Source organism: Leptosomus discolor, chromosome 11, assembly GCF_034619465.1.
Source record: "Leptosomus discolor isolate bLepDis1 chromosome 11, bLepDis1.hap2, whole genome shotgun sequence".
Taxonomy (NCBI): Eukaryota; Metazoa; Chordata; class Aves; order Leptosomiformes; family Leptosomidae; genus Leptosomus; species Leptosomus discolor.
In genome coordinates this window covers 9,874,978-10,019,156 of record NC_141401.1, presented here as the reverse complement: position 1 = coordinate 10,019,156, position 144,179 = coordinate 9,874,978, and the positions used below count along the sequence as shown (strand labels likewise).

Genomic DNA, 144,179 nt, shown 5'->3' with positions numbered 1-144,179 from the left:
GCAAGAAGGGCCAGGTTTGTAGGTCAGTTGGCTTCAAACTCAGAAGCACTTAATGGAAGAGGGGTAAATGCTGTTGATTAGAATGGTCCAGCATAAACAGGAATCCAAGACCCTCCCTTCGAACTTTTACATCTGGGGTGTTTCTTTGAGATCAAAGGAGAACGCGGTATTTTGAACAAAATGTGCAAGGGCCCACCCTTCCTGAAGAGCGCTGTTGGTAGTGTGTTCTGTCCTGCAGCTGTAATACTCTACAGAAGGGTTTGGATCGTGTGCCCCCCACCTTTTTTTAATACATACCATGAGAGAAATTTAACAGATGTTGTCATAGGAGTCTCTGATCCTACACTTTTCTCATTCTGCCCGTGTGTTCCGTGAGGAGAGCTGTTGACCACTGCTGCTTGAAGTCTAGTACCTTTAATTCATCAGAAGTTTGTGTAATGTATTACTTTTACATTAGATGTAGGTGCCAAAACTGACCTGTAAACCTAAAATTAAATTGGGACTACAAAGTTAATTTCACTTTGATTGTGGAAATTAGACTATAAATGAATTCCTGCGGGGACTGTGCAAACCTTCTTTGACACTGATTTAATGTAATTCTTTTCTTAATAGGGTAACTTTAAATTGTGTAACCAGAACATAGTTGTAACCAGCACAGATTTGTAGCAAATCTTGCAGTAAGATGAATGTTAACAGGAAGATTCTGTGGTGTTCCCGAATTTAAGAATTTAAGTGTATAGCTTTATTGCAGCTGACTAGACAGTCAGGCGTCATACTCCCTCCACAAACCCGATCAGGTAGGTAATGATACCTTTGTCAAACATCTCCATTCAGTCAGTAAGTTTTAGCTTATAAAATGCACGTGCACAGGATAACGTAAAGTTAGGGTGAAGATTTATTTTCTGGTCAAAACTGAATTCAGAATCTGAATTTCAAGGTTAGTACCTGAATCAGAATTTCATGTCTAAATCAGAAGAGTTAACCCCTAATTTGGGAGAATTTTGAATTAAAGTTCAAATTGGGCCCAGGAATTCAAGGTCTGAATAGCTCTGAAACAAAAATCTCTATTCTCTTAATAGATGGCAAGTGAGTGTGCTCGTTTTATGCATGAGATTAATTTGAGGACTGGCATTCTGAATCATTCAAATGTTCATGCTCTAGAGGACGGCATATTTTTCTTGCTATGCTGCTAGTAAGAGTATTAAAAAGTATTTTCTTTTCTTTCTTGAGATTTAGAAATATTCTTGATATTTTGAAAGATAACATGTTCAGGTCTGATTCTTCAAGTTTTTCTCTGAATGTGATGGCAACCAGAGGTCTGAACACATGTCTTTGCATGACAGCTCATGCATTAGATTGTCTCTGTAGGGGAACATTTAGGGTACTTAAGATAATTTGACCTATGAAAACAGTAATTTTGTGTGTTTTACTGAAAGTAACTCAGAATATCCCGACATTCGGTAAAATGCATGGCAATGCTTTTAAACAGGGTAAGAATACTCCTAACGCTGGGTCGTCTCAAAACTTGCTTCAGTTTGCTGGGATCTGTTACTCAGCAAGTCTTCCATAGTGTTTACCACAATATTGGCCTGGTCCTTTATGTCAAGCCAGTAGGTGCAAAAGCAGTTCTGATGCCTATCAGGCTGTATGAAGAGCACGGCTGTACAAACCTCAATCACTTTAGATAGTCAATCACTAAGAGCCTGCCTTTCGCAGTACCTCATTCAGCTGAGCCACTATTAAACATCCTCTTGTGTTAGCAGAGTTCTGGATTAATTCTTCCAGATGCAGCATGTGTTGATAGCTGGTAGCCCTTGCATGTTCATTCTCCCATCTGCATGCTTAGGGCTGAGCTTCTGATCCTGGTAGTCTAACTTCTTAATTGTCTATCTGTCTTTCCAAGAAGGCGCTTCCCTTTCCTTGAAGTCAAGTTCTTTGTTCTTTCCAAGGTTTCATTCCAAGGAATGCCAAGGGACAAGCTTTAACACCCTGCTGTACTGTATTAGCAAAGAAAAGTAAAATGTGACAAATGAGAATCCACTTTAAAAATGAAAACTGCACACAAAAACCCACCACCAGCAAAGACTTGAGAGAGCTTTTGGCAGTTAAAAATACATGCACGTTCTTCTCCTAACTCATAAGAAAGAATGGCATGGGAAATGTATTTTGCACAAATACAGTTCCAAAAATGCAGGTTATATTAAAAAAAAAAAAAAAAAAAAGAGAGAATCCAAACTTCATTAACAGAAATTTAGAACATCCTGAATCTTCTTTTATTACAGCTTGACCCAACCCTGCTCAATTATGAAAACAGTTTACATCAACAGGGGGAAGTAGGTTTGCCTTTCTGATAAGGTGTAACTTTCTAATTGAAAGTATTACGAATAAAATTTTTGTGTTGCAGAAGTAAAAATGACAGCCACAGCTTGAGATGTTCCCTGGTGTGACAAGATCAGGACTTTAAGCTACAAGATTAAGCCCTGAACACCTTATTTTTGCAATCTACAATGGAAGTAGCCATCGACTATGAGATATGGTCTGTACTGTAATCGTGTTAGCTGCTAGGACTATAAAAACTGTTAAGGAATATGAAGATTCTTAAGCTATAAAAAGCATATTTGTATGATTCTGTAGATACTCTGAACAAAACACAGTGTGCTTCAATAAAAAGAAAATGCAATTTAATTTGCCCCTGTCAGTGATACGTATTTCTAGCTGCATTGCTTCTGTTTCTTGCATGGGAAAGAACAGCACAGACAGAGGCTGAATAGGTGTTTGTCCTGCAGCTGACTCCACAAAGAGCATACTTTGAACAAGTTCTTCCTGGACACAGAATTCTGCCTGAACAGAGATAGTTGCAAGGTCAGAGCCAAGCATGAAAAATATCTCCCTGTCAAGTTAAAACTTTTATCTGCAGGACAAGAAAATGGATAGTGGTGTTTGGTGCAGCGTTGGATATACTGAACAGCTTGTTCACTTACCAAAGGGAATGGGATTACTTTTAAGGACCACATCTGACTGTAGCACCAGATAATAAAGAAAGTCAACGTTGGTTTGGTTTGTTCTAGTAAGAGAAAACAAAATTGAAGAAAATATTTCCCAGTAGAAATTCAGGCTGTAAGTCCAGCATTCCAGAATTGAATCTTTAGTCTTTACTTTTTTTCCAGTGAACGTATGCATGGTCCAGTAATAACAAAAGTTACCAGAAACATATTTTAGTAAAACCTCATTAATCTGGGCAATCTGATATAGTTCATTATATTTAATGAGAAATCACTGAGCAAATGTGCTCATTAGTGAGTTATTGGACAGCTTTGTGAAAGGTACTTGACTAAAACCTCGTTTCAGTTACTGTACATTTAACAAGCTCCATGAATAGCTATGGTCTAACTGCTTCCTGTTTCTCAGGCGCACTGGCAGTATGTCTGGAACGTTATAAAACGATAACCCTCAGTATGGAGGTTGCAGACCAGGCTGGTGGTTTATCAGGGTGCTGAAATCTTGGATCCCATATCCCCCTCTGCTGGGTCTCATGCTGTGCATGCACTTGGCAAGCTGCTGCTTCATGTGGCATGTCTCCCCAGCGTTCACAAGCTACATAGCCCTCAGCGCCTTCCCATTTCAAGAGTTAGTCCAGGCTTTGGAAAGCATCCCGAACCCACGCCCCTGCCTACTGACTGCTTTTGGTTTGTATTTGCACGCTGTGCCCATAAGGGCAGTGAGCTCCTGGTTCATTATAGGACCATACACAGAACAGAATCGGGGTTGAAGGGTTCATTATGAAATCGGGTTCTTCTGCTCTGAACCTGCTCTCTCTTCAATGCTTCCGCATGAATGGAAAAGCACCCTATTCACTAATCAGCCTGACCACAATTAATGTCTACCACTAGCAGTTACTGTGATGCTTCCCTGAATTCCCAAGTTTAAACTTCTTGGGAGTCCAAGTCTAAAAGGCAGAAGAGAAGCTGGTGCTATTTATAATTGAAACAGCTCCCAGGAGGAAAACTACGAAGACTGAAGAGTGAAATAAGGCTCAGCAAGTTGCACAGATCGATGTCTGCAGTGTTTTGGATAATGGAAAAGTAGCCTGTAAAAAGAAAAAGCTGTATCTCTTAATTTTTGGTGGTGTTCAGATGCTCTGGAGTTGTATTTTAGTAACAAACAGCTTTATTTTTAAAAGTCCTGTTCTAAAAAATCTAGTATTGCTGAGATACTAGTTAAAATCAGAAGACCCGGGTACCATCGGGCCCAGTTCCTGTCACGCACATTAGTGAAATCAGATACTTGTCGTCCTGCTTTTAAAAAAGCCACAAAAAAAAAATCACGTAGCTTATATTCCAGGAGCTGGTCCATCGTTTTTATTTTAAAAAGAAAAAACGACGACAGCGACCACCCTTCCGCCAACCGTCTGGGCCGAGACCCGCAGGGGCTGCACCCAGCGCGGCCCCGGCCGCCGCAGGCCGCGGGTGGGCCGGCGCCTCCTGAAACGGGCCATTGTGCCGGGACAGCGCGTCACACGCCGGGGTGCGACATCGCGGTGGAGGAGGAGGAGGAGGAGGGTGCTCGCCATCCTCCCCCCTCCGCCCCGGCTCGCTGCCGGTGCTCGGGCACGCCTCGGCATCAGCACCGCCTCCCCGCCCGCCGCGGCAGCCGTTGCCCCATCCACCCCCTAGTCCCTGCCCCTAGTGACGCCCGGGCCAGCCCACCCCGACGCCTCCGCCGCTGCCCCTTCGCCCCTTCTCCGCTTCCAGCTCCTCCTCCCCCCCGGGCCGGGCCGCCGCTGCCCCCGCCCCTTAAGGCAGCCGAAGCCGCCTTCCCGCGGCGGCGAGGTCTGGGGAAAGATGGCGGCGGCCGCTGGCTGGGCCCTGCTGGGCCTGGCGCTGTGGCTGTGCGCGGCAGCCGGGGCCGGCGAGCCGGAGGGGAAGCGGCGAGCGGGGCCGGCCAAGAAGAAGGACATTCGGGACTACAACGACGCGGACATGGCTCGGCTGCTGGAGCAGTGGGAGGTGCGGGGAGGGGCCGGGGACCCGCGGCGGGGCTGCGCCTCCCGGACCCCGCAGAGGGGACCCTGCGGCTGCCGCCGGCGCGGGGAGCGGGGGGATGCCCGGGGCCGCGCTCCCGGCTCGGGGCAGCCCTGCCGGCTGCTCCGCGGTCGGGCGGCCGCTCTGCCCGGCCCCGCCGCGCCTCCGCCGGGCGAAGGCGGGAGGTTTGGGCGCCCGCGGCACGGCCGTGCTTCCCCCGGGCCTCGCTGGGGCCCTGGCCTGGAACGGGCGGGAGGGATCCCCGGAGCTTGGTGGCGTTAGGGTGGCGGGTGGCGGTTTCCTTCCTCTGAGGCCGCGGGTTCGTGTGGGAGGGAGCGAGTGGGCTCAGAAGGGGCGCCTGGGGGAGCTGGCCCTCACCGCGGGTGCTCACAGCCTGCTCCGCCGCCCCCTTCCTTCCTCCCAGCGCCTGAGCCCCAAGCGCACGCTGAGGGTGCATGCCACAGCCAGGTTTGACTTCAGTGTCTGCCGTTTCGGTGTATGGAGGGATATACGTTTTGTAACCGAAGGGTGGATAGTAGGAGAAATACTTATTTCATGTTTACAGAGTAGATATGTAGTTTTTTTGGCCTGGTGTTTTCTTGCTTGCCACTCCTCATGGTAACAATTTCTAATTCCAGCTCTCTTGTCTCCTTTCATCCCCTGCTGCCTTAACTTTCTTTGACAGTTCCCTGTCACTCTTTTCTCCATGTGGTTGTCATGCCATTGTTAGGTTCTTTTCACTATTTTTGTCTTCCATCACCTTCTGATAAATACCAGAGCACTCATCAGTGTCTTTTAGTCTTTCCCATGAGGCTATTCCCCAGAATGTTTTGCACAAAAACTGGAGGAAATACTAGAGGGAAGACTTCTGTCTGCTGCAGCACCAGTTACAGCTGTCAGTCAAGGTGGAGAAGTAGGTTTTATATGTGCAATACAGATGAAGTAACTTCAGTGAGAAGTAAAGGATGGCTGCCTTGGACCTGATTGGCAGGTTATGGACTTGTTCATCCCATGGGCTGTTGCTGTGCCTCGCCCTTTAGGAAGGGAGATTCTTAGAAAACTGAGTTAAAATTTTAAATAAAACTACGTAAAAAGCTCAAAGTTCACCTTTCTGTTAGTGGTATCAGCCAAGGATCAGGTAGTTTCCAGCTGCTAAAAAATCAAGGCTTAAATGATAATATTGGCCAACCTCAACCAAATTTGGCATTGTAGGGAAAATCGTAAAATATAAAGAGTCTCTGATTTTGTGAATTACATGCCTGGATGAAAGAGAGACTCAAGTTAATGCTGTCGTGACTCTTGGGCTGTATATTCTGTTCCAGCCATGTGGCAGGCAGGGTCAGGAGGCTGTTCAGGGTTTTTCCTCTTTAATTGGAGCAGGTCTCTGATCCAGTTCACCATGTGCTGCACAAATGCTTGTAGCCATGTTGGGTGCAGATGTGGCTGAGCAGCTGGGGAGCTGGCTGCTCGGGTTGGCGTTGCCGCTGAGGAAAGGCGCATACAGCCATGAGCCCTGGAAGGGGAAAGTGACTGAAGCAGCGGCTCAACAATTAACGGTTGTTTGCTCTTTGGGATGGGTAGCTGTATGGCATTTTGCCTGATGGTAGTCAGGAAGCGTTATAAGGAACATGAAAGACTTGAGGGGGTGGTGGCTGGAGGATAGAGGAGAAGAGAGGGCATGGGTGGACTTGATGGGGTGGGATGAGAAACAAAGGAGCCATTATGAATTTGGATAAGAGCAGGAATTGTGCTCAGGAGTGGGGGGCACAGGGCACAGCTCTGGACAGAATCAAATGTCATTTCTTTCAACTGAGTGAGATTACTCCTAATATTTTTTATTTCCCTGGCAGTTAGTCTAAAAGCATTGGAGGATGGTGGCTGTAACACCCTTGGGTTCAGCCACAAGCTTGGTGAGGCTGAGGCTGTGGCTCCAGCAGCCTTCCCAGAACGAACAGCCGTCTCTGTTCGGGCTCTTAGGCTGCCCCTTGCACTGTTCTGGTGCAGCCATGGGCATGACTGCCCGGTGAACTGGGAGAGTGATCTAGTGGAAAATGAGCATGGGGAACAGGGAAAAGAGGTTCCTTCAGCAGCTCAGTTGCACAACTAGAGCTTGAAGGAAGCCAACTAGGGATTTCCCTCATGGAAGTGGACTCTCCAGCAGCCTTTAGTCCAGAGCAGCTGGAAACAGAACTGAGAATCTAGTCTGGAGGTCTTTCTGTTAGCGAAATGTCCTATTCTTTAAATAGTTCATTATTGTTATGAGCTCAGGGTTCCTCAGGCTTGACTCTGAGCTAAGATTGTTGAATGGGCTGAGGTATTAGGTGACAGATGTTGCTATTATTTTTAAAAATAAAAATCCAGGGCATTGGTGACGAGTGCATCATAATGGGAGCTGAGGGGAGGAGAAAGAAGGTATCTGTAGTTATTGCGGTATCTATGTAATGCTTTTCCTCTGAAGCCTCATGTTACTGTTCAAGTGAATGAATCTGCTAGACATTTCAAAGCAAAACCTTGCACTTTTCTTTCAGTCTCTTACTTTGTAGATATCGTTATAAATACAAAACTGCGTGGTAGTTTGTACAAGAAAAGTGTCATGTATAGGGGAGCTTTTGACTGCTTATTGTAATATTTGTATTAAAAAACTGTAACAATACAGCTTTATGATCATTTGGTTGAACACTTAAGGGAAAAATAGGTAATATATGCTAGTGGATTGTGTTGTCACTAAATCTGAAGTCAATTTCTGTATTGTAAGGAGTATTTGGAAACACTTGTTTCTGCCTTTCCCTTTCAAAACTGTGAAATAAGCTGGTTTTGTGCTAGCCAAACCAGCCTGATTTGCTTTTGCTTCTGAAGAACGTTTTTCGTTCAGTCATGCGAGATTTTTTGTTTTCAGTGTACTTTACCAATATGCGCACTTTCCAGCTTCCTTTAAGAGAAGTATTGCGACATTAAAAGATGGGTAATTGGCAAGGAAAGAAGCGAAAACCTAAGGCTTCTACAGCTGTTACTCTGTGGTAACTAAAATGTAAACTCTCCTGTCGGAGAGACAGCAAACTACGTAATTGAGATGGGGAAAGAACGTAGGTCGCTTGCATGAAACCTTAGCCTTTAAAGGGTGTGGGATGCTCCCTGTAGTGGGGTGTTGTAAGAGGATGATGTTGAGTTTGTGTATAAGCATGTGCAGAGATGAGAAGGCAGCGCATGCTTAGATCTAAAAATGGAGCTCGGCTCCTGACCTTGGAGGCTTCTGAAGGGAGTATCTTTAGGAACTGCTACAGTTCATGTTCCTAATGGAGTGATGCATATTTTTACTACATGTTTGAAGCCAAAACAACGCCTAAAGTACCTGCCTTAATTTCTACTGATTTACTAGTGCTTAGGTGGATGCCAGTATAAGACTTCTGCGTGTTTCTGTTTTGTTCTGTGGTGTTTTTGGTTTTTTTACTTTTTAATTCTGTGATACAAATACTGTTTTAAGAAATCAAGTTCTTGCTCAATGTAAGTTGTCGCTATATTCTCTCCTCTCTGTCATAAGCTGTTTTAAGGGGCAGCAGTTTGAATTCTGCCTTTCCAAATATTTAAATGCCTGTCAGCCTCAGCAGAGGCATCAAGAGGTTTTTTTCTTTTTTCTGAGAGTGATTTGCTCTTGGTGATTATGTTGTCAGACTGAGCTGCATCTGTGCATTAGAGTAGTCATGAAACCTTTAATAAAAGATTTCATGTGGCATGAGCATTGAAATTCTGAATTCTTGTGGTTTTATTTGTGTAAAAGCACAAAGTAAGGAAAATTAAATTCTCAAGCGATCGCATGATTCCCAGAAGTGAGTTTTGCCCTCTGAAAGCAGTATGCAGATGAACGCTTTCTTACTTATGTGTGAATGAGGCTTTTTAGTGCAACTTTCTCAGTTCATCTTGTATACTCAATAAATTTCTGTGAAACTGAAGAAAAAAAGTGTTATTTTATGAAGTAGCTAGGTGGAGTTGTATTGAATTAGCCTTGAGACTGAAATATTTCTCAGTACGTGGTAAAATGAGATTCTATGTGTCAGTATGAAAAAGTGCATCATTTTGAGGGGCAGGTTATAAATGGAAAAAGCACTCTTGGTGAAGTATCCTGAAATGAAACTCACTATTTCTTTTGATATGAGAGTCTCCATCGTTAAACTGAAAAATACTTTATCAGAGCAGAGTTACTCTCTGAACGATGGGAAAGTTAGAAGAACAACAGCTTTGTGAAACCGTTGAGTTTAAAGCCTCCTTTTCCTTTCCAAAACAGAAAGATGATGACATTGAAGAGGGGGATCTTCCCGAACACAAAAGGCCTCCAGCACCAATAGATTTCTCAAAAATTGATCCTGGAAAGCCTGAGAGTGTCCTGAAGCTGACGAAAAAGGGGAAGACTCTGATGATGTTTGTCACGGTGTCAGGAAATCCCACCGAAAAGGAGACGGAAGAAATTACTAGCTTGTGGCAGGGCAGTCTCTTCAACGCAAACTATGATGTGCAAAGGTAAGCTGTTGTATGCAAGGATAAAGGTCTTGTTTTTACAGAACCCTCGTTTCTTGCTTCCTGAAAAATCTTTTCAACTGTTAGTCCTGTGCCCTTCCCCACCTGTTTCTTTGTTTCTGTATCAGTTTTTGTGCCAATTTGTTTTAAGTCGCGCCACAGAAATTCTGGTGTGGTGCACAAATCTCTTTAACGCTTGTGTACGATGTATGTACAGCCTCGTTCCTTTTTGTCTCCTTGCTTTTCAGCTATTTATCGGTTTTAGCTGCAGTACTTTGCCTTTATGTGCTTGATGGAAAGCATCACACTTGGAAGACTTGTTACCACAAAAGGCTTTTTGTTCCCTTGGCTAAAAAATGTGATTGATTTTTTTTTTTTTTTTTTTTCCCCCTCTGAGAGAGGATCGTTTTGAAACAGAGGAATGTTGCGCTCTTGAACTGAGGCTGAGAAGGGTTGCAGCAAGTGTCTAAAGCAAATTTAATGCCTGTTAGTGGATTTTACGTAGTGCCAAATTAGTTCTTAAGTTTTCTTCATATTCTTACTCCTCCTTGGTTATTTGTAAACGTAATACATTTTGTTATTACTTGTGCTGGAAAATTGTTCTCTTCTCCCCATCCCTGGGCAACAACAACACCACCAACTTCTTGCTCTTAAATGTACACCTCAGTCGTGGAGGTGCTCTGAATTAAGGAAGATGTTGTAGCACTTGAAAGGCACAGAGCTAACTGAAAAAAAAAAATGTACCTTTCCTCTAGGTTTATTGTTGGCTCAAATCGTGCCATCTTTATGCTGCGCGATGGCGGTTACGCCTGGGAGATCAAAGACTTTCTGATAAACCAAGAAAGGTGTGCGGATGTTACTCTGGAAGGTCAGGTTTATCCTGGCAAAGGAGCAGAAGAAAGTGAGAAGGTGAAAAACAAAACAAAACCTGAAAAAGCAAAGAAGAAAAAGGATGCAGACAAGAAAGCTGATAGCATCAAAGAGGACAACCGAGCCACCAAACAGAGAGAGGATCTATGACGGACGCGTTAACCAGAGTGAACGCTGCTCTGCTGTTCCTTGAAGGGAAACTGATTTTCCATACAGGCTTTACTGGGGAGGGGGAAGGAAGGAAGCGGAGATTACTGAGGTTGAAAGACTTCTATGTTGAAATGCACCAGTTTACTTATTAATATTGGCCATTTGTTTAGTTACAGGAAAGGTAATGTTTAATACCAGCGATTGACTACTTTAGTTTGTAATTTTTGTTATGCTTTTGTTGTTGTTTAAAATTAACATACAATTCTATGTGTCTAACATCACAAGCTTGATTTAAGTGGAAAGAAGAAATACAGTCTCGGAATACACCAATGTTCATCTGTAGTAGCTATGTTCGTCTTGGGTATGCAAGTTGGTCACTGATTCATAGCTGCTGTTAGATAGCAAAGTACAGGGCTAAAAGATTCTCTTGGAAGCCAGTTTGTTAGACTCAGTTAGCAAAACTGCCTGAAATTGCAAAGAATAGTGTTACAGTGGCCAAAGATGTCTGAAATTGCAGCATTTAGGACATGTCTGGTTAGGCTGCCTGTGTCTTTAAAATAAACAAAACCCATTCTGTATGTCCCCAGAAATCCACAGAAGTGCTTAGAAGCTAGGCAAAAATTTGGCTCCTGCACTCCAAATCAGTGCAGAAAGAGATCTTGTACCCTCAGAGGTGATGCCGGGATGTTAACGGAATTACAGTACCCCCGCGAGCCGTGTGGGGGTGAAAGGAAAAATCAGATTCATGCCGTTCAGGTTGCTGCTGTTGCCAAAGAACTGTGCTTGTGGAAGCAAATGTTATGTGTGCCCTGTTATCTGGACAGTGAGCTAGACAGAATAGCTGTAGCTCTGAAATTAATTCCTTTTACTGGTTTAAAGCTTTGAGAAAGCACTAGTTACAGGATAGAGCGGAACTTTGAGTTAGACATGACCACTTACTGATGTTTAATAACCAGATTATATTTCTTTTTTTGGGTACAGATTCCTGACTGACGTGGTTGATTGTAAATGAACATTTGATTTAAATGCTATGAAGTTTGATGTATGGGAGCAAATACGATTTCTTCTTGAAAGACGTCATATAATTGAGAAGGATTTATTATTATTCAGATTGTATTCAGTCAAATGCATTGCTTAGAGTTGTTTTCCTTCTGCCTTACTATCTGCTAAGGACTAAATGCACCTCATGTGTGGTCCACATCATTTTCCAGAGGATGAGCACAGTATTAACTGTCTTCATTCGATACTACTATGATGTTACTTTGACTCTTTATTTAAGGTGCTAAAATCCAAGTGTTTTGGATAAAAGGTCCTAATTGAACCATAATGGTTGATATTGTGGAACACTTCAGTATCAAAAGTGGGAAACTGTGACTGACTGAATGCTTTTTCTAAAATAAAAGATGTCCCTAAACTTACTGTTTCACTGAGTAGTAAAACCTTTTAAATAACTGGGCATTTAGTTAGGTATTTGCAAGGCAGACTAACTTGTCTTTGGTTTCTGTACATAGGAACTAAATGATGTTGGTTGATGTTCCAGGTGATCGTTGGGGTTTTTTTTATTATTTTAATTATATTTGTATGAATTTAGGATTAAAGAAGCCTTTCTGGACACACTCATTAAACAGGTCTGTGCCTGTTTGTCTGCTTGGAAAAATGAAAATAATATGTTTCTTCAGGTTTAACTGTATTACTTTTATATTCATAGATTCGTAGAATGGTTTGGGTTGGAAGGAACCTCAAAGATCATCTGATTCCAACCCCCCTGCCATGGCAGGGACATCTCCCACTAGACCAGGTTGCTCCAGGCTCCATCCAGCCTGGCCTTGAACACTTCAGGGATGGAGCACCCACAGCTTCCTTGGGCATATATTTTATTAATCCAAGTGTGTAATGGAGTTGAGAAGAGTCTCTGTAGATACTTGGATATCACATTGCATTGAGAGATATGCTGTCCACTTCTTGTTCATAACCAGTTTATCATTTTGTCAAGTGTTCTGGGTTTGCACCTCCCTTTTTTTCAAAGAACATTGCTTCTCCTCTCAAGAGATGGACAGAGGCCAGATGAAACTATTAAGTATGAAACATTAATGAGTTTTTTCTTTTTACACCTTAAAGCTATGGCATAGAGGTGACAGTTCAGATTATAATTGTAAACTTTGGGAAAACTGCAGGAACTGCATTTCCACAGGTGATGAAACGTAAACGTGATTTTTTTTTTTTTTTTTTTTTTTCTTAATCGAATTAAGCAAAGCAAAACAGTATACAAATAATACAAAGGCAAATTAGCCCAGGAGAAACAATTACTACACTATAACTATAGCCCTGCTTTTGAGACTAGGTACTTGTTTTAGTCATCCTTAAATCTATGTTTGCAGTAGGTTGGGTTTTTTTCCCTTTATAGTTGAAAGGAGGCAGGGCAGCTTCGTTGAAATTCAGCCAGCCAATTGACCAGGTTTTCTGTTTGGTTGTTTTGCGTCATTAAGTTGCCTATGCCAAATGCAGACATGTTTTGTGCCACATAGCTAATTTAAATATTAAAGTGTTTGGGGTGTTTTTTAGGTTTTTAGTAGGAGTAATGACTGAGGGTTGCTTTTTGATCTAAAATACGAAACACTGCCTTTGATTAGCTTTTCTGTCTTCCATTTTTCTTCTCCCTTTTCCATGCTTTGCACTCAACAAATAAATATGCTCGTAAGTATATGTGGCAGTCTGGCAGGAGCTTCTTCACCAGCCAGGCTTTCTCTGGTACAGCAATTTGTAACTCTACTCCAAAACAACTTCTGTTCCCTTTTAAAACTAGTGAGTCTTTGAGACCCTCGCGCTTGTCCTGGTGCAGTGTTAGATGAGCAGGTGTTGTTTTGTAATGACTTAGGAGGCCTGAACACAATATCACTTTCATATAAAAATATAATATACATGTAAAGAAGTATTTTCAAAAAGTTACTTATGGTCATTAATGTCCTGTAAGTCCCCCAGCAGATGTTGGATTCTGCTTTATTGGTGGTGTGCTTTTGAGTCTCATCAGACTTCCAATAACAGATTTTTGTCTCTACGTACAGGCAATCTGGACACAGCCTTTAATTTCAACAAGTAGAGTGGTGCTTATAGCTCTTATTATTTCCTTATTTTTCTCAATACTACACAGAGGTATGTGGAAAATAATCTGCTTTCACAACAGCTGAATGTCTGCTGCCTTTCTCCACTCAGCTTAGTGGTTTCTCTGGTCTAGTGCCATAACTAAGTTTTCTAAGTTATGGTACTTTTAACCCAGCTATCTTTCTCAGAAGAAACAGTTAGTCAATGATGCTACACAAGACATGATTGCACTTTGTGAAAGATTTCCAATGGACAATCAGCTTTTTATGTAATAAAATAGTGGAACAAATATCTTCGTGTGCCTTATCTCTTTTACTGAAAAAAAAAAAAAATTAAATTCCTACCTGGATGAGAACGTGTGCATCCCCTGGTTTTGAGGGCTTAACTTCATCAAGCAAAGTAGGAAATTTGACATTTAAATTACTAGGACCGGGGCCCAGAAGACCTGGGAGAAGTACCATGTGCAGTAAGTGAACTAATGCTGGGGGTTGAACTTGTAACAAAACATCCTCATCAACTACTCAGTCTTACTAATCAGAGATGCAAGCAGTGTCTGTATTCATTTAAATCAGCTGAGAATTGCAGGTGCTGTCATTGTATTGCTAAGATTTATATGTGATGGTGCAATAAAGTTTCCAGTAATACCCCATGTATCACCAGTCTTACCTGTATCTGCTGCACAGGCTTCCTCTGCAAACACGTTGTTTGCTGGCAGGGGGGTTCCTGGCTCCCATTTCTTTTGCAGCTTCTCTTTTAGCTTATCTCCAGTTTTGGTGCTGCACTTATTACGCAGTGAAGTTTGCATTTTTTAAATTCCATCTTTAAGCCTGTTACGACACACTTACAAACTACAACAGGATTTCTGACCGTTGTTGAGTGGTCAAAACATTTCTCTGAACAGTCAGGTCAGCCTTGGCTTCAAAAAACTCTATGTTCCTGTCGCTGTTTCTGAACTCTTTGAATTTTCTTGTGAAAAGGAAATCATAAATTAAAATACCATTTTATTAAGATACAGAACAGCCTACTTTTGTCTGATACTTGGCCACTGTTCTCATGGGCTTATAGTACGGCTTGGAAATTACTTCCAGTCTTTATCTGTGGTTCATTTCCTTTTCTATTCAAGGAGTAACAGTGTTTGCCTTTTCCAGAGGTTTGGTTTTTTTTTTTATTATTGTGTTAGACATTTATAGAAATTTAAAGAGTCCATGCCTGAATATGAGGTATGGAGATGCATCTGGTTTTACAAATACCTGTTTCATTGGTACTCTCTCATGAGTTTCTAATTTTTTCAGTTCCAGCCTACTGTGTCTGTTGATAGACTTCCATTTGATAATTCTTACTGTAGGATAAAATGAACTATCTCTGCATATCACTGGTTTTTCTCATGCTGTGCCGTTCTAGCAGAGACAAACCCCACTGGGTTCAGGTAACGCTACGTTGCCAGAAGGTTACAGCTGCTGGCGTTCATGAAGGACAAACAGTCCACGTGGGTTTTTTGGTGATGGTGGTTTTTCTCCTCCAACAGAGAAGCCGGGTAGCGTGAGGGGGTTGGACACACCATCTGTCTCGAGCGGAAGAGGTCTGTGCAGTGTAGTTTCTGAAGGTTGGTGTAACATACTACAATCCAGCATTATAGGGCATGCCAGGCTGTATCCAAAGACCAGTGGTAAATGCTTTGTTTCTTTCCCATGTGCTGCTTCTTAGCAGACCAGTATCTTCACTGGTGATGCTGGTCTCAGCTGGGCATCAGTTACCAATTCCATTGTATCAGTGGATTTCTGTAATATCAGAAGCAGATCTGTTAGTCATCGCTTAACAGCAATAATTGTAATAAAGAATTTTAATAAAAAAGGTATTTTTGATTTTTTTTAATTATTATGTAGACATTGGTATTTTGGGAGGAAGAAATGGGGCAGTTAAAGGAGTTTTGGCCTCTTCCCAGTCTTGCTGGCAAAGGCCAGCAAAAACGTGTTCCTGCAGCACGTGGTCTTGCTCTGCAGCCTCTATTAAGAAGAGGACAGTCCTCATGCTCCTCATGCCAGAGGCCCTCCCTTGCTGGTCCCTTGCACCTCTGACTGGGTGATGATGGCAGAGTCTTCCCGTCTTGTGAAGTGCTGTAGTTCACCCTGCTTGGATGCCTGTGCATATCCTGTCTCCAAAACAGCAATGTGGAGGTGACCTGTGTCGGAGTTTGTAATGTTCAGGTGGCTCAGTGCCTGCCGAGGCTGTAATAATGATCCTGTTGGCAACATCTGTGGCCTGAACATGGAATAAAATGGGGAAGGAATGTGTTACTTTTCGACACTTCTCAGAAACCAAAACTTTTTCCTTTCTTGTTCCAGAATTACTGTGCCTCTGCTCTGTTGCTGTTGGGCAAAAGAGACACCAAGTTTTTACAGAATAGGGGCTAGAATGCTCTAATTCATGAGGCTTATAACCAAACACCTTTTTTTTCTTTTGAAATTTAGTGATACTTCCAAAAAAAACCTGTGGCTCTATCACAGCTGCTGCCTGTCACAACTACTGCTTTTAAAAGACCATTTTCGGTAGTGTCTGAAGGCAGCATGTTGGTGACATGCCCACTAATTCTGTGGAAACCCCCAACTAGAGCATTGAGCACTCGTGAAATCATGACTTAAACCAGTCCAGGTGCCTTCGCTGACAGCAGTGTTACGTGTCACCAGCCTCTGTGTGCTTTGGAACGAGGCGAACGGCAAGGCCTCGGCGTGGGCTGGCGAGGTGCGAGGCCGTTAGCAATGTGAAGTGGCAGTATATTGAACAGCGCCGTGAGGTGACCTGGGTCTTGCTGGAACTTGTGCAAAGTCTTGGTTGTAATGAGGAAGGCTGAGTTATACGTGAATAACTGTATTGCAAGGTTATATTGAAAAAAAATCATGTTTGAGCACTTACTGAGTCAATAAACAAATAAAATAAAGGTTTAATATGTGTATTCGTGTGATCATGGCTTATTATCTCCCAGATTCGTGACTGCAATCCACCCTGTTTTTTTTTTTTTTTTTAACGTGTCCTCGGTGCAGTTTTATTTAATTCAACTTCTTTTGCAAAAAATAAGTCATTTTTCATCCCCTCATCTAAAATGAAATCTCACGGGTATCCAAAAGAATAGTGTGTACTTTAAATTACACAAGACTTTTGCATGAATATTTTATTATTCATCCTGCCAATTGTATCCACAGCCATACCCTACAACTTCTCAACGCTTGACAGTTAGCTGTCTTTCTGGTGCTGTACCACATGTTAATAACTGTGTGAACTTCAGATAATTGCAGTTATAATAGGATGGAGTTGCCAGAGAGCTTAATGGAAGCAGAGACATGTAAGTAAGTGTTTTGGCACTTCAGACAGAAGTATAAGATTTTTAAAAATTAACTGACTTTCATTTAGTGTGGGAGCCAGGTATTTTGTTGTGATCTAATGAGCTGGGTAACCTAACGAGGGAGAGGCCACTTTCCATCTTGTCACCGCTCCTCCCCAACCCCTCTTCCCACCTAGCATCACCATTTAAGCTCTATTGCTCAGTTCACCCTAGTAAGGCCTGAAATATATTTCAGCCACGTTATTATTTCTGTCAGTAGTGAGAAGCCAGGACAGTCCCCCTTTCTCGGATGAGAAGATCAACAGTAGATTTGCAACAGGGAAGACTATGCGCGAGAGAAACTCAAATGATGTTTCAAGCGGTTGAGTATTGGAGATGGACTACAGGAAAGCAGCAATGAAAGTCAAATCAGCTGCAGTAATTTCATGAGGTGTTGCTATCAACTGACGGACCTTTGGGTTTTAGGTGAGGCATCTGTGCTTTCAGAAACATTACCCTGTACTACTCATTCCACACTAACATGATAAAAGTTATGGCTCGGCTGGGAATTTTGTCATGGTCTCATGTTACACCCTTTGCCAAAGGAGGAGAGAGACTTATTTGCAAGGGGCTTTCTCCAGAACAATTTCCCCTTGAGACCTGCTTCCTCATCACAGGTCCCTTACGGTGTCCTGGTACGGGTCCTGACTGCTGAGCTACTCCAGCTGAGCCTTGCTTAGAAACTGCAAATTACTCTATTTGCAAAGTGATGGAGCTCTTGAGTTTTGTTTTGGAGGCTGTACAGTGAGCGTACATTCTGGATTGAGCTCCATGGCTAAGGGATCACCAAGGGGAGGAGCTTCTGAAGGTGTGTTTTGTGAAGAAGACATGCAAGAGGAAGGAAGGGTGTAGCTGCAGTGGTGGTTTCTACACATCCCTCCCCCACCCTTTGGTCAGAAAGAAGGTGGTGTGACAAAACAGCCTCTGAGCCAGCTGCTGGAATGGCCCTCTGGGGCTGAAAAAGCCCAGACACATCACAGCGGCTTCAGCTTCTGGTGGAGGTGATGGACTGGCTGGTCCGAAGCTCTGCAAGGGTTGCTTTAAAAGCACTTCATTTAGGTAACTGGAAGAACAGTGTTTCTCATTATCCAGTGGATTTGGGAGAGTCAAAGCTCTGTGAAGCAAAGGGGGGAGCATCCCTACATGGTGTAGCTGTGAGCAGAAACTGTGACAGCTCAGTTGCTGCTCAGAAAAGCCTAAATATGTGTGACACTCAGCTGGGATTACTGTCATGCTGGGATAAGAAGGCGTTTATGTAAGAGCCAAAATCTGCGGGGGTTTTTTGTGGTTTGTGATTGAACCCATACCCTCTTTTTCCATTGTCCAAAGCAGCATATAAAAGAAAAGAGAAAAAACACCAAACCAGCACCAAAACCCAACAAACCCTCTCCCCAAATGCTCTCACTGCACTTCCCTTTAAAAGGCAGAAGCCACAGCTAGGCGTGGAAGGCTAATTTTCTAAAATGTTGCCAGCTGAACCAGGCACACGCACAGACCGAGGGAAGTTCTGCCAAGCGGCTGGTGGACAAAACGCTGCACTAAATCCGACAGGGCTGGAGCTCAGGCAAGGCTGCCCGTGCCCCAGCTCCCCAGTCCGGCTGCCTCGTCCTTCCTCCACACCAGCACCACCACCTCCACACCAGCATCACCAGCATCATGACCTCCACACCAGCATCACCAGCATCACCACCTCCAGACCAGCACCACCACCTCCACACCAGCACCACCAGCACCACCACCTCCACACCAGCATCGCCACCTTCGCACCAGCACTACCAGCATCACCACCTCTGTGCCAGCATCACCGCCACCACCAGCAGCACCGCTTCCGCACCAGCATCACCACCTCTGCACCACCGCCACCCCCCGCACCAGCACCACCACCCCCGCACCAGCACCACCACCCCCGCACCAGCACCACCGGGGCTTCCCTCTGTCACCCGCGGGGGCTGCCTGGGCCCGGCTGCCCGGACCAGGCCCACCCCGCCCGCCGAGGCCTCTGCCGTGTCGCGCCCCGAAGGGACGCCCCGCAAGGCAGCCGAGCGCCCCCAGAGCCCCCGGGAGCCCCGCGGGCCTCCGCGCCCACGGGCCCCGCCGCGGCCCGCGGGAGAGCTGCGCCAAGGGCGGCCGGTAGGGGGCGGGCGCGGACAGGGAACGGCGGGGCCGGGCCGGGCCCTGCGGCCTGGGCGGGGGGCGGTGATGGGGGGGGGGCGGCGGGGGGGGGGGGGGTCGGCGACAAAGACCTTCGGTAGGGCAGCTTCAGCGTGAGGCGCGTCGGGCAGCGTGTGCTTCCCTGCCTTTTCGTGTCTGGTAACCGGTACAGATGGTAACACGTCTAAAAGTAGAGCGTGTCGTGTATGTTCGTGGGCAGAGTGCGGCTGGTCTGTCCGCAAACACGTGTAAATTACGTGGTCATTTTAGAGCTAATGTAGTGAATTGTATATGGTTATGTACGGTCTGATAAGTTAGTTCTAGCGGCGGTACATGCAGGGACATCCCCCCCATACATGTGTTCCCACACACACACACGTACACCTTACGCACACAAGTGTGTACACAGGCGCACACAAATACACTCACAGAAACAGCCACGCACAGCCACAGCCACCCCTTATACACACACCAATATACACTACTCCCCCCTTACATACGTACACAGACATAAATATTCACAGATATACCAGCCCTTATACACCCCCCCCCCCAATCCACACCACACCCCCCCTACACAAACACACACACACACATATCCCCCAACAGCAACACAGCGGTAACATCTACCTGCCTGCCTGTGGGCGGGGGGGGGGGGGGGGGGGGGGGAGGGTGTGACAACTCTTTTCACAGCTCCCTCTGATGCCGTGGAAAAAAACAAATAGTCTAGTAACATAAAAGAATCTGTGTATAAGGGGTGTGTGCAAGATATATGTAGGGGGGGACTCTCTCTCTCTCCCCCTCTCTCTCCCCCTCTCTCTCCCTCTCTCTCTCTCTCTCTCTCTCTCCCCCCCCTCTCTCTTCATCTCTCTCTCTCTCTCCCCCTTTCTCTCCCTCTCTCTCTCTCTCTCTCCCCCCCCTCTCTCCCTCCCTCCCGCTTTCCTTCTTTCTCTCCCTCTCTTTCTCCCCCCCCTCCCCCCCTCTCTCTCTTCCCCCTCTCTCTCCCTCCCCCCCCAATATACACACATGTGTGAGGGGGGTGTGTGGGTGTGCACATGCACATGTATGTGTACATGTGTGGATATAAAAGAATGCACATGTGTGTATAGGATGTGTACATGTACATATGTGTGTGCGCGCATCAGCTATGTCTGCACATACATAAAAGCAGTGGGTAGGCGTGTAAGAGATGGCACATGTGCGTGTCTAACGTATGTGTAGCAGTGTCTGTGCGACGCCTCCCAGCCTGCCCACCCTGGGGTCTCTGCAGGGTCTGCCCGGTGAGCAGGCTCACAGCTGCCATACGGCCTTTTGGGGGGCTGGGACCTCCCTGTGCTGTCCTTGTCACTTCGCTGTCATGTTGCAGTTAAAGGCTAAAGCCCAGCTCTGCCCCGGCCCCTGGACAGCCTCTGTAGCTCTCAACAAGAAGGCTCTGATCTTATCACACTGTTAAAGAGATGTTTCATTCTTTTCCCTGGCCTGGTGGTGTGGTGTGAGATTTCCGCTTTGACTTTCAGCTTTTTTTCTTTTTTCTTTTTCCCCACAGAATTGATCTGTGTAAGCCCAACATATCAGTAATTTCAACCTGAGTAGGCAGGGTACATTTTCAGTTTCCTGGCCTGAAGGCATTAAATGGGTGATCTCCTCCAATGTACTAACTACTATTTTGATACTTGATTAAAAAATATGTTCTTGGATGTTAGAAAAGCTGATTGCTGCCACCAAAAAAATCTCATTCCAGTTTTGGAGCCTTCGAACAGCTTTATAGCAGCGTCTGCCCAGCTGGCACCATCCCAGGGTGGAAAATTTACAGTCAAAGTCATACTTGACCTGCTAGTGAGATTCTTATAAGCCTTGATAGCCGCTTACTAGAAAATACACGTTTTATTCATTATTTCCATATAATGTATATACTCCATGTTTACCCCGTTCAATGACAAAAAAAGTTTTGTAAACAGGGGACCAAGATTTTTGTTTTAATCTACTGCTAGTCCCCCACGTGCCCCCAGTACAGCCCTTTCCCATGTCATCCCACTGTAATATCCCCTTTCCTGCTCCCATCTCCTTCCCTTCCCATCTCTCTGACTCAGATCCCGCAAGTGTGACTGGGCAGGCAGCGAAATGTGCTGTGGTCTGTGCAGACCGGCCAGAAAATGCACACAGGGGTGGTTTGGCCTCTTGGTTTTTGTCTTTTGAAATAAGTAGAGAGCTGGGTGGCTCTCTCTCAGATGTTGTACTAAGAGATGGGGGGGGGGGGGGGGGGGGTGTGCAGCAAACGCCGTTTCATTGTTACAGAGACACTGAAGAGACAAGAGACAAAAATAAAATTAGAAATTTGCATTGAATATTTATTTTGATAAACATTGTGTACTCTGAACAACTACGTGTTATTTCAGTTGTAAGCCACAATCTGTTGGAACCAACGTCCCAAGAGCTCTTGTCATCATAAACCAGACAGTCAATGCATTACCACGGTCTGCGGACACAGAGAGCTTTCAAGTGCAAAGCAGATTATCAGAAAAGACAAATTGCCGACCTCCTTAACAACCTGGACAATGCTAAACTCCAGTAAAAATGCTTCATATGTCTGCAATTTAGTTGTCTTAGTGCCATTGTAATAAATTAATAGAAAATATATCTTTTTTCATTGGAAAGTCTATAAGAAAATGTACAAACATCTAACTCCGAAAAAGGACCAGCTGTTTCGGCGACAGGTAAAACAAGCATTCGAACAGAGGCAAAAAATCCAAACATCCAAACAAACAAACAGACAAACAAACAAAATGCAATCAAAAAACCCCCACTCTACCAATGGCAACTCTGTAGGCAAACATGGAAACATCTGCAGTAATAAAATTTACAAAGAGGGTAACTGCAGCTTGTGCAGGGACTGTACAGGATGTACAAAGAACAAGCAGTCAGGTAACTCACTGGTCAAAATGTGCACGTGCATCTTCTAGAACCGTCAAAGATTAAAAAATAATCGTATGGCACAAAACTATTGCTGACTGGCAATGGTATTAGGCTTCCTTCTGTCTTCAGAGCAACACATTGACTTCATCCCGTAAAGGTCGGTGGGAGCCCTTTGCATTCCTCAGACGTGGCTGCCCCAGTACGATGCTACAATGCTCTGTTATCCCTCAGGCTTACAGACTGCAGCGATCCCGTACTCCGCATTCACAACGCAAGACCCACCCTAGCTCCAAAACAGGGCCCATGTGACAAGTTTGCATGATAGAACAAACGACTTAAATGTTTCCTTCTCTTAATAAGATCAAATTTTTTAGGAAAGAAAAAAAAAAAAAAGTATTTTCCTAGAGCCAAGTCTTATGATTTCACCCTGAGAATTCCCAAAACAGTAAAACCAGAAGCTACACTTTAGCACGAAGGCAGTGTGCTCGTACAAGCTGAATGAACCAGTCTAGGGGATAGACCCACCTGGCATGATCCTCACCAGCATTTACACGCTTACAGAGAGCAGGAGAAGGGAACTCGCCGGTGGCCAGTGAAGCAACACCCCACAGAGGGCAGCCCCTGCCCCAGGGGTCGTACAAAGCCAAATCCCAAACCAGGTACATTCTGAGCCCAGCTTTCCTGCCCACCGTTTGTTAAGTGCTCACAAAAGAAATACTCCTGCATTGATCCACGTCGTGGAAGCAGGTGTGTTCCACTAACACCGGTCGGTGCAAAGACATCAACAGAATCACCTCAGGACAGTGAAGAAGTTTAGGTAACCCAGGCTAATGTACTCCAGGGACTTCTTTTTAGCCTATTTGGATAATCATGGTTGAACCACAAGTGAGGCTTTTTCAAGCAATAGTTTGTGAAATCCCCAAACCATCATAAGCCATTGGGTGAAAAAACAACACACCTTACTTGCCTTTTACAAGTGTTGCCCATTCCTTTTGGAAACGGCACAAATGCCTAAAGAGCATTCATGAACAGACTCTTGTTGAGAAGTGAGGGAGGGAAAGCTTGGCTCTTCTTTTTTTTTTTTTTTTTAAATACAATACACATGACATTCGGTGAGTTCAAAAGAACTATATAATAAGACTGAAAAGAGCATTTCCAGTTTCAAAACCCAGGAGAGGCTTGAGGGGAATGTAACCTACAGTATTACCTAAATTTTGATGTTGCTTATGGTTGCTCTGACTTTCAGGGCAATTGATTTAAACCAGGCTTATAGAGTGCAACACCTGCCCAGCCTTTGGAATGACACACAAAATCCTTGCTCTTTCATTCTAGCCGCAAGATAGTGTTTTGGATACTGCAGGGGAAAAAAGCAACTTAATTACATGAGCTTTAATTAAAACAGATCAAAAGAAAGTAACCATCAGCAACTAGAATAATTTCTATAGCAATGGGGACAGGCAGAGGCAAACTAGGGAAAGAAACCCAGATATTATTGTCAAAACTGACGTTCTATGCGCTTTGGAAAGCTCATCATCCTGCCTTTCACCACCACCCCCGTTAGATTTCTTAGAATAGCCACAGCCTTCAGAGATGCTTTCTGAGCAACAGACAGAAATATCACTGAACACCAGAAGCACTTACAACGTTTTACAAGATAATGTTTAATTTTCCAGCCTCAAGTGATGTCCCCATAGGAGTCCTCATTCACGCTAATCTCCCTTCATTAGCCAGATATTACTTTGAAGAAGAGGGAGAGGAAGTACAAGACATCCAACTAGTGTGTGGGGATTCCCACTCTCATTCTTCAGCTACCTGGTAAGGCCTCTGTCACCTTCCATCCAAAGCTCATGTAACTCTTCCAGGAGGACCGAGACACTCATGCCCTTAAGCCTGAGGACAGGGTCAGAAATGAACACACAGCAGAGCAGTCTGACCCCATTCCCTCTGACCTCCCTGGAAGGGGAAGGGCTGCTCACCCTATTGGGGTCCCAGTATTTCCAGTTAAAAACTGGAAGTGTTGAACAGGATGGCTTTGGCTGGCTACCATAAACCTTCCAGACTGATCTGAACATTATTATACAGAGGGACTGTGTGGGAAAGGCTGAGAAAATATATGTGCTAATTGGCATTGTTTTCCTTCTAGCCTACAGCTGCTTGTTGAAGGAAAACTTCCTATTTAAGCAACCACTATTAAAAAACCTTGATCCATAGGAGAAATGCAGTTTTCTGAGCAAGCAGAAATATGTGGTTTCATCAGTCTCCACCGGCATGTTTCATCCGCTCCTTCTCTCATCTCTTCCCCAACTATGTGCCATGGGTTAGCATGTACAACACAGATCCCAAAGAGCTTGATCAAACATCATAGAAGTTTTAGGATAAATTCTTACTGTCCAGTTATCTAAGTAATCATTCAAATATACTCTTTCTATCTTAGATTTCCAACCAGCCTTTGAATTCACGTTCCATGTTTATATGAGCAGCTAGTTACACTATGGAAAAAAAAAAAAAAAAAGATGTTTGGACAACTTAGAGGCTGGTAAAAGCAGTAACCCTCAACGGCCTTCAGACCTAGAACTCCCCCTTCAAGAGGCAGTGCGTAAGTTAGTCTGTCACAGGGGTGCTGATAAAACCAGCACCTTGTAAAACACGTCAAATCTTGCTTAGTAACACGAGAGTCAACATGGCATCGGTGAGCAAGTCAACCAGCGAGGAGCTGGTGATCACAGAACATACACTGATCACAGAGGAAGGCTTTTCTGTCACGTGTGGCCACTCTAGCTACTTACAGTAAGATTTCTTTTTGAACAGCAACAGCAACGACAAGATGCTACACCTCTGGAGCAGGCTGGCCAGGTGCCCGCGTGAGCAGCCAGTAATCCGTCCCACGGGGGCAGTGCTGGCAGCCAGAAGGCAGAGCAGTGTGTCCTCATAATTTCATTTTCTTCACCACAGGAATTGGCAGTGCTTGATAGATTTTAGCTGAGTCCTCATTAGTGACCAGCTTCACCCAGACAGGGCGGAAGCTGCCTTTGAAGCCGACAAAAGCCATTTTTTCTGCAAATCGGAGCAAATATATTAGGAGTGTGTCAGGGCTGCAGGAGAAAACCACTTGTGTGCGTGCCTACACCCAAAGGCTGGATGGATGCAGGTGTGTAAGAGCACACATGTGCACACAGACTTTGCCAATTATGCATTCTCCAGATATTAAAGAAATAATTTCTTAATGAAACTTAATTAGAATTTTATTTATATGTCATAAGCTTCCACTAATTAACAACGTGTGATACATAGCAGAGAAGAGAGAAGGAGAAACCCTTCCTTGAGCTATCTGTTGAAGCTATCATTATTTGCATGGTGGTTATACTCAAAACCCTTTCCTGCTTGGGAAAGGTGGGGGGATGATGAGGGACAGGACAACAGACAAGACCTATGTTACCGCATATAGCACATACACACACAAGAGGAAAGCCCACAGTTAGAGCTGATCAGAGTACAGTGCGCAATAGAGCAATGTCCTAGTGCAATATGTGATGCTTTAAAATCGATGTGCTTTGTGCCATCAAGCCGGAATTTTTTTTCAACAGAGAACCAGCTAAAAATAAGTTCAGACAAGCAAAATATCCTGTTTTGGGGAATTTAGTGGGGGAAAAAGTCCAATATTCCTATTGTTAAAATGCCTTTTTATTTAAAATGAAGCTGGAAAATCGAAATATCTGAATTCTTTACTTCTAAGAACAGCTGCCAGAGCACTTTTCCCATCTACAGTTTTAAACTGAGCGCTGTTATCCAAAGCTGCAATGGATACAACCTTACCAAATAAATAAATGGCTGGTCCCAGGATATTTGAGCACATGCTGATAGACACAAGCAAGGCAAAGTTTAGAAGCAGAAAAAAGGTCCCTTTACTGGTGCTATGGGAGGGCAATAGATCAAAGGGGTTTAGAATTGCGTTTTTAAAAAGTGGTTACCTTTTAACCTAAATCCCTCTTCTGCTCCAAGTTTCTCCAGTACTTTAGTCCATGGTCCTCTTGAAATGAATCTTCCTTTAGATGTCACCAACACTATGGAGCTGAAGGAAACAAAGCCACTTATAAACAGATGAAGAGTCAGAACACGTTCCTTGCTTGTCTGTCTTGAGCACTGGTAACTCCTGCCTGTGTGACTCAGAGACACCCATGAACTACAGTTGTTTCTGCTTTAATGGCTTTTGTCAGTGCTTTCCAACAGTTTAGTCATACACTCACTTTTCCAAACACACAAAACCCATTAGAAAGCATAGAGAAATCATTTTTTTTCTTTTTAAACCCTGGATGATTTGAATGTTTCCAACCAGCAGTTCCATCCTGCTTTGCTCAGAAAGGAACGTGCTCTCCCTGGGATGCTCTTAGCAAGGCTCAAGTAATTTCTTGTTCTTTCATCATTAGCTGATTAAAGCTGAAGAAATTAACTTCTTTGAGACTTTTGCTGGCCTGATGCTTTTCCTTAATTTTCAGTGTGTATTTGCTTAAAATATTTATTATTATTATTACTATTACTACCATTACTGACTTTCTTGCATGTACTGTATTTCACCTGAAAATTCTTGGGGTCCTCTACAAATGCCAAGTAACAAACAAAAGACATGAGTTAAGTGAGTTGAGATAATGCAAATCTGTAATTACTCCAGCAGAACTTGGTAACTGCCTAGGCTTAATTCTAGATGGGTAGAATCAAAACCCAAATTAAACATGAAGAGATAACCACGTAGTGAGACTTTTCTGGGGAGAAGCACAGCACGCTCAGTGAAGTTAAGCTCATTACTTCCTAGATGCACAAACACCTCCAAAGGTTATCTCAAAGCCTATCGAGGAAGAGTTACGCTCCAGTGAGTTCAGTGGCAGTTTTGCTATTAAGTTCAATGGGGTTGGAATGTCATCTTTGTTCACCTAATTAAAGCTACATGACAGTAACTGAGCAAACACTTGCCTAGATGAAATTATTTCATTCCGCCTTGCAGGGTTTCAATGAATGAAACTTCCCTCACTCAAACGGCACTTGCAGTCTTGCAGAATCAGAGCCTTGCTGGGTCTGCTTTTCAGCATCACAGTGGACATAAGTCACTAAAATTAATTAGGCAACAGCTCCTGCAGAGCTTAAGCCCTGAGCTACCGAGTGCAGCAGTTACATCTTAACACCTCAGCTGGAGCTGGAACTGTTCAGGGGAAAGTAGCAACGGGTGGTGGCAGAGGAACAAGAGAAGCAAGAGTTAAGAGTCATCAGGAGTTTTCCTAGAATAAACCTGAGGTGTTAAAATGCTCCAGTGCTTACAAGAGTGGATTGAGCCGGCAGGCCGGTTTTGACTACCTTGCGAATGCTGAATCACTTCTTTTTTATTTCCTTCAGTTCACTAAAATCATTACTTTCTATTAAGCCTTTCCTGCTATGGAAGTTTAAAATAAATTCACCAGATGTTTTGTTTTCTTGTCCCTGGGAAACTCATCAGAAAAATGATGTATTACAAAAAAGGAATTTGGCCTGCAGAGAGTTGCTTAAATGAATGAAGAGGTTTGTCCTTGCTAGAAACACCTCTTCTTGCATCCCCAAATCCATAAACCTAAAAGATGTTTTAGCAGTCTTTGCATGAGAGGCTGGCGGGGCCCCTTCCCCTCTGTTAGCACCATCCCTCTGTACAGTCCATGCTCGGCATTGCAGCGGGGAGAGGTGACAATAAGCAACTGGCTGCGCAGTGCTGCTGTCTGCACAGTGTCCACATCTGAACCTGAACATGTTCATCCACAAATGGATGAAAGATATTTCATGGCTATAGCTGAAGCCTGTACCTGATCAAATTGGAAAGGCCTGCAGGGGCTGGGCTGGGCAAAATTTTGGTGAAAGAAGGACAGTAATTGGGGGTTCAATCCTTGCAAAGACACATCTGAGAGAGACCTGAGAGGTGCTGATCATGTTGAGTAAACTTGTGGTCCTAATCCTAATCCTAATCCTGTTCCAACACTAATCCAGAGAAGACAATGAGGCTCAGAAAGAGTTAAATAAACCTAAAGCCTAATTACGATTCCATCTTCTAAATCAAGAAGGAGCTGGATTTAGCCAGGATTGGGATTGGATTCTTTGCAAAGAAGGAAGATGGCCTCTCTGAAAGGTCCTCTTTTTCTCTTTTTTTTTTTTTTTTTTTTTTTTTTGTGAAAGAAAAGTGAGCAACTACCATGCTTCTCTGAAGTAACTTCTTGATGTGTTTTTTGCAACCTTCAGAATTATTGAAGACAGTAAAAACACATTTGTGTCCACCTGCGTGGCACTGCTGAAACTTCCCCCAAGTCTCTAGAATAAATGCCAGAACAATATCCTGTCAATCTGTCCACAGCTATTTCAGGTGATTCATCAACAAAGCAATCATATTTGTACTAAATATTACATATCAGGTTTCAAATCAAAACAGATTTAATAACAATGAAATATATTAATTTCCCAATAGCACTCCACAAACTAATATGAGAACAACCCCTTTGGTTAAAGGGTTTCTGAAGTTGTTCCCACTCTTATTGCAGCAGATGAAGCCGCTGTCCTCCGGGTTGCAGGAACATGTGTCGGCTACTTACCACCCACTTGCAAAACTCTGTATTTCTGGCTGCCCGTACTTAAAAAATAAAAGCATCCAGCGCTTAGGTCTGGACAAAGAACATGTGCAAAGAGGAATGTATTTTATTAGTGGAATTTTCTGTGATTGGAGAGAGTACACAGGCAATAGAAAAATGTAAACTGTGCACATCTGTACCAGTAAGTGTTTTGTGAATTTAAGTCTGCAGTTTGTCTGTAGCCCACAACATAAATGTAGATCTGCAGTTTATTAATCAAATGTAGCTCTGCAGTTTATCTGGGGCTCAATCAGTTCCTAAATCACAGAGTCTGCATCCTTCTGCTGCCTGCATGTCCCGCTCACACTTGACTCTATTGGAGCTGGCAGGTACAAAAGCACATTGTTAGCCCAGTCAGTCTGGTCCATGTTGGGTGACAAAAAACAGGGAAAAGATGAGTGTTGCACAGCATTCTTGTATGCTGCACCAGATTATTTACTTGGTAACACCAGATTATTTACTCACTGATCTTTGATGTTGTTGACATAATTTTCTATTTGTGCTGGGATTCCTTGTAGAATCGAGTTTTTGAATGTTACTCGATCAACAATTTTTCCATTATGTCCATCAATCACAACCAGCTGGATACCCTCATCAGTGAGGAATAACCTGACACCGTCAACCTGTGGAGGGGGAAAAACATTCTTGATCTATCATTGTAACAGAATTGCAAACAACCACCTGTAAGAAGCACTGATAGTCTTGAGTCACAGGACTGCTCTTTATATCAAAGGGCAAAATTCCAGATCTCTGTGGTCAAGGTGTCTTGCATTTTTACTAGCAAGGGGAAGTTACAGCCTTTTTTTTTTTTTTTTTGCAAAACACAAGCAGAAGTGACCTGAACCTAACTAGCCATGGTAACTTTGTAAGCAACTTTTCCATGAAAATAAAGCAACTATCTTAGAATTTTGTCCCATAAAGTTCACTGGGAGGACCTGCTCACCTCAATGTATGCAAAGTCATCCCTTAGGTGGAAGTACTGTTTCTTATATGTTTCTATTTTCACTTCTAGTAGGTGGTCCTTAGTCTTCTGTTTACCAAAAAAAAAAAAAAAAAAAAAAAGGAGAGAAAAGAGTTTTTCTAGTGAGGTTGTCCATTACCTGAACACTGCATTTTCAGAAAGCATTTTAAACCTTGAAATTCAATCAATAAGAAAGCTACATAATAAGCACTGACTTGCCAAATTACATTGCTAATGAGACTGGGCACAATGGTAACCTCTCTGCTCGTCCTGTCAGCATTTAAATTGTTTCACTAAATGGCAGAATATAAGTGATTCTCACTTTGCAGAGCTGACACATAATTCTCCGAGGCTTTGCTGTACGTTCCTGCTTCAGGAGTGATGAGTGAAAAAACCAAAAAAACCCAGATAAACATCCCCCTCCCTCCCCCAGAACCAGACTGGATTCCATATAGGAGACAGTGTTGTGTATCATATGAATGTGACACTCATCTATGCAGGCCCTTCTGCTGTTCTTATAGCCTGGAAGAGCCAGGAGCCAGGCAAGGAACCTTGTGTCTCTCCAGAATCACATTCCCTGGGCCGACTTGTCTTCCAGCTCACCATTTTTCACCCTGTGCTTTTAAGCATAGCACATCACAATAGAGCCCCAAAAGACTAAGTAGGCAACTTTAACCAAAGTCTTGGGAGGCTCTGTCCTGTGCGGACCTGTGCTCTTTCCATGTGCAAGAAGCTGTTTTGTATTGTTCCACATTCCTGAACTGTTTCAGAAAATTAGGCGCAGGATATACTGAATCTGGTACAAAGTCTTTCTATGTCTGTCAGTACAATATGTGCCAGAAATACAGATTCACAATGGCAATAATTCTGTGATAAGAAATCAACTACTTTACCAGTTGTGCACTAGAGAGCTTCTTAGGCATTGGCACTTCTACTATCGGTGTCTCAATGTACTTGGGATAGGCCATGGCTTCACAGTCGCTGATGCCAGCCGTCTTTGGGATCACGGCTTTGATCCTTATTCGTTCACAGCCCTTCACAGAGCAGAAAGCAAATTTATCCTTCTCATTTTGAGCTTTGAGTTTCAGAAACAGCAGCCTGCAGATAGGTGAGAAAAGTGAACAGCATTCTTGAGACTTCTGTGCAAAAAATGACTAACTCCCAGTTTTGGTGGACTCCTTCCTAATGGTTTGCAATATCATGAGTTGCAAACCCTCAGTGCTGATCTCTGCACTTTTATAGTGCTCAACATACCACATGTGAACAGAAGGGGACACACCTCAGAAATGGTTTGGGGAGCTTAGGGAACTTATGACAGAGAAATTAGATGACACCTGAACTCCCTTTGAGCTCTATTTTATAATGATACACTTATGTAGAAATACACGCTTTATATTTTAGGTCTTTCTTTCTTTACCATTATTTCATTTCTTTAAAACAAAAAAACAGGCTTTACACTCTTACTTCTTGTGTATCCCTGTCATGGTGTTTATAAATGGCTGCCGTTCAAAACAAAGAGGGTTTCATGGTCTGCACTTCACTTTTGTCTTTTTTTTTTTTTTTCCCCCTAGTTTGCATTCACTTGGCAAAGCATTTCCCAGAGTAATTGTCAGTGCAGCAGAGGCTATGAATGACTGGCAGCCGCGGGAGTCCCAGGAAAATTAAACGCTGGTCACATTCCCAGAAAGACTTTCTGGTTTTGTTCTGATCCCTGCTGATGGCATTAGCCAAAAAGGCTCACGATTCCAGCAGCATTCCCAAAGCAGTGTCCAAATTGTCAAGGCCTGCTTCCTTACCCGGTGTCCTCATCCCAGTAGTAGTATCCTTTGCTAGGATATCTGTGCTCTAGTTTCTCCATTTGAGAGGTTCTGTAGAAGGTTCCAGTTTTGTACGTTTTCTTCAAGAGACGATTGTGGATGTCTGAGAGAATGGAAAATGTCGTCCCTTTAGGGTAGCAAAACCCTACTTGGATCCAGTCGTTCCTAAAAATAGCAAAGACTTACATTGTAAAAAGTTGACACATGACTATTATTTTCCTCGGTATGCTAGAAGCCAAACTAAATAATTCACTCTGAAATGTAACTTTTTTTTTTTCCTGGCCAGTTAAAATTTTAATGGTTTGGGATGAATCAATGCAACGTAAATTAGACATAACAACCACGGGTTAGTTAAGAAATGTGGGACAGATCTACTTCTGACTTCTACACCTGTGACTTCCATGCACCAGGAATGAATTAGCTCTAGGCTTCTAAAAATGAACCGTGTTATCTTGCAGGGCTTCCCGGGGGAGGAAACAGCAATTTGAGATGTCAAATAGAAAGATGGTGAACTCAACGGACTTCCTGGAACATGCATGTTCATTCTGGAAGAGCTCATGAGGTGATGACCTCACCCATTAAAAATGTGCAGTTACACTATTGGGCTGGAATGTTGGATTTCAGTTGGATCACTCACTTATTGAAGTTGATGAGCCATATGGCCAGCTCTTCAGGGGCTGTCTTGTCCCAGTGGATGGTGTAGCCTTTCCTCAGAGTTATAACTGGCTGATACTGCTGGTAATGAGTGCTTTTGCTCAAAGCCCCTTCCAAGTAGAGTGGGTGATTGTGGTAGTCATTTTTTATTATTTTCATTTTCAGATTGGCTGGCTTGTAGGCTTGGATGTATATCTAGATGAAAAAAAGATCAGCAAGAGTTTAATGAGTGATAGTAAAACATTAAAGGTGCAGCTACTCAATAGATGTGAACTGGTGCGAGGCCTGTGACTTCAGCAGCGATCTGTACGCCATACACTTATATTAAATATCTCAGTCTTCCTTTTCAATAAAGGAAACTGTTTTCAGGAAAAAAGAAGAGTCATTTCCTCATCCGTTGAGTTCAAGAGCATGTGTCAGCCAGGGCTTCAAACAGGCCTGCAGTAGGGCTGAAGTGTTCACAGCGTTAGTGGCAGCCCTCAGCAGTGGGACAGTATCTACCTCAGACATCTGACTTTACTGAACAAGGACCCTTCTGTCTGGATTTCAGATGCACGAAAACCAGCTCAGTGGTTAGAAATTGGCTTTAGCAGCACTACACAGAAAAAAAAAAAACAACAGTTGCAACACCCAAAGCAAAAACAGGCGCTACTATCAGAGGAAAGTGAGGACTCTCAAGGCAGCAGCACTCAGAGCTCGTGTGGTGGGAAGAATAGTTTTGTGGTTACACAACAGGACGAAAGATCATGAGAGATGAAGCTTATTTTGACTGCACAGCACATTTCCTGTAACACTGTGGGCAACACTTCCCTCTGTAAATCAAGGAAAAATAACTAGCCAGCAGCCCAGAGACTGATGAATATTAATGTTAATGCTCATGGAGCTCTTAGAGGACTTCAGGCAGAAGTTGTTAGAGGTGTTAGTAGTCAAGGCCAAAGTATCTGAAAATGTACCACAGCATCCTCATGTTCAAAACCACCTGTGCAGACATGCAGATAAATAAACCTTATGCACCCTAAAGAAAGTCCATTTCTAAAGGTCGAGCTTTACCATGCCAAGAAATTTCAAATAAAATAAAGTGACAATGATGCTGCAGGGTAAGCAGCTTTACCTGTGCAAAGTGTCCACTGCAGATGGAGCCTCTCCAGTCAGGGACATCAATGCAATCAGGGTGCTTGATTAACCAGTTATCTTCTTTTATCAGGTATGAGCCTGGATATTCTGACACAGAACCATCTACATCATGAAAAACTGATGTTTTATCACCATCCATATCCAGATCATTGAACCAGGGTCCAGGTTCTCCAAAGAAGACCCTTGAGGTAATCTAAACAAAACAGTGAAACACATTTACATCTCCAGAAAGGAATTAATCACCTATAGTATGGAGCAAAGGATAGCTATGGTCACTAGAGTGGCTCAAAGGACCCATTTTGTGACTTTATTTGGCATTGGAAAGAAGCTTGGACAAGAAATAGTATTTGGTTCATGGGCCAACTTGTGCATGAAGAAATCTGTGTACGCACCACCATCACATTTCTTAAAATGGCCACAGATTTTGTCTGCTTAGCTTGAGACATTGTAGGTTTGATGTTCAATGGCTCTAAGGCCCCACCACCCCAGACGTGGTCTGGGGTTGCAGGTCCTCTGAGATAGCACTTACATGTTAATAAAACTATGAGCTTCGGAAACTGACCATCCAAAGATGGAAGCACTAAAATAATTTTCAGCTGAGCTGGTCTTGTTAGTTGGCAGGAGCATCAGGGCCACTTGGTGCAGGGATGCTAGGGTTGTCTCTACCTGCCCACTGCCTCTTTGTTAAGCCTGAAGGCAGTGTAGAGCTGGGTCACACACTTAAGGGTTGTGTTTGATTTATCAGACAGAGCAGACACAGATTTCCCTGCTGACCATCGGGGAAAGGTTAAAATAACAAGAATTTCAGCCTCAGCTATGAGAAGGTTTGTTTTAAAATTCTGAAGGAAGGTTCAGGACATGGGGCAATTTCACTAGAGCCACTTCACTCATTTTCTGCTAATATATTTTTAAGGTTGCAAAGCCACATAAAGTCACACTGATGCTGGGAATAATCAGCGACCTCCCCTGGGAAATGGCTGCTCAGGCAACCTCTGACATATTTTTATCCAGTATAAATAAATGTCACGTCACCAGCCTGCTGGGTGTAATGTGACAGAGTGACCAACGGACACTTTTAGGGGAATTTTGCCTTTCCCATCCCATTTGGCACAAGGATCGCTAGTCAGCACTTTTCCTGACACGCGCGCAAGTCTGCTAATTTTTTGAAAGTTAAGCAACCCAAATAACTTCAGTCCTAACTACTTTATTTATTTATTTGTTTGCAATGTTTAGCACTTGGATTTAACAACTGCTAGAGGTGAACGTCAGCAAACCAGTTAGCACATATTTGTGCAAGCAAATACAAAAATAACTCAAAAGCACAGACCCCAGGATGGGTTCAGACCAGCACCCAGAGGTTCATACTGTAATTCAAAGCTCGGCAGACCCTTTTTGGCTGGCCTCTGCTCTCATTTATGTCTGCAGAGCTGGAGTTCATGGAATTACCCTGATGTGCAGGGCTACAGAATTACCCTGCATCAGCTCAGTTTCACAGGCTGTTTCCCAAAATCAGTATTTTCTGCTTCTAGGTGAGTAAGACCTTCCACAACAGACTTCCTTCTGTTGTTGCTTTAACATTATATCACTCTTGAAAATAAAGGGGCAGATTCTTGTCCCTATTTCACAGTTTCTGAGACATACAGAAATGGAAATTATTTTCACTTGAATGTCACTCTTTTTCTTTTCTTTTCTTTTTTTTTTTTTTCTTTTAAAACTGATGCCTGCTTCTGATTTGCTTGCAAACCTGTCAGAAAATTGGATTTTCTTGTTATTTCACCCATCCAATTTTCTCTTTCTTAACTGCCCCCCTCCTTGTTAAACTTCTGACAAAGACAATGGACAGCCTCGTGTTTTCTCCTAAAGGCTGCTACACCCATTTTGCCCACAGCCTCATTTCCAAGCCAACTGAAAAGGCCCTTCTGAGAAGGATAACTCACAGGGACGTCTTCAAAATGGATGTCAGTGACATTGTTCTTGGGGCAGCTCTGCCAGGCGTTATTGAGCCGGAAGGCCAGAGCACTCGTGTGCCTGCCGTCCAGTGCAGCAAACTTGCGGAAGGTGCAGTTCTGGACATTGATCGGTCCGTCGTAGAACTGAATCCCTCGAATGGGAAAATCCCTAAAACACATTTGGAGGAGACAGAGAGACTTGGTCATGACACATTAACATGAGGATGAGAATGTGTTCTAGACACATACAGTCCCACAGCACTTGTTTCTCAGCTGCTTTCATGTTTCACAGCCCTTAAAGTGACTCCTGAGTTCATGTTTTGGAAGAGAAGGGATTTCCTTCCTTTTTAGGTCTGTGGAGTCCTCTTATCCTTGCAAGTTCAGCTTAAGTTCTCTCATGTCTGAACAGATCATCTTTATTTGGTCTGTGCTCCTCCAGGGAAGGAACTTACAGCAATGCCGAAGCATTGACTTAAAAATTAATAAATTCATCTTTGCCATCAGAAATGAGTTCTGCAGCATTGAAACCTGAAACTCATAAGAGCCCTGCAGATTCCTTGGGCTGAGTAACAGCAGGGCTTAAAGAAGTCCCACCACATCTTTCAAAGGGACTTGGAGAGAAACAGTGCAACTCAACTGCAATAAAAAATGGATTTGCAAACAAGGAAAGGTCTTACAATCTGTAGGGTTGAAAAGAGGAGAAGGGGCAGAGTAATGAACCTTTATTAACAGCCTTTTCTGATATCATCTGCAAGGTAAAGAAGACACCATTTTTCCCACTGATTAAGCGAATGAGATGCTTAAACGCCTTAAGAGGCTAGGATAAGATGTTTCAAATTTTACTTATGATAAACAAATTTGATCCCTTCCTCATACGAATGGTTTCCCTTAGACAAGACCTGCCTGCTCCAATGGTTTCCCTTAGACAAGACCTGCCTGCTCCTGTGCATTTGTTCTGTGCCTCTGACTTACTGCACACAACACCCAAGACGAGATATGCCCCAATATATGTATGTAAAGGATATTAGAAGGAAAGTCGTAGCAGATTGGGTTTTCATTATTACTATAGTTAATAATAAGCCTCCTGTGTTGCTACTGAGAAGCAAAGTTGAGGCGTATAATATGGCAGAAAAAATCAGCTGAGCTGTTTGCTCCCTGTAGGGCTACTATTAGGACAACTGTACTTTTAGGAGTAACAACAAAGCATTATTTCATTTGCAAACCAGTCAGTAGGATTAAGGTCTAGGAAGAGGACACACATGAAGTGCACTGACCATTTTAAGACTATTTAACAAAGGCATCAAATTCCTGTAGCACAGCAGCAATAGTAGCAGCAGCTTGAGGACAGTTCGAGCCCAGAGAAGGGCTTCTACAAGCTTTCCTGGCAGCTGACCTGGATGGAGACTGCTACATTGCTCAAGCACTGCTGATGACATTTACAGAAGTGCCCAGCTAGCACATAGTCCTCTTGCTGTCTTCTCAACTCTTTTTGCAAAAGGGAGGGGAAAGAAACAAGAGTTTGATGCTCTCTTGGCAGCCTGCAAGTATGTACCTGCCAGCAGCAGCTGTGCAGTGAGGACTTTGGGATCAGGAGGCATGAAACCAAATCCTTTCTGTGTAATTGTTATTAAACTGAACAGCACTGAAGAAACCACACTGGGCTGGAGTTTGCACCGAGAGTGGGAAAAACGAGAGCTTTGATGTGCTGAGCTGAACTTACGGGCCGATGGGCAGGGTCCTTCCTCTGTGATCGAGACCTCCAGGTCCCCAGATCTCGTTGTCCATCGTCTCAGTGCCCAGGTTTCCACTCTCACCAACAAACAGGCTGTTCTTGATTTCTTGCTTTGAGCCATCATCATGAGGGAAAGTGCCACCGCTAGGAAGGAAGGGCTGGAGGTGAAGGGGCTGATCACACCCGTCCCCACCAGCTGTGCCCCAGGCTGCAGCACAACCTGTGCCACACTTACCTGGCCAAGGTCAGGCCAATGCCATTGTCAGCAAACCTGTAAAGAGAAGAGAGATGCTTCAGCAGAGGTTTGGGTTTGCTTGGTTTTATCATGTCAAACTAAAATAACCAAACCAATGAGGTGGAGGACAGCAGGGCTTAATTACTGAACAGTGCTCGTGGGGAACTTAGGGTTTTCCAGGTTTATTCTCTGTCTAGTTTCGGAAGATCTTTTTTGGCACATCTTGCAGTATATGCAGGTCACATGAAGGAGCAGACATGCACCTGATTGCTCCAAGATGAGTTTAAGCCTGTGATTACTGGGCCGGGTGATTGTCTGATAAAGCTTTTTCCTCATGTCTAATGACCATGCTCTTTTCATTGTTAGGTAAAAAGATCATGTTTATCTCTCACTTCAACTAGCTTTTATTATTTAATAGTGCTTTGCCTTACACACAACTCTGTGCTCTCCTGTGTTCGTGTACCACACACTGCTTCCGTGAAATAACTTTACAAGAGGAAGTGTTATAAAAGCAGAGAAGTTTGGCTTCTTTTTCATCAACAGGAAGACAGAGATCAGATATCCCTTACTAAAAAAAAAATAAAATAAAATAAAATAAAAATTAAAAAAAAAAATTAAAATGTCTTTCCATTTTGCTGAAATTCCAAAGCTTTTAGATGAGATAAATCACAGCTGTCGGTCCATGACTCCTGCTTATAGAAAGACTACAATTAATATGATAGTATGAGTAAGTCTTGGTGTCTTCACATCGGTGTCAGTGTTAACACGTCTGTCAATGATCTCGGCAAAAACCAGTGGAGATCCCGCCGCAGAGTAAAACCCAGCTTTGTCCTGCTTCTGTCTGTAGGTGGCAGCCCTTCACACGCTATCGCCTCCCCTTCGCTTTCTCCAGCCCCAGAAAGGCACACCGTAGTTTATGTACTGCATGCCACATTGGCATTTGCTTTGTTAATGTAATACATAAGTCTTTTTGTAGCAATAGAAATGGAAATGACTGTGGCTATAAAGACAATTACATTTTGATGGCTGCTTCCTCGAATTCACATACACATAGGTTTGCTGCTGGAAACTGATCCAAGTACTCAAGCTTTCAGCAACCTCCATACGCTGCATTTGCTCCATAAGCAACATAAATGTCTCAGTGAGAGTGATCTGCGAATCTGCCAACACTTACTGGCCATGGAGCGGGTTAGATACTTCTGGTTCATAAGTTCATAAGAAGCACAAACTCTATTACCCAGTACTACGTTTCTGACTGTGTTGTGACAGTCTCCTTCTCGCCAACCTAACCGGTCACTAGAGTCAGCTTATACCACCGGTTGCTTTAAGAGGTTTGGGTCACTCAAAAGTAAAGCAGCTCTGGCCAGGAATTGGACACCATATAATGGCGTGACAGCTATTCCTACTAGAGTTACCATAATACGCCTCATAAAGCAGCCTCTTCCTTTTTCTCCTCTTTCTTCATTGAGGTTGATATTAGGAGGCTGGCTCAGCAAAAGAAACTGTAGCAGATCATCTGTTTTCAAGTGCAAAACAAATATCTGCTCTGACCAGTGCAGGAAGTGGCCTTCAAAGAGCACAACACGCACTTGCCCAGTCCCTCTCCTTGCTGCTGTGATGCATAGTTTTGTGTCTGCTTCGTCAGTACTTGCTTATTCAGCATAATAGTGAACCACATAAAACTGATCTGTGATCAGGCTTAGCCAGGGAAGGTGGTGGATTTTGCTGTGTTGTTTTCAAAGCACCATGTTTTTCACTTAAAAAATGACTTTTTTATTTTTAGTTATTTGCATTTCTGTCTCTGTGTGTGTGTGTATGGGACCATTTTTGAATGCTGGTCAGCATCACAGAGAGAAACAATCTGAGGGATCTTCAGTTCAGACAAAGCAGGTTTTGTTTGTGTAAAATAATGCCTGTGTTTACTTAACGTTACATCTTTATTTCAATCTTGGCCATACAAAAGGTGCAAAGCAATATAAATAGTCTGAACCACAGCTATGCTCGCCATAAACACCAGGCTGAACTCCGAGAGTTGAAATAAGGCAAAACTCACTGGCAGTTGTCCAGCCACACATCTCCACCCCGCAGCCAGGCCCCGTGATCCTGATTCTTGTAGGCAATAAAGCGCTCAATTATTGCAGGTTCCCTGGGCTTCAAAGGATCAGCATCTTTGTGTGGGCTGTATCTGTAATCAGAAGAAGAGAAGAAAGGTTGGCGAGGGAAGGTAGCCTTGCTCGGTGCACAGCCCTGCTAAACATCTGGTTTCTGCTTTCTCAGGAACAGCTTTGGGACAACGGTCCATCCAAGTAGCGTGTCTAGTCAAGCAGCGATGGCCAGACCCAACTGCCAAGGGAAGGATGGTCCAGGCGAGGCAGTTGTAAAGACCCGCTCCAAGTTTCCTTTCATATTTCCATTATTGTATTGCTGATATATTGCTGAAAGCATGGAAAGTTTTTTATTACTCCCAAAAGTCTGAGATATTTTTTAATCCCTTACTGTTATCCTTTAGCATATTCCTGTTATTTAGATAAATATCCTTTTGTTTTCCCTTTTGAGCATTTGTATCTCCTAACCTTGGCTATACTGTGGCAATGAGTACCACCGCCAAATTTTCCTTGCTGTGGAAAGGAATTAAAACATCTTGGAGAGGGGCTGAGCGTATGTCCTTCACTATTCCCACTATACATTACCCAGGACACGCATACAAGATTTATTAACTGAAGTTCTCAAGTATGACGAAATATTGGCCTGATGTAGGAAAAAAGCAGACACAAGTGGAAACTGCAGCTGCTGCCTGTCGGCCACCTCTTGGGCCACAGGATCTGAGCAAGGATCTGGCTCACTAGGGTGGTGCTGAGCTCAGCTGTCGTTTACCTGGTCTTGAGGCACAGCTCTCCCTCGTGCTAGTGAAGGAGCATCTTCCATCATGCTGTACAGCTTAGAAAACCTGGCAAATGTGTACCCAACTCAGTGCCAGCAACAGATGGCCCAGAGAGTAAAATTCATGCCTCACCAATGGTTAGCGAGGCCAAGCTGTCAGATCACTAACAGATATTCAATAGCGCTTTGCTTTGCTTAATAAGCCATCATATCAATCTAAAACTGAGCATCAGGCTGATAGGGTTCCAGTAAATGAATATTGCTTTGGCAGCTTCATCACTGTGAATTTGCTTTCAGAGAGAGATTTAGTATCAGCCATTGTGAATTCCCCAGACAATGTTAAATACAGATATTTTTGAGATAGATTCCAGTTTCATTTGCATCCATGTATAACTGGATGAGCACGAGCACTACAGGGTACGGAATTTGACTCAGACATTTAATGCTGTAACTGAATGCAGAATCATCTCTACAACTCTGTAACTGTCCAGCCTACCTCAAAGTTTGCCCCAGCCAGTCCAGCTATAATCGTTTGTTCAGTCTTGACCCATGAAAAGTGGAAAATTGTATAAATAATCTGAGCTGCAGTCTGTGCTGGTGGGTAATCCCCGAGCATAAACATGACTGCATTATGAATTGCTTGGCTTCCAGGGGTCATTCCTGCCCTTGTATGGCGAGGGACAAATTGCCTTTTGTAATCACTTACTGTGCCTGTGGCAGCAGGCAGTTTCCCAAGGCACGTGTTCAGCTATATGGAAAAGCAGCATCAGGCTCCCAGGAGAATTTAGAGGTACTTGCAGAGCAGGCTGCTCTTAATAAATTATTTTTTTGACAGTTATTTTTATCATCGAATTATTCATTTCAATTAAATGAGCATCAAAATACTGTAAATAATATTAACTTTTGAACATCTTTTAGCATCAGCTGCTAGGCAGAGCACTGGGGTGAGGTGGATCACAGGATAACTGATATCTGAGCTGTTGGCTGGGTTTCCCTGGGGAGGAGGACTGATCCTACCCCTACAACGCTTGTCCAGTGCATGACTACAGCAGACTGGGTAACCTATGCCCCAGAGATGGAAAGGAGAAAAGTTAAAAACTGTCATTCTCTGCTGCTGAGCAGAGGTTTTCAGCAGGCTTCTCTTCCCTACATGGTTTCTTCTATCAAGAAACCCAGTTGTGGAAGAATGCAGGTTGGGTGCAACTCGAGGCAATTGGTCTGTCAGGAAAGAAAACTATGAAACTCGAGAATATTTACATCCTTTTCTCTCCCTGTGGTTGCTAAGTTAAGAGCCAGAATCAACCTCTAATGAGATAAAAGGGTGCAAGTGCAGTCCTTATGCTGTTACACTTTGTCCACAAGAAGCCCTCTGCTTACATCAGCCTCCTCGCTGAGGTCAGCTTCGGGGAAAGAGTGGGGATTCTCAGAAGCCACCAGACCATGGTTGGTCTGCCGATACGATATGCTCTACAGACAGGTTTCCACTATTCCTAAATGACTCTATTATGCTGCACAGAGGTTGTGCACAGCAGCAGGGATGAAGGGTCACTCTGTGTAATTATTATTTCAGTGTCAGATTTGGAACTAGACAGCAGTTTGAAATCAAAGTGTGAGCTCCATCACACAAGCACTCCCTGTTCAAGCAGGTCCTAAAAGAATGAAGAAAACCAACAGCATTCCTGGGAAACACTTTAATTTCTTATTCCTGGGAAACTCTTGCAGCAAGTTCTGCCCAGCAGGGCTGTTGGCCAGACAACATTTAATTTTCTTGCTTATCTAAAAAAAAAAAAAAGAGGCAATGTAACACCCTGGAGCAGATGTAACATCCATGCCAGCTCAGCTCAGAGCTAAAAAGCAAGGACAAAACCAGAAGGATGTGGGTGCTGGGGGTCACTTAGGAAGGGGAATGGAGAAGATGAAGTTAGCGGTAAACCTAAGCAAAGACCTTTCTTCAATAAAAGCCATCCCAAAGGCATTGCAATGATTCTTATCAGCTTCCTTGGGGGCAATTTCACAGCTTTCAATCAGTGTTATAGAGAAGTCTTTTCCAAACCAAACTGTGCAAAACTCTTTACCTCCCAGAAATCAGTGTCAGGATAGGTCTTTTGTCCTTCGCAGAGGCTGGAGTGGTTTTAACGCCATTATCAATGATCATTCCTGCCTAAAAGAAAAGAGAAATGCAAAATTATGGTATATTTATACATTTTATAGTTCTTTCCATCTCCAAGCTGTACATCCAATTGTCCTAACCCAAAGTCACTCACATGATCCTATAACTGCTTCTGTTGGTAGCATGTGAAACAGAGGGCTTCCAGGACCATCCAGACTTGCATCCACCCCCTCAAATTGCCACAAACTTCCAGAAACTGCACCTCTCTTGTAAATGCATATGTGCCCATACACATGAACACCCTGCTGCCACCTAAAGCACTCAGTGACAGTAACACGCAGCCCCACAACACGGCATGCTAAGGGTAAATAAGCAAAGAGAAGGCGATTAAGACACAGCGGCCCGTATTTATCCCTCTAGAAGCTGTTCAGTTAATTGCTAACATTGGCAGTTGAGGTCTATAATTAGACAAGCTGCCAATAGATGCTCCTGGAGGCACTATTTTAGGAGTGCAGAAGCAGAGAAGCAGCCTGAGCAGAGGGAAGAGCCTCTCTGAATGCCCAAGAGCCAAGTGAAGCGGGTGCTGGCTGACTCCGAGAGCTCCCATGCCAGCACGCAAGCTGCTTTATCTGCAGACACAAACAAGCTTGCAGTAACTTTTAGTGAAACAGAAAGCACAGGCATTAACAGCTTGCAGACTCAAAGAGCTGAAGCGAAAAGATGGTGGGTTTTTTTGAGGGCAGCGTGCCCGTTGCGTGCAGACTCACCCGGTAGTTGGAATGCGCGCGGTTGTTGGAGAATTTCCCCATCGGCACGTGCTCCGAGTAGCCGGGGGAATACATGCCCGCTGAGGGCCCCGTCGGCACATGGTGCAGAACAAACCAAAAGCCTGTTTCCTGAGAAAGAGAATGGACATCTGACTTTGCTTGCACTTCTTTGCTGGTCTACATTAGCCCAAGGATTCATCACTAAAGCCACAAGACGTAAGCCAGAAGGTTTCAGGACAAATCACAGCCAGCAGCAGTGACCTGTATAACTATATGCAGCGAAGAGTTTAGCACGCATACATTCACAGTCACACTCCTGCATCCTCCAGGGGCCTGAAGTTAAGCTTTGACATCTATATTGAAGCTATAAGCGAGACTTTTGAAATCTGTAACACACACACATGCACATATACGCTGATGTCATCCTGTCACTGCATGCATGAATCTTACAAATCAGATCATTTTTATTTAGCTGCCAAAAAATGTATCTAGAAGCCTGAATCTAGGTATTCAGATTTGGAAGCTCTGGAAAGACCACATCTCTTTGTTTAAGGCTTGGTTTACTTGTTTATTTGTCTTAGTAGGAAAATAAAGGCTCCTGATGTGACCAAGAATTCCTGTGGAATTAGCATTGGTGCTGATTGAAATTTCAGAGCACCATTACTGTACTGCAATCAACAGAATCGTTGCCAAAGACTTCACTGGGACTCCACAGTCACATTTATTTAATTTATTCAGGCTACACACTGTGAAAAGGCTGGGGAAATTTTGTTAAAGCCATCCAGCTCTAGAAACAGCAAGTGACAAAAGTGTGGAGCAAAAGGAGAAGCATTATTTTTTATTAGTGGCACTAGTCACATTAATACACAATTCAATTGCACAGTTTCAAAAATGCCCGTGTAACAGAAGCAGGTTTTATTCCAGCAAGAGCCTCAGCCTTGCAGGGCTGTAACCGGTCTGAGTTGTTACCAAATAAGAAACTTCTGCACTCACTTCAGATCCCGCAGCTGCACAGTTTATAAGGTTGTTGTGTGGGTTGGCTATCCAGAAGGTGGATACGGCGCTGCAGATCAGGAAAACAAAGAATAACATGAAAAATGACACTTTGAGCACACACCAGTCACCGGTCAACTCCCCTCAGTACAGGCAGGGCCGATAACTCCCCAGATAAGGGGTCCTGCCTAGGGGGCAGAGGGAATGTGGTTTTTTCTTTCTCTTCTCATACCACGTGTCCTCTGCAGTTTGACAGAGAGCATGGCCTTATCTTTTAAAACCCTGAGTATTAAATGAGGAATTTCAACTGCAATTCCAAGCCTGCTATGAAGCTGTCAGATGTCAGTCATGTTTTATGATAAGGTAAATATGTTGTTGCACAAGCCACAGAAAAGAACTTTGCCCCCAAATAAGCCCTCAGGTTCATTAGAGACCCGTTTAACCAAGGGACCCAAGGAATTGCCTCTTAAGGGCTTTCCAAACATACCCTGGCACCTGCCTTTTCCAAAAGCTGCTGTGATTCATTAACTTTATTTGCTCCCACCCTCCTGTGCATTTCTTTTGGGACAGAAGGATTCCATTTGTCTAATGCACATAAAAGATGCTTAATTGAAAGATTCTCATCAAGGAGGAAAGAACAATCCATCACTGTCCATCCTGTGACAGACAGCATTCATCAACCAACAGGCACATGAACTTTGGGAGGAAAACATCCAGCACTTAGAACCAGCAGACTGGCTCCCTAGATTTGCTGGGTGAGATTCACCCTCCTGCAGAGGATGAACTTACAGAACACTTATGTCTATTTTAATCTTGTTACGAAGGACTTTATGGGGGCTTTAGGCCAACTGATTTTGCTGGCCTAAGATGAAGTTCCGTTTCTGTGACTTTATCATGAAAACGTAGAAAAGGTTTTCTATTTTGGGCATGGGACTGGTCTGGAAAGAAACAGTTTGAGATTATTTACAGACTACCTCCTGCTGTGTAGGCAAGGGCAAGGACATTATATTTCCACAGCAACCTGTCTTTTGGCCCAATCCCATTCTTCAGAGCCGTGTGGATTGGGCAGGTCACTGTGTCATTTGGCACAATCCTATTGTCTTAGTATCTGGCAGCTGCTGCCTGCCTGCCTCTTCCAAGCTGACAGAGCCACAGCCGGTGCTTGTCCCTCGTCCCTGCGCTGGCTGCCTTGGCTGCAGGGGTAACACTACCCCAGGGGTGGTGTTAGTGTATTTATGTACTTGCAGGCTGGATGAGCCCGGTGCAAAACAAGTTATTTTTCTGATCAGACCTTGAACTCTTCTTTTATAAAGGAAGACATGGCAGATCAAAGTACCGTAGGGCCTTTTCGTCAGACCTCTGCCTACCATTCCTAGTGCTTTTTCATGTAACAGTCTTCAAAATTACAGAAAATATGTCTCTCTGATTATTAAATGGATTATCAGTGGAAAATGAGCACAACGGCTGATTAACTCTTATTTTATGAATGGAGATATTAAGTGTAGTCTATAAACAAACACAGATGTGAAAGAGCATTGCATGAATTCATCTCTTTCCCGTGCCAAACTAAAAAGCTAAAAATATGTTTCTTTGGACAAAACCCCAGTTTGTTCTGAGGACAGAATGGGTGATACTGATACAGTCTCAGCAGATTGAGACTATTTCCAAATAAAAGAAATCCCCCAAAGATTTTTAGCTGTTAGGCATCAATCAGCTTTCTCGTTTTCAGGATGGAAGTCTGGCTCCAGAGACTTTCTCACTGACTTTTTGTGGGTCAGAAATTTAGCTTTTTTATGACTGTAGATTCCTCCCCGCCCCTCCCCAGCTATAGCAGAATAAATTCCTAGAGAAAAATCTGGACTACGGGCGGAAGTTTTCCTATCTCCCAGCAGCTTCAACTAGCACCAACGCTCTGTGGTCTCAAGACAAATCTTCACCATGGAAGACCTCCCAATCTGTTGCACAGGGGTCTTGTCCTCGAGATGATCCACCATCAATTTTAAACTTTTAAATACAAGCTTGACATCCAGCTTTTAATGGAAAACAGTCTGAAAACAATGCGGTTCCACAGATCTGCTCCAGACCACTTGCTATGCTCCCTGGACTACAGCTGGAGATCTGCTTGCCTAGCTGCTAAGCACAGGTTTTATTTTAAGAGTTTAGTACTCTCTCAAGAAGAGTCGGGGTTATAAGGGAAGAAAAAGAAAGCTAATTAGCTGCCTGATACGCATTAAAATGTGTAGGTTCCCTGAACAGCCAGTAATTAGCAATGAAATCATATTCCTAGGTTGTGCACCTTGATTTTGGGGCAGAAAACCAGCTGGAAAATCATGGAAAGAAGGGCTAGAATGGCCTTCAGAAGCTCAGTGAGTCCACACCCTGCCATATGACAGGGTCAACTACAACTACAGTATTTGTGCCTGGCATTTCTCTAACCTGTGCTTAAAAATTACTGCTAATGAAGAGCCCATGAATTCCTCTAAGAAAAAATTCTAACACTTAACCGTGTGGCCAAGCTGGTAATGCTTCTTCTGTATTTCACCTGATTTTTTTTCTACAAGGCAACAGAACTGCAAAAAGAACTTGTGAAACCCCTTCGTATTGCAAATGATTCTATAATCTTCATCTAAACCTCGGCTGACAGATCTGCAAGGACACTTAGAAGAAAGGATCTTGTAAAAAGGGAGAGGAAAGGTATTTGGCATTTTTCAAGTTTAATGCCTTGTTTGTGGCAAATAGAAGTTTTGAGAAGTTCTCATCGAAACATTTTGATGAGCTAATGTATATACAGATCGCTAGTGACCCAATGGGTGTATACAGACTTTGATCTTCTATTGTCAAGTTCCAATTCTGTGCTCAACTGCATTTGTTCTATCATTTTGGTATCGCTCCACAGTTTGGTCAGACTGCTCCAAATGAATGCATAATGCTAATGCAGTATCATTAAACAGTATCAATTCTTCAGAAATAATGACCTCTGAATTAATGGGAGTATTTCAAAAACCAGCAACCATTTGACATGAGCATGACTGTCAGAACACAGCCCGCTCTGAACTCAGAAACTTTTTGCTAAGCCATTGGGATCAAGACTTCGTAAGGCACAAGGCATCACTGTGTACTTTGAAAGAGGGGTTTTCAATATCTGAGGCAGGAACCATCTCGACTGACTTTATGCTAAAAATGAAAATGACCCTGTAGGTGTGTAGGCATCTGAATAGCACAAGTATAAAGATCCCAAGGACATTGCTCTCCCAACCTTTGGGGCATGCAGCCCAGACCTCTACAGATGACTACATAATCATATACATGTAATGCTGTCTTTTATGGCTAAGTCCTACAAAGAAAAGAAAGGCTCGCACTCACCTACAGTCCTGCCTGGGTTTAGGGACGTACCCCGGGTAAGCGCCCTCCGTGATGAGCTTGCACATCCTGCTGTCTCGGTCGGAGGGGAGCAGAGTGCTAGGTTTAACAAGCAGTCCAAGGCAGTGATCAAATGTGTTGCGCTCTTCTGGGCCATCCTCCGTAAAGAAGCAATGGCCCAGTGCATCATAACCCACAACATCCTTCACCTGCATGTACAAAACAAAGGTCAGTGTTCAAAGCTCATGCTTCAGCCACTGCATAACAAGAAGAAGCTTTGCAGCAATGGCACATAGGAACCTCAGTTCCCTCTTGAACTCGGGGTGTGTAAGCAAAAACAAAACCAAGATCACTCTGCTCTTAAGAGCTTATAGTCTAAGCAATAGCTCCAACACTTACATTTAATTAGAATTTGTCATCACCTAGGAAATGCTTATTCCGTTCTTTTGTCAGCCTGTGAAATCAGAGACTGTCTTAGCATGAGGCTGGAAAAAAACATGGGGTAGGGGATGAATGGAGGATGTTAGATGTTCAGATCACATCTGGGCTCATTCATCTTCACATGGAGTTACATGAGCAGCTACATAAAATGCATCTGAAAAATGCAGCTGAGCTGAAAAAATATTTTTTCAGGTTATCAGAGAGGCAGCAAGTTGTTTTCCAGACAGGATGGCCTGTTTTAGGTTTGACCTGATCCTTTTTTTTCAAGTTGTTGACAGAAGCTTTACTTGACCCTGAGACAAATCAGCTGGTGTTAATCAGTGCTGTTCTGGTTTTGGTTTGAATGTTTTAACATCGGGACACCGTTGTGTTGGACAGAACAATACCCATCACACCACTGAAAGACCTGAGAAAACAATTTCAGGAGCAGATATGTGAATTTGAAGCCCGAGGCTAGGACTGGCTCGGAAACAACAGCCCTCAGACACACCGTGTCCAGCAAGTCAGTTGTTAGTGGATAAGTCTGGGAAATGGAAAATTAATTTCAGGTCTCCATTGGCCAGGTGAAGTGTTGGCTCTCCTGGGCTCTCTCCTTGCTCTTCCCATCAGCCATCACCCATCAACCACCTAGGACTTATGAAACATTCCTGGCAAAGGTTAGCCTGACAGCAATGTGTTCCTACAAATGCTTTTGATGAAACAGCAGTTGCCAAGGAGCAAAAGACAATATTAAACAGGATAGAAGACCTATTCTTTATGGTGTCATTGAGAGATCTGGGTGCTCAAGTGCCTGAATTACTTCTGTAAATAGGCCTGAGACTCCTCTGTCATCTTCGTGCCTCATTCTCAAGGCAAGGAGCACCAATTTCAAATAAAATCCCAGGACTAGTGTTGAAATGATTACAAACTTGTTTTCACATAAGAAAGAACACTTTGCTTGCCAAATCTATTACAAGCTTACATCTGCACACACATCTATTATGTATCATCCATGCTCCAGTGTAAATACTCAAATCTCTGAACACAAGCCACCACAGTAAATTAAACACAGCTAAAATGACCTGCAAAGTGGTGCATTCCTTTAAGCTATCTCACTGAAATTTACTGCTGACTTTCCTGATCTAATTAGATAATAGCTTTTGCAAGGTTTAGGCTTCTTTATTGAGGTGTAAAATGTATGTACTAAACTGAACTGTCCCCTCTTGGGAAGAACGAGCTGTTCCAGTCTTGTAACGGTAAAGGTTTACAGGATAGAAGAACATTTTAGGAGAGTAAGCTATCTTCAGAAGAAATTTTCCAACATGTAGAGGAAGTCTTTTTACCTCCAAGATGTCAGGATTACACGGAAACTGCCACCGAAACCTATCATCAGCTTTATCTCGCACAACAGTAATACTAGAAAGACATGTAAGTAATGGTGCTGCAACATTTAGCTGATGGAAACAGTTTCCCTAGAGAAATGTTAGCCACTTTGTATGGCCATTTATCTTTCCAGCCAGCACAGCACTGCACCAGGACTGGGACATGGAAAACTGCAGTGAACAGCTTTAGCTGGGGCAAAGTCCACCTCTGTACATGGGAAATAACATCACAGGGGAGCGCATTTCCCGGTATGGTGGGAGAGGAGTGAAGCAGAGAGGGGGGTGAGCACTGGCAGAGGGGCTCAGAGCCAGCAAATGCCCGACGGTCTCCTAACTCATCCTTGAAAGCCCACAGAAAAACCCAAAGTTACCAGCCAGGGACCTGATCCCTAGTGTGTTTGTCATCCTCTGTTTGACTAATTTCTTTCCCTGTATCTCATCTCCCAGTCAGCTCTGACTTAGTTTCCTCTGTGTGTTTTCATGCACAAATCCAATATTGAAATGCTTGGATAGCAAACAAGTTGCTTGTTCCAAATTTACTTTTCCAATGGATTATTTTTTTATTTGATTCAGACCTTCCTAATAGTCCATAATCTTACTTTAACCATGAGTAATTTATGGCCGGATAATTCCCTTCATGGTAAAACAACTGCTGTGTAGTATAGCTGGATTAGTAAAAGCAGATACCACTGAAGCAGCTAGATAGCACAACCTCTTATTCCATGAAATACAGCTCTGCCCTGGATTCTGCCAGACTGTTTATTGACCTCCATTTAATTTCCCTCCCCAATGGCTGTTTCTATTTTAGCTTGCACACTGGGATCCAGTGGAGAGAGTGGGAAACAGAGCAAAGTTTGATCCCTGAGATTGCAGTGGTGTAACTAGGTGGTTTTATGGTCAATATATTAAAGAAAACATTGGGTAATTATTGCATTTTCAAACAATAATGATGGTGAGAAAGGAATTTCTACAGATTTTTTTCCAGAAGGACCCTCTGTGCATTCCAGTGAATATGACTTTGCAGACAAGTGCAGAATAGCCCACCAATGGAAGTGAGCTAATATTGAGATAGTGACTTTTAGCACACTGTACAGATCCACAGAAAAACATTTCTGTCATCAGGAATAACTGGACATTCTTTTCTCCTCATGTTTTCAGTACAAGTATCTCTGAAGTGACACGAGAAAAGAGATAGCAAAGCAAGCAGGGAAGCCTGTATATAAATTACCAGCCTGCTTTAATGACAGTTAAAAATAACTGATGCCCCTCTCCCATTTGTTAAAGCATTTGCACAGGTACTCAACCACAGTCATGCAAGAAGCCCCTCTGAAATCAATGGCTTGATGTTAAGGACATCATTAAATGCTGTGCTATGCGGAGGTGTAATAACGCAGCTAGATTTTGTTGTGTGGCTATTTCCAAGGTGTGCTTTGTGCACATCATCAAGGCAAATTTTCCCTCAGTGAAGTATGCTTTGAATCTACCTGATCTCAGAGGCAACAATTGTTACCTGGGGAAAGATGGAGCTCATCACTCTGCACATAATGGTGTTCATGCATGTAGAAACAGGTAGTGTTGCCCAAGTAAGAAGATAACAGGCAACTAGGAAATGTACAGAATAACTGTTGTAGTCATCAGAGACCCATGTGGCTGTCTGTGAATATATCTGGGGCAGAAGGAAGAGGAAAGGAAGGAAAATAGAGTTGGAAAGCAGATGAGGAGATTGTCTTGGGATCACCTCATAGAATCATAGAACAGTTTCAGTTGGAAGAGACCTTCAAGATCATCGAGTACCACCTTTGTGATTCAAGGCATGGAGCTGCTGACTGAAGATGTCTATCACAGACAATGAAACAACATTTAAGTGATGCAACCTTTGGAGCATGTTTTCTGTGATGCAACTGAACAAACTTGGTCAGATTGCTTTATTTCACTGGGGCTTTCTTTTCAGCCATCAGCAATAATTATATGGTTAAAATTTAAAAAAACAGGTAAAGTATTATGAGTAGAGTTTGGCATTCACACATTTTGATAAACTATAATTAACAGGGAATAACTTCTTAACTAACATTTCTGATTATATGTCCTAAATTCTAAGATTTCTTTCGGGTGCCTTGTCATAGAGGCAAAGCACTGTCATTCAGGGAATTGTGGCTGTTCGGTAACAGCAAGAGAATCAAGATGCTTTCGTCAGCTACATCAGCCTGTCTAAATTTCATCATGCCATCGTGGCTGGAAAAGTCTGTGTGCTTGGATCCCTATACCATGGATCCCCCATGGCACAGTTGTCGCTTGGAGAAAGCACAAGAGACAGAACTATTTCCAAATGCTCTATATGAACCCATTCATCTGATTGATAAGAAAAATGCCAGGCTCTGGGTATTTGCCTTGGCAAGTATTAATCAATAGGGAATAAAGGTCTTACACTAGATGCAGAAGCAGAGCTTTAGCAAGTCTGTAGCTCAACAACAGCTGTGCAACCTCTGTGCAGCCAGAGAATGCATTTAGGGTGCCTTTGGTACAGCTCATGATGGTGTGACAAATGAATCCTGCAACGCTGCCCTTCCACTCTGCACATTAATCATATACTGAGCCCCTGTACTGGCGCCTTCAGATTGGGAAGGTGCCATATGACCCTGAATGCCTTATATAATTTATATAGTAGAATGTCTTTTTCTTTTTTTTTTTTTTTTTTTTTTTTTCAGAAGCTGTGTTCACTTGGTGGGTTTTTAGGATCATGTTAGAAACTTGGAGGTCAAAACCAAAACCTCGGATTCATAAATAGCAGATAAAAGCTGCTCTGCTTCTGGAGCTGCAATTTCAATGCCCTCTCTTCAACTTCTGTGCATTTTAATTATGCCTGTGACTTTCCCTTCCAATGTTGCCACTTTTAGAGGTTGTGGCCTGCAGCCCTTGCCAAAAGGAAGACTTGTAAGATGAAGCCCTCCATGTGCTAAAGGAGGAAGCATTCATCAGCAAGTAAAGGGCACAAATCATGTCTTAGCTAGGTGTTGAAAGCAAATGCTATTCCTCAAATAAGTTCCAGAAAAATAGGTTCTTACAGGCTCCTACTATGTGATGGTATGGCAACTTTAAAACAGTGATATGGATATGAACTCCTAACACACAGTGACCATCCAGGTTACAACCGCCAGTGATAGGTCTTCTCTTAAACCTCAGTTATATACGGTAGCAGGGCTCTTGTCTCTACAAATGCTTCTCTTCAGGGCTCTGATACACTTTCTTCCTTTTGGAATACATTGCCATCTCACTGAATGGGTGAAAGTCCTTTGTCTACAGAAATCTTGTCATTTTAAGACTTCATGTTTGATCTGATACTTGGGGAAAAGAAGCCATCAGAGGTGGGATAAGAGTGAGGAAAGCCTTTTGGGGTTATGTACCAGTCTCAAGGATGCTCAGTAAGGTAGCACCGTTTTCCCTCTGCATCCTTACCCCAAAGAAGTTACCCTTGCATCTGGGAAGAATCTGTATGTGTTCTTACCATCTCTGGTGTGTTGTAACTTGCCTGGTAAGCATAGGTTATTTTATAGATTTATCCTAAAGAATTTATTGTTTTGGAGGGCAACTCTGACAAATGATCTCTGTGAGTGCTTGATGTTGTGAATGGCAAACACAAACATTTATTACAGGAAAGATAAAGCACACTTAAACCTTCTGATTATCCTCTTTAAACAGCAAGATTTCTGTCTATAGATAGATCCAACTACTCGTTAGAGATGGGCTGGTCTGCAGACATTGCTGCACAAAGACAAAAGCTCTGCCCACTCTGAGTCACACACAGCCTACAGTGCCACGTCAGCCTCCTCATTTTTAATGCAGGTTGAAATATGCCTGGAATATATACCCACGGCAGGAAGAGTCAGACATGAGCTCTAACAATAAAACACATCATCCTGCAATAATTAAGCTGTATTCACATTATAAGGAAATTTTTTGACTGGTGCCTTGATCTCTAAGGTAGACATTGGGGCTTCTTACCAGTAAACCATTGGATCCATGAACGGTGACACAGCGGGAGAACGTATGGTGGATAGAGACATCCTTCACGTACGTTGGGGGGTTGTAGCCTCCTTTCTCATCCACATCTCCAGCCATATGGAAATGAATTGGGTAATGACCCATTGTCTGCTGGCCCATATATTTCAGTTCTAGACCTTCAATATGGGTAGCCTTAAAATCAAGGCCAATCTGGAGAACAACAGAACATCAGTCAAGAAATGTAAAAGACTGCTGAGGCTAAGAGGAGGAATACAGGAATAGGAAGGATTGCACTGTATCTGCTAGAAAGAAGGGAGTGTACAGCTGCAGGGTGAGGGAAAAAGGGTCATGGTGCCTAAGGGGACCGTAGCTGCTCTTTGATCCCATCAGTGCTGCCATGGCTACATTTAACCTAATTTTAGAAGGAAAGCAATTTGTATTTAATGCTTTCTGTGAGTTTCAGTCAGCTGGGCTCAAATCGAACTCCCTGGGCTGAGAACCACCAGAATCTGGAGGATACTGGGATCAGAATGTGGAGGTGGGTTAGGCACCAGTCTGGCTGGCTGAGCAACATCTGCAGGGGCATGAGGTGCATTTCAAAGTCAAAGGACAGGCAACAGCAGTGGGGTGGATCTACTGTATTGTGGGGAGAGGCTGTTTGCTCAGTGGCTGACATGAGGGATTTTTCCCTTCCTGCCTCCTGGCTTCCTTGGTATGTGAAGGTGTGGCTGGGTGGAGGAATGTGCAAGGAGAGGGCTCCAGCCCTACCTTGATGTGTCCCCCAAAGGTGTCAAAATCAAAGAAGGAGCATAACTTGCTGCTGTACTCATAGCACCGCCCCTCCATCTCGCCCATCACCACGACGTTGCGGCTCAGCAGTCCCACTTCTGCCCGCATGTCAACACCATCAATGACTTCGCCAACGTGGAGGTATGTTGCTTTCCCTAAAGGAACAAGATCCAGTTTCAGGGTTACTCTGCCAATGCTGTTGGTTTCCCCTTGTGCTTCCTGTGGTGGGGTTGGCGTGATAATGAAAGGATTAACTGAGTCAGCAAAGACTATTGGCCAACTCCTCAAAGGAAGGAAGGCTGGAGCACAGGTGTCACCCAAGGTCTTGCTGAGATATTTGCAACAGGGGAAGTGGGATTTTTGGTCTTAAGTTGCTTCATTTAGCCAGGGAGTTAAACCAACAGTCTGTTAGACAAAACACAATTTCTACCTTGAAAATGGACTGTGATCATTTGAGATCTTTTTACTTTGGATTACAATCAGCTGTGTATGAACATCTGACGCAAAGAAAACTGATGATGTAGACACTGAAAAGTCTAAATCCCCAAGGTTAGCACAGCACTTCCCGTAGTGAGACACTGGGAGCTGCTCAGATCCCGCAGCACTACACACGGGCGAGCATCAGTCTGATCCTGCTAACACCACGGCTGTTGATCTAAGCAAGGAGAGGACTGGGCAGAAACCCTTGGGGAAATTGTAGCTGCAAAATTCCCTGCCACCTACCCTCCCAAACCTCCCAATTTTAGATCTGCCTGCATGTCTCCAACTTGCTCTCAATGCTTCACTCTGCCCTGGTATAATCAGAATCGATGGGATCTTCCATCTACCGTCTCTCATTGCCAGGCCAAGTTACTCACAACATCCTCCGCACACACACCTGGCTCCACAATGGGGTTAAAAGCACAAAAAGCTTTCCCTGGCCTGACCAGAAAGGGGTGAAGTGCAAATGTCTAGAAAGCAAAATCATATCTTTGCTGTAATTTCATTCAAACATATTCATACCCCCTCCTTCCTTCCGCGGCTTTCTGCAGAGAATGCAGTTAGGAAAAGGTTCATCTTACTGACTACATTCTGTATTATTCCAGTAAAAATAAGTAATAAACTCTTTAAGTAAACACTGAACTTTAAGGAATGCTACACTTGCATGTATTTAATTTCAGTGGAATCATTCAAATCTGTAATTAGAAACAAATGGCAAGCCTGAAGCCTGGCCATTGCTGCGAAGCACTTTATGCTTAAGCAGAGGTGCCAAGTCGAGGGGAGGATTTTGAACATTGAAAGAGTCTTGGCTTTACCAAAACATGATGCTTTGACTTTGTAACAAAGATAAGCAAACACCATTCACTTCCTCTTCTTCTGCAGCTGGGATCAGTGTAGTCTGATGGTAATACTGGGATTTGGGAAGGGTGAGTGCTCCGCCTGGCTCTGAGACTGCTGTGTTGCGGGACAGGGTTCACAGCACTACATGTGCCCTCTGCCTGGGCACCTCCGCCTTCAAAATAATGTCATCATGTGAAAAAACACTCCGTTAACTAGAAGAGTGGTGATGGCAGAACAGGTGGATGTTTTTACCCAGGGCTGTGGTGGGAAGATGAGCCCCACACTCAGCCCCAGAAACGAGGGGCTGCAGGTTTGCATCTTGCCCAATTTTGCAACTGCCTCCCTAGAAAGCCCTGGGCTTCCCTGTGTTGTTGCCCTGAAGCCAGTGAGCCTCATCAGGTGTATTGCCAAAACCAAACCCAGCCCGTCCAAAAAGCAGCTTTGCTTCCAATATTCACATACGTTAAAAAAGCCAGTGAGAGTCCTCCGCATGCGGATACTCTGTGCTGGATCCTTGAGCGAGTCTGTTAAGGAGCACAGCCTCTTGTTATGAAACCATTTTTAAGCTGTTATTTTTCAGGTTCCCCCAGAGCTGACCTTTCCTTGATTTACTGAAATGCAGGAAGAAGTTCAGATAGTCATAAGAACATCCTATTTGAAGCCACATCTCCAGGATTTGTGGCAGTGAAATTAGATAGGCGGTTTTGTTATTCATGTGCTGAGCTCTAGAATAATAAATGTCATGCTTGCATGTATTTAATTTAATTTAACACCAGTCCAGACATGCAAAATAGTGTAAGCACTGACAGGAATGTTAAATACGGACTAACCAGTTTCTAAATATAACTTCTTGGGTGCATGTTTTTCACTTTATGCTTTTGCTGACTTGACTTGTTTGGAGATAAAAGGAGAGATGGAAAGTAATTCCCTTCCAACGTAAAACTGGATTTTGAATAATAGCTCCTTTAACAGAGTTTTGAAAAACAAACCTCTCCTCAAGGCAGCCAGAAATTCAAGCTCTCCCAGCAGTGGGGCCATGCTCCTGAAACAGCTTGTGGGAGACAGACCCTGCCATAGGAGCCCTCAAGTTCTGTAAATGCCCACTGGTAATCAGCGCTCCAGCACCGGGCACTTCCCATGGGGCTGGGAGAACCACAATGTGCACTTACAGACATGTGACACTTTCAGGGAGCTGCTAGAGCATATTTAGTGAAGGGCATGAAAAGAAAAACAACAAAAGAGGCTGCTCTGTGGTGAGTTCAAGGAGCTCACACATGGGGTCGGGAGCATCTCACTCTGCACAGCTGCCAATTTGAAGACAGGCTGCTGCTCACAGCCAGCACTACGGAGCCTTCCCAGAGAGCACCCATGATATCTGAGACCCTGAACACTGACCATGGGCAAACCCAAGCCAGGGGTTTGCAAACCAGCACTGAAGTGGTTTGATACTAAAAAGGCAACAGTGTGTATTGAGCGTGGGAGGAAAGTGTCTGCTGCTGCAGCATCAAAGCCAATGCCTGTGATTGCCCAACCGCTAACAAACCCGGGGGTCACTGATTCACCATCTCCTCCTTTGGGCTCACTCTTGCTGTATCCCTCATGGGCAGATGTTGCCCAGCCAGCAAGTCAGGCTTATGCCATGTTATAATCTAAAACAAAGCCTTGCAGTGACCCAGATTACATCTCCCCACAACTGGCCTGTGTGATGGACTAGGAAAAATGCCCTGGGTTTGCTGCTGTATTTGTCATACCAGTGCCTCCAGTTAGCAAAATGTAGATTCACAGGCAACAACTTCTTTAATGTGTGGGCTTGCCTGATAGAAGTCTTGATTCAGCAGAATATGAGCACTTTTCCATGCTTATTACTCAAGACAGTGACTATTAAAGTCACCAGTTGTTGGTAAAGACAAGGTAATTATTAAAAGAAAGTATGCATTAAAATAAACATAGATGATCCACTGATCAAGGGCATACTTATGTCAACAAAGCAATTCAAAGCAGAGTCTCTCCAAACTGTACAAAGCTCCAGGAAAACCTGCCATACTTGAACCTAGCCATAAAACCCGGGTCTCAAGCCTTATCAAACCTGGGAAGGGCAGAATTTTAAAACTATTTCAGCCGCTACAGATGTGGAAGACTGTTCAGCTCTGGCGAGTTACACAGATGTCTCTGAAAACCCTCCCAGGTACACTCATGCATTCCAAAGTGCCTTGGCTCTAAATGACACAAACTGTTAAATCTCCCTTTCAGAAGTGAAACAGGCACTTGAAGGTCTGGGTTTGGTGAAGATAAAGTGAAGATTTATCAATCCAGAAGTGATGCTCCTGGATTATTTTTTCCCTCTAGAGAGTCTTTTGTTCTCCTTTGGGCTCTCTAAGGCTGAGACCTTCTCTCTGATGGTCTCTTAATGTTTCCTAAACAAGAGTTTTTAAAGGAAATGCTAAACACAAACTTGTGCGTTCAACCCATGTAAACCAGTGACAGTGAATCCTTCGGGGCGTCTTTAAAATCAGTGCGACTCATTGTAGATGGCAGCCCAGACCTCTGTCAGATTTAGCATTTTTGCCAAGCATTTGTCATCACTGGTGGAAACGCCCCTATTGCTTATATTTAATAACCAACAAATGTTCACACAGGCATCCTGTCAAATCCTCATTATCCTGAATTTTCTTGACGAGGTTTGCTATTTCGTCCCTAAGCCGCAAGCCTGTAAGCAATGCAGCATGGTTTGGGTGAGCTGACCAGCGTCCTGAGTCATGCAGTACAACCTGATGTCTTAAAGAATAAATATTCCTTGAACTCATAACTTTTACACAGAAAATTAAGTTTCCAGTAAAAAGACATACAGAAGAAAGCACAGAACTCTATAAGGAGTTCAGAGCTAACTAAGCCTTCTTGGGACAGTTTCCTGCTGGGTAACTCATCCTATTATAGCCCTTCACCCCTTTTCTCCACCCAGATCCTGCACAGGTTGGAAATATATCCTCCATTGTAGGCATGTGGAGAGCCTTGAGCTCACATGGATATTATTAAGTGTACGCTTAAATTCCATGTTGGATCAAAGATTCTGTAGCTGTTTGGTGTCAAGGTTGAAAGAAGTGGATCTCACTGTTGCAGATAGGTGCGACAGCAGGATTGACGTGGACTGAGGGCAGTGCATTTGCTCATGTTGGCTTTAACTGAGCACTGAAAGGTCTCTGCAAGGTCTGCTAGTGTCTTATCCCAAGGGTAGGGTCACACTCTTTCCAAAGCCCACTCTTGTCCCACCTCATGCCCGCTCTCTGCAGCAGCTAGTTGGCAATCTACTGACATGCTTCTGTAAATGCCAGGTTTTCCCTCTCTGGCCTTCCACGTTTTTCCTCTCCTTATCCTGACATGTAAGTTCTTGCAGCTGGGATGGGAAGATTAGGCAGGTCTGGTGGACAAACAGATCAAACCCTTACTTAAATCAGGCCCAAACTCAACCCTTCTGAACTGCTACGTAAACTTGAGTATGTTTCTGTGAACTCTGCTTCTATGCAATGCCCAGAGGTAGAAGAAAGAGCTCTGAAAGAGTGTTAGAAAGGGCCATTTCATGACATTTCCTGCCCAGCCCTCAAGCACCAGAATTGCCTTAAAAAAAGAATTTCTGGCAAGTTCCAGCTAAAATTATGCCAACTTCTAAACAGAACCCCCTAAACCTCTAAAAGTGTCTGAATTTTGATAGCGGAGTAACTTCTCCCATCCTTACAGTACAAGATGAATGCTGACACAGGCTGTGAAGTTGTTCAACAACTATGTATTTACATTTTTAATTTGAAGTTCTCTGCATGAACAACATCATAGTAAACTCCATATCTCTCTAGTATTTGCAACCCAATAAGCAGGGTTTAAGATACGTGTGCTTGTAATCATAGATTCACCAGTATGTGGGATAATTGAAGTAATTGTGCCAGGCACAAATAGTATTTTCATGCTTTCTCAAGAGCATATAGAACCACAAAAGAGCATTTCATCGTTTTTGTTCCATGGTGAAACTTATCAGCACTAGTAGTAATTTCACACAGAGCAACCAAGATGCAGATAAGACTTGTTTCCCAGGGAAACTAGACAAAATACTTGATCTTTCCTACTATCCAGTTCTATCATAACAACACAACCCTTCCTTCCTTCCTTCCTTCCTCCTCCCTCCCTCGGCCCTGTACTGCCGTCCCTCCCCAAACCTTGTGAAGTTGGAAGATCAAACAGTTTTAATCTGTTCCCACAGAGAAAATAATCTAGGCACAAAAATGACAAGCAAAAAAAAAGTTAAACAAAGGAGGCAAGTGGAGAAAGAAGTTCCATTTAAGTGAGCGACCATTTGACCGGGAGCAGGACCTGCAGAGCTGAGACCTCATGCAAACCACAGTTACCCATGGGAGCCACAGTTTTGACATTAGTGTAATTACTCCAATAAAGGACTGCACAAGATCAGTACCTGGGTGCCCTCCCTCACTTTCTACACTGAGATTTGCAGAAGTCCACAGTTAGACAACTAAATCCTACTAAAACCTGATGGCAATTGAGTGTTGATACTCTTAAGCTGTTTTGAAAAGATCAGCCTTTAATCAATCCATTTCTAGCAAGTAAAGAAAGTATGAGATTTCAGCAGGAAGTATCAAATATAAATAGGACATGAGCTAACTAATGAGTTTGACTTATTTGGCACAATATGCTGAACCATGTCTATTAAAATATTATTAAACGATGAGAGCATCAATTATAATTAAACCTTGTTATGCCAAGTGGCTGCCACGCTAAATTGTCTGTCCACAAAGCAGAGGTTTTCTGCCTTTTTTTAAACAAAGAGGCTCTTAAGTAGTTCAGACCTGACATTTAGGTTTTGTTTTAAAAAAAATTGAAAGGAAAAAAATAAAGATTAAAAGGGAAATAAAACATGACCGGTAGGAATGGCTTTATCATTTGTCTTTCAAAGGGCAGACTTTTGGACTTCTCAGCTGCTAAATTAAACCTCTTAGGAAAATTAAGCCATTCACTCTTATTACAAATTACATCCCTCTGAGACCCCATATATAAATGTATCTGTGTGGAAGTCTTTTCTTGGAAGGAGCAAAGCAGTCTTGCATGTCTCACATAGCAAAAAGAAGGCAGACGTTGATGATGAACGTCTTCTGCACAGCGTTGAGATCCGAACGCAGCCATGCAGGCACAGGCTGTGCAGGGGCTGCTCACCTGTGCTAAGGCTAGAGGCCAGACCTCTGCTTGCCAGCTATTTTTAAGTGCTTGCTCTCTGTCAGCCATTCTCCCTTCACACAATGTTTGAGCCACTGGGACGAATAAAGCCCTATTTAACAGAAGTCTTACAGGTAATTAATTGAATCCAAATAAGTTTCATCAAAGTCAGCACCTGATCATGGGATAGTGGATTCGTATGTGCACGCCTGTGCACACACGGGTTTCAGTGCAAGCCAAGCACCCAGCACAGTGGTGTTTCCCTCCTCCAGCGATAAGCACACCTCAAAACCCACCACTGCGGTGCTGCTGCCCGCCTGGCAGGGCAGGGACAGCACAGGCAGAGCTAGGCAGGCTGCGGGCAGCTGCAGGCATCGCGGAGGGGAGGAGGCGTGGAGAGCACCCACCCCCTGGCTCATTACTGGTCCTTATTCTGGCTAATTGCATGTCGTGGCACAGGCCAATGGATGAAGTTGCACCGTGGTTGGGCATAGAGCAGCTCAGTGACCTCCTGGCTCCTAAAGACAGGGGACAGCTCAGCCTTGCCCAGGCTTTACTTCATCTAGACTGAACTTAGAATCAGGCAGATTATTATATTTTCTAGTGTGAACGTACTTTTGTTACAAGAAAGTTGGATGTGATTTTTATTACTGGACTAGATTTTGCCTTGATTTATATAATCAGTGAAATCCCATTGACGTCAATGGTGTTGCCTGGATATAAGTAAGGGCAGACTTTGGCCCTGGTGTTCATGTCATTTGTGGTAATAAAAGGAATGTCCTAATTCTCCTAAAAAGTAATTGGAGACCAAGAGCACAATTACTTTAACAAGTGTTTCCACTGCTTCTTTACTTGAAATTCACATGAAATTTTCTGTTGTTTTTAACCCTTTATTAATTTCCTTAAACTAACTTAGTTGCCATTGTTGCAGACAATGAATGTTCACAGATTAATTTCACAGATCCATTAGATTATGGGAAACCTAAGAGAAATATTCCTATGACATCTTTATTTTTACTGACGATCTTCCAAGATCATCTTCATGATGTGACTTGTATCATACTAGTCTGGTACAGTTTTTCCAATAGCTCAAAAGTTTCTCAAGAAAAATATTCAACTTGGAAACATCATCTTTGAAAGTACCAGTCATTTTAAGTCATAAGACTATGATACATTCAAACTGTGAATAACATTTTTCTTGGCTTGATGAACACCTCTCTTTTGCGCCACCCAACAATGAATGGCTAGAGCTCTGTGGGGAGGCATGTGCCAAAGGAAGTATATTTGTACCTTCTGGAAGCTGTTGCATCAGAGATAATGGTAAAGTAGTTAAATTTCACAGAACTGAGCAAACTCCCTAGTGCATTGGATGATCCAAGTGCCCTCGTGGTTTCTCAGAAAGATCTTACTGTAAATGTAGACAAACCCTCTGCCTAGAGCAATTGCCAATGTGTAAGGAAAAGATAATGTAACATGCATGATTTACCACCAGGAAGATGCTGCCTTTGAAATACAGCCTCAGCTATTACATACTTTTATATTGTAAAATAACTTTTGCTTTTGTAAACTATAGAAGTTAAAAATTGCTCATCTATCCACAGAAGAGGCAGTTCATGTGGTATTTTCATGCTCTGCCTATCAGTGTGCCAAAATATAGTTCTAGAAGGGAAAGACCTCTTCACAGACTCAAGTGGAGATGCAGATCCCCCACTCTGGATTTCACTGTTATGCTCATATCGGTAATAGTCTGTGCTTCATCACGGTTATGCTACTTAATTGGACTCAGTATCTGAAGGCCACTTTACAATCACTGGACTATAGTGTCTTTTCATTAAAAGCAACTGGTTCTGGATTTGAGCTAGTCACCTTCAAGAGAAAAATGCTGTGGCTCTGCAAAGGTTCCTGCTCCTCCTGATCAGACTAGCTCAGGCAGCACCCTACTGACTCCATCTCCCCCAGTGCTGTGGCTCAGGACAACTCGCTGGCCACGTGACTCAGAAATGTTTGGTTAATGCATCACCTCCAAGCAATGCTGTCTAGAGACAGTAAATGAGAAACAGTAGCTTCAGTAGTGCAAAACAGTATTTTCAAAATGTAAGATCACAGTTCTCGTTAAATATAACTTTCTTAGGAAAATAGCCAGCTGCACATTACTTCATAGACTTACAGTCTCTCATGGTCTGCTCCTGCCCTAGCTCACTCATCAGATCAGCTGCGCTCATCTCCTGCTTTCTAGGAAGCCATACATTTTCAGATGCAGTTAGGGAAACCTGAACATTTCAAATACATGACCTGCATTTGTCTCTCTTAAATAAACATATACATTCAATAGTGTGCTTGGGGACAAAAAATGGAGTCACCTATGAAAAGGGAAGGCAGAAAGGAGCTAGAATCAGGTGGCTTCAAGCATGAAAGGCATATGTTTCCCCAAAGCATCTTAAAACTAGCAGTCAAATTCAGGTGTCTTTCAACTCTTCGCCATTCTTAATGGAGTCACCTCGGTGCAAATGACAGAATCTGTGAACTGCCACACCAGCACGATAAGATGAAGCACCTTACCTGCTACCTTGACCTGGGTGGGTTTGCAGGCTCTGCATGGCAGTACTTGGAACTCCTCCGCCTGGTACATGGAGTAGTCAGTGCTTGCAACCACCAGTCTGTCTCCGGGTTTCCATGAGCTCACGTCATCCTCCAGATTCAGGACTGTAGTGTTCACATTAGTGTCAATGGTTACCGTAAGCTTCGGTTTAACTGAAAAGCCAAAATGGAAGGGTGGAGAATTCAGTTAATCTTATCAGAAAAGGCTTGCTCTTTTTTTTTTTTTCTTTTTTTTTTTTTGCCTGGAACACCACCAGAAATGATGATATCTTCACGCAGCAAAAAATAGTTAACTCTTCCAAACCTGCTTTTTACTGGCTTTGGCTTGGAAAGCGAGTAAACAAGAAAGTGTTTTCCTTCAGTTGCAGGCAGGTGGATTTTCCACTAACCCCAGGACTAAATTTAAATGTAGCTCTTAGTGGCTCATTTTCACCACACCCACTTAACAGCAGCAGTTGTGGGTGCTGGGCACTGTTATTTACAGCAGCCAAGTGGTCTTTAATGTAATGACAGTTTTTCCAGCAAAACAAGAATCTTCCACCCTGTTTTTCCCCCCTGCCAGCTGAGAGCCAAAGATTCCTAATGACCTGTCTAATGACCAGGTTAGGGACAGCAGTGTTGGAACTGATAACTACAAAATAAATTATTACTTTCAAAACCTGTTCTCTTTGCACACTCTGATTGACTAATCCTACCTCATCCCAAAATGCTTTAGTAAAAGACAAGATATTTACAGGAAGAGACTTGCCAAGTATTTGCCATAGCCTTGCTGGGTTTTTGAGACACCACCCTGTTGCCTCTGTTAGTGCTCAGGAATTTTTCCTGAGATAAATCTTCAGCCATTTTGTCTGTGTTCAAGTCAACTGCCTAGCCAAAGTTTTATCTTGGGAAATTACTTAAGTTGTTCTTACACCAAATAAGAGCCAGTCATCGGAAGACAGTATTTCTGCTGTTCCATGGTCTGGCTTTCAAACACGGGGCACATACCAGATCTGCCACACAGGAACCGTACTCTGTAGTTCTGACAGCCCTCGCCCGTCTGGTCCTTGCCGTGGCACAGAAACCTGTAATCTTGGCCACTCTTGTAGAAAACCTCAGTTGTTAAATTAACTCCATCAAGTGTCATTGCCTGAAATGAGAACAGATATATAAAACAGGTGATACTTTGAGGTGAAGGGATTTCACCAAAACACCAGTGCCATCAGAAGCAGCTTTTGCTTTGTTTTGGGTGACATACAACAGTTGTATAACAAAACATTCTGACTGTTACGTGTGCTATCCAGCCGGCACTCCAGCTGGTGCTCAAACACAGCTATTTTATCCACAAGCTGCATAGATTATTGCTAGTTGCATGCCTTTCTCCTGTATCTATATTAAGACCATGTGCTTTTTTGGGAGGAGTATTCTGAGCTTCACTAACATCTGCCTTGGTGCCCTAGATTTTCTCTTGCCATTGGTTTGAAGGCAGATAAAAACACTGAATACGGATGCATGCACCCAAATGAACTCATGGTTTCAAGCCTCTTCACTGCACTAATTTCATTCCTTGTGGCTAGACTATGTCTGAACCTTGCAGAAGAAAGAGGTACGAGTCTTACTTCTTCTTTACATGGATCAATCTCTTTAAGAAAAAAACCAAAAAACTGCTGCAATATCCGTTGCTCCAAAAGGAAGAAGGAGAGGTGGCCTTTTCTCAGATCCAAGTAAACTTGAGAAAAAAGGGTGTATCGTGCCAAGAAACAGATATTAGCCTCTCCTGTGTTCCTGCTGGGGCAATGTCACCCCTCAGGGTCATGTTAAATGTCACAGGCCGGCTCTATAGCTTGCAATTCTCTTGACCCTTTCACAAAAATGTGATGCATTGCATTGGGCAATCCAAATATCACATGCATTTTAACAAGGCACCAGGAGATAAGCCATCTTTCAATGAAGGGTCTGATCCTGATTCTCTCACTCATTCAGATCTTCTTTATTAATGCATGCACCCCGCTGCCATGTACAGGATTAGCACCGACAGCTGAAGGAATGTGCCTCCGGCTGTGCCGCGCTTCTGTTATTATCATCATATCTTCAATTTTCTTGTATGTAGCAGAGCTGGAGCAGGCCAGCTGCTATAAATCAGCGTAAATTTATGAAAGCCATGAACACCACCAGATTACACTACCTGAGGATTTGCCCAAAGATCTGCAGGATAAACTGAAAAATGTCTCACTTTTAATATACATAGGGAAAAAAAAGTAACTGTCATTTAACAGAAGAGAAAAAGAGGTTTGTTTCTTGAACAGAAGAATATCTTTCTTGTTTCTCTTTTAATACACATGCTAGAAGGAGCTGTATCATAACATAACAAAAATCTGACCCCTGTTTTGAACTAAGTTGTCACTTCTAATATATGTATATGGAAGCAGAAATGAATGTGGATTTGCTAAGACCTGGCAGAAAATTATAGGGCAGTTTTTTCCTTGCTGTTCAAGACGAGATTCTTTGTAACATCTAGCCCTGGAAACTTTCACTCATACTGTCAGCATTCCCGTTTACTTCAATAGCTGCATTCTTGTGAATAAGAACAACTCCACTCGTTCTGAGTATGCAGGAGCCTTAAGTTCAGCCTCCCACAGATATAAAGTATTTTATTGTCTTTTGCTAAGCAATGCTTCTGCTGTAGTTGTCTTACCAGGTAGACATACAAAGTATATGGTGAACATATGCAAAAAAAAGCTTGGGTTTTGCCTTTTTTTTCTGTCCTTACAGAGGCTTTTGAAGTCTCAGAAAAGGTATATTGTTTCTCCTCAGCATGCTGGCCTGATGGCATAATTATAATGTTTAGCCCCAAACAGAATTCAAATTTCTTTTCACAGAGAAAAAACAGTTGACTCTCAAAAATGGCTGCAAGCTCACTGATATTTTTGACGACCTACTACACCTGGTAGCTTTACCATCTCATTACGTTTTGTGATTAATTTTTTAGGTACGGTCCATTCCAGGACCGTTTAAAAACTTTGAAATTTTGATGTGTTTTTCCTTTTAATCTCCCTGCAGGGAACGACATATTTCATGATAGCATCTGTGCTGCCCATGACCCCATCTGTACTCCTTTTCATGCCAGAAGCCAGAATTTACTGAAATGAGCACAATTCTATGAACTTTTGTCTCAGAATGATACAAAACTGCATACCAGATCTTGTTGGTTATGTATTAGAGCAGTAAAATAATTGGAGTCTTTGATTTAGAAAAAAAATACTGACAAGCACAATTATTTTGGGGTTCAGTGACAGTCCAAAGAGGACTTGCCCCTCTAAAGCAAGCGGTAAGCTAGCCTACCTGGATGTCAATGGGTTGCCTACAGATTTTATCAGGATGCGCAGCTTTGAAGTCAGAAAGCTTCTCCATGTCCTTAGATCTCGCTTTATCAGGCTTCTCAAACCACTCTGTCCAGTCTACATCTGGAGACAAGTGCAAACAAGAAAAGTCATTTGAAAGTCAAGCTTAATGAATGCAGCAAAAATGCATGAAGCATAATATGATCTCAGATATCATTCACAAGTTTCTTCACTGATGATCTGACTCCTGCCTCTTCCTGCTAGTCTGTCAGCCACTTTTAATGATGCTGTGAAGTGTAACCAGCCAAGAGAGAGCGGAGTTATTAAAAGCTACATAATTGGAGCATGCAGTATGAGCATTATTAATAGGTATGGATTTTGGATCTGTGTCCTCCTTAGCTGCCGTTTCTGATCTTCAGATCAAGTTACGACCAGTTACTGTATGTTGTCAGAAACACGGACATGATGACTGTGCAGTCAAAAGAAGTAAGAGGTTGTATGTGATCTCTTAGATCATAAGAGATGGAATTTCATACCCAGTTCAGTAAAGGAAAAGGGATCCCAGTTATTCAGAGAGTCCTGGAGACAATTGGGGAAAGAATCTGTGCGTGTTCTCTACTTGGGTTAGCAGCGACGTAAATAGCATCTAGAAAGTCTAGTCTTCCCAAATGGAAAAGTATTGCAATAAAAAGGATGATTCATCCTATTTGTTAACTGTCTACCACCGAGTTAAATGGCACACAGACCTCTTACCTTGAACCCACTCACTAGTCGAAGAGACGTTAAAATGTTCTCCATTCTCGGCTTTGAATAGTTTGAATACTTTGGCCACAGCTGACCCTTTGTGACCTGTAAAAACCCAAACATTGGTAAAATCACTGAATGCAATCAATAAAAGAACTGAAAAGGTAATGGCCCACGTGTGTGTTTGCATATTTTGGCTACATTATCCAGGAGTAGCCCTGCACAGCTTTCAGAAAAATTTACTGATCTTGGAATAAGGCTTCAGACACTTTTATAACTGCTTGGAGAATCAGGAGGAAAAATCTTCAAAAATCATGAGAGGATAAAAAACCCCAATGATCTGTAATATATTGCTATTTTTATTTGATGTTGTAGCAAGCCATGTTGTTAGCTGCTCCTGAAAATGTCATGGAAATGACAGACTCAAAAGTCTTCAGCTTGCAAGAAAATGGTTTCGCAGGAGTATTTGAGGCTACCAATACAGGATACACTGATTAAATTTTCAGCTGGTGTGAGCTGAGTTTATTCCATAGCTTTGTGTCTAAGAGAAGCGGAGTCTGAGCTCAATGGAGTTACATTGAGTTCCATGGAGTTATATGGGTTTACACTGGTACGGGATCTCACCTTTTATCTCAGGGTTTGGGTAACCTAGGTTATACCCCACTCAGCTGCTTCAGCTGCATTAGTGGGAAGAAGAAATATATACAGAGAGCGTCCAGTTAAATATGTCTAACCATCAATTGCTCACAGCTTCGAGGTAATGCAGTGTCAAGTGAAAACACCATTGACCAAATTAATCTCAGCCAAAACTTCAATAACTTCCAGCGATAATGTCAAGCCAGCATTTTGTGCATAAATTACCTTGATATTCAATGTGGTCTTCAACAGAAGAGGAGGGATTTCCCTTAACAGTAATAAAACTCCATGGGTGCCTGGAAAATGAAAATGAGAAATGATCAAGTTATGTCATGTATAAGATGCATAATTTTTATAGCCCAATGTTCTTGCATTTTGCAGGGGCAACACATTCAAAACAGTCTGATTAGTGTGACAGTTAAAATTAAAAATATCTTAACACTCTATATTTCTTCAGTAAATATATCAAAAGAGAAGGAAATTTGAAGACAAATCCCTGCTTAATACACTCCTATAACAAGTGTGTTTCTCTTTTAAATGGGTGTTTAAAGAGGCTTGTGTGTGATAGGGACACTGCAACTCCATGGGGAGCATGAAAATTTTCTTTTGTGTGTGTGCGTACTCGAAAGAATATGAAAAGAAACCACTTCTGCTTAAATATATTTAGCACATGCTGAAACCTTGTATATCCCAATTGTCTTTGGAATCACCCATGAGAATTCATAATAGACAGACTGGCTGGCAAAGGTCAATAAAAAAATACCTAGATAGTCTCTGCATATCTAATTTCCTTATTTTGAACATTGAACAGGGATAAAGGTTCATGAGTCTCAATTGTCTGTTCGAATCTGATCCCATGTCAGAAGCAAGTTCATTACTGCCTGATGGTTATTGGTCGGGTGGGTTCAATAGCTATCAGCAACACTGGAGAATGACCACATGGATGAGTAAGCAACAGAGACAGAGACTAAAGTGCCTCCCAACCTTGGAGGTGAACCCAATTAGGAGGGGTCAGGAGGGAGTTTTATCTTGGAAATAGAAGTTCAGGCATATCTGCTCTTAATGGCTAACAGAGTAAAAAATACGCCTTTAGGATGGTAGGGAGACTGTCACCCCTACCATGAATTTAGCAGACAGTCCTGTAGATTAAATCATGTCTCCATAGGTATGAATACCCAGTGATTTCAAGTGCATCAAGATTCACCCTTGAGTCTTGCAGGTCACCTTACATTTACCATCTGCTGGTATAAATGAAGTTATAAACCACTCTGGGACTTCAGAAGAAAACATACACGGACATTGACAGATAGCCACTAAAACACGCACAAATTACCACTGGCGTGAGCTAGGCTTTGCCGGGGTTTGCAGCCCCGGGCTTTGGGGTGGCAGGAGCAGGTTCTGGGTGAGCACTGGTGCACCCCATGCCATGCCGAGGCCCCGCGCATGCACTGAACATGGCTCCTCAAGGGGAGGCAGTCCCAGCAGCGTGTCCTCAGCCCGAGCATAGGGCAGGCTCGGCAGAAGCTGCCAGCACAACTGCCTCGGGAGCCTGCCAGCGAGCCAGATGCTCCTGCTGGAAAACTTGCCTGTGCGCCAACTGCCGAAGGCACTGCCGTGCTGTGATCTCTGTCCAGGAAGAGAAGGGGGATGAGGGCAGGAAGGACACTTTATCACTCAGCAGGCAAGACAGATTTTTTTTTTTGTTGGTCACAAAATTTGAAACAAATGACAGAAACGATGATGGCTCAAAAATAATCTTTGCAACTCAAGGTTTGGCCCCATTTCATATGTTAAAATACTTGTTTCTCTCAGTTATTTTATCAGTAAAAATAGTTTTAAAGTCATCCAACCCTGACATATAAGGACACATGCAATCTGTTTGGGCTATATGAAATGAAGGGACCAGTAAGTCCAGAGCCAAACCAGTAATATTTGGGTGGGGTTCCAAAGAGAACAACTATGTCATCAAGTGCAAAAAGTCTTTCTTTTAATTTATTAGAAGGAGAAAAAAAATCCTCTCACGCTTAAAGATTAAACTCACTTTTCAAAAGGAAAACAATAGAGGAGGAATGCAAGATTTCCCTTTCATTCCTAATATTCTGGACTCAACAAATAGGCAACTGAAAGAGATGCCAGGAGCACAGAAACATATTTGGATAAATCAGCATTGCTAATCAGCCCTGCTACAGCAAGGGGGAGTTGCACAGTCTTACAATCTGGTGGAGTAGGGAGCAACTGGAGATAGACAGGAATTTGTCCATATAACCCCTGCCACCACCCCGGTCAGAAAACAACCCACTCTGCAGCTGAATAGCCTGACTCAAGCGACACCTCACAAAATGTGAAACAGAAATTTCCTAAGCCAAATTACTGCCTGGGGCCTACACTGTTACTGTCTCAGTAATGCCCATAGTCAGTCCCAGCCATCGTCAAGTTGCTGAGAAGATCTGACAACCAAGATTCAGCAGGACGAGCCAGCAAACCCGGGGTGCTGGGGAGTCAGTGGTGAGAGTGTGTACACAGGCACGTTAAAAAGAAAAATCCGTCCGCTCTCCTCTGTCAGAGCCTCCCGTTGCCATAAAGTATGCATGTGTGTATGTACTTTTCTCATCCTGAACATTATTTTTTTTAAGATCTTCCAGAAAATTCTGAAAAGCACCTGTCAGCTATATACATCTTTATTCATAGTTATAGCTGTGTCTGAAACATAAACCAGTATGTCTAAATCTTGTTAAAGTGAAGTGGAAGTTCAATTTGTACTAGGAGAAAAGCTTGGATACATCTGACAAAGCTGTCTGTCGTCCACTCTGCTGTCCAACTGCCTTTGTAAATCTGGTCTCAGACAACATGGGTTTTTTTTAAAGCTGGTCAACACTGAGAACACTCCTAAAATACAATCTTTTAAATAATGCACCAATATGCATGCATTTTTCCACATACCAGCATGCTGATGGGACACAATATTTATCATCTACAACCACATTATGGTACCCACAATGTTCCTATTATTTATATAAGGAAATATTGTGGTATTTCAGATAACAGCATGATAAGGTTTAGCTTTTTGACTGCAAAAAATAGCAATGTTGCAAGTCACAGTTCCATGAATGAATTTCTATGGTATTTCCATTATAGACATATATGGCAAAAAAGTGAGAAATGAACAGTAAAACACCACAGCAGGCTAAAAACATAAAGTGCAATTTACTTTTATAAACATATGCAAAACTCATCAGTTTCTTCCTGTTGCACAACTGGAAAAAAAAAAAAAAAAGTGTAATGTGCAAAAATCTTTTTCTGTTTCCCTAATTTCAGCCTTTGAAAAGAAACCCAGCAGGCTGCTGGGCTTTAATATGGGGTCTGGGTATTTGAGAACAAGCATTGCACTGATGGAGATAGCCTGGTTTTGGACACTATTTCTGCAGCCTTGGTTGATTCTTTGAAAGACATTATGTGATGCACAGGAGTCCCTGTAATATTTGACACAACCTCTTCACCAAACACCCCAAACCTTACTCCATCTGCCAGTGACGAGCTGACACTTGTCTGTTCCCACAAACTGCTGTATTGAATCACTTTTCCCCACAAGGCAGATTTTTGTGTGTGTGTGTGTTCTGCAATGACCCTCTTAGTGCCTCCTCAAAAAAAATACTACATAAATTCAGATAAACACAAAAAATATAATGGCTACAGTTGGGTAAATAGCAAATATTCTCAACAGTGTGTGTGCCAACAGAGACACTGTATTGGCCACAGAAGTATTTACAGTCCACAGCATAAATTCGTGCTTGCTAAATTTCTGTGCTGCACAAGTCCCTGAATATGTATTGGAGAAGCTGAAGAACATGCTGTAGGTATGTCTATATGTATTTAGCCAGCGCTACATGGCTATTATTCTACCCTCCTTAATGTTAAGCCCATCAAATCCACTGTGTGTTTGTAGATATGCTTCTTAAATCTTAGGGGGATGGCTTGAAAATAAATTAGAACAAGTAATTTGTGGGAACAATATCTTGGAAAAACATTTTTTAATGTGAATCATATGCTATTTCTCAGTTTGCTAATAAAAATACCCAATATAGACACTGAGTGCATCTTAAAATATATAATTAACTGCTAGAACTTCACATTGAGAAGTTTCCCTCTTTTTTTTTTTTTTTTTTTTTTTTTTTTTTTTTTTAATGTGAAAGAACTTTGTGCCTTTGAGAGCGTGGAGTTATTTGGACATCTCAGGAACATAATAAAGCCTCTGTGCTGGGAGAACTGGCAGGACTGGCACATACCTAAACCCAAGGTGGAGGAAATGCTTGCTGCCCAGTTTGGTCATTGCTTTCCTCGCCGAGTCATCCAAGTTTCTAGATCCTTCATCGTTCACTGCTACTGACAGGATCATGCCATTCGCAACTCTGCCCAAATACTGGGCAAGACGTACGCTTTCCTCTTTTGCTCTGTAGGTATCAAACCTAAAGTGATAAAAACACCCAAAAACATCTACTTCAGTGAGCATCACAACTTTATGTACTGAAAAGCAAGTGCTGTAAGGAAATAACTCTTTTGTGTTGTTTACAGTAATGATATTATCCAGTTGCAAAAGCACTTGTCTAACAGGGTATATTAGGGGTTTCTGTTAAGCTGAATGGATTAAACTCTGGTTGATGGAATAGCAAGGTAGTAATACTGCTCACTCTTTAGTTTTGGAGATTACTGATCTAGAAAGAATTGTATATACATGCAATAACACCCATTTGAACAAGATGCTAATATGCGTGTCTCTGAGCTTGCTGAGGTGCTGTCCCCAATCTGTTCCCAAAGACCCTTACGTCTAGACAGTTGAAAAGGGACTCACCGATCTGAATGGACAACTGCCCCCGTCTTTGGGTCAATAATATGGACAATGACACCCCGATGGCCCCAGCTCCTTTCAAAGTAATATCCACCTTCCTCCATGCCACCAGGATGAAGAGTCTTGTTTAAGAAAGCCCAGGACAGTTTTTTCTTTCCGTGGATCTCAAGAGTGCCACCCTTACTTACTCCAAGATACTTCTGCCCAAAGTAGGGATTCGGCTGGCTGCTGTCATCCGCTCTGCAGCAGGAAGGGCAGAAAGGAACCAGTTTTGAATTTGTATCTATCAGAGGAGCCTCTCTTCTTGTTCTGCTATGGCCCAAGGCAAGAAGTATCATGATTTGCAATGCATTTCTTTCAACTTCTCTAACAATCATCAACTGCCCACATTGTACAGAAAATAAATTGTTTGAAATAATACTACTGAAGCAACTGCTGAAAACCAGCAGCAATCTGGAATGCAGATTATATATGTTATATTCACTATATCCAGGACAGAGGAGGTCTGAAACCCAGACCGAACGACACGTTTGTGTTTTTGAATTCTGGAGTAAATTAGGACCCTAACCAGGAGCTAGGAGGTCTAGTGGTCGTTAAATATAAGTTTGGCATCCTTGAAATTCTAAGAGATCCTGTAGCAATCTGCAAGACATAAATGTATTACCCTTTGGCTCACTGCTCTCATGCAGAAAGGAGCAGAATTATCAGAATAAAAGAGCTCCTTGGGTTTTAAGTCTATTCTGGAAAATAAAGCTTAAGTGGTGGCAAGGTGCATGCTGATTTTCTGGCATGCCCGAATACCACACTGTTCATTTCCCAGTAGGATCTGAAAACCAGAACTGAAACTACGTCACTGAACTTTCCACAGAGCATTGATGATAAGTATATCTGAAAAAAAGTGTAATTTTAAGGAAGAGTTTTGTTCCCTGTTGTGGAAGAGAGATCCTAGAAAGTTCTAAGATAGTATTTTATCATGCATACGTACCGCCCATATAAGATGATAACCACATTGCTTTGGTAAGGGCACATCTCACTGCCAATATGTAACTCTCCATCATTTTCAATGAGTATATGTCTAGTACGCAAAATGATAGGCTGCACATCGTCTTTAATGACCAGTTTTCCTAAGTGGAAAAGGTTATGACATTTATTTTAACACACAGCAGCTCATCAAAGATTGTGATACCTTTGTGCTAAACCCAGTGCTGGGCTCTCATCTCAATTTTTGAAAAATTCTGCCAATGCTCCCCAAATCAGCTCTCAATACAAATCCTAAAGACATTACATGTTTTTAATCCAATTCTTGAAGAATGCAATTAAGATTTGCTTGGAAGAGGACTCACTCAAAACTGAGACAGAAATTCAGAGTTAAGATGAATAAAAGCTATTCATGCTAACAGCCACCAGCAACACTATGGCTCTGTCCTTAAAGACAAAGAGGTACATATGTATCTGCCCTGTCCTTAGACCCTGAGAACACAACTATTGCAGAATGATGTTATCAGGACAACAATTTAGTAAAAAATTGGTTTTGAAGCAAATCACAGAAGTAGAACTAGTGAGTATACTGAGCTACTTTCATAAAGCCTCCAGAAAGGACAGCAAATAGGTTGATTATAATGGCTAAAGAACTGGAAGTTTCTCAGCTACCACCCACTCCTGTACTGAAGTAAAGCTGTGTTTGTCCAGTAGCCACCCAGTTCCCACTAAAAAGCAAGAAGCTCTCCCAGCATGTGGCGTGATTTAAACAGCCACAGTGGAAATCACACTTCACCCAGCTTGCCACCAGCACGTTTTACCTCCATCAGTGATGTGGATAGAGTGGACAGTCGCAGAAGAAGAGAGAAGGAGCTTCCTGCCATTACGGATTTCAACGCGGTTTTCTTCGTTGTGACCTGGGTTCCAGTTTTCTAACTCAGGATCCTTGTCAGGACATGCAACAGCTGCTTCTTCTGGGCAGAGATGGAGAGTGAAGACAATTACTGTTTGTTCAGTGCAAGACAGAAAGCTCCATATCTGGGCATCTTTACAGTATCATTCTTGGTACCCCCCCTTTGCTGACTCCCTGGAACACAGAAATATTTCAGTGTAGCAGGGTACCTGTGGGTCACAACCAAAAGAAAACAAACAGCAGCTTAAGCTGTATGGTTTTCTGTTTTCTGGAAGCATGGAAAAACCCACTATCCAATGCAAAGGAGCCTTGCAAGGGATGCAGTTTCCAGAAAACTACCGAGAAGAGGCTGTAGCTGAGCCTTCCTGCAGTGACACTCAGTTCCATTCATACCATGCAGACGCAAGGCCTTTCACAAGCCCAGGGAAGACGTTGGTGAAAGGATAAAACAACTACTACCTTTAGAAATGGCCCCAAAATACCGGTGAGGTTTGAAAAGCTTTGTTTAATGTAAAGATGTTAAAATATGTTTGCATACTGTCTTCACTGGAGATTGAAAGTAAAAGTGCTCAAACTAACATGAAAACACCAAGCACCAAGGAATTAGCAGTCCACCCAGTAACAGAGAGCAACTGGAATCTCACAAGAGAGAGACTCTGGGCTTGTGAGCTTGTCCAGGCAGAAGCAATAAGGATTCGTTCACTTTGGGTTCACACATCACCAGTCTCCACACACAAATTTGATTACGGACTGCCATGACGTGTTAGTCTAAATGGATCTCATACCAAATAGAAGAGTCTCATGTTGTAAGTATTTACTTAAGATAAAATATTTCCCTGATGTAATCTCACTCGATATGTGAACCTCACATCTTACTCTAATCAACAAAATTGGGACTGCAAGAGTCCCATGTGTGATGCATATTTTCTGAGGGTAGAAACCTTTCTAATCCTAGGAAGCTGAGGTCAGTGGAAGTTTGAACAATGAGCCCTTTACCATCAGAAAAGTTTGGGAGTTCTCACCAGCTCTCCAGGTTTTATCCTTTGAAATAAGAACACCATAGGAAAACTACAGGATCCACAAATCAGTGATAATAGACATGGGATAAACACCTTGACTTCAGCAGGGTTATGTCTCTGGCATTTAGTATAGTAAAGTTGGATGGGGTTTGCCCCACAATGCATTCAGTTAATGGAAAGGACAACAATGTGAATCCATGCGAGGAAACACGTCCCAGTGCTGGTGTAGTTGACAGCGAGCTGTTGTGTGCTGCTGTGAAACTTGAGGGACATCTATGATTCCACAGCAACAGAAACAAGATCTATGCATCTGCATTCAGTTTCCTCTCAGATTCTTCCACCAGTTTCATGTCTTAAGAAAACAATAGAATTGGACCAGTCAGTGCCTTAATATCTCCAGAGACCCATTAAATACCAGCTATTGAAGGTAAGCAAGGGACATTTCATGTGGGCAACATATGCCTTGGCTCTCTGCGAACTTTTTCCATATACATGAAGTGTTCAAACCAGAGAGGGCCAATAATCTACCAGGTAGCAAGTCAAATACTGATAAACATCCAGGACCCGATTTTAATACCACTTGTGCCAGATGGAAGCTGGAAGTGTACCAGTAATGTCAGAGGCACTTTTTCCAATTTATAGTAATTGAGGAAAACAAGGAGTTTCTGGGTTCCTACCAGAAGACACACAGAATTAATAAGAGTTGGAAAAGACAAGTATTTCACGCAGGAAATGGATTGTAAATAGATGTTCAAATATAACCTTAAGACACACTGACAACAAATTCAAAATAATGAGCTGTTATTCCTATAGGAATAAGCATAATAGAAAAAATTGCTCATGATGAGAAGCTAAATAAAACCAAAAGAATTGATTCAAATGTAGAGGTATAATTTATCAACTAAATTAAATTGACAGGATAAAAGCTTCTTCATTTTTCCATTTACTTGCTATGCTAGTGTCCAAAAGGGTTTCCTGCAGTCTCAAAAGATGACTTTTGCCCCCCAAATTCATTATTTAGAAACAGAGAGGTAGACAGTGAAGCCTAAGGGGAAATCAAGAGGAATTTACGCTGATATTTGGGATGACAATCAGCAAAAGCCAACACAATTCAGAACAAAGGACCCAAATTCCCAATTTCATTAACCAATTTGTACCAGCAAGCAGGAGCTGTGCACATCACCTGCACCTGCTGCACCGACACCAGAGGGCTGAGCATCTTCTGCCAGCTGGCCCAGGTACCTTGCCAGCTTGGATTATTACTCTCATTGTAATTTTTTAAATAAGAGTACAACTTTTACCCAGCACAAGAAATTAACTGAATGTTTTGCTTCTTAACCAAATGGGCCTGAGCATTGCAATGAAAGGTTGCTTCATGCAGCTACAGCATTTAGGGCAAGACATATGGTCTCTTTGTTTTAAACAAGTACAAACCCCCAAATAAGCTGTATTTAGAATATGTATACCCAGCTTTCCTTTTCCCCTTTCCCTAACTGCTTAGGAAAAGCACTACTTGGAAGACACAAAACCCAAGGGGCAGGGATGTGTTCCCCCGCACCGAGTTTTTTGCTGTCCACATCTGGACTTGGGCAATGCAGCAAAATGTTCGCCTTCGCCTCCCACAGCCACAGCTATTAGGACCTGAGGTTTCTTTTGTTATTTCTTTGTGGCAGTTCATTGGATTTGGGTTTGTTTTAGGAACTCATGGCAGAGTCTGTGGGATTCCTGAGGGTACTTTCACCTGCTCAGAAATTTCAATCTTTGCCATTCCAGCTGCCCTCGATCGGCAGTATTAGCACATCAGAAAACTGCTTTTCTCCTGAGTTTTCTCACTCTGTCCTTGAGTCTTCTTCTAGGAAGCAGAGTGAAATCTGCTCAATCTAAACCAGCAATGTCTCTGTTTAAAAACAGTGTTATAAACCATGCCCTTTTTTGCCATGGAGGAAAACTTACCTGTGCTTACAGAAGCAATTACAAACAGAAGAAAAATGAAATTTTCAGCCAGATGCTTCGAGGTAGGTAGAGCCATTCTTCAGGATTTTTAATTCTGTGAATGGATATCTGTGAATAAAGAATATCAAGCAAATGTCACATTTTTTTCCAGCTCATGCAAAAAACATTCACTGCACAAAATAGGTTATATTCAGCTTTATGCCAGACCACTTCCACTCCCATTCAGCTCTATGGCTGAGAAAGTCATCACACCACTCCAGGACCAGCCCGAACAAAGCAAGAAGCCATGGGCAGCTCCTCACCCTTTGTTTGGTCTAGGATAAACCCCCTTGGGAATCCAAATAGACACTCAGAAAGTAACCACCAGATGTAACAAAAAACACCTTAAGAATGCAGTAGAAACACATCGAGTGTCAAGACTCTCTAGGGCTGCATATTCATATGTGCAAAAAAATAATGAAACACAACAAGGAGGGCGTTTGCAGAGTGACAAATTTTCACAAAGTAACCTTTCAATGGCACCTCTCTCCCCCCTTACTACCCACACATTTTTAGCAATGGTATTTTGTGCACCCCCAAGATAAACTGTACTCACACTTCCAACCTGAAGCATGTAGTTTCTTAGATTTCAGATCCAAGAAAACTGTCTATTTAACGTGCCAGCTCAGAATTTTCTTGCAAAACTAAAAGCTGCTTTTGAAAACAGTCTACTTAATGTTGGTTTTGTTTCTTCAGTGGCCAACCCCCAGCAAAAACAAACAAGTAGTGTCATGAAAGTCAAAGTTAGAATTAATGTGATCCTCTCCAGCCTCCAGTGATTGATTCTGCAGCTCTGCCCCGTGCTCATGACAATTTATTGACATGTGTATTCGCACTGAGGCAAGGACACCCACTTCTGTATTCATAGGGCACTATTTAAAATTCACATCTAGTCCTTGGAGCTGTTAGGTTTTATCATGTAAGCCTGTGTCTGAGGAATATCGAAGAAATTTATTTGTAGCTGTCGTGTCACATCACAATGATGAAATAGGATAAACGTATGCATCACACAGCTTAGACGCAAAAAAAGCGCAAATTAAAAAAATCCAGGCTGCCCTAGTTTCTTTAGGGCAAAAAACACATGTTATCTTTCATGTCACTTGTTAATATAAACCAAACCAAAAACATAAGAAAAAGATATGCAAGAAGCCAGGATTTAGTCTGGAGCAAATTTTACAGGGTATGCAAAACACATGTCTGTACTTTTTATAAAGGTAATATAGCTCAAAGTACAATGATACATTCAAACCATGTGTAATCCAATGATTGCATTAAAAATAGTGTTAGAATCAGATTTGTCAGGAAATATTCCAGCAGGAAAATGCTTGCTTGTTTTGGTGAGGTGTATTTAACGGTTGTGAGCTCTGGAAATAGCATAGACTCAGGGCTTGGTACAGTCTATCAGGTGCTGAAATACTGTTACAGAGCAGTAGAAAAGAGGAATGCACTTAGTAACGTTATAACTTTGAATGATATATATTATCAGAGAGCAATACCGTCACCATGGAATTTGTACCAGAACCAGGCTGCACGTGTCTGACATTTTAACAGCATTAACCATCAACATTTGATAAGCCAGCCTCTTTTAAAGGAACTTTATTAGAGGTACGCCCAAAGTACAGCAGTCACCATTAAAACGTCAAGATTTATTAGCGATTATTACACAGCCTAATCTGCAAACCCAATCACTAGATTATGCTTTAATGCTAGAAGAAAAACTAAACAAGTGGTAATACCACAGGATGGTCATTGCAGATAAACAGTGTTTTTCATAGTAAGGACACAGCTGTATGTTAGTGTCACGTAAAGCCAGATTCTAACTGGTAAGGTAGTGGTCATAAAACAGATTCAGATGAGTTCACAGAAATAAAAAGAAGGGACTGATTTTTTGACAGTGATGGCATGCATTTGCTCTCCTGTTGCTTTGTAGGTAGCAAAGAAATTTCTTTGTTCTGGCTCATTAAAAACTCAGAGGAGCATCTCTGCTCTGACCAGCTCATGATCTTGTTTCTGACAGTAACCTGTAGCAATCTGGTAGGAAATTTAAGAAATTTCACAGCCTTTGCTTTCTTTAGAGCCAAGGACTGCACAGTACTTACCATCAAGTTGTGCAAAATGGCTTCTGCTGTTATATCCCCGGTTGCTCACCGGGGACTGCTTCCCCAATTACATCCATCTTCATCAGCAGAGATCAAAACAAGAATCAGACACTGGAAAGTCATGTCATTTTTGGAGGCATCAGTTGTGTGCCAGGCTCCAGTGTTTTTGTAGTGTCTGATCTGCCACAGTCCAAAGAATATCCTGCTTATTTTGTGACTGAGGTAGAGTGTTTGATTCGGCTCGCGGCGAGCCCGAGTTCATTGCAGTGTTAGTATTAACTGGCACTCGGGTTGGAAAGGCTGAGAGCCGAGAGGGCCAAGAGGATCCTACTCCTCTGATTCAGCTCTGACTAACCCAGTGCCGGAAAAATGCTGCTTGGAGGATAATCTCAGGAATTTTCCTTCAGAGGCTTTCAATTAAGCATCTTTCCCAAATATTAGACATAAACAGTGACATGCTTGATTTTATTGTTAAATATAAGAGGAGGAAGAGATAGTGACTCTTTTCATTAATGTCTCCTGCTGGAGAGGACTCGGGAGCAGTTATCTCCTGCCAGCCAGCCGTTTCGTTAGCTCAGCGCTCAGAGCCACGTGGGAATACAGGAATACACTACATCTCACTTGAACAGGCGCCACGTGGCTGACTTCAGCTCTGATGTAACCAGCAATGTCAACAAATTTCCCTGCAGATTCGGGCACTCTGAGAGCGTAAGGGCCGTACAAGTGTCTTCCTAAGTCTATCATCTCCAACATTTCTCAAATACCATCTGTGACTCCTCTCTTGGGTGCGAAAAGCTTTTTCATCTAGCCATTAAAAGCTGCCTGGCAATGGCAAGTGGGACTCATATCCCTGGATCTGGCAAGGCAGACTTTCTGAAATGATTCCCAGCTGCTGGATCTTTCCAAAAAGTGAACAATAGCAGCAGACAATGCTAAAAGTAGATGCAGGAAACCATTAGTCCTCAGCTGGCTGCTACCGCAGGTGTCAGCAGTGATACTGTACTAGAAAGTGTGCTGCATAGATAGGAATCCCTATCCGCCACCCTCCCTGCAGTTTTAATTCTGGAGGCAACACAGAGCAGATAGTCCTGAGAGCAAAACAGCAAAGAAATGCTCTGAGGAAGCTGGATTGTCACAGGCATCATGGTGGGGTCACATGGACCCCCAAATCCCAGGGGCTGAGCAGAGGTCTCTGAGGCAGCATAGCCAGCCTTTCAGAAACGCATACCAGTCTCTGACCTCGACTTGCCACCTTGCACAACTCTAGGCCAGCCACCTAAGCCTGGCACCAAAATTATAAAAAAGTAACTCCTGATATTGGGTATTTTAAAGTGCTTTTTAAGACTGGCTTGACACACTTTGGAGCATGTACCTTCAGCATCTGCTGAAGATGAGGCTCCTTTCTGGTATGTCAAATGGGGCATAACAGGAATATTAACCATCCATTACAGACACAGCAAGGACAGGAGGAAAGCAGAAGCTACCTGACCTCACCTGAAAAAGATGTCAAACAGGAGCAAGAAACCTGATGGCTGCTACTGCTGTTACTGCCCAGCAAGAGAGACCACAGACCTGCGTGGGGGCAAAAAGGGGATCCAGAGCTGTCCCCGGAGAAGAACAGGAAAAACTTACACAAAAAAGGCACCTTTTAGCCTGATGGGGACAGAACTCTCAGCAGAGAGCAATTTGCACTAACTTCCAGGAGACCCAGATGGGGCAGTGCCAGGGCCATGGGGCACCCCTCACGCTCTGGCTGACCAAACCTTGACCTTCCCACTGCTGCAGCTGATGGTGAGGTTTTAGCAGTTTGATGGTTAGGTCTGAAGCCTTGCTGCATGTGTCCTCATTCACATGCAAAGAAGCCAATATCATCTGGAAGTTGATTCCTGAGAGAAGGAGGAGCTGTTTAATTAGCGCCTCTGCTACCTTCTTGCTGACATCGCATGGCAGTGACTGTCCTCTCAGCCCACTCAGGGAATTTTGCATTTTAGCCCAAGCTGGGAGGATGGATTTGAGGAGCACATTTGCCTTTCTGACCAAAGGACATTCCAGCTCTTGAAACAGTTACACTCCTGTGCAGGGGGAGCCTTCGCACCCCCAGACAAAAGCACAGCTAAAGCCTTCAGACGGCTTTACAAATAAATAAACTCATTTCTAGGGATTGCTAATGAATATGCTTTCCCAGTCCCAGCACATGACAGCAGCATAGGTGCCTCTGCTCTTCATCTTAATCTTGTGGTTGCTGCCCAGCCACTATCTGCTCTTTTTTACTGGCAAGTAACGGAAGATTAAAATCAGGAACAGACTTTACTTCTCAATGAAATCAACACTGGAGTCAAAAGGAGCATTCTAACTTTTTTCCCAATGAACCTTTGTTTCTTATAAAGTCATCTAACGTTTTTCCCTACAAGGAAGAAGGTTCTGCTCACGTATTCTGTATATAAACATCACTGCAAGTTCCTTGATTCCCAATGTTCATAAAACCAGATTCGGAACAAAGAGCAGCAGTTAGAGGAAATTTTTATAATTAATAAATTAAAAGAAACTAAAGTGTTTGCAAATTTGTTGTAATATTGGCAAGCTATTTTGAGGCAGAAATAAAAGGCGGGGGGGGGGGGGGGGGGAGAGTTATTTTAAAGCTATGCTTTTTTTCCAGAATTAACTTTTTTTGCAGAGGCTTACAGACCCTGAAAAGGAAAGGAAGCAATTTTTGGCTCAGCTAAAACAAAATTATTTGCAATTCATATCACTCCACCCATCCCAGGCTGACTGACTCCCAGTTTCACATGCTTTCGAAGTGCTCAGCATTTCACTGAATTAAACCCTTAACCACCGCATAAAGTTTTCAAAGCATCAAAGTGGTGGGAAGCTGAACCCCATTTTCAGAGGCGCAGGGTGCGCTGGCTTTGCTGTGCCTGCTGACAGTAACTCAGTACAGAGCCAAGGTAATGTTCTCAGGGAGTGCCAGAACTACTCTTTTCCCACTACAGAAATGCTCTGGGGATAACCAGGACGGCTGTATGTCCTGAATGCATTAGGTGTACTGAACACGCCTGGATGAGCTGCAGGGCCACGTGGCCACGCACAGTCCATGTGGACTCCAGCATGCGGGAGGAGATCCTCCCTCTCAGGAATTCCCTGGGAGGAATACAACAGCTTCCCACAAACGCAACACCCACGCGACACTTACCCCCACAGCTTCACACACACAGACTTCTGGTGCATGCCAAGTTAGTGGTAACCTTTGATAACGTCTTCTTGAATGTCCCAAGGGTCCATGGAGGAACTGTACCCTCTACAGAGCGCCCCTGGTTTTGAAGTCTTTTTTTCCCTCCCAAGGTGAGGAAAGTGTGTGCAGCGGCTGAAGAGGATCACAGCATCCTGAATCCTTTTCAAACTGCCGCTTTTAACTACCCAAAGAACTACATCAGGATGTAAATATTTTTCTTTTTGCTTTTGTGGTACTTCACTGTTTGCATCTGGCTTGCCACAGCTCCACGCCTTCCTTTCCAGGACATTTGCCATTTGCTCTCCTTCTGAGGCGGGAGGAGGAATAGAGATTTTTCAGAGGTTTAGGCACATTCCTCTCTTTCCTTCACCAGGCTTTTCCTTTGCCAATTGTTTAGTCTCAGCCTGGGGTTAGAGCTCTGCGAAGTTTTATTGGGATCCAGGGTCTGGACCTGCCACAGATTATCAAATAAATCTCCAAGAAGCTAAAAACTTGCTCTGTAAGTAGCTGTTCCAATGTTGGGCTTACGCTCACAAGCCAAAAACATCTTGCTTTTCTTCCCCTGCACGGCCTCAGAAATCATAACAATTAGGTATTAATAGGAGTTCAAAAGGACTTCGGGGAGCTCCTTAGATGGTCAGTCACAGCCCCTCAGGCTCTTATACCACTTCTTGTGTCCACCAAGGACATCAGTCCCTGTCACTCCCTGCGGGGACCAGCACAGGCCCATGATGCCCTGTGCATCTCTCTTTATCTGATCTCTACTAAGCAGCATCAGTGATTTCTTTACACTTTCTAGCAAACCAGGACCTCTCCCCTGGCCAAACCCGACTCGCATCTCTCCTACCTGGTGTGGCGATGGAGCCACGGTCTCCTTCTCTGCCTGCAAACCTTTCAGGTGTGCTCTCGCTCCACGTCCAAGGACCACCAGGCTTTATATGTCTGATGGAGGCAAGCGTCCCGGCTGAGGAGTTCAGTCCCCACTCTGAGGCACAATATCAGCTGGCCGGCGCACGGATGCCAGAGCGACTAACTCACCAGGGAGCAAAAGTCTGGCCAAAAAACCACTAACCTTTCCCTGTAGCAACATGTTTGGCCATTTCTGAGAACTCCAAAGAAACGACGGGACATTAATAACAAAGCCTACACCTACCTGTTTGAGTAACCCGTGTGACAAAGACATGGATAATTTGGATCACTTGCCCCTTCACTGCTGTCACCAAGTAACATCATGTTCAAACCAAAATGAGTTTGTCATCATTTCAGGGTAACTTTGTACTTAAACTGTAGCCACTGAGGTCATCAGTTGTTTCTCGGTTTGCATACAAAGCTCTGGTTTTGCCTTTACTTCAAAAAGCAGCAGCATAAACAAAAAATCAAAGAGAATTAGACACTGATACTGGCAGTATTTCAGTCCTCAATGGGAGCAGAAAGTCAATACGAGCATTGTGTGAAAGGAACGCAAGACTTTACCCTACGCAGCACATACCTTACCCGGGGTTTTATTCCTGTAGGTCTTTCTTTAATTAAATGCTCACATCAGTTGGACAAACGTCATTCACCAGTCATTAGCTACAGACAGAAGCACATTTATAACTCCATGATGCACCCTATATATTCAGTTCGATTAGAAGGTATTATCGTAAGATCAGTGCATGCTTACCAAGCAGAGGTTTCTGAGTTCACCTAAGACGCCACAGCAGATGGACACTCAGGTTTCTTAAAGCAGACATTAGCAGAGGCAAAACAGGACTGAAGGGAGAATCCCTACCTCTGCTGTTGTTCATCTGTTTCCCTGGATGTTGCTAAGGTTTCCATGTCCCTGTGATACCAGAGAGCAGGCTCTTGCCTTTAAAACTTACCTTTTGATACCAAATCGTAGATATCTTGAAACACTTCTCCTTGGGAAGGGCAGCCTGCAGGCTTTTCCTATTCTGCCCTGTGAGGCACTGTTTGAAAAATAAAGCTCTACCACAGTGAGTAAGATGAGAATATATTTATTAGTAATCAAATATACAAGTGAACACCATTGGTTTGGTACAATCCTGTAAAAACAAGAGCAGGCTTTGGTGACGACGGCAGGCTTTGTCTTGCTGGTGCTGCCCCAGTGATGCTAATCCCGGGGTGCCACAGCCTCTGCAGAGATATGCTCCGAGTGGTTCTGAGAAAAAGCGAATTTTAGTGACTCTTCGGCCTTAGCTGGACATTGATATTCTTTCAGCTTCAAGGGAACATAATGCTGTAGAGAAGCAGCTTTCTGATAACCAGCATGATTAACGACTTTAATCCAGGAGGGTTTGGCTTGTCCCTTATAGCCAAGCATGGCAAAACTCCCTGAAAAAACAGACACAAAGAGAGTGATCCTCTGGATGGGTCGTTTCACTTATTAGCAGCACAGCACGGACTCCCTCCACGCATCACAGAAACTTCTTAACCCTTCTTTTTTTATTTTGGATTAAAATAACAACATTTAGGAGACAAAAAGGGTGAATGAAAGAGGAAGGAGCCTTGCTGAAGCCATAACCTCGCTGCATCACAGATCTGCAGGTATTTCAATAAGCTAAGATAGGTACCTAGATGTCAGTTAGCAAGAATATTGTTTTACTCTTTATTTTTAGATAGACTGGTCCTCTTTCATACTGGACTGCATGAAAATGGTTAGGTGCTTTGAATCCTTCTTTTATTAGTTTACATCGGTTTCTTCCTGTTATGCCTAAACTATCCCCCATGTCGACTCTGCTCTGGTCCTCTGCTGTCACAAAGTACAAAGGCATTATGTATTCTTCCATTTTAATAATAATGTCTTGTGTTTATATTATATTTTTCATTGCAAAGACTCCCAAGGCTATTTGCAGCTGGTTGGATCAAGACTATTCCCGTAAACACTTCTAATTTAAATAAGGTTTTGCAAAACCAGGCAACAAGACCCTAAATCCTGATCCCGCTGGGGTCAAGAGGATCAGGTTTATTTTGCATTATCCCTGGCAGAAGCAATATGCACTTTGGAGAAATGCTGCAGCCTGCCCTGAAACACAGCACCCCCAGCGCAGACCAGTCCTGTGTGCGATCGCTTTTGGAGCTGTGAAGTCAAATAGCGTGCATACCTGAATCAGCGGGAGAAAGCTCATGAAGCAGAACATAATTACCCAGACTGGAAATCAGGGCAGACACGTGGGTGAACACCCTTGCCCTTAGGAAAAGCAAAACAGGGGCGGCACGTAATCGGCCAGCAGCGACTTAGTCCCACCGCCAGACACTAATACCCCACTGAAGTGGCAGGGCAAGGAGATGGCCACCAACCGCTGTGGCCCCAGGATGGTGGTGGCCCTGCTTGCTGCTTTTGTGCCCCAGGAGCAGTCAGAGCAGGAGGCTGAACCAAAACAACCTGGAAGTGCCCAAGCAAGCGGCACAGGTGGCCCAGGGAACAAAGTTTGACAAAACAAATAAAAAAAAGATTGCTTTTTAATCAAAAAATTCCTTTCAAAAGTATTCAGGGCTTTGATGAAAGAATGAAGCAATGAAGTTTCAGGATAAAAACAAAAGAGAAACCCTCAGATTTTGGCTTTTAGAAGAATGAAAGGAAAAACAGGTTCTCAGGAATCAAAAAATCACTGAAGTTAACTCACTGTCTCTGCTGTAAAGACTATGCTGTCCTCCCCCAGAATGGTCATAGCAATGAGCTTTGAAACATGAACCAGAAACTGACACAAATTTCAGTAAAGCAGTAGGGAAAAAAATCCCCAAACCCCCAAGGAAAAAAAAGAAGCTGGAAAAACAGCCAATTCTCCATCTGATTTCTGCTTGAGAGACTGCAAATGAAATCCGCGTCAAGCTGGCTCATTGTTTTCTTGATTTCCTTATCACTCAAATTGTTCATCCAAACCTGGACTTAATAGACCCCAGTTTTCCAGTAGGAAACCCAGAATAGATTTCCTGGACCAATGATACCAAAGGACTTCTTGCAGCAATCCAAGGAAAAATTGTGATAAAAACTCTCCAAACTAGGGGACTTCACCTTCCTTCTATTCAAAAAAAAATAAATAGCTCCTGTTTCACTTTAGGCTATTTTCTTTTTCATCAACCTTTCGGTTTATGATTGTTTTTCCTTGCAAAGCTGTTGAATTTTAGTGATGGAATCTTAATCAAAGTATTCTCTTTGTTGTTGCTGTTAGAAAAATGAGCTCCCTTTAGGGTGAAAAATCTGCAGCATGCAGCTTCTCACTGGTGAAGTAGAGTCAAGACCTCAAAATAACTCTTCTACTTACCATCCCTAAGTCAAGAGGTTTTTATTAGGTTACACTGGCACATTGTTATAGGAAATATATTGACAAGCACTATATTAAGTATGTGTACATTTTTGGTAGGAAACACACCAGTAATGCTTAAGCAAAAGAAACATTGTAGAATACACATTTACCTTCCTTATGGAAGACAACAGGCTTTGCTGAACCTAACCTGGTAAAAACAGACATTTCAGAGCTCCCCACCACGTCTGCAATATCTCTAGAGCACACAAGAACAAGTGATCTGAAAAGAAGGACAGTAGTTACTGCATGATTGCAAAATATTACTTCATTAAGAATCCACAAGACCTTTAAGCTCCAATTCAGAACAGTACTTAAGAGCTTGCTTAACTTTAAGAATATGCTTAAATCCCTTTGATTTCACTCACATATAAGCTTTCCTAAGTTTAAGCCTCTGCTTAAATGTTCCTAAATTAAACCCATGCTTCACATGGAATCAAAACAGGCGCAAATGGCTGTTTATGTGTGCATCCCTTATAGGAGAGGGAAACTCAGCCGCAGAAGAAATTCAGTTTCTGTGCAGTCCTGAGACTCTCAAACCATCTATGTCCTGGGTCTGATTTTCAGTCAAGCCTCAGCTTGGCTTTGGTCCTCACAGATGTGCTTTCAGCCCCCAGTGAATATACCTGCAGTGAATTACAGGTTGCACAACTGCTTGCACTTCGCTGAATGCCTAGACTTGCAAAATACACATCCTACCAGAAAAGCAAACCGCATGTACAGGCATCATATGGATATGTGTCACTTCATGCATGTTTGATACATGTACGTGCTCATGTGCATAAACACAGATGTAATAACTCAGGAGCGTTCAAATCTTTGGTCATGAACTGCTCAGAAATGTCTTGGACTGAAAGTCTGTTTTCTGGTTATTTGACCTGCTTCTGCCAGCAGCCAAGAATTTATCTATAAATCTCTGTTGTTCTGTGTTTAAGTGGCGACACATGAAACCACAAAGAATGTGGGACAGACACAAACAGAGATCATCCAGACCATTGCCAGGACACACGCAAGGTAACAGAGCCCGCAGGCAGGCGCGTCTATTTGTTGGCTAGCCCAAGAAAAGTCCTATTGGAAAATCTGGCACATCTATGGTTTTCATCTGCCACAAGAGGCAAAAACAATCAGTAAGAGCAAACAGAAACCAACTCATTTCAGAAATGGAAACTGAATCATTGACTGCCAGGAAATTGCTGGACACGGGGATAGGTGCGCAGGATGGCAAATATCATTGCTAGGACCTTATCTACTCCATGCTGGAAAATCAATGGTTAATTTAGAAGGAATTGCCAGTTTTCCAGAAAACCTGTCTCTATCTGCTCTAATCTGTGCAATCCTGGGAGAGAGACGCCGCTTCTCATATTATCTGGGTGATATTAGGGATTTGTACTTATTTAATCTGTGCCAGATTTCTTCAGAGCACAGGTTTGGTTATGAAAGTAGGTAATTTTCCTTTCTTTGTCTATCAGCCACGGGCTGCTACATGAACAGGGCTCTCAGCAGTTTGCTTACCTCTCTTTTATAAATGTTTGAACATAATCAGTTACTGCACTGACGGCGTTTTCACCAGTAACAGTGTCAAAGTGCCGCCTACTCACGACTGCTCCTGAACATGCATCTAGCACCACGAAGAATATCCCATGGCTATTGAACAGGAAAACTGTGTCATTTATCTGCAACAAAAAACAGAAGTAGGTTTTATGGAGGCAGGCTGGGGAGCTTCAGACTCTGATCCTGCTTCTCCATGAGGCAGTTACAAGCAAGAAAAATATCAAGGGTGTATACCCTATATTTTTTAATGTATAATTAGTACAGATGAAGTGACATCACTGATAGATGGTCAGTGGCAGAGGGAAGCAAAACCCTTAGTTCTCAATAGGGTACAAAAACATCAGAAATGAGGTCATCGGCATCTTTTGTGTGTTAGGAAGATAGATTTGGGAAGCCAAGAATCCTGGGAGTAAAATGTTTGGTTCAGTCTTAATACAGTTTGTTTCCATGTGGGGGAAATTACTGTCATTTGGCAAAGCAGATTTGACCACGGAGGAAGAGGGGGAGGTGCTGAGACAGCAGATGGGGGAATAGAAGCGACACATGGATCTTTTTTTTGTTTTCCCTGAAAATGTAAATATCAAAACTAAAATATTCCTTCTTGGTCGGGCTGCCCCAGTGCCTCCAAGAAGTTGTAGCACAAGTGGGTCCTACTCTTCTCCTTTCCTACAGCAAGTGCTCCTTCCCCAGGTTACACCTCTCAGGATGTGAGCAGTATTTGCTTTTAGAAAGGCAAAGTCTCTCTGAGGTGCCCGGCACTGGTGCATTTCCTCAGCAACCCAGGTGCAGCCCAGCCTGGGCAGACACAACCTCCACCAAGGAGAGCAACAGCATACCAAGGTCAGGCTGTCAGAAAGCTGAGCCCAGGATACACAACACACCACTGTAATCCACAGTTGTCCAAATCCCACAGGCACCAGGGAGCTCAGATACACCCCATCAATCTGAGACATGTGAACGCCTCCAGGGAATATAGGGCCAGACCGAACGAGGAAGCCAAGTGTTAAAAAGTGGCTTCTGCAAGATGTCAGAGGATGCTGAGTGCAATAGGGGGTCAAGGGTAAGGCAAACATGAATGTCTGGGCCATGGGTGGGCAGAGGGGAGTGAGGAGGAGCAAAGACAGACTAAACCTTTTGCCTGGTCCTGGCTGTCTCAGACTCCTCAGCCTGGGAAGCGTGTCAAAGTCTGGATGCACATGGAGCAGAGAGCAACCACCACTGCAAAACAGCCTAAACATGAGCCATTAGCAAAAGAAACAGCCCCACTGTGTGTTCTGCCCCTGTCTGCATGCTGCAGACCCGGCAAGGAGCCAGCCCAAGGGCTCTCGTGGCCCCATGGGAGATGGAGCAGGGCACCACCACACCCGGTTCACTCAGTGTTTAGGGAAGCTTGGATCATAAATATAAAACGTTTCTGACTTTTGCATTTCATTCAGCAAAACAAGAACAAAACATGTGCTTCGGTAGTGGGGGTTCCTCAACTTTACTATTTCCGAATTTCCCACACCTTTTAAGATTTAGGGTCTTCCTTTAGACATTAATCTCTATCATTTAGCCCAGCTGTCACTTCAGCTAGGAGTACACGTGTCAGAAATAAAACTTCTTTTGAAAAACAATACTTTGCGTTAAAACTTTAGAAAAGATAAAGAAGCTTGGAGGGTGCTATGCCTGTCCCATGAGTGCTGAACACACACAGGTCTCTGCACTTCACCGCAGGTCACAATGCTGCCTCCAGTAAGGCCTTGCTAATGGTTTTGAATAAATTTTTGATGATGTAGCCTGTACACGTGGCAAGAAGTCTTGGCTGCTCAGATTTCTTAAGGATGCTGTACCAGGTTTGCTTGGCATTTGTTAGCATTTATTACAATTCAGCAGCACACAGCCATGTAAGCCTGGACAACGTCCTTTCAAGCATGATTTCAGTCACCCTTCACCATCTAGACAGACATATAAGGCATGCGCAGGGACAACCTGACAGTTCAAAACCCCTTCAGTAGTGAAACATAGTTATTTTTATCTTTTAGTGCAATGCCAGCAGAAAAAGTCAGAAAAACAAACTTGTTTATTCCCCCACATCCTTTGTAAACAATGACTTCTGGTGTGCTTTTCCCCTCCCTTCCTCTACATTAGAGTGGTGGTGTTAATTCTTCTTCTGAGGTGATAAAAGGCCTTTTCCCTAAGGGCTCAAATCCTCATCTGAATAGAATTGAACTCCCAGTGACTTTAATGGAGTTAATTGTAAGGGAGAACAATGCACTTGCCTCTTCCAGGGGAACTTCCCATTTCCTTCCACCAAGGCTCAGCAAGATTTTGCAGCAACTTTCCTTGGAGATAAAGTTTTCCCTGTTTAATCACCATTTCAAATGCAGTAAAACACAACATACCTTAATGAATGCAGATGTCAAGTGGTTTTGCATGTCCGCCCTGCCGAGAGACTGGATCTGGATCCTTATATACTTGACTGAGGGCGTGCTAGTGATAGCAAGCTGCAATTACACCAGAGACAGAAACTTTAAAACGGGCTTGCTAATTGGTTTTCCTCACCAATGCTCGTATATATATGACCACAAAACTTTAAGATTTCTTTCTTTCTAACTGTAATCCGGGTTCACAAGTAAGTGCTCATCGTTAAGACACCATTTATCAAAAGATCATGGCAATGCTGGTTGGAAGGGACCTCTGATGGTCACTCCGCCAATAAGTAACTTTAGATGTTGAAAATTAATTTCATATATTTTGCCTGGCTATAAATTCAAACGCAGATCTGTGTGAGCGTGAAACAGTTCTACAGGATTTAGAGTGGGGTGTATACAGCAAATGAGGAGAGAATCTGGCTCTGTTTTTCCATTTATTCCTATTAACCAGAATTCCTTCCCAGTTTGAAATTCAGCAGTAATGTTTTACTTTGGAATTCAAAGCAAATCCAATCTGAGACCTCTCAAGAGTCCTTTTTTGAAAGTCTTGTTTAAAAGAAACAAATGGGAAAAAAAAGGTGCCATGACTGAGCATTCCCATGCTTCCAGCTGGGCAATTTGTTTGAGGCTATCTTTGAAGCATAATACAAAATGCTGCAGAAATTCAGAGCAAAACCCTTCCCTCTACACAGGTTACATGATACTGGGCAGATTCACGAGTGGGAATTCCCTACAGCTGCTCCTTGTACACCATGAAAACCAATTGACCTCATGTAGTTGCACCTACACTGCATAACCTCAGGCGCTGTTTCATGCAGCGGGTACCTGCGGGGCCCCACACGCCCTGCACGGGCCAGCTGGGTGCTGGGACACGGGGCGCTGGGCAGCTGCTGGCCTCTCCAGGAAGGGGTTTGGGTCACAGCTCCAGGAGTCCCCTCGGTACATATGCGCCATGATTTTAATACGTTCGCAGCCTTGCTGAGAGCAGTAACTGTGTCCTTTCCGAGCTTCATGGGCTTGCAGGTGAACAAACAAGTACCTACAAATGAGGGCAAACAGAGGGATCAGAGCCACCGTGTGCTTAGAGGACAGGCTGAGTAAAGACAGAATCTGCACTTGCTAAATTGCATTATCCCTCACGTTTCCAGACATCACAAACCAGCTCCGTCTTAGACTGGTGTAATAGGGCACACCCATTGCAAAAATCGGTCCTGCAAGGATGCAGGTCGAGCTCCCCTCTCATCCTACCATGACAAGACCTGCAGCACTTGCAGCCCATACTCCCAAGCCAGCTGCCCTCACCAGGCGAGCATCATGTGGGGCAGACACCCCCTCCAGCCCCAGGCACCTCATGCTGCCCGCAGGCGTGGTGGCATCCCACCAGAGAAAGAGCAGCAGCAGTGCTCAGGCTGTTGTGCAGAAGGAGACAGGCTTGCCTGGAAATACCAGCATCTCCCCTTCAGCTCTGTGCTTTGCAGGGTCTTGGCCCACAGGCAGAGCTTAGCCCTAGGCATGCATGACAAAAGCCCGAAGGCAGACAGGTCTTCTGGCCTTTGGAGTTCGTTTTTTTTTCTAGCTCTTCCAAGTATGTTTTCAATCCTGTCCATTCTGCAATTCAGGCTGAGGAAATTACATAAACAGCTCAGTTCGGCTCCGGGATCAAAAAGATACATGAGCTTTAAAGGGATTTTTCATTCTATTTCTTTTAAAACTAAATATTTGTTTCTATTTGTCTGGAAGAAAGAATGAGTAAGCTTGGTTCCTTTCCAAGGATTCAGCATGTGGTGTTAAAAAAAGAAGGGGAAACATCCCACTCATTATGAAATAAAGTCTAAAAAACAACAACAGGAAAAGAAAAAAGCCAATCCCGTAACTTCTGTACTCTGAAAGGCTAAAAAAAATCACTACTGAATTAAACAGAGGACCCAAAGACTGATAATGCTAGAATTAAGTTAGGTTAGACTCATCAATCTGCAATTACCAGGTCCAGATGGCTGCTGGCAGCTAATGGCTCTTCCCCCGCAGACCCACACATGTAACCATTTTCCCCACTACTCAGTAGTAAACAACCTGTTTACAGAATTTGGGCAACTTCCCCCCCCCCCCCCCCCCCCCAAAAAAAGGAAGATTAATTAACAAATCATTATTTCACAATTCCTGTGATGAGAGAGACCTGGCCACCAGCAAGGAGCCCAGTTAGCAGTGATGGCATTCTGGGATTCGATAGCTCATGTGTTATGGCTGAATGAATAAATATATCCCATTTTATTTTCAAATCTGGCATTTGTGGGTTGATTCCTGAAGCAGTTACTTAGTCAGGTGAAGCATCATGGGACCCATGGTTAGACCACAAAACACTTTTTTCCTCCCTAACTGTTTTGGCTGACTAAGAAACACAGTTTCGTAATGTTTTTTTAACCAAAGGTGTCCTAGAGTCTAGTAAAGATAGTGCAAGATCTCTAGGACTCTCTTCATGTCTCTAAAATAAAAGATGTACTACAATGCTCTACTTTTTTCATAAAAGCTAATTTTTAGGAAGTGATGATTTTACAAATCTCTCTTCATAGGAATATGAAGAAATTGAAACTTCCCAAATTATTTCAAGTGTTGGAGCTGCAGTGGTCACGAGAGGGCTCCTTTTTATGGCCCTTTGGGGTGCAATGGATTTTAACAAATATTTACAGTGCACCCACACCTGCAGCAGTCTGAGCAGCAGGGATGCCTCAAAGGACCTAAGTCCAGCCAAGAAATCAGCCATTTTCTTCACAGCAATGCAAATCGCTGCTCGGTGATACAGTCCTACCCTAGGTACTCCAGCCTGTAAATACATCTTGACCAGAAATCAGTGAAAAGACCATGCAAGATGAATGGGCCTGAACTTTAACTGTGAGAAAGGGAAAGGTGGCGCTGGGGCTGGTAAGAGAAAGACCCTGAACGTTTGCTGCCCATTCAGGGGCAATGCAGGGCTCACCCCGATGCTCTGTCGAAGTAGAAGAGCCGCTCGCCGGTCCCGTTGAGAGCGCTGGCCTGGGAAGGAGCAGCGAGGTAATGCTTTACACTGTGCACCGTCCCTGTCCGTCGCTGGTAGATATCTGCCACCACTTGGAAAACGGCTTCCCTGGGATAGCAGAGGGCAACATGCAGCCAGTCCCCTCTGTTGGCAAAAAGGGGAGGCAGGGGGAAAGAGAGAAATTGCACTTAAGGGCTTGAATAAAAGAGAGATGGTCTGCAGCCAAGAGTACAGTCTTCAGGCAAAAACAAAGAAATGTCCTTTGAGTTTCTCTTCCTCCTTTAAAAAAACAACACAACAAATCCTCAAAGCCAAAGAAAATCAGGTTTTTTTGCTTTGTCTGGAAAGAACGGCTGCTTATTACAAAGGTCTGATCCAGGGACCCCAGCTGACCTCAGAGGACTTTGAGTCAGGTGCCAGGATGGCTTAAAACCAGAGATTTTTCTCTTCTTTGCCCCATAAGGCTGAGGTACAACCAGTCACATACCCACTCGTGTCTCCTGAGGTAGCCAGGGCTTGTTTCAGTTCATCCGGAGCTGCTGTGGGAGAGGGAACCGGCATCCAGCAGACGTTTCACCGGGGGCAGGGATTCAGGAATTAGAAAGTAATCTCTGACTTGAACGAGAGCCATGGTCTAAAGAGACCTGCTTCCTCCACTTTACAGCAAAGTTTATTATTATGGTTTCCATTAAAATTTCCCTCGCCCCAGCTCATTCTTCAACATCAGTTTAGAATAACTAAGGGTAAAGTTAAATAATCTTTTAACTCTTGTCTACCAAAATTTCAGCATGCACATTTACAAAAAAATTGCCCCTGTAGCTTTCCTTTTTCCTGTAATTCTCATCACCATCCTTGTGGAGAGAAAAATTGTCTCCAAACTAGAAGCCTTTGTTACAAGACTCACAGCCAAAAGATGCAGCCACGGTGCAATTCAGGTACTGATGGGAAGGACCTTCCGCGAAGGATCTTCCGCAAAAGTCCTGACACCCTCTCCTGTCTGCGGGATGCACTTTTATTGTGCATAGCAGAAAGCCACAAGAAGTTTACACCTAAAAAGAAAAACTGAATACCAAGATAATTAACTTAAGTTTGTTTTCTTCCTTTCCACTCTCTGAAGTGGCTCAGTGTGCCACAGCGAGGTGCCTGAAACAGCACCGTGGTTAGCTTTCCTGATATTACCAAAACCATCCAGGCTTTAAATGTATTCTTTTAACTAGCTGGCTTCCTGGTTAAAATATGAGAATATAAATTTGGCTTAGAGAAAGACAAATACCACCTTCATTGGCTGTCTTTGTGGGTCCTATAAGCTCAGGAAGACAAATTTTTTTCCAAAGGCTACCCTGAAATGACCTGCCACACATCCCTGCCTGCAGAGCAATAAATGGGGGGAAACTGCTTCCATTTAGAGAAATCTGGGAATATGCATGCCTAGACCTCTCCTTTGCATTACACATGGAGAGCGCAAAAGCAAAGCTATTTCAGTCTTTTTCTGGTTTTCTCATTAAAACCAAACAAAACTATCTACAGGATGGAAGAGTGGACAGGCTGTTCTAGAATAATAAATCAAAGCCGCACGAAGACCCATCAGCTTAAGCCAGATACTGCCCTCTAGATTTTAACCAACTCCAGCTGTGTCATAACACAGGACAGCTAGAAAACAGATATATTTTCAGATGATTTGGCCTCCGACTAGAGGAAATGAAAGAAAGGCACCAGAGCCGTATTTGTGGAATATTTTTAAGACAGAGTCCCAAAACATTTGGCTGTTTCATAAGGGTGATTTGCATTGCGTTAGCACATTTCATCCCCTGAAGACACCGTCACAAAAAGAGCTTGTCATCTCCCTCAGATGCTGGGAACCAGCTTTGGTCCTCACTGCTACCTCCCTGGGGAACGAGAGAGGCACTAGAAAAGGAAACTGGAAGGTGAAAGAAAAAAAAAGCGTGAAAAAACTCACAGCTGCGACCGACTTGAGTTGCCGGGGCATTTAGGAACATGAGTGCTAGAGTCTAGTATGCATGTGAGCAGGCTGAGTGAAATACTGAAATGAATTGTACCAAAACTGAAAAGATCAAATGAAAAGCACCTACTTTGGAGTTTGTGGAGGAAGAGATGGAAATAAGTACATTCCCACAACAAAGTGCTTGGGAGGAAACATGAGAAGGGAAGGTATTAGAAGTTATCTTTTCTGTAAATATAGGAAAGAATAAGGTGATTATTTTCTCTTTACTTTAGTGGTATTTTAACAGCTTCCTATTCAGTTCTTTACTTCAGTTCTGTTTCTTCAGCTTGTATAAAATCCACCATAAACCCTCCCAGATAGCTGACTGTGTGGCTGAACTGGGCTCCACCATCTCCAGGAGAAGCAAAGCAAGAAACATCAGCACTACTGCAGGATAGTCCACAGGACTCTGCCTTTCAGCTGGCCAGAGGATGAGGGTTGGATACCTGTTCTCCAGCCAGTGCCAAAACTGAGGGAGAAAAGCAACCTCAGGCAACAAGCAGTAATCAGGCATGGGACATCTGGGACATTATGCTCAAAGTAAAACAGATGTGCATGTGCCTTCCTCAGCCACTGCACTGGCCACCAAGGACCTCCAGGCTGGGTCTCAAGTGCAGGAAGCCTTCCTCTTTACCAGGGTGGTCAATAAACTGTGGCTCCTGCTTTATTTCTCTGCTTAAAATTCTCAATTTTGTCTTATTTACCAGCTGCTACTCCAGGGTGAATATTTGCAGGCAGAATAAGAAAAAATTTAACCAGCCTAAATATCTTGTAGGGCATTAAGTCCCTATTCTGCCACTCTCAGTACTGGTGTGTCAGCTGGGATCTTTGAGGTGTGCTGGAGTCTTAGAGACACAGACAGCACTCACAAGAAGAGAAAACACTGAATTCATAGTAGATCCCAAATTATGAATTCAGAGTAATTTCAGACCCCTGTCTGAATGCTGTGGGATCTGTAGCTTTAGATGCTCTTATGCTTAAAGACCAGCACAAACAAAGAGGAAAAATCATTTAAGACATAAAGGGTAGAAGTCAGACTATTGATAAACAAAATGCTGTCCCATGTAGCAACACACAGGACTTTTTAAAAAAACTTTCATTCTTAAGAGTTTCTTGCAAGAGAAACAAATAAAAACATTCTCAGGTGGAAAGTCTGACTTTGGAACGAGCTGTCATTTTACGTGAAAGTCATAGTAAGCTGTGTAGAAACAAACTAGCTAAGATATTTTAACCCCAAAACTAAGTAATTGTGTTCACAATCTCTTTTAGTGATAAAGTTCAGTTCATTTTGTAAGTAAGGAACATTATTCTTTCTTTTTTCATTCTTGTTCTTAATCAGGCCAACATTTTCCTATTTGTTTTTACAAAAAAAAAAAAAAAAAAAAAAAAAAAGAAAATTAGCGTTTGAAGAAGAAAAGCTAAATATGCACTAGCAAAAAGTCAGTGGGTTCTAACAGTTTTAAACGCTACTTGGAAAATTTTTGAGAGTCTGTCGACACCAGTATGTATAAAACCTGACACTTCTGCCCCTCTATTACTGTCATTCAACAATTCCCACACTGCATTTCATGCATTTTTATGAACGTATTTAGCCTCTTTATTTCCCTTGGAAATGGCTGGATGAAACAAACCCAAGAAGCCTTTCTTTTTTCACCAGGATATTGGCATTTGCAGTTCTGGCTCTTTCAGGTGAAGCAAAAACATCAGACAAAGTGTTAAAAAAGTATTCTTACATTTTGGCAATGAGCAGGCTGCCTGGGATAAGCAAAAGCAAAAAAGGATGAGAGAAAGGCAAAAAAAGCAGGCAAGAGGTTTCCTGTTCTTGGACATGTGGTAGATACAGATCTGCACGTACACACATACATACCTCATTTACAACCCCCAGAACACCCCCCCAGTTCAACCCCAAACTCCCAAAGGCAAAGCCACTCAAAGAAACATGATCAAGCAGGCAAAGGAGGGGAGAATTTGCGAGTGGTGGGATGTAAAGTGAGTCATGTAACTTGGAGATGAGATCTGGCTGGAGTAAACACAGAAAGAGTGCATGCCTGGGACTCTCACTGCCTGGGAGAGGACAAATTACACTTGTCCAATACTGTGAACATGCCCTTTGACTACGTCGGATGGAGTATCAGTCCTGGGCAAATGGGTATGATCTAGTGCTGGGGTTGCTAGTTATGTCAACCCTGGCTGTATTTTAGCAAAGGGAACCTCTAAGATGATGAATATTATCAAGGAAACAGCTCCACCATGTTTATTGACATGATGTGTCACATAGCTGATGACCATAGAAATGCACAGTCCAAATCCTGATCTCACTGACAAAAATCTGGGGTAAGCTAATGTGGGAAAGCCACGGAGTACAACTAAAAATTACTTATTTTTTCCTTGGGCTCAAAAAACCAAGAGACTTCCATCCAGTGAGTCAGTCTCCCCCAACTGTTATTACTCCTATTTAAAAACAACCCCTCTGATATTTTGGTCAACATGTGCATGAGCTGAACTTTCAAAGGGAGTGAGACAACTGGGAATTTGAAACTTTCCTGTTCGTAATATGGGAACCAAGCAGAAATCCCCACGTGCTGCTGTGGTTTGTCTTTCACAGGCTGCATTTTGAACTTGAAAAGGAAAAAAAAAGCAAAGCCACTATTCAGCCTCCAACCCATCCCAACAACAAATCACAGGAGGTCAATGCTTGTTGCTCTCAGTCAGGATACAGCTGGTTTTTCTCTCCAAAAATGTCTCCCAACCTCACAGCAACCTGCCCAGCACCAGGCTGAATCTCCTCTGTCACTAAACCTGCTTTCAGGACAAGCCACCTCTTCTCCAACCAGCATCACTGGTGGGGAAAATGGACCGAAAAATACCCACACATCTCACAGGCTCTGAGAAGAGCAGAAAAAGGGCTGCAAGGAACCTGTCCACATCCTTACCACTTTCTCCCAGTTCAAGTTCTTTTCCTTGAACCCATGTTTACCACCAGCTCCCTGCAGCTGTTGCTCACTCCTTCTCTGTTTCTAGATTTCTTTTTAGTTTTCTGCCTTCAACTCAAGTCCATTAAACACATCCAAACCCCCCGCGATGACAAACATAGCTACTAGGCGAACATCCAGCAATTTTTTTCAGGACCTTGTTACTAAGGATAGACTCTTCTGGAAGACAGCTTGCTGTGGGGCTAGTAACAAGTTAAGTATGTGTTTAGCTAACTAGAGTTGTGTGTATTGGGATTAAAATGCTTTTCCTAAATGTTGCCATTTAGGAATGCCGTTAAAAATTCAAAAGCGTAGGCCATCTCTTAACATAGATTAAAATTTTTGTTTTTTCCCACGTGCCTGCTTAGGCAAAAAGAATTGTGAAGCTCAACAAATTATAGGCGGTATCCTGCCCTGAGGTACACTTCTGCTGATACTTATGAAACCAGGGTCTGACTCAGCCAACATTTGGCTCACAGACAATTGTATTCAAGCAAAAATAAGAACTTCCTGCTTTTAAATACAGTACATCATCTTATCATCTTTTTTTCCCACCCTACACACTTTCATGAAGGAATCACATCCCAGTCGAATGTGTATCTTTTTTAATGCGTTCCCAAGTACCTTGCTGTGTATTTCTTTTTTTTTCTCCTGCTGTGCCTCAGATGCACGTCAGGTCAGGAGAGCCTGGTGGCCCTAACAAACCCCAAGCCCCACTCCGTGAGTCAGGAGAAGGGTGAAAGCAAAGGAAAACCTTCAGGTTTCACGTGCCAGGCTTCGAAGTGACAAGCAGCCTGCTTTGCCACGGCCATCTGGGGACTGTCTGATGCTCAGATTGCTCTAATTCAGTAATTCATTCTGTAAAATGATCAGCTCAGGAAGGACGTCTCTCCTCAGAGTCACCTTGTTAATCCTGGCCGCTGCCACCAGGCCAGCTACAGGCGGAAGCTGCAGAGGACAGAGAGCAGCAAGGGATGCAGGCAGGGATGCAGAGATGGGGATCACTCGAACACAGCGATGTCAGCACCCACTTTGGCCCAGCTGTACTAGAACGGTGCAATCTGCAACCTGGTGTTCTGGTAAATGTTTCAGCTTCTTTCCAGTTTTAAAAAAAATATCTTGTGGTATTCATCCGTGAGTTGACCTGTGGGTAATTTAAGGGATTTAAATAGACAGGAGGGAATTCAAATAGAAGTGCTGAATTCTGTGTTGTGTGGATGATTAACTCTGAATTACAGATGTTATCAGGAGGGGCAGGCTATGAAAACCAAGTAGCACTTATTATTATTGGAAATAGTGCTGGTGTTACTTGTATTACATCCAGATCTGGGGGACTGAGGTCAGAACTCATGTACTTACAAGAATAAGAAAGCAGTCACAGCCTTAAACTGTTAGCTCCACTTTGAAATACTAGTTTTGCCTTCCTGCACGTTTGTCAATCTGGGAAGCAAGAGGAAAAGCTCATTTAGAGCTTGTCTGAAAAAAAAAAAAAAAAAATTTCGGAAATATCCATAAACTGGGCAAGTCTGCAACAAGCACATTCTAGCCTTGTCTTGTTATCTTTGTTTTCCTCTAGACCTTATCACTGCTAAGGAATGTAATCGCAAAAATGACAAGTAGCTGAAAGTATGAATCAGACTGGCAGTGAATAAGAAGCCGTAGGAAAAACACCTACCTACACAACCCTGACAAATACAAATATAATGAGTCCCCCTGAGTCTCAGTGCAGACATGGGCTGCATAAGTTTGCTTGCACTGAAATCTCCACCTTTGGATGGGTTGCAGCATCCTGGAGGCTTCATATCACCCAGTATCCAAAGGTTACACTATTTTTAATGAAGAATTTAGATGCAAGCTCATCCCGGGCTCTGGAATTTTCAGATAATTGGGATTATTCAGTGGTGAATATGATAACAAGCCCTAGCGCAGAACTCCAGCCTAGCAAACACCTGAGCTGAGCAGTGCACCTGTGCCCATCCCTGCACAAATACTGCAGCAGGGGAAAGGCTGGACACGTGCCCAAGCACACACACAGACATCTGCCCTTTTGCTTGCTGTCGACAAGAAATTTGGCCCTCCCCTGCCAATTTTTTTTTTAAAGGCTCTCATAAGGATCCAATTCCTGCAACAAGTCACCAAAGAAAGAACATCAATATTCTGAGCCTCACTGTACCGCTCCAGGCAAAGCTTAGGAGGGTGCCGATGAAGGGAGCTGGGGGAAGGCTGCCCTGTGCTGTCTTTGGAGACAGCATCTGTCAGGAGAGGTGCAGTACAAAAGAAAGGCCCTGCTTGCAGGACTGTGGCAATCTGCCAACAAAAAATACCCTCTTTATACTATTAACTGCCTACATTTCCCTGAATTCTCTCTGTTGAACCACAGTAGAGAGCCCTAATAAGGGAAAACCCTTCACTCTGAGCCTTAACAGACCAAGTATAGAGATACTTGCCTGTGATCATTAAAACCAAGGAATGTTCAATCTAATTGCCACTGCTTTTCAGGCTGCTTCAACAACACAACTTATTACACTATACTTCAGATATGTGCTTTGAGGATATTTAATTCTTATCTTTAGATGTGCTGATAGCACAAAGAAGCCTGGCTGATTCACTGAACAGCGCTGCGCCTTTGATAATAGTATTTACCTTAGCTTCTTCTGCGATTAGAAAATTTGCACAGGCACAAAGCCTAGGTCATTAAATTGAAGAACTTAATTTCTGACTTTGCTTACTGTAAGAAGTGCCAATCTTTGTGCTGTTTTCCAGCACTTGAAAGGAGGCATTTACTTGCAACCAAATAATGTTTTCCATCCTCTCCTGGTTTACCAGTCTCTCCACCCTCTTGTAACAAGCTTGATATTCTCTGCAGGCCTTTGTGCTTCAGGATAGTCATTTTGAAGAAAGCCCTTACCTCCATCTTACAGATAATTCTCATACTTCTGTGAAGCAGAAACCCCCCCTCCCCAAACATAAAAAACGTACAAATAGCCCTGAGGGGGCTGGCCCAATAAAGAGATGAAGCTCGTGGAGAAGAGGTCTGAGGTCTCCATTCATGAAGGTTTTGTGCAGGCTTTGTGCCTAATCAGAGAAATCCTCAGCAGATCTGGACAGGTTCTGGAGCACACTTCATTCCTGGTCATTAAAATTCCAGACGGTGCTCTCCTTCTGTTCACTTGCCAAAACATTCAGAAGTTACTTGTCCTGCATTGCCTCTTTCCAGAAGCACCAATACCCAGCTGCCTTCTCATCCTCACAAGGAAACTCCTAGCCGTTAGACGGACAATCCTATCTATAGCTTAAAAAACATTTCTGCTGAGACAGCTATGCTCCCCAGCAGCCTGCAAACACAGCCTACAGGTCTCCTCCATGGCTTTATATTTGCCCATCAGTCAGCTAGTGACACAGCTACTCTGACAAATGCAAACAAGCACATCTGTCATTGGAAGGGAAGTTGGTGGGCGTTAAACAGCTCATCTGAGCCACATGGCCGCAGATGGCAGCACATGGAGACACAGCAGTTTTGTCTGGTTTAGCTACATCTTTCGATGGAAGTGAAGAAACTGAAGAACTACACTAAACACGGTTTGTATCAGTGCAAGGAAGACACAAGTACTGCAGCAACCTTTCAGGTGTCCACGATAGAAGGAAAAAGATCTGCTCCAGCTGGTGTCCTCCTCCACTGAGTAAATCCAGCCGAGCGGTGCCTCTGAACTCGCTGGACAAGGTTTGCAGCTTGCAGAAAGCAGCGTTGCCAATTTCAGCTGAGTCATGTGAATTCATCCCAACCAGCTCCTGCCCACCCCAGGAATCCGGACGTTCCAGTCTTTTAATAGACATCTGAACTGGCATGACTTCTGTTTGGTCTTTCTACAGTGCTTCAGAGGCAGGGAAAGCGTTAATCATGCAAGAATTCAACATCAGTGCTATGCCTGACCTCCTTAGAAATCCAAATCCTGGTACACATCTCTCTGTCAAATTCCTTATTTCCCCTCTGACCTTCCTTTAGCCAGGGTAGAGCAAATCACTCCAGAAGCATGAGGGCTGTCTAGCTGCAAAGGCAGCATCCTGGATATATCCATCCATCATTTTACAATGACAAGGCTAAAAATAGTTTAGTTGTTCACTCAGGTTATGTCTGAAATTATTAATCCTAGAATATTGTTGTTAAGGTTCATCAAACATCTTTTGCTTTGCATCACATATTCTGCACAGATGTTACTATGTTAAAAGCTCATTTTTTGCCAGATTATTCAGTATTTTGGATTAAAAGGGAACAAACAAAACATAAAGCCACTTGAGACAGGCAGAAGTCTTCCCTGACTTTCTAACTCTGATTATTCTGGGTTTGACAATCTGAGATTTCTTCCATTCCAGAAATGATTGGAATACAATGTTTAATAAAGGTCATACATGGAACTGCTTAGGCAGCTACTTGTTTTCCTTCAAAACCCTAAATCCTCTTTTTCACCTCAATTCCTTTGCCTTTCCACATGAATCTCATTTCTCCATGTTTTTGTAGGCAGTCTGGACATTTCACTATTGCCATTGCATCAGCCTTAGGTCTCGCACTAGTTAGCATCCAGCATACTTGCGGTGTACACAGAGCAGCCACGCTTTTCATTCTCAATTACTTCTTAGCAAGATGCTCTAAATGAAATGAAGTAAAATTGTGGTTTTCCTTCATTGCAGTATATTTCTTGTTTATAGTTCTTCAAAACACATACCTTGCCAACTGTTTCTGGATCAGAAAAATCTACAAATCTTTGCCCTGTTTAAATAACTGGTTTCACACAAGACAAAGAGAACCGCAACCACATTGTGGTTTTCAATAATAAAATGTAGTTAAGTTGCTGCTTGAACAGAAGCTAAACTTCAAGCTGAGTTTTACCAAAGACCCAGTGCTGCCTTCAAATTTGAATCTGTGCTTGAAGACCATGGGCCTAAGCTTTGGCAAGTATTAATTGGCACAGTGATAGAGTAACCACCAGTTACCCAGCAGAAGACTTAGCTCTGCAATTGCAAGGAAATAGCTAATCAATTTAAGATTGATAATAATTGCAAATCTTAATTTGTCTGTGAGTGAATAATGGGTTTTCCTTTTCCTTAAAGTGCGCAAAGATATGCTAATACAGAAAACAGAGATTTAATTCTAATAATTCTTCTGTGACAGGAGTCACACTGATCCTCCAGCAACTCGGTCATGGCCCTACAGCTACTACATCTTTAAATCAAGAGGACTAGGAATATGTTACTCACTATAGCGGACATGTATGAAGAGGAAACATTGCCCTTCTCCTCTGCATTCCCATGGGGCTTCATAATGGGAACTAAGGACAGTATTCTTCCCCAAATTTCTTTAGTTCCAAAGTTCAGGGGAACCAAATAGACCTCGAGCTTTTGCCAAAACTACCCTAAGCTAAAACCACAGCAGTGACACACTGCTGGAGGAGCAGTGGATGTGTTTGGGGTTTGGTGGATAATACTGGATGGACTTGGGAACCCGACAGGTTTACCAGTGGTACGTGCTGCTCCATGTCCTCGGTGCCTCTGACCTCTTTCATGTCAACTATCTAAAACCCACTTTGCAAATCTAAGCCTATGTGTGGCTGGGTTGTGTGTAAGAGTTCAATGGCATACCTCTGACCTTTTATTGTATTGTGTTTTTATCAATAACTGAGGAGTCACATAAACTGCAGAACCCAAGGTCATGGCCAGGTTTTTGTGGTGCCCGTCTCTTGCAGCATCTCATCTGTGCAAACCATGGCAATGTCTGTCACAGCTAAGCTGGCTGGATTGCAGGACTCTCTCCTAACAGTTGTACCAGTGTAAATCACAAGTAATTTCACTAAAGTAAGAAAAGCAGGACTAAAACTCATAAATGAAATTATGCAAAATGAAACAGAGTGCAAGGGAAAAAAGCAGTATCTAAAATGGGTATACCCTGCTTTTATATAACGCTGGAAGAAAACATGGGAAATAAATACAGTACAGCCAACAATTCTTCTGTACTGAGTCCTGACATTTTAAAACTGTATGTAAAAAGAAACAGTGTTTGGATTACAAAAGATGCAAAGCTCTGTGTGCATTCTGATGTATTTCTGCACTTTATATATATGGGAGATAAATTATGTGTGCAGCAACTAGTACAAACAAACGAACAAGAGCCAGAGCTCTTCTGGAGAGATTTCAGGGACAGCAGGCCAGAACTTACTTGGATTCTGTTTCAAAACTTTCTGGAAAGAGAAACTTCTCTGCACATCAAAAAAAGCTGGAATACAGTGAAAGCAGAGGCATCTCTTTGCATCAGTAAGTGCCAGCCTTAACACCTTGCTTCCACGCTCTCAGAAATTGCTGAGACTTTTGAAAGGTCACTTGTGAATAACGTGGGAAAGTGTTAAAGCTCCAGAACTTTTGAAAACAGAACATTTTCTAACAACATAGGGTAGTACCTGTTGAAGTTGATTGGGTACAGTATAACATCCTCAGGTGCTCTACCGTCCCACTGGATGATATAAGCCTGCTCGAGCATGACCACAGGCTGATACTGCTGGTATGGTGCTCCTCTGTTCACTCCTTGCAACCGCAAGGGATGGGAATGGTATGCTGCTCTGGCAATGGATAAGGTCAGATTCTCGGGGCGTCTGGCCTGAATATAAAGCTGAGGGTGAAAGGAAAATGACAAACATATCCATTAAACCAGCAAGGCACAGGCATAACATGTGCATTTGATCATTGTTGCCTGTAAATGGTTTTTGCCAATGAAGAGCTCAGAACATTTGGAAAGTCACTGAAACATTTCCAGTTCAAATAAAAAGGTAAAACAGAAATAGCATCTGCAGCCATTCGTGGGGACACCATGAAGTGAGATGCGAATTGGACAGCGCCATAAAAATGTTCACTATTTAAAATCTTAAGGGAGAAGTGTAATCAAGGAAATATTGCAAAGTAACTCTTTTTTATTAATTCAAATAACTGTGCTTTAAAAACAGGCTTATTCCATTGAAAATACAGAAAACTCTCAAGTTATTTCAGAGGGCTTTGAATTAGGTCCAGTTGTCTAATGGAATCCATATCTTCACTCTCTAGTAGCAGACTAGGCTGAAATTTTGGGGGCTAAAACTGTTGATGGCCTGACTATACGACCTTACAGACTGAATACCATATTCCACAGGCTTCAACAGAAAGCTCTTCTGTGCAGGGACCAACAGATGCCCTTTGCCTGTAGTTCAACTCTACAGACCAGTTACAAAACTACACTCCATTTGTATGCTTATTCTGTCCTGCCATCACTCAGAATAAGGCCAATGCGTGTGGCAAACGTTAGTTTTAAGACTGAACACGTGATGTTCATCTGTTTCCCCCATGTGAAATTCCAGTGCAAAAGGAGGATGCACAGCTAGTCATACAAATCTGTCTCAGCATGCAGAGTTGTAGCAGACAGCTTGTCATATTCCCTGAAGGGTTTCAAATGTGCTGAGGACAGGCGAGGACACCTATAATCCCGCTTCCTTCGCTCCTACAGTATAGAGTAGTGCTCTTTGCATCAAGATCTTAAAACATCCAATGCAAAAATCCATGTTAGCTCAGAAACGTCTAAGCTTCTGCATAAGCATTCATCCAGTGAAATTATGTTTAAACTCAATTTCTGTCTTTGAGGTAGATCAAAATGAAGGCAGTAGTCTCCTAACAGATTTTAACAGCACAGGAGAGGATACAAGCCAAGACTAGCAGAGAGGGCGAGACTCCATCTGTCAGGATATCCGCCTTCTACTGCAGAGCTATGAGACCTTGGCCCTTCCCATCTCCCTATCTGCTTCTCTTGCTCTTGGCTACGCAGATTGAAAGCTCCACAAAAACAGACTATCTCTCACTGGTTTATCTATGGGCTTATTTTAGTTGGGGTTTCTAGCCAGTTCAGCTCCCATTTCCAGTTTCAAGCCCAGAAGGATTCTGCACTTGCATCTGCTCCTGGTGTTGAGTTTGAGCTCCTCAGGACCTCCAAAAGACAGGCCATCTCTGCCTATCCCGCACCTCACCCCTGAATTCAGCCGCCTCATGCTGAATGCTCAAGATAAAAAGCTGGGTCTCATGTCAAAAAATTAATCCAAAAGTCGTTGTAAATGTTTCTTGGGTATTCAGTCCCTTTCACACCATTGTATTTTAATGATGAGAGCCTATCCTGAGTGGTATCTGCAGACCCTTGGGGATTAAAGTGGATCCCAGAATTGCATTAAACACAAGCTTTTTTCTATGGCTGGAACTATTGATCAAGTAATTCACCCCAAACAATCTCTGAGCAGCAGCCCATTTGCTCATTCTTGATGGACCAAGGAAGAATAAATTATTTTTACAGTCTGACAAAAGACCTTTTTTATCTATGAAAACAAGGAGGAAAGCCTATTTTCCCTTCACATTCAAACCATGATTGGAAAGTCAGTAGCGTGCAATGCAATAAATCACATTTCAGTCTCATTTGTCCCCACCCGGATGGGGAAATGCTGAGGTCAGAGCAGATGATCAGTAAGGTCCTTCTGGACCTAAAGTCCCACCAATGTATTAATTGTTCTCAGTCAAAACAGCATTTTCTGCTAAAGAACGGTTGGAATAAACTCTGATACTGCAAAATAATAGCCTACTTGTGTCTTTCTGGATAAAAGGCAAGAGTTTCTGTCCTTCACTGCAAACTTTGACATTATTTTCTTCTAATATGTGTCTCCAGCAAGCAGAGAATATTAAGGTGGTAGCTGCTGTCCATTTACTACAAAATTAAATGCATCAGTGACAAAATAAGCCAAGAAGGAAGGAAATGCATTCAGTGAGCCTCAAAAGTTCCTAAATTACAGGCTACCAAGAACAAAAGATTCCTATATACTCTAAGGTATTTGTGTAAAAAGAGAGAGACAGCGAGAGAGAGAGTGCTACGCCCGGCCTAACCTGCTGACTACAGTGATTGTTAATAAGTTTGAGAAAGTGCTGGAAGACTTTGCAGTATGCTTCAATTAGATGATGAGGAAAGCATGTCAGATTTGTTGGTAACATTTTCCTACCAGTGGCTAGGGACCAAGTCACAGGTCTGACATTAAGGATAACGGTGACAGTTGTTTTGCGACTAAAACAGTAATTACCAAAACAAGGAAAAACGCCACTTCCGTGTTGATAGAAATATTTGTGAACTGACTTTGTCTCCTGCAATGACCAACAGTGACCACTGAGTGAATGCCTTCCAGAACTGCAAGCCACCAAGGGTGTGGTTTTCAGTGCCACAGAAATAGAGTAGTACATCTGATGGATCCTGCAAAATGTTTATCACTAAAGGAGGTCACAGTAGGCAAATGCCCTGATCAAGCAACCTAGATCCTACACGAAGAGACTTTTACTCAGGTGGAGCACCACTAAGTCAACAGAAATCTGACTGGGAGCAGGGACTATCTGAGATGTTTCCTGCAGCAACTGGGCTCAGCTCTGGATTGACAGTCCTGGTGGTTCGGTCCTTCTTGAGCACACTAAGCTGCACAGAAAGCAGCACGCCACATTTTCCCATCCATCCCTTTCTCTGGACTTCCCCCTTCATTTGAGGGAACAAGGGACAAGCGGGGATTCCAATCCTTGTCCATGAAATCCCTGACCTTCCTTCTATGATCCTGACTCATGTCATTCCTAGTACTTCTTTCTTGTTACCCCTTCAGGACTGCAACCCAGACCAAGAGACTACTTTAGAAAACCCCAGAAAAGTCATCCACCAGAAGGCTGCTTTTAATTCTCAATCAGATGAATGAAGTAAAAAGAAACCTTTGAACACCACTGGCCTCAGGTAGGTGAAACATCAGCCACTGTCCCAGCATAGTGCTCTTGGGATGTCACAACGTGGCCTCTTTCTTCCTCAGCCTTTACTCACTTGAACTGAGCTTGGACAACTTTATCACTTTTTTTCCTTGTATCTACCTTTGCAGGGGCAAAACATTTGTGAAAAGGAGCAAAAAGGAGAGTAACGAGAATTTTTTTCTGGAATGAAAAATCCGTTTTCCTTAGCAACACCTCTATAATTTTTGGTTGGTTCTATCAAAATATTAAAGAGAAGAAAGTGGGTCACAAAGATACTTTAAAATATGAGAAGTGGCGACAGCTTAATGTAGCAGAAGAAAAAGAGCTAGTTAAAACATTATAAAACGTGAGCCTTCTACTTGCCTGGATGGTTTAATGGACATAGTTGTCATTTTAGCTGCTTAACACTTCATGCTAAAAAGATGTGTCAGATTTCCCTGTGCTTGCATGGCAATTTTCCCAAGTAGATTGTGAAACCGAGAAGATCAGTTCCTTTAAAATTCATGGGGGATCTGCTATTCAATTGGATAGCGAGAATGAAGATAAGCAACATGCAAAGTCTTGGAACAGAAAATCTTGGTTTTTGAGAAAACTTTTGCTTGCTTTCTAGTTTCTTTAACATTGCTTTTGTCCTGTTGTGCTGCCAGCTGTCAAGCTGGGGCAAAATACCTAAAAATGATAAGTTCTCCCCTTCTGGTTATTTGACTATTCAAAAAAAGGTTAATTTCCCAGGGTAAAATATTTTCTCTATGCAAATTTGAAGTGAAGACTTTAAAATTCTTTTGGAAAGAAAAAAATGTTTCTTTCTTTCTGTAAGACACATTAGGACGTGCTAGGATGTCACTAACATCAGCAAAACTACTTTGATTTTCCATTGGTGTGCACCAGTATCAAAATGGGGCCTCTTTGTCCAGACACAGACACCATTAGCTGAAAAAATATGTTGCAGGCTTTTCCTTCTTCTTGGTCTGTGAGGTGCTGACAATCCTCCAGCATCACAGATCCCCTGGGATTGTATGTTTTTGCCTGTGTTTAGAAAAACACCATTCGCTACCTGCTGCATCTCTTCCTTGCTTTATATTTAGGAGCACCAGTACCAAAACCAGCTACAAAGGTACTGACAACACAACACCTGCTGAAGGTCTATAACTTGGAGATGCAGGATCAGTGCAATTGCAAGTATTCACTGCAAGAACAGAGCTAACAGAAGTGGAATAATTTCTATTTCGGCTGCCTGCAGTAAGGTAGAGACTAAGTGAATTGGTGAAAAATCAACAGCATTTCCTAAAGTATTTTCTAATAGCAAGGCATTAATTTTTTGTTAATTCAAAACTGACACTAATTTAGCTATGCGGCGGTCTCTCATGACTGTCTAACACCTTTTTAAGCTTATAAACAAAATAGCAACTCTCCTGATGAGTTGCTGTGAAGTCTGCAAGGAAGCAGAAATGCACAGCTTCAACTGCCCAGTGGGAGCCAAGGGACTTGTCATACAATTATATAAAAATCAGAAATGGTTTAGGAACCTCATTTACATTTTAACAAGTAATGCAGGTGTTGAGGAGTCTCCAGTTGAGTACTGTTGGAAATCTCACACACCTACATGGAAAGAACTATGGGATGAGCCTCTCCCTACATTTTTCTTTTATTACTGGCCTTTGAAACAGCTGAAAGGCAGGTTTATGGCACACTGAGGACCTCAGTGCCCTGTTGACGGAGTCTGAGTGACTCACAGAGATTGCCAGAAGACGTGATGCTGCCAACTCTTGTGACTTCCCTGTGAGTCTCCCTCTACTTACCATTCTTCCTCAAAGCCTCACTTTATTTACATTACAACCTGAGAGTTTTGGCTGTCATTTAAAAGCAAAGGGGTTGGTCTCATCTGGACAACAGCAACCCTACAGGCTCCAGAATCAGGAGGAGGAAAAAAAGACCTGATAGTTCATGCTTGTGTAAATTTCATGGTATTAAGCTGGTCCCAGAACCCTTCTTTGGTATCAAAAGGCAACATTAGAGTCAAAGTATGAGGCATTTTTTTGTGCTCCCTGCTGAAGGAAGGTCTTGGACACCATGTGGGGAAGGTGGCATGATGCTTCTTGGAAACAGTGAGGAGGAAGGGCCATGAACCAACCACAGGAAGGTGGGAATGTCAAACTGAGCTGCCAGATTAAAACACCCTCAGGAAAGTCTGTCCTCAGGATTTTGTGGACCTAGAAATGCTGCCAGAAGAGCTGGTTTTCCCCAGGTATTTCCTTTCCTGGGCAGATTACATCCAGGAGAAGAAGAGCATGAAAAGTGAATGAAAGAAACCAAGCAAAAAGGAATTGACTGAACTCTAGGCACTTTGCTCAGAAAGGATTTGCCTGCAGTGTTAGCTGAAGGACTTGGATCCCATTTTTCCATGCCAAGTAGCCCATCCCTAGGCTGACTATCTTCAGCTCAGTTCAGCGGTAATGTAGGAGTCACTATTTCCTTGAGCTGAAAGGACATTTTCACCTGCTTGCACTAGGGAAGAACAGAAGTTCTTGTCTACCAGAGCTACATGAATAGGGAAAGAAAAACAGATTTTGTAATAGAGTTTCTAAGATCAAAGCAAACCATCTTTCTCCATAATTGGATTCACTCTTTTAGGCTTTTGATCAGAAGTATGACACTCCAAATTTAGCACACAAACAAATCAGCAGTTGGTCAAGGTGCTGAGAATCAGGGTTAAGCTGAAATACTCCAACAGTTATACCCTCCAAATTAAATCAAACCCTGCTGCATGGGACCAATTTCTTCTACCCTGCACATACATATATTTCCCTACCCAAAAACCATAAACTGAAGCATTTAGTATGAACTTTACTCATCCTGCTGGATGTTGATTAGTTGAAAAATGCTGGTAAGTAATGGATCCCAGAGAAGCAAATGTTTATGCTTGCCTAAGCCTAGCCAAGGAAATTTTCTATGGTGGAAAAACTGCCTCACCATGTAAAGCACCATAACCAAAAGTGTATTAATAGAAATAAAAATATAAATGCCTACTTGTTTACAATTCTGAATTTAACTGTTAGGTTGCCAGAGCAGAGAGGATAATTTCTCCAGAGACACAGAACAAAACTGAATGCCAAGGGTAAAATCCTAATTCAATGGGAGTGTTTCCTAGGAGTCCAATCCTGTTTCTGCCTAGTCAATAGCAAAGCAGGGGTCATAAATCCAATGTCTAGACACTTAGATAGTGACTCCTGCTCTCTGCTGTGCAGCTGAAGCAAATGCACGTTAAAAAGGGAAAGCTGACAGCCTGCTTCTCTCACCTCTCAAGGCAATTTTAAGACTGCCCAGTCTTTAGTGACTTCAGGTAGAGTTTCATCCTGTGCTGCACCTGCTGATGTCTGGGCAATGTCTACTGACTCCCAACGAGACAAGAGTTTGCAACATGCTCCCAAGCGCACAGAGGACTCAATAAATAAATAAGTAAATAACACCTGCCGTATCTCACGAACTCTGAGCTTCTTTTAAGATCACTTTATAATCCATTCTTGCCTTTCATATCCAGCAGTGCACCCCACTGCAGTCTCTATTTGACAGTGCAGGGCTGTTCTCAGGGGTCAGAAGAACATAACAGTCCTTCCAAAAGCCACATCTTGCATGAGGGCTCCTAGTACCCGCTCTCCAACCTCAAACCACATGGTGCTGTGTGCACCACCACACACAGTCTTAATCTTTGGCTTGTTCAGCACAAGGAGAAAAGAGACCTGGCAAGATGTCCAAGTAACTGCAGTTTTAAAACAGGCTTAGATACGTTTTTGGTAAATACATTAATATCCTTTAGAAGTGGAGGAGCAAGAAGAGCCACTTGCAATCTCTTACAGGTGACTGTGAAAGCTGGGGTGAGTCATGTATTTACAGTATGATCTATCCACATACAAAGGTCTTGTTGAAATTTGAGCAACATACCATGAACGACAATCTGATTTTGAGGGCACATTTTCTCTCCATTTACCATGCTCCCCTCCCTCCCTCCCTCCCTAATGAAAGGTTCCCTGGGATTTGCAACCCTTTCTATCAAGGTGCTAATATCTCAGTTAAAGTCTCTAACTCAAGTATTCGGAAAAAACCGCTGTGAAGGTTTAAGACGACCCTGACCTAAGACTGACCATCCCTCAGCCAGTGAGTTCTGGAAGGGCAATAAGAAATAAGTGTGAGTTTGTGTCTCAACCACCCGTTTCGCTATCCTTAACACAGGGGGATGCACCAGAGAAGTAACACCTTCCATTACTGAAGTTTGACTCACCAGATTTATCCACTAGAGCCCCATGATAGAGTGAACAAGTGCCTGGAAGCAAGAACTAGAAAACAGCAAACTTTCCTCCAGTTCAATTTCAAACTGCAACTTCTTTAGGGGAAGGGGAAGGGGAAGAGCCAGGGCTCCTTACAGCCACAGATTGCAGGCTGCTGCACTACAGGAGCTTTACTGAGTCCTGGAAATCAGGCAGATAACACTGAGAGGAGTAAAATTATACTAAATTTATTATTCACCTCTTATCTTATGGAGTGTTGACCAGGCTTCACTCCATCACCCCTCAGCAGACTATCTGAGGACACCCACCCGACATGCCCAGCGATGTTGCCTGCAGCTGCTCCCCATTACCTGTGCGAATTTCCCAGTACACATCACCCCATTCCAGCGTGGGACAGTGAGACACCCAGGATGACGCAGCAAGTAGTTGTCCGCTCTGCCTGTGAAAGTGTCCGGATAACCTGTCACCGAGCCATCCAGATCATGGAAGATAGACATTTTGTCACCGTCATTATCGTTGTTTCCAAACCACTGGCCTGATCTGCCAAAAAACACTTTCAGTCCAACCTAGCAGAAGTAAATAATAAGAAAAACTAATGGTTAGCTCTCAGTAAGGACCTGTGTTTGTAGTGTTCTAGCAGCCAAAACAGTGATACAGCTAGAACTAGAAAGCTCTATTGCCTGAGTAAAGAGTTTTGTTTTGCCTTGTCTATTTAGAAAAATTTCCAACTGTATTGGTTTCCCCCCTCATTTCTTAATCCCTGGAGATATTTTCACAAAAACTAGGCTTTCAGTTCTTTGAAAGAGCTGAACATGTATTCATGTAACTGCACAACCATGTATTCCTTGAAATCACTCAGCCATAAATTGTGTGGTGGCAAAAGGAAGAGGATGACTCAAAGGGTAGGGAAGTACTAGAAGATTATGAAATTTACTGAGGAATATTACAGCTGTGATCAAAGAAACGAAAACTACTTGATGTTTGGTGAATTTTCTCATATATTTTCAATGGCTGTTCTAAGTGGCTCTGAGAGTGCCAATTTTTTTCTACCTGTTCCTCCTAAAAATTTATAAAACTTATGAAACTGACAGTAATTCTCAGAATTGGCTCTTGTACACATTTTAATATATCCCCTGAAGAATTTTTTTTTAGGAAAGAGAAATAACAGGAAGCAGCATTATCCTTGTTATGCATAGCTTTCTTTTCAAGATTTTTCAGTAGCTAAGAGTCTGTCCTGATACGAAAATCCAGCAAAACAAGGAAACTGCAGATGTTCAGCAAAAAAAGCATGAAACATTTTAATGTCTGCAGAGAAAGTTATTATAGTGTGTGATGATTAAGCTCTGAAGTAATCAAGAAAATAATTACTCCAGGCCAAGCACTCCGAATGAATCCTGCGGCAAGTGTGTATAACAGCAGACAGCATAAATAGTGACTGGATCACGCCAACCCAAAGGGCTGTAATTTGTTCCGTTTAGCCCAACTAATTTTAATTGGACTGTGCACATGAGTAAGAATTAGGGTCAGTAGGATTAGGCTGCAAGTTTACTGAGGGCTTTAAAGGCTTTATTTTAACAATAATAAACAGAACAGCTTAGGAGAATAGCAGGGTCATTGTGATTCTGGGTTAGATGGAAAGCCCCATTGGCTTAAAAAAAAATGACCACTGCAGCAAGAATTACTTGCCAAATAAAAGTCTTTATTCCTTTAAAATTAAATTAGAACCTAGAACCATTTTTCTACCACCTTCTTGTCCAAGTCTCACAAACAAACAGCTGAAGCAGTCTCATTTAAAGAAGGCTCCAACACATGAAATTTGATGTGTATTTTTGAGTGTCTTAAAACATTTTCTTACTGCACTGCAGGAAATTTTTGCTCAAAGCGCTACTTGGCAAAGAAGGAAGATCCTAAAAGTTTTTTTTTTCTTTCATTTTAATTTATAAAAGAGGAGATATTAAAAAAATGTAGCACTGCGCTGCAACTCAAAGCTCTATTATAAATACTTTGTGACAGTGCACTTCTGGAGTTGAATATGAAAACGGGCACTTCACTGGGGAGGAGAACAAAGTCAGCTGTACTTCAAACCAAACTAAGGCACAGCCAGTACAGCTTACATTTAATTAACACTCTCAGTGTTTTCATCCAGCAGCAAACAGTTTTGGTGCTGACACTAATCTGAGCTCTAACATTCTCCTCTAAAAAGTCTGAAAGTCAGAAACAAAGTGGAAATGTTAATGAGCTGTGTCACTTCTTTTATAAGTCTCAAGGTTACCTTACTTTTGTACACTGCAGGATAGGGTTGCACTGAGTTTGCAGTTACAGCTATGGCAACAGGTATTTTTTTCTAAGTGAACACACATGAACAAAGACCAACTCGTCTGGTATGTTCCTGGGGAGCTAGGAACGAGCTAGAAGAGAGTGCAGAGACAGGTCATGTCTAGCTACCACACTACTATTGAGACACCTGGTTTTCATTAAGTGAGGACTACCTGAGAGTGATATGGTATAAAGGTTACTTGAATTACCTGTCTGAAGCCTGACAGGGAGACCTGACAGATGATGGTTATGTGAATACGTAATCTCTTAGGAATATGCTTACTCAATCTGTCCAAAGGGAACACCTAGCACACCTGCAGAGAAGTCCTGAAGACTGCAGTGGAAAACACTTTCTATATTAAAAATTAATAATGTACTGGAAAACTTCATAATGACTTGCAACTTCATCTGAAATTCAAGTGTTGCACAAGCTGCCAACAAAAGCCATATCACTGTATCACTGTTATCATTTTAAGGAAAACACTTTCAACCAGTGTGAATCTTCCTCTACTTTACCACCCAAGGACTCTACCCTCATTAGCATGGCTTTTACTCTGCTGGGGTGATGCAAGCCCTCACTCTGCAAGTTCCCTTTGGTCAGAAGTCTCTTTAGGGTTGGGCTTGGTTTTTCTTCTGCTGTCTTTTTCAGGGGATAATAGACCTCCATTTTAACTCAGTGTCCACTTTTCTTTTTCCCATCATGAACTGTTTGCAAACTTCTGCTTTGACGCAGGAAGCCAGCACTAAGACAACACAGGCTAAACATAGTAAAGGCAACATTAGGAAGTGCCCGTCTCTTAGCTGGGCAGAACTGCAACCCCATGGGAGCCACTAGACCACAGCCAGGAGCCAGTGCTGGCCCCTTCGAACTCTTCTGAGAACAACAAACCCACCCAACACAGACCTCTGGGATTTCTTTGGCACAGGTAATTTCAGAGATGCCATTGTGTTGGTACAGCTAGGAGTAGAATAGGCCTGAATCCTCCCTAAGCTCCTGGCTGCAGGGAAAAAATAACCAGAGTGACTATTAGCCATGGATGTGAATTGGGACAGTTTGTGAGTCTTTTGCACCTGCTGGAGGTGGCCTTGTTCATGGGAGCCCAAAAGGTCATGTACAACCTCTTGCTCCTCACCTCGCTCTACAGGAGCTGTGCAGCAAAAGGACAGAGTGATGAATGCGTTGCTATGCTATGACTAGAAGGAGGTATGTCAGGTCTTCTTAAGAAATGATGCACAAGTGTCCTGTTTGGGCATGGCTCTGTGCTGGGCTGAGGCCATCTCCTTTGAGCTCTCCAAGTCCTACTGACTGACAGTAACCAGATCTACAGGAGACCACAGCCATCAGTCATGCCCTCAGCTGGGTTAAGACCAACTACTGCTTCCACTGCTTTGAAATAACTTTTTAAAAGCACCCTTTTTAGAACAAACAAACAAACGAGCCTAGCAAAAGTGTTGCTATTGATAAATGCACAGATATCTTAACATGTGAGATCTAGGTTTGTCAATGGAAAGGCTCCACTTTTTGTGGAGTGTAATGTTTAGGTCTTCTGTTCTACTTGAATGTTATTTTTACGCTGGAATTAAACAAGACCTGACTGGCTTTATTATTTTGTTGTCTAACCAATCTGCTGATCAGTCTGATTAATTATACAATTATTTCATCAGCATGACTAATATTTTTGTCATCACTATACAACTTGCAGTAATGTTTAATTTCTTCTTAAAAAACAACTGTAAAATGATTGTCATTTAGGGAATTAGTACTTAGCTACCCTTTAAAAAGTAATAAAATGAAGCCAGAGATGGAACATTAATTAAAACAGTCTACAGGCTCTGTCTTAACCAGTTAAAGACATATTGTTCCATATAGCAATTAACAACAAAACAATAAACTAACCGTGGTCCTTCAAGTTTGAAATCAGATTTAGCACATCTGGGTTCAATCCAGATAAAACAGAATCAAAGTGAAAAGTGCTGGGATGCTGGTGGTTACAAGTATAAATAGTTTTTCAGTTGGCAAAATATCAGCTTCAGAAGTGGGTATTTCTTGGAAACGTACATACAATAAATAATTATTGGGATAGTGTCATTAGTTTTTTTGTAATAGGCTGACACTATACTATTTTAATTTGCTTTGCAGAAGTATTCAGTAAGTCTTCTGGCCATTTTTACCTTGAAAAGCCCAGATCTCGTAGGCATTGCAGTACTAAACTGCCTCTCAGACAAAAGATGCTGGGATATTTAACAGGCTCATTGGCCTCAAATGGTGCAACTGTATTAAAGAGCTGCATTTTCAGCCATTCAAGATGTAATCATCCCCTTTGCTAATGTGCACAGACATCAGCTGTCTGAAATGATTCTGTTGGACAGAGTCCTACAGCCATTACTGGAGGAAAATTCCCACTCTCTTCCATTGCACCGATTGAACTTTTTCATCATATGTTTTTCTCTAAGCTCCCCTCCCTGGTCCCAGGGTGATTTTCTCATTCATGTTCCCCATGACTGTCTTATAACCATTTCCCCAAGGGAGGACATAAAGACGGTTCAGCAAGTTAGCCCTTATTCTTGTTCCAAAGCTCCCTAAAGCATCTAAGGTAGATAAGATCTCTTTACTGAAATGCACAGGATTAATGTTCAGAGGAGCAGTCACGTGACTGCAATCAACAGCATCCTTTCATGAAATACCCTCCTGTTGTTGGTCTAAAGTGTACCAGAGCAGGGACAGACAAACTAACGCCTTGCCAGAGGGAGTGATATTGGTCAATCCCAGAGTAATGGAAATTTTCCTCAAGATAAAGCCAAACCTCAAGCCAAAGTTACTACAGTTCAGGGACATCCTAACAAGGATGGACCTTGTTTGAAAAAAGCTAAGAGGAGGTTATGATGGGAGCGAGTCAGGTGGAATCTGTCATTTCCCAAGCCAAGCGTGCAGGTCCACAACTGCTGCAGGTATCCAGGACAAGGGCTTAAATTGCTCAGCACCCTACAGTTCCTGCCAAGGCAGAGATAGAGCACCCCATTTTGCTGTCACTGCTCAAGGGAAGTCCCTGTTGCATCAACAGGAATTTCACTGCTGACCCCAGGAACTGGGTCACAGCTTTGCTTCTAAGTGCATTTGCTATTTCTGTATAAGAATTATATTGCAGCTTACTGTCTTCTGGCATCTCATTTGTGTCCCTCTCAACCTCCTCATGAGGTCCTCAGCAAGTATAAGCTGGTAATGCTGCCCCAGCTATGAGTGGTGTTCTGCCTATTCTGGTTAAAAGGTGAAACTTTCCTCTAATGAAAATTTTTTATGTATGTCTGCCCAGGCATAAGAAACTGTCACATTTTTCTGGATTATAAATAACTTTCATCTAAAAAAAAAACAAGTGTTGCAAAACTAATTGGCGGTACACACCAATGTAACATGCGCCATTGCTTGGAAATTCCTGCTCTAGGATACATATCTCACTACTTCTAAAAACTTCAAAAACTTGCATATCTAACAGCACACATTTCTGCTTTGCTTACTTACGCTTCTCTCCATCAAGATCTGTGACACATTATTCTGGGGGCTTATCTGCCAGGAATTTTTCATGAAGAACCCAATGGCACTTGAGAATCTGTCAACAGTCGGGGTGAACTTCTTGAAAGTGCATTCTGCAATCCTGACAGGTCCATCATAAATCTGGAATCCACGAATAGGGAACGTCCTGTGAGATTTAAAAGCAAACACAGTCGTATGTTAAAGCTTGGGCAAAATCTGAGTCTTCTCCTGAAAGCACAGAAAGACATTAATGAGTGGCTAAACTACCTTTCCTTTCCCAGAAATGGGATCTGGGCACTCATCACACTGTTAATGAAAGATGAATCTCTGCTGAACATCCTCTACAACATAAGGCTCAAGAGCCAAAACAAATTACTTGTAAGCTTGCCTAAGGCCTGTAAGTTGGGGTAAAGCAGTTCAAAACCCTTGTCCCCAGCCACCCAGGAGTTCATCATCACAAGGAAGAACCCAAAGGGCCATGTGACAGCATTGCCATCAGGTTCCCTGTTACAGCGCAGATGGGTTTCTCAGGAAAACATCAACATGGTTGAAAACACGTATCAGTCAGACTCCCTGGAGGCAAGTGTCTTATCAAAAGCCAGTACCAAGTGGTGCAACACAGTTTCTCCTTTCCCTTCAAGCCATTTCACACAAGATCCCCAAGACCTAGTCCACAGCATTTCATACAGAAAAGTGATTTCTGCAGTATCAGTCCATGGACATGTTGTTAAGACATCAGTGTTGACAGAGATGCCACTGGAGTCACAGGTAAGTACTTGCCCCTTCCATGGTTTGTTTTGAGGAAGTGCCAAGTTTTGCTTGGCTCTGGCCATGTTTGATTAAAGGGCGGCCTGCTCAGCTTCACACACAGCAATGAAGCTGGCTAGTAGTGGCATGGAAGGGTAGGTCAATGCCTATCGAGTCCAGAAAGAGTTCTTCAGACATGAAAGCCACAAAGTGGACAGCACATGGGGGGTCACCGAGGCCCAGATTCCACCTCCAGCCCTGATGTTTTTTCTTACTGGTTGGCTCCAGAGATCCAGAAACACTTTGTCAATTGGAAACACCAGGCACAAAGAGTGTTTCTTGACCAAATAATTCTTCTTCAATTTCCAGAGCTGTTATCCCAGTAGTTGAGACTGGTACAACCGCTATGTCCCGTTTTGCACTATGGCGTAACGGAAGGACAGCATCAGACATTTTGGCATACTCCTTTCCAAGGGTGCATTGCTTAACAATATCACAAATGATTAGAGCTTCTTTGAACTGCAAAAGAGCTTTCTTGAAATTGCAATTAAAGTAACAACACTGATAATAACTGAAGACAGCTCTGATTATTCTTGCTGTCCTACACAGATCCCATTCCTGTGTCACTTATTGCTGAGACATGTATAGTCAGGGCTGTGCACATGGCATGTCTGCTGAGTACTGCTTTTTACTTGATTTTATATTCCTTGTAGAGGGTTTAATAATTGCTGAGCACCAACAAAAAAATAGATCAGCGCAGAATTTAGGCTTGGGGAAGCACATCTTGCTGTGGGGATGTGGGTAGGCACCGCAGTTGCTAAAGAGGAGGCTGTGCTACTGTCAAAACAGAAAATAACGTACAGCAATTGACAGACAAATAAGATGCAATAATGAAAAATGGTTTCTCCTTTGTCAAACCAGCCATGTTTGTTCAGCTACGCTGGCAGGAGGGATGGTGGCATGGTGTACAGGAGCTGCGCCATCAGCTTGATGCTGTGCTACTGAAGGACTACACAAAAGCCATTTGGTATCTTTCAGATTCTCTAATCTGTTCTCCAGTGACTAATAAATTAAGCAGAAAATTAAATCAAACACATTCAGTTGAGAATGGTCTCAAGCTGTTGTCCTGAAGAGTGAGTTTATTTGGATGCTTATTATTTCTGGCCTGTACAATGATTTAAACACCCAGTATAAATTACTCGTTGGTAGTCACATTCATTCCTGAAGCTTTTCTTCTAACTTACACTAACACCAAGAAGAAATGGCAGAAGAATAACTCACTTGTTTCTGGGCAGTGTTCTGTATTCTCCATTTGCCCCTTTTCCCCAGTAGCTGTTTTGGCCTCCCTGGGAGCCAAAGTTGCTACTTTCTCCAACAAAAATGGAGCGTGTAACCTCCAGGCTGGAGCCTTCATCTGTTGGGAAAGTCCCATCACTGCAAGCAAAGAAACACCAGGTAACTATACAGCACACCACAACCAATTAATTAACACTTAGTTACACCACAGACACAGTAGAATTTCTTTCTTAATTCGGAAAAAAAATGCATGTGCTGGTATAACAGCATGCTTCAAAATCTCTTCAGAAACCACAATGTTAGTGCCAAGGTAGCTTAGTGGTCGGGAATCAGTAATACAGGTAACTTAGTCTGGGTAAAACCAGCTCTACCCTACATATATATGTATACACACACACACATATAATTGTTCTATACTGAGTTGCTTTATGAATTTTTAGCTACATCCTTGAAGGCAAATATCACTGACTTTCATTGCCTGCAGTGGACTTCGGATATGGCTTATTTTTGCTGGTCTTTTACAAGAGGGGTCGAGACAAGAGCAGCACGGGCATGGCAGATACCAGCAGAGGAGGCAGGACACCACGTGGGACCATCCCAGCCACCCTGCCCTGGCAGCACACAAGCTATGGGTAATGCTGCTCCACCAGGCTAGAGCAGAAGAAAAGTCTCCCCAAATGAAGAGCCAGGTGTTTAGTCTACTGGTTCGGGACCTACCATCCAAAAGGAAATATTCGGCAATTATGCTGTATTCCCCAGGCATGCTGAGGCAAAGAGAATGAAAGGCTAAATTACCCCTTGTATTAATGGCTGTGCAGGGAAGACTTCATGTGGTCTGGGAGGGAAATGTGAGGTTTTCTCATGTCTTACAGTAATTACCAGGGGAGTGTCTCAGCATCCATTCTTCAGCCTGTTACACTGAGTTAAAAAATGGGAAGAAGGTCCATTTTAAGAAATTACCTTGCCAGAGTGAGTCCAATTCCATTGTCTGAAAACCTAGGACAGAAGAAACACAATGGTGTAAATGATGAGGAATGTCCACAGTGAATGTGGCCTACAGACCTATTTATGTCTGCCGTGAGGGGAATGATATAACACATAATTACAGTAACCTACCCCGAGTTGCGGAAAATAATGTCGCCACCCCTGGCCCAGGCGCCATGGTCATTATTTTTAAAAGCAATAAGACCATCAATCACGGCAGGAACTCGTGGCTTTTCAGGATCAGCATCTTGATGTGGGCGAAACCTGAAGCAAGGAGCTTAGTTAATGTGGTACGAAAGACCTAGGAACCGAATTCGGATACAGAAGGTCATGCCTGACAGACCTCATATGGGTTCCAAATATCAGCATGATGGACCTCAAGAGGTGATATGCCCTGGATCAGAGTCAGGCTATTAGCTTGATTTCGTTGATTTCATTTGGTACAAAGCAGAAAACAAGAAACATGCAGAACGGTGAAATTCTGTCCCCAGTGAAATCAACAGGTGATTTCTCACTGGACTTCAATGGGCCCACAGCCACTCCTTAATTTGATTCAGTGTGATTAGAGGCATAGAAAATATTTTTCCAAAGTCACTTGGGTCTTTTTCTAATTGTCCTTGCAAGGCACACTGAGAATCCCTGGGTTGATGCTAGGAAATCAATTAGGCACTTTCAAGAATCTCATTCAGCAAAGATAACAGAGTAATTGGAGCTTCTTTTCCTTGCATGTACAGAGCAGACCTCCATATGCTTCTGTCTCTGCTGAAAAAGAAGCTGTCACATGAAAAAAGGATTCGCCCTAGGAACTGGGCGCTTCTCGATTACTTGCAGGCTATTCTTGCCACACTGGCTGTTAATGGTAGGTTCGTGCCATGTTTGGAAAACAAAAAAATATCACCATTGCTTTTCCTGAGTCTACCCTCACCTCCTGCTTCTTCCAGCTGCTCTACTAAGGGAGCTGGCTCCTCAGTGCCCAAGGGGGTGACCCTGGCAGGGAAGTCTCAAAAAGGGACAAAAAGGCACCCTTCCCTTTCAGCCGTATGGGAGCATCATAGTGGCATTGATAGGGTATGATGGAGGGGGGAAAACAGCCAAGGCTTGACCATGAGCAGCGGCTCATTTCTGCCACAACCTCCTCATATAGACCCATAGGGCTGCAGTGAGTGAGAAAATGGCCTTAATTTACCTGCTTCCACTCTGCAAAAGGAAGCTCAGGGATTCTAAAGCAGCTGATGAAAAGCTTTGAGGCTACTTTATTTTCCTCATTAATCCTAGACCAGTCTCAGCAGTCTCTTACGTCACCTTTCAGCTCTAAGTTCTTCTAAGTAATTAGTAAGAAATGTTGGAGTTTACAAACCCGCTAATGGACTAATGGAATCTGGATCCCCTTTCACATGCTTCACTGCTTAGTCCTCATAACCCCAAGTGCATGTGTAGAATTTCTGGTCAGCAATAACACAAACAATTCAGTGCATAGCTACGAAGTATTTGCCTCTGCACATCAGAGATAGCTTGTGGGGTTTTCTTCAGATGCTCTAGCCATAATGAGGCATTAATGATCTGTTAAATACAATGCAGAAGCCAAGAAGCAATACAACTGTCCAAAATACTTAGCCATACAGCATGTGCTTACCTGGCATTATCGACAGTCAGATACTCTCTGGGATCCTCAGCATTGGCTCTCGTTGTCTTTACTCCTTTTCCAATAAACAAACCAGCCTGAAAAGGCACACGACTCCAATTATTTTAACAGACTGCCCAACAGAGACCAGAGATCCCAGGCTTTTATCAATGAACACGGGCAGCCAGTGCATGCAGGCACAGCGAGTGCCTGCAGCCTGGGCTTTCTCTTCCCTTTCAGTGTCACTTGGCACTGCTCTGTATGACATTAGCGCAGGACGTAGCATGCTGAAGTCAGGACCGAGCCTGCCCTGCCATATGTTATGCATCAGCATCTTGGGCTGTCTTCTGACCCAAAGCAAGGCACTGAACTCCCACTCTCTCTTTCTCTCTCGCAGAAAGCAAGAAGGGACTTTGCCAAGCTTTTGATAACTTTTTGGAAAAAGAGTGCTGTTAAGAAGCAAGGTTTTAAATAAAGAGTGATGAGTCCCCCGACAGTCGAAAGAGAACGTGAGCTGCCATAGCCAACTTAAAGGCTTTGGCCTAGAGCAGCAGCTGTCATGGAGCAAGATATAAAATATACCAGGCACAGAGAACAGCACTGATTTCAATCTAGAACCCTGAGAAATAAGTGTAAAATGCTTTTTATAACTTACAGGTTATGTTTTCACGTCAACAGTATATTTTTTGCTTGGAATTACCATGGAATTTCTGGTCTCATTTTTCAAAGGTGATGAGCAGGACCTGGCATAAACTACTTTTGCTCATCCCCCTATATCCTTGCACCACTGTAGCCAACAGCAGTGCTCAGTGTCCTGTCCATCATTCCTTAAATCTCACTTAGTGGGCGTACCTAAGGCCTGGGCACATCCCTCTAACACAGGCACCCAACTGCAGTGCCTGAAATGGGACTCCCATTCTGCTCAGCTCCCTCTTTAATCATTGGAAAGAGCATCAGCCCCAAAAGTTGATTGTGCCTTGATACAGTGTTAAAAGACCTTTATCAAAAATGTAAGACAGCCATGATCATCTGATTTCAGAGCACCACACAGCCAGTGCTACGCCATACTACTGTATTGATAGAAACACATAAAAATCATCCACCTGCCTTGAAATTGGAGTGGACCCTGTTGTTGTAAAATACTCCCAAGGGGGTATGTTCAGCCTGTCCCTCTGGATATTGCCCCTCAGACTGTCCAGTGGGAACCCGGTGGAAGATGTACCATATCCCAACATCCTAAAAGACAAAGGGAGGTCTGAGAAATGGGACACCGCAGTTAATGAGACAGGTTAACCTGGGGACTTAGGGTTTCCCACTGTGCTGGCCAGATTTCTAACCTGAGCCTGCCAAACATGTGAGTCCCAGGGGACAGACAGCAGCCCATACTCTTACACCTCCCAACTTCTCCTTTGGTATGTGTAGTGGGTCCCCCAGGCACACACAGATAGGTTTTAAAAATGCATATATTGTAGGTGAAATTCAGGTGGTTTATTAGAAAACATAGCCTTCTCTATACAGGCACGTTAAACACAAACACGATTTGAGCAAACATCAGAGATAATAACAAGGAGAGAATACATATTTATGTATATAAATATAAAATTTTATTGGCCATTTAACTATTAACTACTAACAAAAATCAACATTTGCTGAGAAACGCCACACACCATTTCCAACGTGAGAGAAATTTGTGAGAGAGATCAGTGGGAGAACTGTAGGCAATTGCTTGTTCTTAACAGAGACAAAGGTTGCAGAAACACGTATCCAAATTTTATGATGGCTTACTGAAAATTCATTGCCCTCATATTAATGACATCAATAAAAGTAGAATACACGGAAACTGGAGGCAAAGCATAGCTCTTGCCATTAAATGATTTTACCTGAGCACCAGCTGCTGCATTCTCTATTAAGTTGTTGTTTGGATTTGCAATCCAGAATGTGCTGACAGCCCTGAAAAATCAAAATCAAAATGATCCTAAGCAGTTACCAGCCAGGAAGGGATACATTTTCATAGCACTGCACTGGACTTGAGCTGTAGCTCTCCTGTTGACTTTAAAACTCCACACAAGCTTTTAATGACACTCTTTAAGGAAAAGAAATCATCTAGTAATGTCAGATATGTTCATTTATGGAGCCACAGGCTGAACCTATTGTAAATTATATGAGACTGTTAACACAAATTCCATGCTCTGTCAAACGCAGCTTAAGGAAACCCAACGTCTTTTTATTTCTTTCTTTTTCTTTTTTCTTTTTTTTTTTTTTTTAAAAAAAAAGTGAAGTGGCTTTGGAAAACATCTGAAAAGTGAGTTTCTGGCTTGTTTTTTGGAACTTCAGGGGCAACGGCAGAAGGTAGGGGAATTTTCTATGGATTTGTGAAGCTCCAACCCAAACCATTCTATGATTCTATGTGTAAAAGAAAAAAATGTCCTTGAGCCGCAAATGGCTCCTTAATCAGGAGATTAAGGAGATGTTATTTCAACATTTGTTCAGATAAGGAGTTTTTGCTTCAGAGGGAAGATCATCGGTGGCATAAACAAAAGCCACATATAGCTATTGAAACGGTGTCATCTGTTGTCTTAGTTCATTTGTGCCCTGATTTAGGCTGGGATAGAGTTAATTTTTTTCCTAGTAGCTGGTATAGTGCTGCGTTTTGGATTTAGGGTGAGAATAATGTTGCCAACACGCTGATGTTTTAGTTGTTGCTAAGCAGGGCTCACACTAAGTCAAGGACTTTTCAGCTTCTCACACCACCCCACCAACGTGGAGGCTGGGGGGCACAAGAGGCTGGGAGGGGACACAGCTGGGACAGCTGACCCCAGCTGACCAAAGGGATAGCCCCTACCGTATGACATCATGCTCAGCATATAAAGCTGGGGGAACGCTGGTGGGGGGCCACTGCTTGGGAACTGGCTGGGCATCGCTCGGCAGGCAGTAAGCAATTGCACCGTGCATCACTTGTTTTGTATATTCTAATTCTTTCATCATTATCATTATTATTATTTCCAGTAGTAGTATTTTCCCTTCCTTTTCTGTCCTATCAAACTGTCTTTATCTCAACGCACATATTTTACTTTTTTTTTTTTTTTTCTCCCCAAATCTCTCCCCCATCCCACTGTGGGGGTGGGGAGTGAGCAAGCGGCTGTGTGGTGTTTAGCTCCCTGCTGGCTTAAACCACGACAATTTGATAACATCTTTTGCAGTAGTGAAGACCACATGTAAAAGCACTGTAAACCTTTTCTCATGACTGTACCAATTAATACGATCATTCTAAGCACAAAATCTCAATAAATTTTTATCCACCTTAAGTATTATATAATCAAGAATCCACACTCCTTTGTGTTAACAGAACCACTAAATAGGTGCAAAATAAAACTGTATTAACCATACAAGCAACCTTAGAATTTCAGTAACAATCATTGCGATTAATTTGTTATTTATGCAAATGGAAGTAAGTAGAATTTGGCCACTGAATCCTTTTCCAGAAAATATGAAACTACAAATTGCCTTGGCTAAACTGTGTTCTTGCTTGCAAACACTAGCCAGATCAATACTCGGGACCCCAAAGTCCCCATCTCACAGCTCATCAGTCTCCAAAATAGAAGCTAACCTTGGTCAGCTGTATCGGGATATTGTTTATTGTTAAATGATGCTCACTGTAGTTTATGCTAATGTCTGCATTCTCACTAAATCTCCTGATGTACTCTAGATAGTCATGTATTCATGTACTATTGACCAATTTACTCTAGATGCTCCAGGCCCAATCCAGCCCTGGTGAAAAAAAAAAAAGGCAGAAACTCCCTTTATAGTAAGTGATATTTTTGCCAGCTTATACCAGGGCTGAAGGAATGTGCACTTAACAGACAGATTTCATGAAGCCTTCAACATCCTACTTAAGAGTTGAAATGGGTTTAGAAATGAGCAAAGTGCTCAAGCCTGTTTATGATTCTCAGGAGCGACAGGAATAACCAGCAGCAAATACTCCTTAGGACTCACACAGGTGTTAACAGATATCTTCACAAGCAAAACAGAGTCAAGTAGCAAAATTATTTTAAAATGAGAAGTGGTAGGAAAAGCTACAATTTTCCATTTAACGTTAAAGAACACCTTCCAAAAGTTTCACCCCAGCATACTTTGGGCCCCGGCTATAAAGCACAACATTGGTGCAAAGCCTGACTACAGCTCCCAGAGCACTTACATGCAGTCGGTGCTCGGCACAGGAACGTAATCCCCGTAGACGTGGCTGCGGATGGCAAGGCACATAGCCTCATTGCGATCCGAAGGCAAGATCGTCCCTGACTTTGTGAGGAGGCCCAAGTTGTGATAAAACGTATTGCGTTGCTCCGTCCCGTCTTCGAGGAAGAAGCAGTGCCCCAGAGTGTCATAGCCAATGGTGTCTTTTACCTGAAAAAAAAGTAGACAGGCCATAGATCACAATGCTAACAGCAGTAGGAACTGTAACTGGTGTGCTTTGCATATCAATACATTCCCGAAACACTCACAGAGGGGTTTTGCCACCCCTCTGCACAGTGAGCAGTGGCTCCATAGGCATCGGTCCCAAAGCTAACTGGAACTACATGCAGTCTGCGTAACTGTGGACTGATCTTCTTATAGAGTGAAACTGCTATTAAAATTACTCTGAAGAAGATCACACGCATAATTACAGGAAAATTGCAAAATACTGGATTTAAAACTGCCCTAAGCTCTAAGAGAGAATATTTGATTAGGTGTCACGGAGTAAATATCTGCGTAAAGACAAGTGAGTCTTGCATGATAAACCAACAAGTTAGGATGGTTAATCCAGAAATTTTCATGATGCAACACTTCCCAAATAAAATAAGAAATTCTTAAAAATGCACCATGTGAAGTAATTTATATTAACAATGTTCTTTCTCCCCGACTCTCAGAAGGTGCAGAGCCACTTCATTCCTGTAATGATCAGCTTGGGCAGAGATGGTATTTTACTATTTCAGTCTATTTAATATTAATTGACATGCACAGGGGTATTGCATTAAACCCTAATTTGACCAAGAGGACTTAGCACAAGCCTCCTTTGATGTAAAGTCTTATGAAGATAAATTCAGAAATCCTTCGTTTAAATGTAAATACTAAATCAGGCTAGTTAAAATACCAGCTATTTGTTACTAAATCTTACTGAAACCTTAACTTTGTACTCCAATGATCCCTGTCAGCATTTTTATTCACTCTTCAGGCATACAAAATTCCTGTTGACGTCAGAGTTATGTCTGTGTAAGACTGCAAGCTTAACTAATATTAACCTACTTGGTTATTTCTGTATACAGAGGGATATTTTAACTACATCCATTTCAGATTCACATCCTGTGATTTCCCCTTAATGGGCTGAAACTGTACGTAACATCTGGAGTCACAAAGAGTATAGTCCCCACAGGTATATCTCTACTGGATTCCATTGTTTTCCTGGCAGTCACCTCTCAAACTTGTCATCTGCTGCTCTTGTTTCTGTCCTAATGAGGTGTTCAAGGGAGAGTTATAAAAAAGGCACAACACAAACGGGTACCCAGTTCCTAACTGATACAGTTTTGGGAATCCACTGAGACCCTGCACGCAGGTACAGTAGCTCGGAGTGAGCTACAAGAGGGTAACAGAGAACCTACATGCAGTGACACTGAATGTGTCCCTGCCAGCTGAGTCTTGGAAATACAAATAGGAAATGGATTTAGATAAAAGTGCAAGTGTCCTTGCCAACCTGCTAAGAACAGTAGGCTCGGCTGCTTCTACCCTTCCAAATGATGGGCAGAAGCTGCGCTAAGGAGGCCATGGAAGACTATTTTTGGAAAGAAACTGTAACAACAAACCGCTCCCTGTTTTAAACAGCATTTCAACTGTAGAGTTTCATTCTTCTGAATTTAGCTGAAGTTTAGATAATCTGTGCTTCAGACAGCTGCGTTAAAAACCGGCCTTGTATCCGAAAACAGATTTTAGCTTTTGTTAATATGGTTAGTCACAGCTTCAGAATTGCAGCCCTGAAAACTTACATACACAAAACTATACTGATGACCCTCCTAAACAGAAATAACATAATGTAAAGATCACTTACATTTGTACTGAAAGATAAGGGTCCATGCCATTAGATCAAAACCCCAATAACTGATCAATTCTGGCATATCACAAATAGACACTATATGCTGGGAAATGAGCCCACCTGCAGCACTGTGACAGCAGCATACTACTGTATGTGCCAGCAGCGTATTACTGTACGTGCCAGCATGAAACACCATCCACAACGCAGGCTACAGCCTCACTGGTGTGTCCAACACCAGATGATTAAGATGCTTCTAAACACTGAATTATATATAGTTCAGCAACACAATATAAGTGACCTTTATGCACTGCAACATTAGACATGAAAGACTACAGTAGTCTGTGTATGCCTGACGTGTGCCAGGGCAGTGCGAGGCATGCCGCAGCCTGCGCCCCAACCGCGGTGAGTAACCCAAGCTGTGTGCGCTGCTGCCACCCGCTCGCACAGCGGCACAAGCCCAGCACACGGGAGCAGCAGATGGGAGAAGGGCCTTACAGGCAGAACTGCATGACCCATGCACAGAAAAGCACAAACCACAGCACTTTGGCAACGTACTTCTAAAATTACATCCTCTAAACCGTCAAGACAGGAGGGGGAAGAACCCACCTATCTGGTTTATTCTGCCTCAAGGGCTAAAGTTTCATAACCTGATGCTAAAATGGGTGCCCATCTATGTTGTTTAACCTCCTTGCTCTGATACACATGCCCTTCTCTCAAACTGCAAACTATTTTATTTAAAGCAAGTCTTTTTATTACATTTTAATTACTCTTTATCTTTATGACTGTAGTGAAACCACATGATTCTTCCACAGAATCACATACTTAACCTTTCCTATAAAATCTATTCACTGCTTCACGGACTCAAAGCTCTCAGCGGTCACATGGGGGGGCTGGCTCCCACACAGATTCTTGGTTTCACAACTATTGCATCCCACACATCCAGATAAACCCTTGACAACCTCTTTTTTGGTAAAAAGCAAGACCCTACACCATTCTTCTCAGGACAAACATTAGCATAAGGCTTGATTTTTCATCCCAGGCAGGTTCCTTCAATTCCAGAGGTTTAATACCAATAGGAGGAGAAAGGGAGTTAAACTGACACACACTGGGCAAGTCTCCTGCCACCTAAGGGCTCTGTACACAAAGGCAGGTTTACAGCCAGAGCAAACCACGTATATGAGAAGGCGATCAATAATTTTGAGTGATATGGACAATACAAACTCCAGTTTAGGATACGTGAAAAGTGTTCCCAGTTGTACAAGTCCAGCATCGTACTTCCGTGAATACATCGCTTCAAGGGGACTGTATCACACAAGGGTCCCACCGGAGCGCATCTGTGTCATATCTAACACAGCTTTATGTCCAGGGTTGAGAAAAAGTTGTCAGGAAAACCACGGGAGGTCACGGATAGTTCAGGGAGTGTCTCTGCCTGAGCACACATCGGGTGAATGAGGAAATGGCCACAGACATGAAAACACCGCTCAGGGTCCTGCAGAACACACAGCAACTGGACATGTCAGGACTGGAGTGGGAATGTGCCATGGCTTTTTTGCGGGTTGTTTTTTTTTTTTAAGTTCCTCTCCTCAATGCCCTTGTGAGAATCTAGGTCAAAGCCAAGTTCCTGAGGGCTTTTCTGGCACTGAAGCAGTCGTTTGGGTCTGTCCCTCTCATGTTTCGTTCCCTTTGTCATGTGAATGTTTTTGGATATATTTCACATTGCCCTGACTTGAACAACCCCTGTCTTTTTTATCTCCTTTGCAAATTAAAGGTCCATCGCTTCAGTCAGGTCTGTTTAAAGTCCATTGTTTTCATTTTAAATGAAGGTTCCTATTATCACAATCTGTCCAGAATAACCATGACAAAGATTTCACTCTATCTGATGACACCATTAGTAATACTAATTAGGTAATACTAAGAACCCGAAATTCATTTCAGAGAGCTGCACTACCAGAACAACAGTCCTAGCCTGAACACCAGTCAAACGAAGTTGACAAGTCAGGACATTTCTTGGGGAAAAGATGTCTCGTTTCAATATTCTGATTTCTCTTTGCATCACAAATGGGTCTGACTGTTTAGCAGTGCCTAAGCAAAGAAATTAACTCGATACTAATAAAATATGTCTCCTACCAGAAGGCCATGAGTTCCGTGTATGGCAACACACCTAGAGAAGCAGTGGTGGATAGCCAGGTTATCAAGGTACGTTGGGCGTTCGTATCCTCCTCTCTCATCCACATCCTCAGCCAAGTGAAAATGCACAGGGTAACTGCCCAGGATCTGCTGCCCCATGTTTTTTAACTCCACTCCTGACATGTGAACAGAGCTAAAATTCCTTAGGATCTGTTGACACAAATGTAGTTACAAGTCAGGCTTTACAATATAAACACACACACAAAAGAAAACCACCTTTTTTCTCTCATTAGGCAATATGTTTGCAGAGTAAAACAGGGCCTGATCCCAGGAGGAGGTGTCAGCCCCCTGCTCTGACTCACGGCAGTGCAGCACCTGCAGAGCAGTATGCCAGCAGCTGCTCACCTATGGGCACGGGGCTGCCAAGGAACTGCTGCCAAACAGCACGTGCAGTACTTGGCAACAGCAGTGTGTGACATGGCTACGGGCAAGGCACTCCTGCCAGCCACAGGAAGGGCTAGCTTTTACCACCAGACTCTGTTTGCTGGCAACTCTATCTCTGTCAAGTGATTTTAGGCCAGATCTGCAGAGCTCCCTGATTACCACCGACCAGTAGAGGAGTAATTTTACACAAAGCCCCTGCAACAGCAAGACTTTGCACCTCCACCGAGAACTCATGGGACAACCAAGAGGAGGCAAAGCACAACAGGGCGAGACCCAGCGCCTCTCTGAGCTGCAAAGGGAGCAGGTTTGCTCTGCTGGAAGCACAATTTCTTCAGTGACACCTTGTGAACTATGTAACTTCACACTGACCCTACTGACAGCGATGCCACTAAAGAATGCCCTCTAGCCCAGAGAAGGGTACATTTTTGCATACATGGAGAAGAAAATGGCACAGGCTCATTGCAAGTCCAGTTTTGCAAAACAGGCCATCAAATTTTTCCCTTCTTCATAGACAAGCGTATTTTTTCCCACTGACGCAATGGTAGTTTCATGTATTCTGTTACTTGTTTACAAACCAGGAAAGGAACTATTGGAAACCACCTACAGGGATACACATTAAAAATTACTCACTTTAATATGTCCTCCAAATGTATCAAAGGAGAAAAACTGGCATTGATTTTGTCCATAACAGGAGTCTTCCATTTCTCCTTGAATAAGTATATTTCTAGTCAGAAGACCAACCTCTGCCCTCATATCGACACCATCTATGACTTCTCCAATGTGAAGATAAAGTGGGCTGCCTGTGAAAATCAGAAATCTTTTTATTCTGAGTGAGCACGGCACCTTCGTTATCGCATTGTTCTAAGCAAGTGCACACCTTTCATTTAAGCAACCACCAAGTCTGGGGATGCTCCCAGTCGTTAGTAGCTGATCCCAGAGGAGAGCAGCTTTTCCTCTGGCTTCTACAAAGGACTGCTGCCTCTGGTCGAGCTTTCAAGTCCAAATATAATATTGGGGCCTTCAGCTCTCATATGTACCCGTGTGTTTATGGGACAAGAGCTAGCTAAAAAGACAAGTACATGTAGAACATAAAAACCAAGACAATATAAGTATTTACCACAAATGAGTAGCTTGATAAAAATATTTCATACCATCGATTTTCACTTGATTACTTCTACATTCAGGGCAAGGAAGGAGATTAAACTCTTCAGCCTGATGCATAGAATAATCTGTACTGGCAACGACGACCCGGTCACCAGGTAACCAACTTGTAACCTCATCCACCAAGTGAAGAATTATTCCTTTGGACACTTCCACTTTAAATCCATTATGAGGCACCCCTGGAAAATGAAGCGATCCATTATTTTTACAGTTGCACATGACAGAATCATGCAATTAGTCAAAGAGCATACCAATTCAGTTTTTATCTAGACAGCTCCATGCATGATAGGAGTGCTCTAGCCATTAAATGTCAGTATCATCCCTTTGTAGGCAGCTAAAACGTCACTTTGTGAGAATATTGCTGTTAGCTCGGTCACCGTCCATGTGAGCAAAAGACTATGATATTATTGTCATTGCACTGCTCAGCTTCCCAGCGGAGAGCAAAGCAGAGCGACCAAAGACCAGCCATTGTCAGGGAAGACTACACCTTTTATCCATCCACTGAAGGCGGTAACGGTAAAACGGGTGCCGTCGTAGGTGAGGAAATCTCTCTGGGCCACGGCTAACCCCGTCGTTCCACTCCCGTGGTACTCCCGTTTATCTTCCGCCGTGGAAAGCTGATCCCCTCCGAGGATCCCCACCAGCGCCCAGGGCTGCCTGAAGGAGACCGGGAAGGAGCGAAGCGAGTGACAGCCTGAACCCTCCATCCCCCAAAGACCTCGGGCAGGAGGGGAGGACCCCTCCCTCCCCCAGCCCGGGCTGCCCCCCGGACCCCGGCCCGGCCCTCGGTCGCGCCCCTCCGTCGGGGCGAGCCCGGCGGCGCGGCAGCCCCGGCGCGGAGCTGTCCATGGTGGCGCCGCGGGCCGGCCCCCCCCCCCCCCCCCCCCGCCATCCCCCCCCCTCCCGACCCCCGCCCGCCTCACCTGTAGCCCAGGCGGGCGATGTACCTGCTGCCCAGACGGTCCCGCAGCAGCCGCCGCGTCTCCAGCGTGAGGCTGCGGGCGGCCGAGTCCCCCACGGCGGCCGCCACCACCCTGCCGGGGGGCTGGAGGGCCAGGAAGGCGCGGAGCCGCCGGCACTCGCCGGGCCGCAGGTGGGTGTCGAAGCGCCCCGCCGCCAGCACCCGCGCCGTGCCGGCGTCCAGGACGCGGATGTTGAGACCGCGGCTGCCCCACCGCTTCTCGGAGGAGTAGGGGCCGTGGCGGAGCCCGCCGGGGTGCAGGGTTTTGTCCAGGAGGGTCCAGGAGCGGGGCCGCCGGCCGTGCAGCTCCAAGACGCCGCCGCGCCCCACGCCCACGAACTTCTGCCCGAAGCCCTCCACGGCCGCCCCCTCGGCGGCTCGCCCGTACAGCGAGATGGTGGCCCGCGAGCCGTAGGGGCAGCGCTCCGAGCCGATGTGCAGCTCCCCGCCGTCGTGGATGAGGATGTAACGGGCCCGCAGGGTGATGGGCGGCCCGTGGGGGCGGTCGGCGAACACCAGCCTCCCTGGCGGGCGAGCGGAGAGGAGCGGGGTCGGAGAGCGCGGAGGTGACACCCGCCGGCGGGCACACCCGGGCCGCGCCCCCCCCCCCCCCCCCCCCGCCAGCTCCCCGGGAGCCGCAGCGGGCCCGAGGGGGCGGGCGGCCCCGCTTACCTCCGTCGCGGATGACGAGGGAGTGGAAGGCGGCGGAGCTCTCCAGGCGCAAGGCCGCCCCCCGGCCCACCACGGCGGCGCGGCGGGTGTCGGAGCCGGGTCGCCACGGGGCGAAGTGCGGGGTGGCCTCCGGGCAGGGCCCTGCAAGAGAGGGGCGGCGGCGGCAGCGGCGGCGGCGGGGCGCGGAGGGGCGCGGAAGGGCGCGGAGGGAGGCGGTACCGACCTGATGCGCTGCCGCCGCTCGCTGCTCCCCGACGCGTCCCGCGGTGGCGCCGGGACCGGCTCCGGGTCCGGCGCGAAGGGCAGGAGGAGCCGCGGCTCCCCGGGGCTCCCCGCGGTCGGCGCGTCCCGGGCGCCCCCGCAGCCGCTACCCGCTCCCGCAGCCGCGGGCAGCCCCCTCCCGCAACACGTGCGCCGCACCGGCTCCCTCGCCGCGGCTTTGCACGGAGCCGGCGCAAAGACGCATTTTGCTTTTGATGTGGCGTTTGTTTTTTGTTTTCTTTTTCCTCCGCTTAACGTAGCAAGACCGAAAACAGAAATCCCCCCCTTCCCCGGCTCCACACAACCCCGGACACGGCGAGTCGACCACGGCGGCAGTACGAACAGAGACCGGCGAGGAGAAAACCCCAGCGGCAGATCGACGAGAAGCACCGGCGGGTTTCAAACCCGGGCTCCAAAAACCGCTTACCTATCCCCGGCAGCGCCGAGCCGCAAACTTTGGACGCCGCCTCTCGGGAGCTCCCGGCCGGGGCTGCTGGGACACCCCGGCTGCAGGCAGCAGAGGCAGGGGCAGGCAGGCGCAGGCAGCTCCCGCTCCTCCGCTCCGGCTGCCTCCCCTCCGCCTCCCTATTTATATCCATCTTCCAACCGCTGGCGGTGCCCGCACTGTTTACAGCAGCGGAGCCGCTGGCTCCTCCCAGCCGGGGACGATCCCTCCAGCCTGGACGTATATCTGCGACCGGCGCCCAGATGCCCGGGGCCGGGGGGAGCCCCGCTGCCCGCACGCAAAGGTCTTCCCCGGCTCCCGGCTGCCGCGGGCTCCCCGCCGGACTCCGCGAGGAGCGGGGTGACTCTCAGCCCCGGGAGCCCCCGGGGGGCTCTGTGCGGACCCGCAGAGCACCGGGCTGGGCTCAAAACCTGCCCCGCACAGCGTGAGGCTGGGGGGCAGCTGCCTCCCTGAGAAGGGCAGGGGGCTGAGGCACACCGGCCTCCAGACTGCGGTGTGGTCACCGGGGCTTTGCAGGCCTTGGCCCTTCTTGGGAGGCAGTTGGCCCCTCCGGCACCTTCCCACAGGGGTGTTTGGCTCTGTGCTGTCCTGTGTCTGGTAGATCTACAGAGAACACTGTAACCGGGGGGCTGCAGAGGTTCCCCTGCCAGTGGGTGAGCAGAGAGGTATCCACCACTCCACCTCCCGCCACCTGCCAAACCAGCCCGTAGTCAGAACCCACGGTGAAAGAGAGGAAAAGCCTTAGAAAGGGCTCTGACAAGACACAGCCTCAAAGAAACCCATGTGCTTTTACCCCCATGGCCCGGGCCTGTGGTCCTGGCTTTTGCAGGTTCCTGTCTGGACTCCAGTCCCAGTGGATGTGGCACTGCCTGCTCACACTGGTGTGTTTTCCATGAACCACAATATCTCATTTCTTGTAGGCTCTCAAATACAGCACAACTGAGCTTCCAGGTGACACAAAGACAGGTAACTGCTTACTGCAGCCACCTCCTTTTCCCTCCCAGAGTGTACACGTAATCCCTTATCTCCACTCCAGAGCCCAACATCCAGAGAGGATGAGGCAGGAGCAGGCAGGCAACAGTGCCAACCACTGCCCCTGCCCAGGGCTAAAGCCAAAGAGGTGCAAAGCCACAGGTGCTGCTGATCTCAGAGACATTTGTGTGCCATCATCTGGTCAAACCGTTCCAATCTGTCACCTCTGAAATTTATTCTGGTGCAGGATTTCTTCTGACGGGAGGGCACAAAGAGGCTATAGTCATGTTAATAAGGAGCAAGTGCTGTCAGACAAAATATGGGAACAGACTGGAAGCAGAGGGGTGGGTGAGGGGCACGGCCATGCCCCACGCTCCAGACAACAGCTCTGGAGCAGGAGCAACACTCCCTTGTGCTGAACAAAACCCATCCACTCTCTTACACCCTGTCCTGGGACCCAGAGAATTGCTGAATCTGAAGATAAGCATCCAGCCTAAAGAAACAAATCCAGATAACGCTCGGCATTTCAATGCTCCATAAATACAGGGAAACGTTCGAGCTGCCACCTTTGCTACCGGCTGTTCATCTGTCATTTAGTGCTGGCACTTCTCTTCCTGTCTCAAACAGCTTCTGTCATTTTCCTTCCGAAAAAGCGGCATTAGTCAGTGTTGTGCCTCCTTCTTATCTGAATATGACGTGTATGAATTCAGGTCATGGGAAAGCAGAGCTGTTATCAGAGGTATAGGAGGCTGTGCTCAAATTTTTTGGAGAAAGATTTATCTACCGGTGGAAGTTTCAGGCAAGATAAGACAAACAGGAGGATTTTGTCTTAAAACACACTAAATTCTCTGAAATCAATCATTCTAGAATTGCAAAATTTGAAGTAGAAAAGGACTTGAACCTTTGTTTTACACCTGCTGGGGCCCTAGAAATGTCACACATCTTTACTGAAAAGATTTACTCCATGCAAAAGATTCCATGGACTTGCAATCTAAATAAAAGGCAACAGTGACTGATGCCACACAGTAACAGCAGAAATAAACGTGACGCAGGCTTTGGTTAGCATCCAACTTTGCGCAGGCCTCATGAAATGAACAGCAAAGCCAAAGTCACTCCCGTTTGCACAGGACTTTTCCTGAACAGAAATCCAATATTTTTAAGGTGTTTAAATCCTTCAAAATCATTTTCCCTCTGTAGCCTCAAAATCCACAGAAACACACTGGTCTGATACTTTTTCTGAAAGAACTATTTTCAGGTGAACCATTTCAGTGCCACTTCCCCTCATATTAAGTTTTCAGCAGCCTGAGGAAGAAAATTTCAGCGTAGATGGGACTGGACACATCATCCTGTTTTTCTAAAGATTCCTGTCTCTTTTTAAGGGAATGACAGAAGCGTCTATTGCTCTTTGTAGTTTGGTACTTGGGAGCTAAACGGTTTTCCTTTCACTCTTTTCCAAATTTCGTTTTTCAAGACGATTTTGGGTTTGCAGCAGTGCCAGTGTGAAGCTCGCACCGCGGCGCTGGGTCACAGGACGCAACCGCAGCGCAAGAACATTCCCAAACATCCTCACACCTGCAAGTGGGAACCATGACTAACCCTCACTGCCTCAAACAGGCGGTGGCGTAACTCTTCCTCGCAAAAAAAAATCACCAACCCAAACCCTCCTTCGAGAGCTATTGCTGGTTGCCAGCTCAAGTTTACCTTTCTGAAACAAAAATGGGTCATTTTCTGTAACGGCATGAGGCATCCTCGATCGTCTCGGCGTGTCGCACCGGCTGTGATGCTTTGCCTACGGACGCGGCCGTGACACCCGACAGCAACACCGCTGCCTGGCGAGGCTCCGGTCGGGGCCAGGGGCAGGGAACGGGGCTGCCCGGCGGGAGCGGGCGGCGGCTGAACGGACTCCCGGGGCACGAACGCCCCTTCCCAGAGAGCAGGTCCCGCACCCCCCGGCGCGGAGAGGAGGGCTCCTGCTCTGTAAGTGACTTTCCCAGGCACCCTCCCTCGCTGGGGGGTTTCCCGAGCCCTCCTCACCGCAGGGAAGGAGCAGCGCGGGCAGCACCCCCTGAGCAACACCGCGCTCCCCGCCGCGGGGAACCGGGGGCACCGCGGCACAACCCCGCCCGCAGCGGGGTCAGCGCCAGCTCAGACTCGCCTGCCTCGAAACCCCCTGCCCGGACCTGACACCCCCCCCACCCCGCTCCGCCGCCTGCCCGCGGCGGGGAAACGAGCAGCGCCCGGCGGGGCGCGCCCTGCCCTTGCCCCTGCCCCTGCCCCTGCTCCTACCCCTGCCTCTGCCCCCGCCCCTGCTCCCGCTCCTGCTCCTACCCCTGCCTCTGCCCCCGCCCCTGCTCCCGCTCCTGCTCCTACCCCTGCCCCTGCTCCTACCCCTGCCCCTGCTCCTACCCCTGCCGCGGCCCCTGCCGCTGCCCCTGCGGCGCCTCCGCCGGCCGGGGGGCGGCGCCCTTGCACAGCGCTGCCCGCCCCGCGCGCTGCCCGCTCCCCCCACCCCCCCCCCCGCCGGTCTGGGCAAACCTGCCTGCACCTCCCGGCAGCGGGGGACGCGGGGCATCAGCGCCTACATTCTACTGATTAACACGGGGTTGTGTTGTGGTTCCTCTTCTCGCATTTCCTGCAATTCTCTACTTTTTTTTTTTTTTTTTTTTTTAGGAAAAAAGTTAATTTTACGTTTCCAGCAGAGCCTTCGCCCGGTGTCTCCTCTTCTGCAGACAGCGACTGCTTCCTACCCACCTCATCACAGACCTGCTCGGGGCTGAGCACTCCCAGCCCTGGCTCTGAGCAACGGCCCCCGGCACGACACAGGACCACCGCGTACAGGATTGCCCCAGGGATGTCCACCCCTCGCCCTGGCAGCACGAGCCCGGCCCCACACCTTAGAGTCACAGAGTCATTAGGTTGGAAGAGACCTCTGAGATCACCAAGTCCAATCATCAACCCAACACCACCATGCCCACTAAACCATGTCTCCAAAGTGCCACATCTACACATTTTTTGAACACCTCCAGGGATGGTGACTCCACCACTTCCCTGAGCAGCCTGTTCCAATGCCTGACAACCCTTTCAGTAAAGAAATTTTTCCTAATGTCCAATCTAAACCTCACTTGGTGCAACTTGAGGCCATTTCCTCTTGTCTTATTACTAGTTATGTGGGAGAAGAGACCAACCCCCACCTCACTGCAACCTCCTTTCAGGTAGCTGTAGAGAGCGGTAAGGTCTCCTCTCAGCCTCCTCTTCTCTAGGCTGAACAACCCCAGGTCCCTCAGCCGTTCCTCATAAGAATTGTTCTCCAGACCCCTCACCAGCTTTGTTGCCCTTCTCCGGACACGCTCCAGCACCTCAATGTCTGTCTGGTAGTGAGGGGCCCAAAACTGCACACGGTGTTCGAGGTGCAGCCTCACCAGTGCCTAGTACAGGGGCACGATCACCTCCCTGCTCCTGCTGGCCACACTATGTCTGATACAGGCCAGGACGCTGTTGGCCTTCTTGGCCACCTGGGCACACTGCTGGCTCACGTTCAGCCGGCTGTCGACCAGCACCCCCAGGTCCTTTTCTGCTGGGCAGCTTTCCAGCCACTCCTCCCCAAGCCCGCAGTGTTGCATGGGGTTCTTGTGACCGAAGTGCAGGACCCAACACTTGGCCTTGTTGAACCTCATAGCATTGGCCTCAGCCTGTCGACCCAGCCTGTCCAGATCCCTCTGCAGAGCCTTCCTACCCTCCAGCAGCTCAACACTCCCCCCCAATTTAGTGTCACCTACAATTTAGTGTCACTTTCATTCAGCCAGCACCAGAATGCATCTGAAATAGCAAAACCACCTCTCCTCCTTATATACCTACCATTTTGTTCCATTTTGGGCTTTAACGGTGTTTTCTTTGGTTTAAGCATTTGCTTCTTGAGCAGAGAGAAGGCCTTGGACTGCTGAGCTTCAGTCAACACTCCCATATTCCTGAGGAGCTGAAGCACCCTGTGTAGCAAGAATGGCTTCACCTTGCGCTGAGCTGCCTTGAGAGGACTGACCGGAATTTTGAGCAGGTTTTCTCGATCACAGTTATAAAACCGAAAGAGGTTCCAGGCCAAGCTAGGTCCAAAGGTATCCAGTAGAATATATCTGGAAAGTTTAAGGAGCATGTCACAGGATAACGGCTTTTCTTGCAGTTTCTGGCCCAGGTTCTGACTTAACAAACTTCTCCTTCCCTGGTGACTAAGGAAAGAGCTGCTCCTGAACAGGCTGGAGGGTTCATGAGAGCCCATGGTCCCAGGAAGGGTTTTCTTACTGTGCAACAGTCTTTCATAATCCATCTCCCACAAAGAACTGTTGAGATTCAGGCTACGTTCTGAAATAATCGCAAATACAGTAAAACCTATTAAATATAAACAGTGAAGAATCCTGGTGGGTTTGTTTCTTTAAAGAACACATCTATCTCTACATTTATCAATGCAGCCCTGGATACAGTGCAGACCGCTACACTAACTTTGACAAACTTACTGAATGTTTTGACAGGCCAAATCAATAGATTTGCAATAGATATTTTTGCAGGTACTATAATGTAATAACAATTATTTGTGATTTTTTAAGTGAATGTTTTCTGTGATGCTCAGGAAAACTACCTTTGTTGTTCATACATACACTCCAGAGTACACAGATTCCTAAAAAAAAAAAAAAACCCAATCACCAAACCAATATGTACTATTCCATATAATTTTTCTGAAAAACATTAAGAAAAATGATTCCTATTAAAGACTACAAAAGCATTTTTCATACATAACTAAGAAAGGAAACTTTTACACTCCTGCGCTGTTTGCACTTTGGGTCCAGCCCCAGGACCCAGCACAGCCTGTAAGTTTCCAATAGGTTTAGGCTTGGGTGAAATGAAAGGCTCAGTTTTGCTTTCTAGGTGACCTCTCTAGTCTCTGCCGGCCGATTAAAGCCATTAGCCTGGTGTAACAGGGTTAATCTGCGGCTGCTCAAAGGCCACAGTAGCTTCTTCTGGAGGACAAGAAGGTATTGGTATGGGAGAACTGGGACTCTCTGGAGCCTAAATTCGCCTCTAAAGTAGTGCCCCTAGCCACCTCCCCTTCACCAAGGTTGAGCCTGAAGGTTCAATTTACACTCTGACAGTTGATCAATAAAGCAATTAAATGCAACATAAGTAGGCTGGGACTTCATGATAAGTAGGGCTGCAAACACACAAGAAAGCTCTAATAATTAAAAGGATAAAGAACCCAAAACTTAATTGCATCTTGCAAAAGTGTTTGAAATAGTTAATGTTTTAACATAACAGCATACTGCTAAAAGCTGGAGGTCACGTCCTGGGGGCCCTGGAATGTGCCTGCAGCCTTCCCTTTCATTTCTAAGCAGAAACCAAGATTTTAAAGAATGTTCTTCTATTTCCTAGAGGTGGATCCCAGTCCAGCACGTTTGAGAAGTTTCAGGTTGTTTTTTTTTTTTTTAAATTTGATTCAAGATTAAGTTTATTAGCTTCAAGTAGTTGCGACTTACAGTCCAGAGGATTGCCTGTAATGGTATTAGTTAAGTATTCTACTATTATTTTTGAATTTTATATATAAAAATGCACATTTGTGGCTGTAATTCATCCCCGAAATATAATGTCAAATTACTTAGAAACTGCAAAATATGACTGCTAGGACTAGATGGCAGTGGATAACTCAGGAATATGTCGTACTGAAACAGGCATTTTGCATCTTCACTGTGTTTGTCATTCAGAGCAATCAATGGCCACTGCAAGAACCCCGTTCATAAGGCCCCCAAGAGATCAATGAGCTCTTTCACTAGTTTACTGATGGGCTGACACGCAGGGGAGCAAGCTGCTTGTGCGAGATCCCTGGGAGAAACAGAGAGGGAGAAGGACTCAGCTCCAGGAGGACCCCAGTATTATGGGGTCCATATTCCCCCCTCCTCCTGCACAAACGTGTTGGGGGGTGGGTGGTCCACGCAGAGGACTGGACGCACCGCTGCCATCCGACTGGTGCCGGGCTGAGCCAAAGGGGAAGGGCTTTGGGGCAGACCCAAAGTGTCCCTAAGTGCACCTAATGGCACCGCTGCAGCGGAGTGACTTGAAGCATAAGCAATGTTAAATCTTTAAGTAGGTCTGCAAGCTTCCTGGAATAAACTGCTGTGTAAAATGTTATGGAGAATAAACAAAACTTTGGATCAATGTCTCGTCTTCAAAGGCAGCCCTTAAACTAAAAAAGGCCTGAGGAACTAAAGGAGAAAATAAGTTAGGGGCCCGTTGCACGCAGTCCCCTCCAGCTCCCTGTGTCTTGAAGCCAAACTGGAAACCGGAGGCGTGTTTCCCTCCCGCGTTCTCTTCAGGCAGAACTAAGGGGTTTTAGCTCCAAAAGCCCCGTTCCTTCTGCTCGCCCGGGGCAGCTGCCCCCGGGGCAGCCCTCGCTGTAGCCCCAGCCTGGCCTCCTCACCCCACGCTGGGGCACAAACACCAGCGGCCGCGGGGGTCGCACCGCTCCCGGCCCCGGCCGCGCTCCGGGGGGGGGGGCTCGGCCCCGCGGCTGCTGCAGCACCGCCTCCCCCTCCCCTCCGCACTGCCCACCCACCGCCCGGCCCTCCCGGGGAAATCGCCACCGGGTCGCTACTGACTCTTGACGCTCGTCACCCCGGGCCGGGCGCCCACCAGCAGCAGCAGCAGCGGCAGCAGCGGGAGCAGCGGCGGCAGCAGCCGAGCGGCGGTGGGGCTCCTCGGGGGACGCCGCCCGGGGGGGGCACCTGCAACACAGACACAGCGGTTGGCCCCGCAGAGTGTGTGTGTGTGTGTGTCCCCCTCGACTCCCCCCGGCCCGCACCCCCGCGCTTGCGGCGGCTCCTCACCTGGCTGCGCCCGGCGGAGCGGCATCGCTGGCGGCTGCCGGCCCGGCCGCCCCTCGGCGCGGAGCCCAGGCGGCTGGGAGGCTGCCCGGGCTGCGGCGGGAGGGATGTTCGCCCACCTGGACACAAGGGCTGGTTATGTCGAGAGCTGCCGGCAGCGGCACTTCCCAGCGCTGCCCCCGCGGCACGGCGGGGGCGGGCGGGCAGGGATGCTCTGGCTTCTGCCGGGTGGAAAAACTTCAGCCACGTCCCACGGGGAGCAGAAGAGCGAGAGCACCGCTGTGCTCTGCAGGCCGCAGGTAAAGCCGCAAGCACAGGGGACAGAGTGGCCCAGATCAGAACGTGCCCGCTCCCCGGCAGACCCGCAGGAGCCCAGAGTTTACTTTGGGAAGCACGGTGCCTGCTCCCAGCCTGCCATCCTGCTGCTGGGTCGCAAGGAAATCCAAAACAAAGCACGCTTACCTTTACAGACACCAGAAGACAACTTACAACTTGCACGCTGAAGGTGTAGGGGGGGTGTCATCGTTTATATTTTTGGGGG

At 44.0% G+C, this 144,179-nt stretch overlaps 3 protein-coding genes across 3 annotated transcripts; 1 reads left to right on the top strand and 2 right to left on the bottom strand.

Annotated features, from left to right (window-relative positions):
- The first annotated feature begins 4,841 nt into the window (after positions 1–4,841).
- Positions 4,842–11,964, top strand: MESD (mesoderm development LRP chaperone). Its single transcript, XM_086471662.1, has 3 exons — positions 4,842–5,006; positions 9,301–9,533; positions 10,286–11,964. Exons 1-3 carry the CDS (start codon positions 4,842–4,844, stop codon positions 10,548–10,550), a joined length of 663 nt encoding a protein of 220 aa, XP_086327788.1. The 3' UTR covers positions 10,551–11,964.
- Positions 11,965–25,015: 13,051 nt separating this feature from the next.
- On the bottom strand, positions 25,016–77,514 carry CEMIP (cell migration inducing hyaluronidase 1). The gene is made up of 28 exons (XM_009949553.1): positions 77,439–77,514; positions 74,375–74,527; positions 73,561–73,699; positions 72,579–72,815; positions 72,016–72,195; positions 67,958–68,028; positions 67,106–67,201; positions 66,354–66,475; positions 64,020–64,161; positions 62,994–63,185; positions 53,883–54,058; positions 53,115–53,324; positions 47,317–47,522; positions 43,954–44,023; positions 42,961–43,089; positions 42,159–42,244; positions 39,257–39,388; positions 37,204–37,239; positions 36,957–37,112; positions 35,225–35,405; positions 33,265–33,480; positions 32,137–32,348; positions 31,479–31,664; positions 30,576–30,780; positions 29,665–29,751; positions 29,187–29,344; positions 26,058–26,158; positions 25,016–25,143 (listed from the first exon to the last, which is right to left on the bottom strand). Exons 1-28 carry the CDS (start codon positions 77,512–77,514, stop codon positions 25,016–25,018), a joined length of 4,083 nt encoding a protein of 1,360 aa, XP_009947855.1.
- Positions 77,515–84,918: 7,404 nt separating this feature from the next.
- LOC104345207 (cell surface hyaluronidase CEMIP2-like) lies at positions 84,919–143,666 on the bottom strand. Its single transcript, XM_086471316.1, has 24 exons — positions 143,414–143,666; positions 140,634–141,158; positions 135,080–135,220; positions 134,370–134,931; positions 133,934–134,103; positions 133,437–133,625; positions 132,916–133,085; positions 131,842–132,051; positions 127,849–128,054; positions 125,534–125,603; positions 124,761–124,889; positions 123,666–123,751; positions 122,165–122,296; positions 122,009–122,044; positions 121,034–121,186; positions 118,994–119,171; positions 113,511–113,726; positions 105,505–105,713; positions 94,046–94,228; positions 91,900–92,113; positions 91,045–91,146; positions 88,622–88,782; positions 87,223–87,332; positions 84,919–85,139 (listed from the first exon to the last, which is right to left on the bottom strand). The coding sequence occupies exons 1-24, from the start codon at positions 143,664–143,666 to the stop codon at positions 84,919–84,921; spliced, it is 4,626 nt and encodes a 1,541-aa protein (XP_086327442.1).
- Positions 143,667–144,179: the final 513 nt, after the last annotated feature.

What these genes read in the sequence shown, in the direction of transcription:
- MESD (XM_086471662.1), top strand. Translation starts at nt 4,842, where the DNA reads ATGGCGGCGGCCGCTGGCTGGGCCCTGCTGGGCCTGGCGCTGTGGCTG. An exon ending in GGCTGCTGGAGCAGTGGGAG is followed by an intron (nt 5,007 to 9,300) that starts GTGCGGGGAGGG and finishes TTTCCAAAACAG; the next exon opens with AAAGATGATGACATTGAAGA. An exon ending in GCAAACTATGATGTGCAAAG is followed by an intron (nt 9,534 to 10,285) that starts GTAAGCTGTTGT and finishes CCTTTCCTCTAG; the next exon opens with GTTTATTGTTGGCTCAAATC.
- CEMIP (XM_009949553.1), bottom strand. Translation starts at nt 77,514, where the DNA reads ATGGCTCTACCTACCTCGAAGCATCTGGCTGAAAATTTCATTTTTCTT. An exon ending in TTCCTCCACCTTGGGTTTAG is followed by an intron (nt 68,029 to 72,015) that starts GTATGTGCCAGT and finishes TTCATTTTCCAG; the next exon opens with GCACCCATGGAGTTTTATTA. An exon ending in CACCCAGGTCAAGGTAGCAG is followed by an intron (nt 54,059 to 62,993) that starts GTAAGGTGCTTC and finishes TTGTTCCTTTAG; the next exon opens with GGAAAGCAACATACCTCCAC.
- LOC104345207 (XM_086471316.1), bottom strand. Translation starts at nt 143,666, where the DNA reads ATGCCGCTCCGCCGGGCGCAGCCAGGTGAGGAGCCGCCGCAAGCGCGG. An exon ending in GGGCGTGTGGGGCCCCGCAG is followed by an intron (nt 91,147 to 91,899) that starts GTACCCGCTGCA and finishes GTGTAATTGCAG; the next exon opens with CTTGCTATCACTAGCACGCC. An exon ending in TGACATCTGCATTCATTAAG is followed by an intron (nt 88,783 to 91,044) that starts GTATGTTGTGTT and finishes TTTTTGTTGCAG; the next exon opens with ATAAATGACACAGTTTTCCT.